Below are 140,860 nucleotides of genomic sequence, written 5' to 3'. Positions count from 1 at the left end.
TCACTAAAAATCAATGGTGTTAATTTCTGCAGGGTTGTCGTTCAAGTTATGTGCAGTTACATTACTCTTCCCCTCTATGCTCTAGTGACCCAGGTATGATTACATACATCTATATATATATATATATATATATATCTATTTTGAGCTACCGTCCATGCATGTTATATGAGAAAGAAGTCGAATTAAGTTAATTATTTCCAATGAATAGTTTGAGAATATAACATTTGCAATTGTCTCAAACCAGAATCTTCTCTAGATTTTTTTTTACCATAAATATGAAATGGATTGGTGGTACATTGTATTATATGCAGATGGGGTCAAATTTGAAGAGTACAGCAGTGCTTGAAGAGCAAACAACAAAAGTTATAAAGCAGTGGCATGCGGACGTGAAGCAAAAGAGGAAAAAGAATAGGCAAGACAATTCAGAATCTGGTCACGATTATTCCTCTACTGTAGGAAGCAGTCAGAGAACCATGAATTCCCCAGATTTCTCTTCCCACCACCGGCACCCAACTTTTGCTGAAATGTCCCAAACGGAGATTGTCGAAGATGGTCAAGAAATTGTTGAAGAACATCAAGAAAAGGGCAGCCAAAATGAAATTGAACTAGCTAGTACTGTTTTAGCTACTGAGGTACACATAGAAATTTCGGAGGTGGACAGAAGCCAAACGTGAATTTAAAGAAATTTTGATAAATACAATTAGCCCTTGAAATTAAAGGATACAATATAGACATAGATTATCTATAAGTCCAAAATACCCTGTTGTCCTTGTATATGTTTTGACAGTTTTGTACTTTTGTTGATGAGCCAACAAATTAATTGTCTAAAACTCTAAATGTTGTAAAATGAGAAGGCTTAAAGAACAAGGGGACTATGAGAGCTTTTTTTTTGGTCAGAGGACTATGAGAGCTTATAGTTTCAGTAGTATAGAGCATTTATCTTCGCCCTGTCCTTTGTGCTTTAATCCAAGCAACAAAGAGAGAAGAAAGGAAACCACGGACGTGCTAAAGAGAAATACGCAATTTTATCGGTAGCTTCATTGTAGAGTATATACTGGTTTTGAAGTGAAATTTGTTGCTAACGTTACCTGATAGTTGTAAATCACTCTACAAGCCCATGTTATATGTTGCCAAGACCCAATTGCATATCCCATGGAGATCTTCGCCAAGAAAGATTTTTTGTTGAGAGTATAGATCCCACGTGCGAAAATGGGAATCTTACTTATGAGTTTATAAGGCACTACAGCAAAATCAGTCTTTTACGGCGCATATTTGACGTGCGCCATAAAAGACTGTCATTTATGGCACACATCTCATGTGTGCCGTCAGAATATGTTAATTTTGGTCATTCATGAAGTGCATCTTATGTGTACCACAAATTTAGTTACCTATTAACGGCGTGCAAAAAAATGTATGCCGTAAATGAGTTATTTTACTAGTCTTTTACAACTTGAGTTTTGAGTTTTGGTTTCTGTTTCTGTTTTGTTGTTAATTGAGGAAATTTAAGCTGAAAATTCATTTTCAAGTTGAAGTTGTTTTTGAGTGTGATGAAATTCATGTATGTGGTTAATCTCCAACCCCAAGATCTCATCAACAAGGTAACCACGATCGTTCACAATCTGAGTTTTGTAGCTTTCGTTGGTTTTTCCGGGTTAGTAAGTTGTGCATACCATCTGTTTGATAAAAGTCCTGAGAGAGATGACAAGAATTTATTTGCATTGGTGATTTTGCTCTCTGACTTTCGCAGTTTGTATGCGAAAAGAGTGGTTCCTAAAATTCATTATCAGGATAGCTAATCATGTGAGACGTGTTTTCGAATAATGCTAGTACGTAGAGGTTTCATGATCTCTCAAGTTGTGATTCCATTGCAATGTGATGGGGACTTGTGTCAGCTATAAAGTTAGTTGCTTTATTTTTACCCTTACTAATTCGTACACTAAATTTATTACAACTTCGTATCTTACCAGGTTACATAAAGATGAGCTTAAGCTCGTCGACAAGCGTCTTGAAAAAAAAAAAACAGTCTTCTACAAACGAAACATGCATCATAGGACTTTTAGTGATTGGTTGGCAGATAAAGTTAGAACCAGCGATTGTAATAATATGTCGGATACTGTAAGGTGGATTGCGTGTAAGCCAAAACGGGAAGTTTAATCATGTTTAGGCTACCTTATTAACGGGAACCGATTTCACACTAAGGAGTCTGAAAAAGGAACACAGAACTGTGGTGTTTCTGTTGAAGCTGACACATATTGCCGAGCAAGTGCAAGAGACACATTGTTTAAGTTGGATAAAGTAGATTATTATGGGGTTATAAAAGAAATTATTTTGCTAGACTATCGCAAATTCTAAGTTCCAATGTTTGACTGCAATTGGGTTAACATAGTAAATGGTGTGAAGGTTGAAGAAGGATTTACACTGCTAGTTAATCTTAGAATAGGCCAGCATCAGTTTCAAAGGGATCCTTTTATCTTTGCATCACAAGCAAATCAAGTGTTTTACTCAAGAGAAAGTGATGTATCGAATTGGTTTGTAGTCCTAAGAGCACCACCAAGAGGTTTGTATGATAATGAGAATCCTGATGAAACTGATTACATGCCATCTGTACCATTAGATTTGTCAGAACTTTCCCTAAATTTTGTTGATGAAGATTTAAGAAGAAATCATTGTGATGTGATGAGTGAGGCATCAGTAATGCGTGTTTGTATAGCATAAACATCTATAAATGACCTATTTATATGAGATAATTCTTTATACCATTTATTTATATCTAACTATATCACTTTGTTTGTTAACAAACTGACAACGAAGGTGGTGACGGTGAATCCACAGAAATCTGATTTGAAGACCATTTACCTTTCTTTTGTCTTCACACTTGAGAATCTGCCAATTCAGTACTATGTCTACTGGAGAAGTAAGTTCAATCTTAAGAACATGCATGTCTACTATGAAATTGAATTTTGCCTCATCTAATTATTAGTTATTCTTTAGCATCTATACAAATTCTGTTCTAACTACTATTAGTACTTGCTAGGTTTCTGGGCAAATCTACTATGAAACTGAATTTGATATTGAGATTTTTTAATGTTTCTTTTGAACTTTGTACTTGAGCAAATAAAAACAATGATGTTCAAGGTTACTTCATTGTGCATTTGAGCAATTAAACATGGTTAATATGTGATGCATCTTTGCTCAATTTAATATTTCCCTCCACCAGGCCTTGCCACTTGAGAAGCATCAACTTTTCATTTCTTATGTTATCAAGTTTTGTTTTTCTAATGCTGGCCTGAATCACCTTCCATTATGTTATGCTTTTCTGGTTTCCATTAAGAATACCAAACCTGGCCTTTTATACCAAAATGCATCCTCACTTCACTTTGTGTATGTCCAGACTTGAAAAAAAAGTGGCAAGAAAGGAAAAAAAGCAAAAATAGAGTATAAAGGTAGCTGATATTGCTATTAACAGGGAAGAAAGGAATCCAGGTATAAGAATTTCAGATGAAGGTTCTAATAATTCACATAGGGAATCACATACTTCGGCACCTAATAGTCCAATTAGGTGTGAAAATGAGACAATCTCTGATTATTCGAATAGACTTCCAAGGGGCAAAGCCAAAGGGGATAAAGATTTTAAGAACAAAGGTTGGGTTGAAGTTTAGTTCAATGTCAGAGGTCAACCTTATGGTATTATGCATCAGGGTTCCCCTCCTTCCTTGGAGTCACAGTAAGAGAGTTTGTACCATTGACAACTAAGTGGAAAAACCTCACTGATATGTACAAAAGACAAATTTGGGAACATATCACGGTAAACTACCTTCTTATAATTTGGAGTTGTTCTTGAAATTTCTATCTTAATTTATCTTTCTCTTGACCGGTCCTATTAGTAAGAAAGCATTGGAAACTCTAATATATTGTTCAATTGTATTTTGTAGCAAAAATATATTATTCCAAAAATTTGCAAAAGAAATGTGTTCCATAAAATGATGAAGCTTTGGCGAGATTACAGATCATTGACAATGAAAGAAGTGATGCAGCAAGCTGAATTGGTAGGCTTACCACATGCTACTGCTCTCCTCAAACCTGATAATATAGTTCAATGGAAGTGTGGCTGGATTTTGTTAAATCCAGAACCACAGAAGCATTTAGGGTCAGTTAATTTTCTGTAAAAAAAAGTTATGTTTGCTTTCTGTAAATATGTCAATATTATCACTTTGGTTTTTGATAGGAAAAATGCGAAAGATTCAGGTTAATGCGACAAAGAAGAACTTTATTGTATAGAACAAGTAGAAAGAGTTTTGCATGTCTTGAAGAAGAGCTGGTACCAAACAATTTAATCATTACACTTGATGTCTTAATATTACAAGAAAGCTGATATATGTACTTATCATTTTATAGAAGCAACAAAGTGAGACACCGGATGCAATATCAAGGTCTGATATTTGGCTTCGTGCCTATGAAGTGAAGAAAAAAGCAGGCAAAGAAGTTGAGGATCCGAAAATAGTGGTAACAACTAAATCTTGTATAATTTCTTGTTCATATCGTTCATTTTCAGTCATTATTTTAGTTTCCACAGCCACTATGTTTGTAGTTTCAATAGGTTTTTATGTTTGGCTAAGTGATATGCTCTTGATAGTTTGACGTTAGCTTTGTTTATCAGATTCGTTGTTGCATTCAGATTTATACTGTCTTATATTTTAAATAATTGTTGTTAGCCAAATAGCCACATTCAAGTATAAGGGCTAAGTTATAAGAGGATTATGAGTAGGGGATATCGTATCCAAGGGATTGGAAAACTCACTCTAGCTAGGGAAAATCTAAAGGGTGCTAGATGAACATGCAAATGTATAAATCACAAACAATGGCTCACAAGTGAACCAAAGTTCATGGTGAATATATGCAAGATAGTGTAGTGGTTTGATTTTGGTTTCAACTCAAACTAACACAAAATAAAAACTTGAAATGTAAACTAGGCTATGTTAAACTAGATGTGATAGAATGGATGGAAGTTAGAGCTTTAGGTTGTTCACCATAGCCTTCCTTACATGCATTAATGTTCAAACTATAAGTAATGCAATTCCAAGTATCCAATTACCCTCTTAGCATCCGGATAAGACTACTAAGGCCTAAACTCCTTTGATTTTATCAATTTTCACCGGATAAGTGCGAAACTAACTACCCAATAACAAGTTATATTACCGGATAAGTATCAATTACTTGCTCCTAGATACATAAAGGTTTGAGTTTAGATAATCAAACAAGCAAACCAATCATAGGTTTAGGTGATTTTAACTCACTACCCTCACATACACACCTAGTGTGCTATCATGCTATTAATGTTCAAAGCTAGCTACTTTCTAAACATTGTTGATGTAATGACAAATGCAAAGTATTCAAATTAGCTAGATTCAAATACAAGCATTCACTTCTTGATTTAGCATGTGAAGATGATTATAGAAATTGCATCAAATAAGATTCAAACATAAATTCATTACAAGTTTGGCTAGGGCTTTCAACCCTAGCCCCAACAATAGACTACTCACACATATCTACATAAACTAGCATCAACATAATGGAAAACATTAAGCTATCAAAGAATAGAGTTTAGAAATGACTAGGGATGATCACAAGTGAAGGATGATGAAGTGTTTAATCATGAAAACTTTATCACGGAGATGATGTGGTGGCTCCTCTTGTGTTCTAGCTTCTTCCTTGAACTCATTCTTTAAGACTTGAGATGATGATGATACTTAGTATTATGTAAGATATTATGGGTAGGGATGTAGTTGGAAAATGGAGTGGTGGAGATGGAGGTTTTGTGGAGGATATGGTAGTGGGTTGTGTAGAAAAAAGAGAGAAAAATATGTAATGGCTAAGTGTGGAGTGATGCCTCTTCCTTGTGAAGAATGGTTGCTTAAATAGATGGAGAGGGATGTGAAAAATGGTGTTGAGAAGTCAAAATAGTAGCTAGGTTTTTGAATTAAGCAAAGAGGTGGAGTATGAGTGTGGTAATAGATCCCAAAAACAAGGGAAAAGAGTATGAGAGTAATGGTATAAGTTAGAGTAGGAAATGACGAGTGAGGAATGGTGATTAACCCTAAAACATGATAGATATTAAAGTGATCATGATGGTGGACTTTTAGGTAATAGGGAGTGTTTGGTTGAATTGGAACCAAAAGGTTTGGAATTTGGTTAAGATAGAATGATGGTGAATGGATGTAATGAAATAGATGCTATGATACTCATCCTCATTGCTCCTCCATGAGGCCGGAAAATACATGGCACCATCATGAGTGGTGGTGTGCCGCCACTTGTGCCGCCAAAAGTGGTGGTGCACGGAAAATTTGCCGGAATTTCACTTTTTTCTCCTCTTGTCAACATTTTCTACAAAACATGGAATTGGATTAGTCAACATTAAATTGGACTTTAGAACAAGTAATTTTCATATTTTAGGGCACAAATATGTATATGAATTATGATCCAACAATTGTTCATGCATATTCATAAATTTATAATCTTGTATCTGTTTTAGCAACTCTTATATGCATATAGTTGTGAATGAGCTCTGATGTTCATAAAGATGTTTACTTTCTTGGTTTTATAAATGTTGATTAGTTGATACTTATATAGCATTGATGGATTCAATTATGTATTCTCCATAAACTAGTAAGAAAATACAAGGAAGAAGAAGAAGAAGTTACACAATCATGTTCTATAAAGCTGATGTTGTTGCAAATGCACTTGGTCCTGACCCGCAAGGACTAGTTAGAGGGCTTGGGTTTGGTGAACTCCCTTCAAAAGTGGATGGTCAGACACATGGTGCTAATAAGGTCACTATGTTAGAGAACGCTCTTGCTGCTTAAACACAACAAGTGGACCGATTGATAGAGTTAGTGTAAGGCCTCGTTGCTCGGCTAGACAAAGGAGAGAATTTGATGTAGGACGAGATTTTAGCCAATTTCAACAAAAAAATCTCTAAAAGAAAGAAGCGTCTTCACATTAAGAAGAATAATTTGAATATTGGAAATTGGTATTCAAATAGGCTTCTTAATGATGAAATTAATCATAAATTACTCTTTTAGATATATCGGGATTCTCGAGCAAAATCTTGATTGGGATTCCAAGCGTAATATTCTTTAGTATCTAGGATTCTATTTCCGATTTTTATTTAATTAGGTTTCCTAGTTTTAGTCTACAATAAATTGTTCTTTATGTTTTCTAGTTGTATTAGGTTTATGCTATGTGCCCTATATAAGGCACCTCTTATATTGTAATTTTCGTTCAAGTTATTAATAAAAAATCAAATATTAGAGAAGTTTCTCTATGTTTCTTACAACTGTGCCCGTTATTGCTAGTGGATTCTAGCTCATCTCATGTGGCTTTCGACCCTTGACAGAGCCTCTTACTATCGTGTTCACGCTTCCTGCATCAGAATTTTAATGTAAGTCTTCACCATAAAGTTACTATTTTCAGTTTTGTTCATGCTATTTATCTCATTTAATTGGTTAAATAATTATTGTTTTGATTGCTGTTATTTAAGGAAAACACAAGTGTGCAACATTTTGCTAATTGGATTCCACAGAGAAAACAAAAAGAGAATCTGAACTGTACTAGTGATATAGCACAAAGCAAACAAAAAGATGCAAGTGTTATAACTTCTAACAGGGAGAGGAGTAGTAGGGAGCAAATCAAAGAAAATATTTACAGAAAGGAGCCACATTTGGGAAATGGTAGACCGAAAAAGAGCCAAAAGACAGATGCAGCGGAAAAAGTGTACTTGCTAAGTTGGTTTGCTAAAGAAGAAGAAGTTGTTGCTACTAGTGGCATTTTGTCAAAAGATCCAGAAGCTTTGGTGCATCATGTGCCTCTAGGCCATGATTGTTGGAAAATTTCAGTGCACGAAAATTTTCATGATATAGCTTTGTATCGACTGACAAGTGAGTTCAATAAGCTTGATGCATCTAGAGGAAGTGTAATCACATGGCCTGTCAAATACATCAAGGTGAATTCGGCTGTCAATTGAGGTACATTAATACATCTTCTCTTTTAATTGTTCTGTTATGTCTTTCTTTTGATTCTAATGTTAAACTCAGACTAATCATAGTAATGCCTATCTGGTATACTCTCTAGTAATAATCCCAGCTGTGCTCAATCTTCTTCTTCTTCTATTTTTTTTTTTTTTTTGACTTTGTGTTCTATTTTCTTGCTGGGAAATGAAAAGAAAATACGAGGACTTGATTGGCAATAAGAACAGAGGTTATTTTTTATTAAAAATTGTTGTTTATTTTCTGCCTAAAAATATAGTATGAGATGTTGTTATTCACTGTTTGAATGAATTTGATAGCCTTTAGTAAAGGTCGAACTTAATGACCCAAAGAGACTGGTGCTTTGAAATTTCTAGTAGTTTAGCATCACTAGCATGGCTCTAGATGATCTTATAGAATAGCTAGTTTGTAGATTAGGTTCAAGGGTTCATTTGCCATACTAGAAGGCACATTTCGATGTTCCAGGGATGATGAAATTAGTCCATTGTTATAAATCTTGCATCCCAAATTAAGATGAGAATGTGAAGTTGTTGTAGAGCTGCCCTTTTGAGCTGTTTAAAGAATTTTCTTGTTGAAATTGACCAAGCTGTTCACCAAATGCTCTCTATTAAGTTTAATTATTTTTTATTTGTGGTTGAATTATTTGTTAGATATGGGGAAGTTAGAGAGTTGCTCATGTGGATTAAAGTCTTGTATCTTTTAAATGCACCTTGAAATTGGGATTATTTGTTTTGACTTTTATGGATTATTCATTTGAATTGATTGAAGGGCCAACTTCACTAATACTTGTCATTGCTTGTTTTTGTAGGCTCTATGATGTACGACTTCTTTATGGGAAATGGTTGGCATGTGGCATCATATCAAGCTATAATCAGCCCTTTCAAGTACTCATGTAATCAATCTGAAGACAATTCTAATCTAGCTAGCATGTACTATATTTGAAAACTAGTTTAATTATACTATGATTTTGTAATATGAAGTTATTTAATTGATATAATTTACTACATGAATGCTTTTGTTTACTATGCTTGAATGAAAGAGTTTAATTGAAAGTATTGTTTATTAGAAGAGTGAATGAAGACATCTTTTACGACACGCAAAATGGTCTTTGACGGCACACAATCAAAGTTGTAAAACATCTTTGACGGCGCACAAAAGAGTGTTTTGCGGAGCGCAAAAAATATTTTTTAAGGCGCACATTTTGTGTGCCACAAGAGAAATTTATCTTTTACGATATGGTCTTTTACGACACGCTTCTTTATACCATAAAATTGTCTTTTACAGTGCACATTGTGTGTCGTAAAAGACCAGTTTTGCTGTAGTGAGGGTTATGGCCACTCCATCTATTAGTAATTGGTTTTGGATGTGAACTCCATATTACTTTATCATGGTATCAGAGCAGATTATCCCACGTCTGCATGCCTCGCGGCCACACGAGTTCCACGTCACCCAATATAAGTTGTCCACATGTATATATGGCTTGAAAATTCGCCACACATGCGGAAGTGTATTGAGAGTATAGATCACATGGGGAAATGAGGACTTTGCCTATGAGTTTATAAGGGTTTGGGCCACTCCATTGATTGTCAATTGGTTTTGGATGTGAACCCCAGATCATCTGCCAAACGCATTAAAGTTTTCCTAACTTGATAGAGAAACAGAAATCGAGTTTAGGTGATATAAAATGACTGAATGAGTTTAGACTCTACATATCTATTGAGATTTGTAATATTTAAAATGGAATACAAAATTCATTGTCGTTTGAGAGACAAGGTAACTAAATTTTTATGTTTCACACATTTATAGAGAAGGCAATGGAGTAGCAGACAAATTGGCTAATTATGACGCTATGCATGAGGGTTCAGTTCGGTGGCTTTCGTTTCCACCTTTTCTCACTTCTCAGTTTAATCATGATATTTCTTTGCGCACTAACTACAGATTTATCTAGTAATTTTTTAATTTGGTCAATTTGGGCTCTTATTTGAGTTCCAATTTGTATCGTTTAGTTCTTTAATTTGTTAGTTTCAGTTTGTTGTATTACAAGCGGTTTTGGCCTAGTCCCCGCTTTCTATTGTTCCTTTTGTTATCAGGAGTGGTTTCGGCCTAGTCCCCACTCCTTTGTACCTTCTCTTTATTATCAATAAAATTTTGAATAAGGACAAGGAGTTTATTTCGCTTCCAAATAAAAAAAATAAAAAAAAGGTGAGTAGAGAGATCGAGTAAGAGACTAGAGACAACAGATGATGAGCGTGCTAAATTCACATTATTGACGGAACTGGTGAAGTTGAAGAGAAAATTTATTGTTTTCTCATTCTTTTATATTGCTTAATTCACAAGGAAAAGGAAAATTCTCGGACTTTGTGAAAATTTCCCGGCTTTGTGGAACTAGTTGCGTGGGCAGCAAAATTTTTTATCCTTGAGGTTATTAAGCCTCATAAGAACGAGGTTATTTATTGAGGAGCTAAAAAAGGAGAAGGAGACATATACATGAACCTCTCGTACAAAATAAGAAACCGACACTATCGAAATAAAAAACTTAGGAAGTCCAAACCTATCTAGGTTTGGACTTCCTAGATATTATAAAGAGAATGAACAAAATTAGGATGTCCCAAATCAAATTAGACTTTTTTTTTTTGTTATCGAGATCACACGGTATCCTCAAAGGTTTTCTAAGCACAAAGACTAATCTGTGCTGGGGGGGGGGGGGTCATGTGAAAACGATTCCTTCTCACTGACCACTAAGAATAGATTGAGATTTAAACTCCGATTAGCGTTGATAGGATTTGAACTCTGTTATGAGGGTTCCACACTTGAAAGCTTTTACCAACTCGATCATCTGTGGTGGTTATAGATTTAATATTTTCAAAAATACTCGATCTAGACCATGTGAAAACGCTTCATCCTCACTGACCACTAAGAATAGATTGAGATTTAAACTCCAATTAGCGTTGACAGGATGAGGGTTCCACACTTGAAAGCTTTTACCAACTCGATCACCTGTGGTGGTTATAGATTTAATATTTTCAAAAATACTCGATCTAGACCATATTTATGAGCCTTTCCTAAAAGATTTGAACTCTATCGGAATTCCGGTCAAATTTGTAAAACGCAAGTAACATCAATCACCTCGAAGGCGTCGTCTGAATCATGCTCACTTGTGGCAGCAAAGAAACATGTTAGAATTGAGAATCAAGAAGTAGTGCGAGATATGAGACAAGGGCCCATGCATACCCACTTACGATTGTTGAAGAAAAGACCCACAGGCCCAAAGACAGATCGAAAACACCAACAATTCAATTTTGCTATTGGAAAAAGATCGACCAATCACATTTGGTGCGACAAAACATAGTTATAGTTGGAGACCCACAATTATTAAAAACATGTTGGAACTTAGTTTTCAGCCTTATTTGACTGGGATTGTTCCTCTTAGGGCACCTCTGGTCCCAGGAAGCATATAGATCGACTATGTCATGTTGCAGTCGGTCCATCTTGAACTCATTGAAGTTGCACTCACAAACCTACCTCAGGTTTGATAGCAAGAAAAATGCAAGTCGGGATGTTGAATAGTTACTCTGCAGTAAATTTCCCTACAGTTGATTGATCGTGACTACAAACATCAGACAGTGAAAAAAAGAAAAACACAATTGGTATCTTGAAATATGGTGGGTCTAACACTGGCTAATGTTATAACTACCCCTTGAAAGAGTTTCAAGACATACGGGTATATCAGATTTCAAATCTGGGTAATTCTACTGAAGTAACAGTAGAAATTCTGAGTTTGTATAGAATGAGCTTGAAATCTAAAGCATCCATCACTCATAATATGTCATAATAGTGATAATACTTATATTAAGCCTATAAAAGTACTTGAAGATGTCTGATAGTTTGTTTACTTGTATATTTGTGGTTATAGTTAAAAAGAAGTGGTTTTCTAGTTTAAAATGGAGTAATGCGGTGAACTTCACCTCTACTTAACTTTTTTATATCGCTCTCCATTAGATTCCATAGTTTTTGTTAATTTTTCTTTCTTCCGATCGAAAGAAACCTTCATTGATAATGACTGAATACCTTACAAAATGAAAACTTGGGTCGATCTGACAAGGGCCCTGATGCATTAACTAAGATGAGTGGCCATATTAAAACTCCGAGGAACATATCAAGACTTTGTAGCCAAACTCGTATTACTAACACTCCATGACAAACGCTTTTTGTTAATTTGTTGTATGTGTGTGCAAGCTTGATTAGATTTTTGGATTGTTTCACTTTCAAATAATGCTTGATTTTACTGTATATTGGATTAATCATCAGTCTTCCTTATCCATGCGTCTCCAGTGGTCGCATAAAAAGGGATCACAGATTCCTACATGTCGATCTGATATATCGATTCCAAAACATCAATATAATGACTTCAGTTGACAAAGTAAGAACCATCATAAACAACGTTATTCTTTTACGGTTTTGTTGAGTACCATGTAAAGGGATTGAAAATTGAAACTATTCTGGTTTCGTAAGTATATATGATGGAACAACATACCAAACATATGTAGCCGTCGGTTGCAGCAAACCAGACCAAAATGGTCCCTTGATTAATTCAACCACAAACTCATCCACTAATCAAAATGATAAAGTGATTGTTCACCAAACGTGATAAAGGGCCAGGTAATCGGATTAGGTGCCAACAGCTCCGAGAAGTAAATATCTTTATTTCTTGATTGGACTTCAGGATTTTAGGGTTTAGAGTTCGGTTTAGAGTTTCCATATTTTCTTATAAAGAAGTAAAGAACAGACTGATGCACTTTGTATCCGTAATCGGGGCATAGACAAGAACTCTATTACTCCGCACTAGTTTGCTTATCTTCCTCTTTTCATGATTAAATGGAGACTCTGCAGTAGCACAGATCTTAGCCTCAAACAAACAAGATCTTCTAATCTATAATTATGTTTTCAAATTTAGTATTATCCTATCGATGAAATATGATGAATCCGTGACCCCAGTTGCTGCAAGCTTGTAATCATGGGGATACCATTTGCCCCCTAAAAATGGACCCGCCATGCAAAGCTTCAATGTATAGTAACCAAGGTTCCCAGCAGCAGCTGGTAAATCGTGTGTGTGACTCTGGCCCTTGCAAAGTCTTGAGCTCCTTTTGATAAAGATTCCTTGCAGCTGGTAATCGTGTGTGTGGCTTTGCAAAGTGTTGAGCTCCTTTTAATAAAGATTTCACAAGGAAAAAGGCCACTCCCGTACGTGTGGTATCAAAGTAATAAGTGCTTCAGCACAAAAGCTTAAATTTATCCTCAAAATCTTACCATATATTTAATCTAGTCTACATATCAGATTCTTATTTTTTTAGCAGAAAAAGTAAAATTATGATCATAACTCATAACTCGCGGTGGTTGGTTCTTGGTTATGGCTTCTGTTGGAGATGAAAGATCCCACATTGGAAAAGTGACAAATAAAATATAACTTATAAGTGGGTGGCTCTTACCCAATTGAACCGAGGCCTTTTGTGATTAAAACCCAACACCTAACGGGTGGTTAAGTTGGGACAGTATCGGTACAATGGTGGGCCACTGGCCACGCTTGTCGCTGTTTAACATGGTATCAAAGCGGGTCCCTCTCTAATTGCGTCTCCACGTAGGCACCAATTGAGGGTAAGACTACTCATTTGTACTTGGTATCAGAGCAGGTTCAATCCTTTGAACTTGCGCTGCATCCTTTGAATCCTGAATCCTGAATCCCGAAGAACACCACAAACCGCTGCGTACCACCACCGTTGAAATCAAACCATCCTGAATTTCAAACCACCATCACCCTACCTTTTTTCGAAAAAAAAAAAAAAAAAAACTTTTTTTTCAAAAACATTCATATCCATCTTGAAACCCTTGAAAATCCAATCCTGCGAAAATCATGAATTCCTCAATGATGCAATCAGAGAAACAGGCTATGGGGCATTCGGTGACTACCGAATTTTCTGTTATGGCTCAACGCAAACAGGGTCCTCCAGGCTTCTCAGGACCTTCTCCACATCGTCCTCTAGGTAAACCAAATCCATATGCAAACAAAAGGTGCATTATCTGTGGGGAATTAGGTCATAGCAAGGAGCGGTGCTATGAAGTGATTGGTTATCCTGATTGGTGGGACTTCACCAAGAAACCGCGAAAGAATCTGGGCAAGGCCGCTGTTGCTACTACAGAGAAAGTTTACCTAGACAATGCCTCTGCTAATGTAGCGCAGTCAGGTATGAAGGGTAAGGTTACTTTTAATAGTACATGGATAATTGATACAAGTGCATCTGACCATATGACCAATGACCCAAGTCTTGTGAAAAACCTTAGACGTTCCCCTCAAGCCGTTGTCTCTACTGCTGATGGTACTCCAACTCCGGTCACCGGAGAAGGTTCTATTGCTTTATCTGATACCTTAACCCTTGAATCTGTCTTAGTTGTTCCATCACTAGCTTATAATCTCCTGTCTGTTGGTCAAGTTATTTTAGCTCTTGCATGTATTGTGACCTTCTATCCGTCTTTCTGTGTGTTTCAGGACATTCTGACTCGACGGATTCTTGGTTATGGTGTTAGAAGGGGAAAATTATACTATCTGGATCTGACAGAGACTGGAAAGAAACATAAGCATCTTTTGGGACAAGCTAATCAGATCAACGGGGTAGAGAATGCGAAGGAAGCTGTATGGTTATGGCATCGCCGTTTAGGTCATCTATCCTTTCGTTATCTTAAGAAGCTGCAACCTCAATTGTTTTCAGTTGTTAGTGATTTGGATTTCCACTGTGAACTGGCCAAGAGTCACCGTATTTCATATTCACCAAGTCTTAATAAAAGTCCTGTTCCTTTTATGAAGATTCACTCCGATGTCTGGGGTCCTGCGAAAATTCCTTCTCTTTCTGGAGCTCGGTATTTTGTAACGTTTATTGATGATTGCACTCGCATGACATGGGTGTCATTACTGAAGAATAAGAGTGATGTATTTGGAATGTTTACCTAATTTCACAAAATGGTGGCAACTCAGTATCAACAATCCATCAGAGTGTTTCAGTCTGACAATGGTGGAGAGTTTGTGAATGGCCCTATGATTGAGTTTTGCCGGTCACAAGGAATTCGTCATCAAACCTCCAATTCTTATACTCCTCAACAGAATGGTTTAGCAGAACGGAAGAACAGGCAGTTGATGGAAGTTGTTCGTGCTTCCTTATTTGGCATGAATGTACCTCGGTCCTATTGGGGAGAAGCAGTAAAATTAGCAGCAAATCTTATCAACCGTACTCCTTCACGGGTGATTGAGTTTCAGAATCCTCATCAGAAGCTTCATACACTTTTGACCATCCCTTCTATGCCTAATTTGGAGCCCCGGGTGTTTGGTTGCACAGCCTATGTTCATATTCCCAAGCCTCAACGCAGCAAGCTTGATCCCCGTGCCCGTAAGTGTATCTTTGTTGGTTATGCTGACTTCCAGAAGGGTTATCGATGTTATGATCCCCTTACTGGCACTATACATGTCTCTCTTGATGTTGTTTTTCGTGAATCCGAGCCTTATTACTCAGGGGGAGCTTCTCAGTCTTCCCTTCAGGGGGAGAGAGGTTGTGAAGGGAATCCTCGTTCTATTATTGATTTTGATGTCTTTGAAGACTTGGAAAATTTGGAGGATACATTTGAGGGTAGAAATTTGGAGACAGAAAATGCAGTTGCCGAACAGAGCATTGTGAATTCCGAAATAGATAATGCGACTGCCGAACGAAGTGTTGCGAATTCCGAAACAGAAAATGCGACTGCCGAACAGAGTGTTGTGAATTCCGAAACAGAAAATGTAACTGTCGAACAGAGTGTTGTGAATTCCGAGACGGAAGAGACGAGTTTTCTGGATAGTTTGAATCAAAATCAAGACGTATCTGAAGCTCACACACAAGATATTCCCCCTTCTGCATCACCAACTGAAGATCCCGGTCAGAATGATCCTCCTCAGGTACCCCTAAACTTTAATGAATCTTCTGGGTTAGAAAGTGTCGAACCTAGGAAATCACAAAGGGTTACCAAGGGAATTCCTAAGAAACAATATGAACCAGATATCAAAGCCAAAGCTAAATACCCTATAGCTAATTTTATGTCTAACCATAGGATTTCTGGGTCACATGCACTTGTTGTTGATCAATTATCTACTGTATCTATTCCTAGTAACGTGCAGGATGCATTGACGGATCCAAAATGGACAAAGGCGATGAATGAAGAATTGGAAGCTCTTCAAAAGAATGCAACATGGGAGCTAGTATCTATGCCGGTTGGAAAGAAGACTGTAGGGTGTCGTTGGGTATTTACTGTGAAGCTTAATGCGGATGGAACTATTAGTAGATACAAGGCGAGGTTGGTTGCCAAAGGATATACACAACGCTATGGGATTGATTATGAGGAGACTTTTGCACCTGTGGCAAAGATTAATACTATCCGGATTCTAATCTCACTTGCAGCAAACAAAGATTGGCCCTTGCACCAGTTTGATGTGAAGAATGCGTTTCTTAATGGGAATTTGGAGGAAGAAGTGTACATGGATGTGCCCCCAGGTGTTAAGAATTACCCAAGTGACGTTGGCAAGGTGTGTAAATTGAAGAAGTCTTTGTATGGCCTGAAGCAGTCTCCAAGAGCTTGGTTTGGAAGATTTTCAAAGTCCATGAAAGCCTTTGGGTACAGACAGAGCAATTCTGACCATACCTTGTTTATCAAACGCAAGAATGGTAAGATTACAACTCTTATTGTGTATGTTGATGACATGATTGTTACAGGGGATGATCCGAAAGAGATGAATGAATTGCAAAAGTATCTGTCAAAGGAGTTTGAAATGAAGGATCTGGGACAACTGAAGTATTTTCTGGGTATTGAAGTTGCAAGGTCTAAGAAGGGGATTTTGCTTTCACAAAGGAAGTATGTCCTTGATTTACTTGCTGAAACAGGGATGCTGGACTGTAGACCAATGGAGACACCCATTGAGATGAATCACAGACTTGCTATTTATCCTGATCAAGTTCCAACTGACAAAGGGAGGTATCAACGTCTTGTAGGAAGGTTGATTTATCTTTCACATACTAGACCTGATATTGTTTATGCTGTGAGTGTTGTTAGTCAATTTATGCATTGTCCTAGTGAAGAGCATATGGATGCAGTCTTTCGTATTTTGAAGTACTTGAAGATGGCGCCAGGTAAAGGGTTACTGTTTCAGAAAAAAGATGAATTGGAAGTTGTTGGGTACACAGATGCAGATTGGGCTGGTGATAAAACTGACAGACGTTCTACATCTGGGTACTTCACTTTTGTTGGAGGGAACCTTGTCACTTGGCGTAGCAAAAAGCAGAAAGTTGTTGCCAGATCAAGTGCAGAAGCTGAGTTCCGAGGTATGGCACATGGAGTCTGTGAAATGTTGTGGATTCGTAATGTCTTGAAAGACCTGGGTTACAAGCTTAAAAAGCCTATGGATTTGCATTGTGATAATACAGCTGCCATTGAGATTGCACATAATCCAGTTCAGCATGATAGAACAAAGCATGTGGAGGTTGACCGTCATTTTATTAAAGAAAATCTTGACAGAAAGGTTATTCGCTTTCCATTTGTAAACTCAAAGGAACAATTAGCTGATGTTCTTACTAAAGGAGTGTCCAAGAAGGTATTTGACAGCTCAGTTGACAAGTTGGGCATGATAGACATCTATGCACCAACTTGAGGGGGAGTGTAGAATCGCTGTAAATCTGTATGTAATTAGGATTTTATTTAATTAGGATATCCTGTAATTATGGAAAGATTGTTTCCTATTAGAGTTAGACTACTCCTTTGTACTTGTATATATACCCTCATTGTGGGATGAATAGAATTATCGAATTAATTAACCCTCATTGGAAAAGTGACAAATAAAATATAACTTATAAGTGGGTGGCTCTTACCCAATTGAACCGAGGCCTTTTGTGATTAAAACCCAACACCTAACGGGTGGTTAAGTTGGGACAGTATCGGTACAATGGTGGGCCACTGGCCACGCTTGTCGCTGTTTAACAGCTTGAGAGATGGTTTATGTTTGAATCTTGTTGAGATGGTTGGTTGCGGCTTAACAGTTGGACTTGTTTGGTTTTTGGTGCTTGGCTTATTTGGGTTTACTTGCGCTTCTTGGAGTGTTTTGTGTTTTTGAATGATTCTTTTGCTGCAAATATTTGGTTTAAGAGAAATGTAAAATGTCGGTAGAAAGAAAATATAAAAGTAACCTCTACTTGCATTCATTATTTCCCTAGTAGGGCACTATTTCTACAATTCGAAATTTGCCCCAAGAGGAAAAATCCATCACGTTTGAGTGGGGATGCATATATGTCAACCAAACAGTGCTGCATGGTGGCTATCTTTGGCAAAGTAGGGTCATTTAGTGATTATAGAAAAGAAAAGCCTTGGGCATAGGGAGTGAATGAGAGAGGGAGACATATATGGACGTGTGAGCCTGAGAAAAGGGTACGATGAATGCGGGAAACAAAGAAGAAAGAGATGATTGATCATGATGAAGATGATGAGAATTTCGAAACTACTCTATCTATAAAGTATAAACAAAATTAAAGTTAAAAAAAGAGAAAGAACAACCAACATGACCTATCACCAGACAAACAAAGATTGATTAAAGCAAAGCTGGAAACAGCGACTGCAGAGTGAGTGAGAATAAAGATAAAGATGGATTAGTGTTTTGTGTTTGTCAAGCTGTGAGTGGAAACCGGAAGGCATCACATAAAGTTTACCGGCATGACTCTCGAGGGTTTATCTCTGATCTGATAATTGCAGATAAAACTGGGAGCCCTGAATCTGATCTCTCATGCTGTGTTTTTGAGCATGCAGATGTATAAAGTTACTGAGACTTGGGGCATAAATCATGCACATGATGCATCCCCTATTTTTCACTTAAAGGAATTGACACTTTGGTTCTGTCGACTTTGTTTTGACGCTCTCTAATTATATTAAGCGACAAAACTTTGGTGTGACATTTCACTATCTGAATGATTGTCTACTACCCGGCTTTGTTTTGTTATTTAACTCCCACTAACGTTTTCATCATCTATATATCTAACTTATAAGTTGAATGAAAAGTTGCTTTCTCAAAATGAATATTAATATGTAGACATTGCTTTTGGCTTAGCCCAAGTGATGAGGGGGAGAGGAAGGAAGAGGGTATTGAAAATTGGGTTAGAAACTGAGATTAAGAGCATCTCCAACAGTGATAGCTATATTCATAGCTAAAAGTAGCTAAAATTAGAATATAGCTAGTTGAATATTGAGTTATGCTCCAGCAGAATACCTAAATCTCAAGTTAAATTTAACTTTTAGTTAAATTTCTCTTTTCTCTAGCTAAATATAGCTAGATTTTTTAGCTAAAGCTAAATTTAGCTTTTGTTTAGCTAGTCTGCTAGAGATCAAACTTAGCCTAAAATTAGTTAAATTTCAATTTTTTTTTGAAATAAGTATTCTGTTGGAGATGCTCTAAGGGATTTGATTCTCTCCAATCTAAATTTCAGTAACCAATTAAGGCCGCTGGTCCGTATATCGCTGGTCCGTATATCTAGTTGTATTATTTGATTAAAACTGAAGTGAAAATAATATATAGGGTGAACAAAGAATTTAAATAAAAACATATATATATATATATATATATATATATATATATTTTAAATGACGCATGCAAAACTACCTTCTAGGGGTTTCTTTTCTACCGAGCTATTCTAGGCCACAGGGGCTACATTATTTCTCCTTTTCTCTAGTTTGGTGCCTCCTGAATTGTACCAGACCGATTGACTCTGGTATTGACATATTCCTAGCCCAAACAGGGAGACAAGTATGTATGTGATGTCCATTTCAAAATTGTCTTTTATCCCTTTCATAGCATGTGAGCTTTTGAAAGCATCTTCTTACCATTCCCCCCTCATTTTAGGGAATTAGGGAAAAGAAAAGAGAAAGAAATAGGGAAACAAATCTGCCAAAGCAATTGAAAGAAAAAAAAAAAATGTCATATTCGATGCATAATGACAATTTGGCAACTATCAAGAGTCATGAATTTCAGTAATAATGACAATTAAGATCGAAAGTCATGAACTTCAATTTTATAATTTCTATTATAAATATAGAAATTTTAATTACATTTTGGAATGGCTGGTTACTAAATTGAGCTCGGTTGATTATTTTTTTCAGTGTTGAAAATGTGTATGAGGTCAACAACGGAGCTGATTCGAGGCTGTTTGATCCTCTTCTGAGATCATTATGTTGGACTGTTCAAGGGTTGGACCTCCATGGTTGTTGATCCCCACTTTTAACCACCCATGCTAAGCTCTACTATTCTAAATCATCAAATCATGATTACTTTGTAGAAGTTTTGGTGATTGTAATTTGATTTGATTTTTATTTTTCTCTTTCCAACGGCTTACAAACAGTGAGAGATAGTCGTATTGGTTTCTAAGGTATGCGGAGATCATCCCCTGCTTTAAGATGCAATTGTAGTATAAATAAAATGGCATCTTCAAGCAAGAGAGTGGTAGACGATTTTCTCAAGTGTGCAGAGTTTCTTTCCAAGTTTTTAGAGCAACTCCAACAGCTTCCTCATATTTTGATTTTTATCTACTTTAGGAAAAAATGAGCCTATTTTGCTCCAACAGATTCTTTATAAGAGCAACTCCAACAGATTCCCTATATTTTGATTTTTCTCTATTTTAGGGAAAAATAAGCCTCTTTTGCTCCAACAGATTCCCTATAACTATCCCTATTTTAGGGAAAGTGAGGAAAGAGAAAACCAAATTTCCTATATTTACAGCAAACTCTAAAATTTTAAGGAAGAATATAGAGATTTTAGAGATTGTTGTAAAATAGGGAATCTGTTGGAGTTGGAGAAGAAAAAGAGGCTAAAACTTTGACTTTGCTTCCCTATAATACAGAAATTATAGGGAAGCTGTTGGAGTTGCTCTAACTATCTATATTTTAGGGAAAGTGAGGAAATAAAAAAATCAAATTCCTTATATTTACAGCAATCTCTACAAATTTAAGGAATAATATGGAGATTTTAGAGATTGCTGTAAAATAGGGAATCTGTTGGAGTTGGAGAAGAAAAAGATGCTAAAGTTTTGACTTTTGATTCCCTATTATACAAAAATGATAGAGAAACTGTCGGAGTTGCTGTTAGACTTACTGTTTTTGAATAAAATAAGGGTGAATTGTTATCTAGTTGAATTTGTTGGATCATCTTTCTTACTTATTTTCTTGGATTCATATAATCAATCAAGGGACAGCTTGTAAATGCCGCTGCGCTCCATGCCAGTGTCTGAGACCACCGTAGGCATCTCTGCAAATGCAACAAACCACGAGGGTAAAACTGTCACAACAGAAATCGAGGCGCACAGAGAGAGAATGTATGTGTGGGGCTAAAGAAGAAGCAGCGCCAAAGGCGCAGGCCTCCTGCATCATCTTTTCCCGTCTGATCGAATCAGAACCTCCCTCACTCGCCCTTCCCTCTCCGTCACACGACTCCGCACCTCCGATGTACAGAGCATGCTCATCACGCGCAGTAAATGGGAGTGGGGAATCTGGGTTGGTTGTTAATGATAAAAGAGGTTGATTAGACGTGAGAGATGGTTATGGGGAAAAGAGAGTGGACTGCGGGAGAGGTGGTGGTCTGAATCACCCGAGACTCTTCCTTCTTGATAACAACTAGGACAAGAAGGAACAAACGATTTACTCCCACGATAAGTGCTGCTGCCAAAAGAGGAAGTCCCGGGGCCCTTTTCCTTGTTTAAGGGTGACAACTCTATGTCTCTGAGTTTTGTTTTTGTTAATGCCTTCTGACTTCACTGTCGCCTAACCCCAACTGAATCGCTATTACACTAATCGTTGTTTTATCTGAACATGGTTGATGGCAAATAACGATTTATAAGAGCAAGTTCACCCGTTGGGTCACCGGGTCACCTACTATTCACTGCTTTTTAGTGTATATTTTCATTCTCTAGGTCACAAAATACACTGTGCTCGTGACCCAGGGCACGAAATACACTGTGCAGGTCACCATGGTGACCCAGAACACTGTACCGGGTGACCCAGGGCACTAAATACACTGTGCTCGTGACCCAGGGCACGAAATTAACACTAAAAAGTTGTGAATAGTTGGTGACCTGGTGACCCAACGGGTGAACTTGCCCTAAGGTTTCATCCAAATATATATATATATATATATATATATATATATATATATTACGATTTAAATCACCCCAAGATCTAACAAAATCGAGGTTTTGTCCAAATAGTTAAGTGAGGATGATATTACATATTACTGTTATGTAATACTAATATTAGTGGGTCAATAATTGGAATTGGAGAAAAATTTAGCCGTGAGCCTGTGATATATCATCTAAGGTGGAGTAAAATAAATGTATGTTGAAGGTAATGTACGACTCAAAGATGTAATGACGAGGTGGAGTGGGTGAGTATGTTTGATTGAATGAGTTTCATAGTTGGAGCGACTCGTATGCCAAAGTGGAGCAAGTTAGACTAAAAAAAATCATGATTGAAAGTGGATTGGGTAAGGGAACGTTATATGACTTGAGGGATGATGGTTATTGAGAAAGGTTATATCTCACTAAGGTAGAGATTGTTGGATATGTGTGGCTTAACGAGAAAATGTGACAATATAATGAATATTAGTTGATAGTTCACTCTTATGACATGAACATTTTATGGCAGATTTCTCTCCAAGCAAAAATAATTTTTTTAAGGAAATCATTGGATCTTGCTTACGGTTTAATCTATTCTCTGTTCGGAACATAATATTTTCTTTTTAAAAGTTGTATTGTTGATAAGATTGAGATTGAGTTATTCCCAACTCCTATTCCCACTTCCATTATTCATACTCCCTAGGCGATGTAGAGGGTGCGGTTCATAGAATCATAGGTTAGCTAGTTTTGTACTTTTGTTTCACCATAATTTACATGTGTCTGTTTTTAATCAATAATTTACATGTGTTGTTGATATTAAACAAAAAGAAAAACGAAGATGCTCTTTACCTTTCTTACCTTTTTCTTTCATTGAATGAAAACCCCCTCTCTGTGGAGGGAAACCGATAGGTTAAAATTTGAGGAGGACAGTCTTCTTTATTAACTTCATTAATACTCAGTCCGAAGAAGATGACAATTTTCCTTTTTATTGAAATTTTTTTGTGAAGAAAAATAAAGGGATTGGAAACCCCTTTTTGTCTTTTCATTCTTGCCAGACCTTCCTTTTGTCTTGGTGGAGGGCCTCCCCCCTACAGTGGTTCAGTGAGAACTGGAAAGGAAATTAGTAACTAAAAAGCCAAAAAAAGATAAAGAGCCAAGGGCAAAAGCAGAGAGGGAGAGAGAGAGAGAGAGAGAGAGAGTGGGGGCAATGTACTGTCTTAGCCTGTCCCCTCCACCCAACACAGTCCCCTCACTTTCTCTCTCCATCTCTTCTTCCTCTTGTCTTAAACAGTCGAAGTCGAAAAGCCATCACCACATTGGCTATTTTTGCCTTTTGTTATCCTATATGCAGTTGTCTATGTCTGCTGCTCCCTCTTCTCACTACCTGCAAATGGGTGTGGAGGAATCCTACTTTGAATTTCTTGATATTATTTGATACCCTTTCTTTTCCTTCTCAACTTCAACCCTCTTCTGGTTGTGGCTTGGTTAGTGTGATTTGGGGTTATGCCTCAAAATATGATTTTTTCTTGTAGTTTCCTCACTTCTCTTCTGTTTTAGCTTTCTGGGTACCCCTCAAAATATGAGTTTCTTGAAATAATCTGACCCCATTTCCAGTTTTTCCTTACTTTTCCACTTGGTTTCTGATACCCAACTTTTCATTTGTTCTAAACTGGTGCTGGTGGGATTGTGTAATCAGCTGAAGTTTTTGTTTGAGCAACCCCAGTGAACAATTCATGGAATTTGATCTGAACCATGCAGTAGTGGCTGATGTGGTGGAGAAGAATGCATATTGTAATGGAGATTGTGACAAGGGTGGTTGTGCTCATTGTTTGTCCTCTTCAACTTCTTCTTGTTCTTCAAATTCATCATCAGTTCCTGTGATTTCTTCAATCTATTTGGAGCTTTGGCATGCTTGTGCTGGTCCACTCATTTCACTACCCAAGAAAGGAAATGTGGTTGTCTACTTCCCACAAGGTCACTTGGAACAAGTTGCCTCATCATCCCCTCCTTTCTCATCCATGGAGAAGCCTCACTTTGATCTCCAGCCACAGATCTTCTGCAAGGTTGTCAATGTCCAGCTGCTTGTGAGTAACAGTTTTGGCCTGCTGAACTTAATTTTGTTTAGTTTATATACTTCCATATGAGTTTCAAGCATTCTGCCTCTTACACATAGGATTTGGTGAATGAAATTTGTTGTCTCTTGAATTTTTGAGACAGGCTAACAAGGAGAATGATGAGGTCTATACACATGTTACTTTGCTTCCTCAGGCAGAGGTATGATGCTTGGTTTTAAGCAAAAGTATTTTTGTTGGAGGTGCTATACTCTATTTGACTTCTTTTTATTGCTGTCGAATTAAAGGGTTTGTGTTGGAATACTATTTATTTTTTTAGTTTGGGTTATGATGAGGTTGAATTTTGGATATTCAATAGTCGGCAGGAATGAATTTGGAAGGCAAAGAGCTTGAAGAGTTGGGGGTGGATGAGGGGGATGGGGGATCACCTACAAAATCAACCCCTCACATGTTTTGCAAAACACTTACAGCTTCTGATACCAGTACCCATGGAGGGTTCTCTGTTCCTCGCAGAGCTGCAGAAGACTGTTTCCCTCCTCTGGTGAGGATTTATGAATCTAATTTTCTTGCATTCACATTTTTGTCTTTATCCGGAAACTATGATTTTTGATGTAGTGAGTTTGACGTAAACTAAAAGAATAAATTTCTACGTTTCAATTCTTAGGATTATAAGCAGCAAAGGCCCTCTCAAGAGCTTGTTGCAAAGGACCTACATGGTGTAGAATGGAGGTTTCGACATATTTATAGAGGTAAACAATTTTCTCATCACTCTGTGTGGTTTGTTTGGCGATTAAATTTATACAATTTGTTCTGTAATATTCACCAGGTCAGCCACGGCGGCATCTGCTCACCACAGGGTGGAGTATTTTTATAAGCCAAAAGAATCTTGTCTCAGGGGATGCTGTGCTCTTTCTGAGGTAATTACTTTTAATTGAATATATTGCAATTGATCACAGCTTAGTAATCAGTCACATTTGTTTCCTGACCAATTTGAAGGCTCCCTTTTTTTTTTTTTAAATGGTGTTTAGTGAATACAATCAGGTAATGTATAGATAGGATGTTTGCCCGTTTTGAAGGGCTATTAATATCACAAAGGATTGTAAAAACACTGATTTGCCCTTATAGTACGTAATTGTATTTACATTATTAATTTATTTTTAAAATCTTGTTCCGCTGGAATACACATCAATGTCCCAGAGGCCAGAATTGGTTTTCCCATGTAATTAGCTGTAAACTTGTGTGTATTCTTAATATCAACCGATTTGATGACACAAATGAGCACGAAAATGCGAATGTACCTCCTAGGAACAAAAATTTTCTTGATTCCTGTTCATTGTCTGATGCCCTTGATATCTTACGTCACTTCTGACGGATGATGTTTGTAGGGGTGAAAATGGAGAGCTTAGGTTGGGCATTAGAAGAGCTGTTCGGCCTAGAAATGGCCTTCCTGATTCAGTTATCGGCAACCAGAATTCTTATTCTAGTGTTCTTTCCCCAGTCGCTAATGCTGTATCCACCAAGAGCATGTTCCATGTATTCTACAGTCCAAGGTACTATTATGGTCACTTGAAAAATGGACATATGCTATCATTCCACTTGACTCTTTGCCAATAATAGTATTTGATTTTCTGGTGGTATTTTGACAAAATCAATAGAAATATGAGTCTATTCAGAGCAATTTTTCTTCTGTTTCTTTTCCTAAACTTATGTATCGTCCTCTTAAATCTTTCTCATTACAAGAATAATATATTGTGTATCTGTCGTATCTTCTTCTGTAACAAAATACCTAGTATTCAATGTGTGCAATGCATACATTTCCTGTTCACTCCAAATAATTTTGGCTAAGTGGATCTGACAGGTTGCCTGACAAGCTGCCAATAAATATAATGTTCACTTCAAAACCCATAAAATGCTTTCTCATGGTTTTGAACATCTGTTGTTTAAAGGATGATTCTCTCTTTAGATGAGACTTGGTTTTGTATGCTTAATCGTGAGGACCTCTCTATCTATTTGCTCAAATCCACTACTCAATAGTATCTTTTTCTTCTCTAAATTTGAAACAGGGGATATATATTTTTACAACTAATCGACAAATCATCACATGAAGCCTATCATGTGTATAAGATGCATATACATTAAACAGCTTCTTTATCTTTAGCTTGACGCCTTGGAAATTTCACAAGTGCTTGGTTATGCTTATGCACTTTTAATTGCTGAATGCAGGGCAAGCCATTCGGAGTTTGTTATTCCCTACCAAAAATATGTTAGAAGCATTGCTAATCCAGTGACCATGGGGACAAGATTCAAAATGAGATTTGATAGGGATGATTCACCAGAAAGAAGGTCTCTCATCAGTTGAATAATTAGCATGACCAGCATGTTATTCTTATCACATTTTTATTGATGTAGATTCTGGTTTCTTGTAGGTGCAGTGGTGTAGTGACCGGCATCAGTGACTTGGATCCCTATCGATGGCGAAACTCAAAATGGAGATGCTTAATGGTATGCCATGTATTTTGTGTTACTTATTTTATTGTAATGAACTGCATATTATTAAATTTTTCTGTCACTAAATTTTGCTAGGACAATTGTCATTATAGCCTCCACTTCCAAGTTCCTTTTTGCATCAAAGTTTGAATTTTCTATTTGCATCTTTCTGAGAGAGAGAGAGAAGATTGCAACTGGGAAGATTTAAACGCAAGACTGTTTGCTCTTAGGGTCACTGTTGGTTTGTCATTATGCGTCTACACGACTACACATACACTATGTATGCACGTGCTATAAAGTCCTGCCAAATTCAGGAATTCTAATTCTTTTATTGCAGTGGTAAAAATTCTATATTTACGCCCTTTGGTTGACGTTTATCAGGTGAGATGGGATGACGATATAGGAAATGATCATCAAGAACGAGTCTCTCTGTGGGAGATTGATCCTTCTGTTTCTCTCCCACCTTTGAGCATTCAGTCTTCTCCAAGATTGAAGAAACTGCGGACAAGTCTGCAGGCGTTCCCACCTAACCACTCCATTCCTGGTAGAATACTTCTCAGTGAGATAGCAACTTTATTTTTTTATTATTTTCTTTCCCATATTGGTTGTCTCTGAATCTGAATTTTCTTGCAGCTGGAAGTTGTGGGCTTATGGACTTTGAGGAGACAGTTAAATCCTCTAAGGTCTTGCAAGGTCAAGAAAATATGGGTTTCATATCACCCCACTATGGATGTGATACATTAAAGAGCCCTGTGGATTTTGAGATGCAGCCTTCGGCACATCAAAATCTTGCATCACATGTAACCCAGAAGGCTACTATTGACGAGTTCATGAGAGCTCACCACACCAGTTACACAGGATTTGCGGAATCTGATAGATTTCCGAAAGTCTTGCAAGGTCAAGAAATATGCCCATTGAGATCTTTGACAGGAAAAGCAAATTTCAATCTGGGCGATTGGGAGTCCAATCTTGGTAGCACATCTTTCAACAGTTATCAGGCACCCAAACCGAATATGTTCACTCTGGGTTCTGAATCGCTTCTAAACATGTATTTTCCTTATGGTGACATTCACAAGGTTGGCCAAGATCCCATGATATGCTCTAATACTACCAACTTACCCAGAGAGAGTATCAAAGTGAACCCATATTCTATTCAGATGGGAGTTACAAGAAACGAAGTTGGAAGGCCAAAAAAACCTGGTGAGCATCAGCCACAGGAAAGTACCTCTGCTCTTCCTACTTTAGTGACAAATATAAAAAGTCCGAAAGAGGTCAGCGCTGATGGAACTGCTAATGGATGTAAACTTTTCGGTTTTTCCTTATCGGGGGAAACTCCCACACTAAGTCAGAGTTCTAGTAAGAGGAGTTGTACAAAGGTATGCTATAATTACCACCAAAGTTGGGTTGTTAGTTGCCATGTCTTGGATATATTTGCCAACTGACGTTACATATATTGAGTGAAGGTTCACAAGCAAGGCAGCTTAGTGGGAAGAGCCATTGATCTCTCAAAACTGAATGGCTACGGTGACCTGCTGAGCGAACTAGAGCGGCTATTTAGCATGGAAGGCCTTCTACGAGATCCTAATAAAGGATGGCGGATCTTGTATACTGACAGTGAGAATGATGTCATGGTTGTTGGGGATGACCCATGGCAGTGAGTCTCTCTCTCTCTCTAAATTAAACTTTCACATGGTAAAGTCTTAGCATGTTTGGAAGCAATAGCATAATTGTATCTCTAACTTCAGTTGCTTGCTGTTTTCTAATGACCACAACCCTCTCCATCCAATGTATATAACAAGCTTGAAGTTTTATTTTCGGAATATGCTTCTGATTAACTCTTATAAATATAGATTCTTATTTTTTGTTTGAACTTTTAATTCTTATATATAACTTTCTGGAAATAATGGGTTCTTGGTGCAGTGAGTTCTGCAACGTGGTTTCCAAAATTCACATATACACCCAGGAAGAAGTGGAGAAGATGACAATCGGAATGATCAGTGATGATACCCAAAGTTGTTTGGAACAAGCTCCACCTATGCTGGAAGTGTCAAAGTCCTCATCAGTTGGGCAGCCGGATTCTTCTCCAACAGCAATTAGGGTCTGAGAAAGTTTCAATGCTGTCATTATGTTAAAATTTAATGTCTGCATATGCATATACCATGCACACCAGAACCTTGTGTAGTCGCCGGTTTCTGGGTTTTAAGACGTAAGTTCAGTAATCGCCATTTCCAGTCTCTTGAAAACGAGATGTGTTTGGCTTTCTGTCGATTGACCTCTTTCTCATTGACACTAAGTATGTTGTATGCTGGTTTTAAAATTTTATTGAGTGTTGGAATTATTCTCTAGGTTCCCAACAATAGTGTAGGAAAGGACAGAATTTCTGAATTTGTTTGGAACCTGAAGAGGTGATAATCTCGTGGAAGATATTTTGGAATGAAATGATAACATGCAAAAGTTTTAGCTACAAATCGCTACAAATGTTGGTGCTCATGAAAGTTTTTTTTTTTTTGAAAGGAGGCAGTAGCCAATATATTGATCAAAAGCCAGAATGACTTGTACATACCCTTCTGCTGCCATCTAGACAAACAAGATGTATTAGTACCCACAGTGGTACATAGAACTAGGTCACTCATTTGATGTTGGTGCTCATGAAAGTTAACTATAAATGTAATGGGGATACAGTAGGCTATTAGAAACACTGTCATATGATGTAAACTCTAATCAAGAGTATCTTTCAACCAAAAAAAAAAAGAGCGTTTAAAAGATTGAACAATTCTAACACCATCACTCAAATTTAGCGGGTTTGAAACCTCCACAATTACAAGCGGGTTAACTTCAAAATGCATGGTCATCACTGAATGTGTGCGTTTCGGGTTAACATGAGTGTCAATCTGAAAAGAAACGGCTCAACTAATATGTTTGACTCTAAGAATCCGGTTCTCTGTATTATTTTCTTTTTCTTTCAAAATATATGCTTCATTAACGCCAATAGTTTCTATCACAAACATTAGAAGAATGATCCTGAAGACATATGCATATATTGGAGTTGGTAAAACTCAGTATTGTCCAAAAGAACAAGGATACGGTTACAAAGGAATTTTTTTTTCTTTTCTTAGGAATATAACAGCAAGTCCACAACGAGTTAACAAGAAGTAAACTAGAAAATAAAATTTAGCTATAGGAAACATAGCGAAACCAAATTAACTCTCTTAGGAATTGAAACTACTGTAAACATATCTTCCAGCAATAATAATCATCCCGCAAGAGGATTGAGTACCTGCCCCATGAACAGCACCGTTCCCGTCATGTTTTCGCTTATCAGAAACATGAAGGGGTGATCAGCCACAAAGTCTACCTTTTCTTCGGGCTCATAGTGTTCGCCTAAGCTACAATACAATTGACCACAAGTTGCAGCTGCAGCTGTTGTGCCATTTTCATCAACCTCTATTACAGATTCATGAACAATCTCCATTGAATTACAAACATCCCCCAGCCCCATTTTCTTCAGAACACCCGAAGCTCCGAACCTGGAAGAAATTTTGAACTTTGGGATCAAGAAGTCCCCCACCCTAACACTCCCACACGATCTATGGCGATCTAGAAACCCAGATTCGGAACAAACTCTCTCGGCCAGAGCCGGCAGCCCATCTGTTGCATCCGGAAGCAACCAGAACATAGAGAATTGCCGGGGGTCGTATTTACGGTTACGTGAGCGATCCTTTAATAAGTCATCATGGTCATACTTCATGAAAGGAAGTCTCAAGACTTTAAAGCCGTCAAAGGTACCGATTGAGTGACAATACTTGCTGGTCATGAAAGGCACTCCCTTAACCGAGTCCCCATTCAGAAGGTGAAACTCATGCTCTTTTGTCTTCGATGCATTAAAGTACGTGTCGTTCCAAGTTGCTTTGAAGTATAAGGCGTTTGCAAAGATGAGACTCGTCCCACTGCTGACTGAGCCGGGAGGAAGAATCATATCTGAGGGATGAGGCCTTTCGTCTCTTTCTCGACCCATGAATTCACTTGAATTCTTGTAAAACCATAGTTACATGCTCACAACATATGCACAACAACCATAAAAGGATTAAGGCTTACCTTCAGCAATAACAGTCATGGATTCCATCATGCAACTGCTTAACTTGATCACTGAATATGGTCTTCTGTTACTTACCAACTTGCTTCTCAATGGACAGAACTTATGCAATAGTCGTGGTAGTAATCAGGGACCAATTCATCTGTATATATATGAGACTTAAACCTCAAGAAGCTTCCCATTAAAGCATTCCTTGTCGGTTTAGGTTTCACGGTTAGATTCCTAATGTATCACAACTTGTAGCCTTTCTTGTAGACTAAGCAATGGATTACTATCCTTAATGAATTGATACACTACTTCATTAAGTCACTACTATTGATTCACTGTTTGTATCCATGTTAAACTAGGATTGATATTAAGCTAATCATCAATTACTTTATGATGATATGTGTTATGTCCATATTTGATCTTACAATCTCCCCCTTGGACTCACACATATCATGCTCGATGATTTGCACCAGAGAACATCAAAACCTACTTAACTTACTGAAGTGCGCGCCAGATAACAAACTCAAATCGAAAATCCATTCCAACATGGTCAGATCACAGTTACTTATGTAGAGCAAGAAACAGTATACATTTTAACAAAAATGCAGAGTTTCAAAACCACTAACACAAGCTTCTGCAATCCACATATGTTCAACCAGAAGTGATACAATATATGTTAATGTGTATCAACAAGTAAACATATATTAGGTCCTACTTTATGTTTCTAAAACCAGAAACTCAAGCAAATTTACTGAACACTGATGGCTTAAAAATATTGCTTGAACCTTATCATCATGCTTCACATGATTTAAGCCATCTGATAGCAAGTATAACTTTAAACACAAAATCGATAATTTTCAGAACATTCAACAAAAACTGCAGCAATAACCAAAATCTGAAAATACCTCAAAATTTATTAATAATAAAATCTGTCATTACAAATAAGTTGTGATAAATAAAGTCAAATGATCACAACTAAAAATACAAGAACTCAAAAACCTTAGAAATTTAAATTGCTCCAACTGGATTAACTCTCTACTGAACCTAAGCATCTAGATTAGCTAAAACTCCAATGCTTGCCTTATGCTTCTGGAATGCTGCTACTGACAATGCCTTGGTGAAGGGGTCTGCTAGCTGTGAATTCGTGTCAATGCTCAAAACAGCTATTTCACCATGCTTTACCCTTTCTCTAACACTGTAATACTTTAGATCAATGTGTTTAGAATTATTTGACCTTTTACTGTTCTTACTAAAGCAAACAGCTGCTTCATTATCACAATAAATCACAAGTGTGTCTGCCACAATGTGACTTAACACTTTGGTCTGCATCAAGAAATTCCTGATCCAAAGTCCTTCACACACAGTTTCATATACTGCAATAAATTCAGCTTGCATGGTGGAGGTTGAAACTAGAGTTTGCTTCATGGTTTTCCAAGCAACTGCACCTCCTGCTAGCATGTACACATATCCACAAGTTGACTTCTTGGAGTCTGGATAGTTCCCTGCGAAATCAGACGAGTTTCAGATCCTCCACTTGCCTATAAACTAGCATGTAATTCTTTGTTTTCTGCAGGTACCTCAACACTTTCTTCCCAGCTACCCAATGTTCATGGCCTGGATTAGATTGGAATCTCGATAAAATCCCTACTACAAAAGACAAGTCTGGCCTAGTGCAGACTTGTGCATACATGAGACTTCCTACAAGTCTAGCATAAGGCTTTGACTCCATAATTTCTTTCTCAACATCACTATTAGGACTCTGCTTCTTGGTTAACTTATCACCTTTGGACATGGGAACTTCTCCAGCTGCACACTTTTCCATACCAAATCTCTTTAAAACTTTGGTAACATAATTCTGTTGAGACAAACCAAGTAGTCTCTGTGCTCTATCTCTTTTAATCTCAATGCCTAGTACATAGGATGCTTCTTCTAAGTCTTTCATGTCAAAATTATTTGACAGAAAACTCTTAGTGTCTTTAAGCAGTTTAATGTTACTGCTAGCCAAAAGTATATCATCCACATAGAGAACTAGGAAAATAAAATTGTTCCCAACTGTCTTCAAGTAAACACACTCATCAACAAGATTCTCTGTAAATCTAAAAGTAGAAATCACAGAATCAAATTTCTTGTACCACTGTCTAGAAGCTTGTTTAATGCCATAAATTGATTTTCTTAACCTGCATACTAAGTTTTCACTTCCAGCTTGCACAAAACCTTCTGGCTGCCTCATATAAATCACTTCATCTAGTTCACCATTCAAGAAGGCTGTTTTAACATCCATTTGGTGCAGCTCCATATCAAAATGAGCCATTAAAGCCATGATTATCCTAAACGAGTCTTTTGTAGAAACTGGAGAAAAAGTCTCAGTAAAATCAATGCCCTCCTTCTGTGTAAAACCCTTGGCAACTAATCTTGCTTTATGTCTCTCTACATTGCCATTTGCATCTCTTTTGGTTTTGAAAACCCATTTACAACCTATAGGTTTCTGATTAGGGTCAGGTTCAACTAATTCCCAAACTGCATTTTGGCTCATTGAATCAATTTCTTCTTCCATTGCTAGCTGCCATTGGTGAGATTCATTACTTTCAATAGCCTGGTTAAATGTAGTTGGATCATTGTCCTCTGCACAGTCCATTTCAATTTCTGCTTCTTGCAGATAAGCAATGTAGTCACTATCTTCCCCCCCATAAGTTGGTTTTCTTGCTCTCTGTGATCTTCTAGGCTGAGGGTTGACAGGGACTTGATCAGTTACAGGGTCAGTTACTTGACCAGTGATAGTTACTTGGTTAATTACTTGACCAGTGACATGGTCAGTTACTTGTCCAGCGACAGTTACTTGGTCAGTGACTTGACCAGTGACAGGTACTTGACCAGTTACATGACCAGGTACAGTTACTTGGTCAGTGACATGACCAGTTACATGACCGGTTACTTGATCAGGGACAGTTACGTGGTCAGTTACTCGACCAGTGACTCGATCAGTTACATCTTGTTCTAAAGGCAATACAACACTTATATTCTCATCCGACACAATTTCCTCAAAATCTGAGGTTAAATCCTCAAGGTTTGTATTGTGAACTTTTTCACTTAGAAACTTTACTTGATGTGTTTCAAAAATTCTAGGTGAATGATGAGCATAATATAATTTATAGCATTTAGAGTTATGGTGTAGAGAGACATAAAGCAAGATTAGTTGCCAAGGGTTTTACACAGAAGGAGGGTATTGATTTTACTGAGACTTTTTCTCCAGTTTCTACAAAAGACTCGTTTAGGATAATCATGGCTTTAGTGGCTCATTTTGATATGGAGCTGCACCAAATGGATGTTAAAACAGCCTTCTTGAATGGTGAACTAGATGAAGTGATTTATATGAGGCAGCCAGAAGGTTTTGTGCAAGCTAGAAGTGAAAACTTAGTATGCAGGTTAAGAAAATCAATTTATGGCCTTAAACAAGCTTCTAGACAGTGGTACAAGAAATTTGATTCTGTGATTTCTACTTTTGGATTTACAGAGAATCTTGTTGATGAGTGTGTTTACTTGAAGACAGTTGGGAACAATTTTATTTTCCTAGTTCTCTATGTGGATGATATACTTTTGGCTAGCAGTAACATTAAACTGCTTAAAGACACTAAGAGTTTTCTGTCAAATAATTTTGACATGAAAGACTTAGGAGAAGCATCCTATGTACTAGGCATTAAGATTAAAAGAGATAGAGCACAGAGACTACTTGGTTTGTCTCAACAGAATTATGTTACCAAAATTCTAAAGAGATTTGGTATGGAGAAGTGTGCAGCTGGAGAAGTCCCCATGTCCAAAGGAGATAAACTAACCAAGAAGCAAAGTTCCAAAAGTGATGTTGAGAAAGAAGATATGGAGTCAAAGCCTTATGCTAGACTTGTAGGAAGTCTCATGTATGCACAAGTCTGCACTAGGCCAGACTTGTCTTTTGCAGTAGGGATTTTATCTAGATTCCAGTCTAATCCAGGCCATGAACATTGGGTAGCTGGGAAGAAAGTGTTGAGGTACCTGCAGAAAACAAAGAATTACATGCTAGTTTATAAGCAAGTGGAGGATCTGAAACTCGTTGGATTTTCATATTCTGATTTCGCAGGGAACTATCCAGACTCCAAGAAGTCAACTTGTGGATATGTATACATGCTAGCAGGAGGTGCAGTTGCTTGGAAAACCATGAAGCAAACACTAGTTTCAACCTCCACCATGCAAGCTGAATTTATTGCAGTATATGAAACTGTGTGTGAAGGACTTTGGATCAGGTTTTTCTTGATGCAAACTAAATTGTTAAGTCACATTGTGGCAGGCACACTTGTGATTTATTGTGATAATGAAGCAGCTGTTTTCTTTAGTAAGAACAGTAAAAGGTCAAATAATTCTAAACACATTGATCTAAAGTATTATAGTGTTAGAGAAAGGGTAAAGCATGGTGAAATAGTTGTTTTGAGTATTGACACAAATTCACAGCTAGCAGACCCCTTCACCAAGGCCTTGTCAGTAGCACCATTCCAGAAACATACAGCCAGCATTGGAGTTTTAGCTAATCTAGATGCTTAGGTTCAGTAGAGAGTTAATCCAGTTGGAGCAATTTAAATTTCTAAGGTTTTTGAGTTCTTGTATTTTTTAGTTGTGATCTTTTGACTTTATTTATCACAACTTATTTGTAATGACAGATTTTATTATTAATAAATTTTGAGGTATTTTCAGATTTTGGTTATTGCTGCAGTTTTTGTTGAATGTTCTGAAAATTATCGATTTTGTGTTTAAAGTTATACTTGCTATCAGATGGCTTAAATCATGTGAAGCATGATGATAAGGTTCAAGCAATATTTTTAAGCCATCAGTATTCAGTGAATTTGCTTGAGTTTCTGGTTTTAGAAACATAAAGTAGGACCTAATATAAGTTTACTTGTTGATACACATTAACATATATTGTATCACTTCTGGTTGAACATATGTGGATTGCAGAAGCTTGTGTTAGTGGTTTTGAAACTCTGCATTTTTGTTAAAATGTATACTGTTTCTTGCTCTGCATAAGTAACTGTGATCTGACCATGTTGGAATGGATTTTCAATTTGAGTTTGTTATTTGGCGCGCACTTCAGTAAGTTAAGTAGGTTTTGATGTTCTCTGGTGCAAATCATCGAGCATGATATGTGTGAGTCCAAGGGGGAGATTGTAAGATCAAATATGGACATAACACATATCATCATAAAGTAATTGATGATTAGCTTAATATCAATCCTAGTTTAACATGGATACAAACAGTAAATCAATACTAGTGACTTAATGAAGTAGTGTATCAATTCATTAAGGATAGTAATCCATTACTTAGTCTACAAGAAAGGCTACAAGTTGTGATACATTAGGAATCTAATCGTGAAACCTAAACCGACAATGAATGCTTTAATGGGAAGCTTCTTGAGGTTTAAGTCTCATATATATACAGATGAATTGGTCCCTGATTACTACCACGACTATTGCATAAGTTCTGTCCATTGAGAAGCAAGTTGGTAAGTAACAGAAGACCACATTCAGTGATCGAGTTAAGCAGCTGCATAAGATGGAATCCATGCCAGTGATTGCTGAAGGTAAGCCTTAATCCTTTTATGATTGTTGTGCATATGTTGTGAGCATGTAATTATGGTTTTACATCAATTTCTACCCATCATCACATAGGAGATGACGACCAGAAGGAAAACGGAGAACTACCTGAGCTTTAAGCTTCTGTACGAGCGCTGATGAATTCTGAGAAATTGTCCTATGAAGTTGATTTTGGGGTATTTAGTAGTCAAAAGCTGACATGGACAATTATCAACCTTTGGATTTTGCATCAACGGATGAAAACAAAACTTAAGGACAACCAAGGAGCAATGTTAACCAAGGAGAGGATACGGATCCAACCTTCTCTGTATTGTTCCAATCTTATTTGGATGTATTGTTCCAATCATATTTAGATGTCCCCAAAGGGACGAGTTATGTCCAAAACAAGAGAATATAATGTATCGTCCTCCGTGCGATGTTGTCCCCAAAAAAGAAAAATGCGTTGTGTGGAGTTGATGGTTGTGACTTGTGAAGGAAAGCTAACCGATTTTAACAGTTCACATCATTAAGCTCTTTAAGGATTATGAAAAACCTATACATTGAATTAAATCTACTTGCTGAAAGCTTAACCGATTTTAACAATTTACATATTAATCTCTCTCAAGGATTAATACATTGATATAAATCTACTTGCTCTAAATTTTATGCATTAAAATCAATATATGACGGTAACAAAAGAGGTAAGAGACAAGGCAATGGCAGTAAGACGAGGTATTGCAGAGTGTGTATTAATCAAAGAAATCCCATCATACAAGTCACTGAACACCAACTAAACAAAGGTTCTCTTCTATTTTGTAGCATGGAAAAAAGTCTACAGAGAAGTATGAATTTCCCAATTTACATGGGAAAATAACTTTGTCACCTCTAGAAACTCTGATTCTCATTTACCTCAGTTGACAATCTACCTAAAGATGATCAACCAAGATGGAACCGCCATTCGTTCTCTTAATGGATACGGCAATTTCAACATAGATGACAATAATGATGGTGTGATCCCTTGATTCTCAATTCCGGAATATGTGAGTGAAGAAAAGTCAGAAAGGCTACATCAGCAGTATCCTGGAAAAGTATGGGTTTCTGCAGATATCTCAATCCAGCAACTGAAAATGTACATCATGCCTCCTATTGCTCCTTAAATAGCCCACGACCAATTATCATCCTTCTGATCTCACTAGTCCCTGCTCCAATCTCATAGAGTTTGGCATCTCGAAAGAGACGGCCGGTTGGGTACTCATTTACATAGCCATTACCACCTAAGCATTGTATAGCCTGCAAGGTTCAAACTAGTCAAACTTGTCAAGGCAAAATTCATGGATGTAAAGTTATCATATGTTCCTGTAAGCTGTTTTTTTCCAAATTTCAAGGATAAGGATATAAAGATCCTAGTTCCAATTATATAAACCTCTCAGCAAAATAATCCAAACAGAGATTCTGAACTTCAATATGGGGGGCATTAAAGCAATATGCAATATACAAGCTAAGTTGATTGCCTAAATGAGGTTTGCGTTTGAATAGCCAAATTACTTGGTTGCAAAAGTAGAGAGATAGAATGGAATTAGACCAGAATCTTTTACCTGCAAAGCAACCTGCGTGGCTCTTTCAGCCGTAGATAGTATAACTCCTGCACAGTCCTGAAAATTGTATCCACAGAGGTTATGGTTTGCCAAGAATTTATGTTGCCAAATGCTAAGACTGACGAAGAAGAAAACAGAATCAGAAAGCAAAAGCACCTTTGGGTCAACTCTTCCATTGTCACATTCCCTTGCAACAGAATACACATAGGCCCTGAAAATAAGGGAAGAGAGCCAGAGAGAGTTATTTCTGTAACCATGTAAACATTAGATGATAGAACAGCGCATAAAGGAATCAAAATCCTTTACCTTGAAGATTGTAAAGAAGTATACATGTCAGCAATTTTCCCCTGTAATTGTAGTCCATTAACAGCACAAGGGTTAAAGTTCACATAGAAGGAGCTAGAAAATGAGAAAGAAATTCAAGTGTGTAGACAAAACAATACACCTGTATAAGCTGAAACTCCCCAATAGGACGGCCAAACTGCTCTCGCTGTCGAACATAAGGAAGGACAACATCCATACATGCCTGCATAATACCTAGGGGCCCACCTGCTAAAACAAGCCTCTCTAAATCTAACCCTGACATCATGACATAGACTCCTGAAAGAAACAGTAATATAACAGAGTTATGGTGGTTAAAGATATTTATTTCTCAATTGAATTAGAATCATGAAAACATAGGACACTGATTCTAACAGCACTAAATGCATACGGTAAATCACCAAAAGGTCCTAAAGATGTTATCTACCTTCCCTAAACAAGAATTGTCATGGGAAGCAATAATTCCTCTTCCAAATATTAGTATTGCACGATGAGTGATGTTATAGACAAATGCGAATACATGTACGGTTGAGTTGTTAGAGTGAGACAAGAATAAGTCATTAGTCCCATTGCAACTGTCAGCTTCAAGGTAAAGTTCTGACCATCTTAATCCTAAAAACCAGCTTCAAAAGTTTAATAAGTTATAAGATGGCTAAGCAGCCAGCTTCTAACTATACAACATAACATTACTTGTTTATGTAATTAACACATGCAACATATTCCAAACAATCTCTTCTAGTCACGAAATTAGTAAAATAGTGAAGCATCACTAACCTTTTCCTTCCTGGCCAAGAACATTTTCATTCGGAACAAAGCAATTCTCAAAGACAAGCTCACATCTGGTCAGACCATTGCCACTGTTAGTAGAAAAACAAGAGAAACGAGAGGGGACGGACTGCTATATAGATAATTTCAATTAAAGCATTGCAGACGTACGTATCGCTTCCTCGCATGCCGAGTTTGTCTAATTTCTGGGCAGTACTGAATCTGCATGGAGGTATAATTGACTCGATAAACATGAAGAATTTTAAGATGTTCCTCTTTCATTTTGTTATTACATTTTTATGTTTTAATAAAATGCATAAGTCTTGGTAACAATGTAAGATAGCAATCATACCCAATAAAAGTTAGTTTAATGATTCAAAAATCCGAACTACACATATGGCCACATTTAAACTGGGTACTGTATAACCTAATTTGACATTTTTACTTATGCACATATATCACCTGTTTCAAACAGAAAATAGCTGTGTGATCATGCAATTACCCGGGCATCCCCTTCTCAATGATGAATGCTGTGATTCCCTTTGAGCCCGCATTTATGTCCGTTTTTGCATAAACAACCTGATCCATATAAATATTAGTCGCAGCAAAAAACCTGATAAATAAAAAAAATAAAAAAATAAAAAATTTATTTATAAATGCGAGTTAAATCTTATGGCAAACTTACATGCATACATACAGACAAATTTACTACCTGAGCACTATGCATCAATAATAAAAATATAAATACATGCAGATTGCAGTGTCCTTCGCTTCATTCTTTGTGACACAAACAGTATCCTAAAGATAGTGCTTTACCACCGCCGAAACAAAATCCCATATGAATATGGGTCTGACATACATTTTAAAGATTATAGGGTGACAGAAGGTTGGTTCACATCTGGTGCAGTTCAATTATGAGACATATCTTAAGAGCATTCATGGAATTCGCTTTTGGAATGCTATCTAGCACCAGATGTTTCATGATGCTAAAACTCCTCACAGTAAGTGGTAGGAAAGCTCAAACTCCTCACATTCGTTGGAAAAATATAGTGAAAGCACAAAGTACACCAAAGAGAAATAGTGTGGGTTGGTTGACTTATATTCCACATAGAATTAACTTTAAAAAAATTATATTAATGCATGTGTGTGTGTGTGTGTGTGTGTGTCTGTGTGTACATATATTAGTATTGCACATATTTACTTTATATGTATAGAGGACTGATCATGAAAATATCCCATTTCTTGGGCTATTTGATATAAACAGAAGATGCACACAGAGCAATGGTAAAGCACAGAGAGAGAGAGAAGCATATCGATATTCTAACAAATTTACCAATGTTTGAGCAACTGGTCCATTGGTGCACCACATCTTGTTCCCATTTAAGATATAACCCCCATCTGCTCGATCAGCTTTGCACTTCATGCTAACTACGTCAGAACCAGCTAGAAGGAGGGAGGGAGGGAGAGAGTGAGAGAGATCAGAATCTCAATAAATGAAAAATGAAATAATTAAAATAAATAGTACACATAACTTACAATTGGGCTCGCTCATTGCAAGAGCCCCTACATGCTCTCCACTAATAAGCTTCATATGAAAAATAGATTTTGTTAGTTAACAAGGACAAACAAATTGAAGATGAACTAATTAAGAAAGCATCTTGAACGAAAGAAAGAATATCCCATATAACAAGATACTTCATTGGTCTGGAAATAAGAGTGGAAGGAGAAGGAAGAATGGAACAATGGAAGTCAAACTACCCATGAGTTTTCTGATCAATATTTAGTTCAATAGTATCACCAAGATATGTAATGTCAGCAGTTTTGCAATTAAAAAATAAAAAAATACTGTTGACAAATGTTTGAAACCGAAACGAATAAGCTGGCAGTCCCATAATCAGGTCATGCATGTGACATGCTAGATATGCTGTTAACTTGTGATCCCTCAAGTGATCGACTCTTTTTCTCTCCTTTTCTTCTTTACATAAACAGATAGTTTGGCTGGTTCTAACTTCTAACATTTTTCCAGCTGTAAACCAGCCATCTGTACTAGAATCACTAAAGCAAATTGGGCCACAGCCCCACGCCATCCTCCCTCTCTGTCTGTCCCAATCCACAACTTGAGAACACAAATAAAAGCTATACTAAGAGGCAATGAAGTAAAAATGTATATACTACATGGGGTGCACATAATTCAAATAAAAGTAGAACCTTTGGCAAATACTTCTCTTTCTGAGTAGGATTTCCATGCCTCACCTACAAAACAAAGAATAAAAATAGAAACTTTAACAATTATAATATCTGTGCAACTATTGTCACAAATGTACTCATTTGTTTTGTTACCAATTGATTAATGCACAGGTTGGAATGGGCACCATATGATAGTCCAACAGATCCTGAAGCACGGCTTATTTCTTCCATAGCAATGCAGTGATACAAGTAGCCAAGACCCAGCCCTCCATATTCCTCTACAAGAAAACCAATTATTCAGAATTTACATCAACCAAAATAATGAATAGAACAGTGTATATTTACATCAACTCACTTGGTATTCAGTACTCAGTAGAGACTACCAACCAAACAAAGAATAAAAATTTGTATTATGTAAGAAGATGGTTGTATTCTGAGGGAAAAAAAATTGCAGATAGAGTTGGAATAAAAGTTCCATGTTCCAATTTAAAATAGGTAAGACATTCTGTACGACGAGTGAAATGAAGAAGCCAACTAATGCAACACACATAGTACATAGTGAGATCTTTTTAGGAAGATTATTTTGTCTATCTTACAGCATCTTAGATTACAAATTCACAAAACTAGAAACTTGTTACGTAAACTAGACCCTCAACAACTGAAGAGCAAACATAAGTTCATAGCATCGCATACACACCCGAAAATTGATACAGAATCTGTTAAAAAGAAAATTGCTTCTGTACATGATAAGGCAGCCAAATCACAATTGATGAAAAATGGTACCTGGGGCAGTAATTCCATGAAGATTAAACTCTCCCATGAGCTTCCATAAGTTAACCTCCTTGGGAAAATTATTAGTTTGGTCTACTTTTGAAGCATGCGGAGCAATGTGTTCTTGTGCAAACTGACCCACACTTTCCTTAAACTGCATCAAAATTCAACATTATTATAAAAAGAAATTAACAGTAAGACATACCAAATTGTCCAAATCAGTATTGACTTCTGATGCTGCAAACTTGATCGGTTCAATACAAAGAAGGCACCTTTTTTTTTTTTTTTTAATGAAATTTTGGCAAAGAAGTGAAATTTAACATAACAGAGGCTTGTGAATTTGATTTGATTGATAGAATACAGTAAGAGAGGGAGAGGGACCTGAATTTGAGTATCATCGAAGAGTAAAGCGGTGGAGAAAGAAGCCGCGCGTCTCTGATTTCTCAGAAGACTTGTAATCCCAGACCTCGCTGAAACCAGTCTTTGCATATTCACACCTTCGTTTCAGAGAGAGAGAGAGAAGATGAAGAAGAAGATGGTATGTGGCGCTAAACTGGGGAGGTTTTCGTAAGTGGCCAAGATGGAGGCTTGGTGACGTGGTCTGAGGTGATTGGTGGCGGAGAGGAAAGAGACAAGAAGTGATGGAGCCAAGCTGGAGATAATTGTACTGTTGTGATGGAATGATACTCTCTTCTTTCTATCCATTATCAAATCGATGACTCGTCCTTGAGTTGGGCGGATAACAGGGACACTTTGTTACTGACTGCCCTATAGAATGATTGTTATTACTATTTCTGTTACAAATGGGGGCCTAAAAAAGACCAAACAAAAAAAAAAAACAAAGCAAAACAAGCCTAATCATTCAGCACAGTACTAGGCCCGGCATTAGCTGTTATAAATAGGGCCGGGCACGGGCCGGGACGGGCCGGTTATATGCTGATACTGATCCCGGTACCAAAAATATTTTTCGGGACAGGACGGGACGGGCCTTAGTTTTATTTGAATATGGTACCGACGGTACCGAAATCGAACGGGATCAGATCGGGCCCGGGCCCATTTCGGGATCCCAGACTCCCTTGTTTTTTCCTATCACCTGATTCACTTAAGGATATCTGGTTTTCCAGATTTCACTCATCCCAAAATGCAAATACATATTTCTAGTAGTCCTAGCACTACAACCTACAAATCTACAATGTTGACACATTCAATTTTGTCTTAAAACAAATCAAAATGAAGCACATCTGCCATGAAAAGAAGAAAAGAAGAATGACAAGTTGACAACAATCACAACATGTCAATATCTGCACATGACAAAATATCAAGTCAAAAATCTGCAACTGATTTAATTGTAGATCCCATTCATTTCATTGATCTCAGTATGCAGCCCTGCAAGTGCAAGATCCTAACAAACTAACTCCACTAGTACCCAAATTTGAAAACAAATTAAACTGTACAAAAAATGCAGTTATGCACTAAAACAATAGAACCTGCAAATTTGACACACTTGCACAGTTGCACTATTTCACAATCTAATATGAGTAATATCAAATTATCAACTAATCAACACTTCAACACAATGAAAGACCAAGCAAATCAGAAACGAATCAACTCAAAGTTCTGCAGAAGTGCAAATCAAAACAAAACTCTCCAGAACTGCAGATAACAATGCAGAACTGCAGAACTCAAAGTCTAAAACACAACAACACAAGTACACAACAGTGACAACACAACCATTACCAATTCTGTAGAGGGTTTAAAATCAATAACAACAACATAGATTATGAAACAAGTCGAAAGTTTAAAGTCTTAAGTCTTAACAGAAATACACGAAGTCAAAACATTTGAAGTCTTAAAACATAATTCATCAAACTCACAAGGTGCAAACTGAACTAGTCAATAGAAATAGGAATCGAAGAATTGGTTGAAATTGGTCAGTTTAGGAGAAAGTGTAAGAATGGGGTAAGAGATGAGATTGGGGATTTCGGAGAAGAGAAGAAGTGAAGAATGACAAAAAGAGAAAATGGATGAATTGGGGATGGATTCGGAGAAGAGAAGAAATGAAGAATGGAAGAAGAGAAAATGGATGAATTGGGGATGGATTCGGAGAAGAGAAGAACAGAAGAAAAGAATAGGGAATTAGGGATTGGGTCGAATGGATGAATGGTCGATATGGTCAATAGTTCATAGTTAATATCGAGATCGTGTGCATTCAGTCCTACATGAAACCATTCGTAGGACTAATCAGATGTAGCCACGTCATCAAACGGGACGGGACGGGATTAAACGGGACCGTTAGGGTCGGAACCAGTACCGGGCCCGATTTCTCAGAACGGGACAGTTCGGGTCGGGACCTACATTTTTCAAAATTCATCCCGTACTGTCCCGCCAATTTTCAGGCCGGGATCGGGACGGGACCGGGATATCGGTTTCAGGTGCCCAGCCCTAGTTATAAACATGGATAATATCATCAAGATCCTCAAGAATGGCTCTTTAGAACCATGCACTAGAGGGAAATGGTTTAGTCTATGCCATACTCATGATAGATATTATTTTTTAGCTAAACAAGTCGGGTATCATGTTGCATTCTCGAAAAATGTGCTTCAGAGAAAGGGATTGAAATTCTGAATTAGACTCTTACAACAAGAAAGTATGGAAACCAAGAGGATGAAAATCAATACTACAATCCTGCATTAGCTTTGCCAAATCAGATTCGATCTCCAACTTATCAATACCACAATCCATAACTTGCTTAAGACCATAGTATAGTCATGAAGATCCAGCATCAAGGAGAACCCCAATACCAAGGCTAATTTGAAAACCTTTCACCCAATCTCCTTCAAAATTTCTAATAATTAATACCACAACCACTAATTTTACCAGAATATCCATTTCTAGTGCTATCAACATTGATTTTATAAGCACCAAAATGAGGTTTGAACCAGTTGAGCAAGTTCAGGCAGTAAATTCCTATTCACCATAAGTAGCTCCACTCCAATCTTTTGCAGTCGTATTAATAATCACATCAAGCAATCAACGATAAGAACATTTTTGCACCAAAGACAAACTTGTTCCTCCACTTCCAAATTAACTAGCAAGCTATGAAATTATTATTTTGACACTGAAGCTTCATTTTAGAGAAATAAAATCCATACTCATATTATATTCTACACTTACTACACCTTCTAATTTTAATGTATTTTAAGGCTCGGCATTTTAGCCCGAAAGCCCGATCCGGCCCATACAATCCGGGCCCAAATTCTTTTTGTTTGCAAAACGATCCGTCCCGGGCTGAAGTATACAAAAAATGGTTCGGGCCCGAGCCTTTTTTTTCACACAAAGAAAGCCTGTCAGGCCCAAATTGTTAACAGTCTCAATAAGAATACGAGTATAGTCATGAAGATCCAGCATCGAGGACTCAGCCCTTAGTAGTCGTATTCTTCAGTCTCTTATTCGAGACTGAGTCCTCGACTTCTATGACCAGCTCCAGAACCAAATCGGCAGATGCTTAGGATTTTGGCGAAGAGAGGAGCTTCAGCTTCATGGAGGCCAGTGAGCGCAGTACAGATAAGGAGAGATTACAGCCTCGGAGTGCTTCCTAATGGAGTTGATCAGAATTCCGAGGCCTTTTCTTGGAATTCTAAGGCCATGGACCTCTTAATCTCCAACCTCCAATCCAACATCCATAATCTCTCTCTTTCTTACTGTATCTCTCTTGCTATGAATGTGTTTATACATATATTAAGGCTTTCTAGTAATTGATTTTGTGTTTATGCGAGGAAGGTCCTCGATGGAGGAGGACCTGTAGCTGTGATTTTGATTTAATTCACTTTTCATCAAATAGCTTTGAATCATGCACTGAATTTTCAGGCTACGAATCAATTGAATCGGATTAGTTCCATGATTTTAGGTGTTTGATTAATTTGGATACTGTACAACGTCTACAAAGCCCAGTGTCACCATCTTCTTCAGCTAATTTAGCTACCAAGAAATACCCTTTTTTGAAATTTGATTAAATTTTTCCTCTTTTCCAACCGTTCAACATTTCTTTGATTGATAATCATGGTTAATTGCTTTTTGTTGGAAAAGAGAGGGAAATTTAATCAAATTTCAGAAAAGGGTATTTCTTGGTCGATCATTTTATTCCAATGAATAGTTTTTGAATTGTTGATTATTCTACTGGGCATTTAGATATAGGTAATTTAATTCACTTTAAGGCCCCGTTTGGTTCGCAGGAATGTCAAAATTGGAAAATGATTTATTTTCCTTTCCAGATGGATATGGAATGGAATATGTTTTAGTATTTCCATGTGAGTGTTTGGAATATTACTAGAAATTAAATTTTGGAATTAATTTTTCATTTCTATTGTAGTGTTTGGTAAGTCATAAGAATGGAATATGAAATTATAATTTTCAATAACGCCCTTTTACTAATTAAAGTACATCAATTTATAAGGAATATTGGTGGGGAATATAAATTTTTAGAGGGATAATTAATGTAATTTTGCCTTTGACAGTGGGAAATGGAAATAGAATACCACCCCCTGACTAGGTAATTCTATTCAGGCTTTATGAGGGAGTCAATTTCTAGTCAAATCTTATTTTTTATTTCCTTTCCAATCTTTAATTACAACCAAACGGAACATCTGAATGGAAAATGAAATTAATTCCCATTTCATACCATGATTTCCTGCCATCCAAACGGGGCCTAAGTGTTATTATAGTTTTGAAATTTCTATCATAGTTTGGATATGTACAATATCTTCAAAGCCCAGTGTCACCCTCTTCTTCGATGTAGCTACTAAGAAAGTTCACACACACAGCTATAGACAACGAGAATATATTTATCAAATTAGTTTTTACTTTTTTTATTTTTTTTTAGAATGAAGGGTTGGTGCAACTGCTTTCAAGTTTTGATTAATGAAACTACCGAATGCAAGGGGGGACATTGAGCCTAAACCCCTGATTACAACAATCATCCAGAGAACGTCCCAAAATAATATCAGGAGTCTTTACAAAATACATGTATTCTAACAAGCACCAATTAGCAAAGAGTGTTTTTTACTGGCTATTCTATTTTCTTTGACATAGCGGTGACATAGCGAAAGATAACTCGATTACAACGGAGCATAATTACCATAATCACAGCTTTTCTACTATGTTGTTGTCGGAGAATAAAACTGACGACACTTAATTTCATCCTGTCACTAGGAAGTTACGACCATTTAACAATGGATCGTCACCTCGCTAGGCCAGACAAGACACTTAGAGTGCACGCATAAGCATTCAGCTCGACTAGTCCTACACGATACATGCAATGACTTATTACACACCAAATGCTCAACAACACTAACCCACTAAAATAACTAAAACTAAAAACAGAAAAATAAGCAACCTAGCCCACGTAGGGCCTAAAAGGAGGGCTCAAGCCCAAGCCTCAATCCAAGAAATAAGGGAAACACACATTGCTAGCCAAGCCTGGCCCAATCCAGCAACGGCCATTACTAATAAACAACCACTCGCGCTGCCCAGCCAGATTTGCTAGACCACCACTAACATCATGCTGCCATCCCCCTCATGCCACAAATCTGCACTGCCCTTGCTAATTAGATCCTTCCCCATATCAGACCCAAGAGGTCCAAGCCAAGTCAGATCGATCTGATTAGATCCAAGTCACGCCGCCACGACCACCCCACCACTTAGCATCCTCCGAACTCACGCCAACAAGCCACTTCGCCAACCAGGCCAACGATGAAAAAACCAAAACTTGACAACCGCCGTGATCTCCGTCTTTTTCACCTCGCAAACTGCCACCGAAAACTCCTTATCTGGATAAGGACGTCAACTGAGGACTCTGGCACACTCCAGATGCATACGGGAGCACCAAGGCTAGTTCAACGATGGCAAGGAAAAACTCGCTTTTCCTCTCAGGGCACATGGTAGCCCGTTCTCTCATAACTAACGAATTCAACATATGATTAGATTTTCTTTTTAATCAAATTAGCTTACTCTTGTAGTTTTGTAGCTTGTCATTTTCACATCCAACATTGAAGCTACATATTTTTAATAAATCTCGTATTGTTTTTGAATTTACTCTTTGGGTGGATTTGATCTAACGGTAGTCGTATATATACACTGAGGAGAAAGCACAGGCTTGAAAGCTTAGTATGGACGATGGAGGATCATGCACATGGAATGTATTATGAAGTTGTTGGTTCGAACCTGTATTATGTCAATTTTGAGATAATTTTGGAAATGAAGCTGATTGGGCAATGCCACATTATTGCCATGTCATCTGAAAAGGGCTCTAACTAATCTACATTTTTTTTTTTTTTTGAATCAAACCCAAAACGGGTGCCAATATATATATTCATCGCAAACCATAATAGACCGTTACATACCCTTCCGCAGTAGACAAGAAGATAGTGGTAGTACCAACTCATTAGACAAATAAATATGTAGACATAGCGAAAATCCTCCTTTGGTACTACTCCAGAGGCCCTAGAGAGGTAATAGAGTGCACAAAAATGCTTAGCTTCCTAATACAAGGAAATTATTGTAAATAGATAATCTAAAAACGTAGGGATGGGCCTAGGGCAAAACACCCCAGCCCAAATTAGAAAGCCCTAGAGGTCTTAGAGAAGAGGCCCAACTCAAGGCCCAACCAGAAATGGTTGACCTAAGTCCGGACACTATCTCCATCAGCCATTTGCCGCCTGTACATGCCGGTGCAGTTCCTCCGCACGACCTCCACCATGAAACCAGAGTCCCGCCGCCGAGCTCTGCCAAGAGACAAACTAACGCCGCCACAAGCCATCGTCGAAGCCACTCAGACACGAGCCTCCCACGAGCCCACTCTGCCGATTCAGCACCGCTCACCGCCGCCAAGAAACTTCAAAAGCCGCGTCACCGCTGGATCTGGAAGACCTCCATGAGTGCATCGTCCCCGTACAGAAAAAGAACATCCATTCCCAGAGATGCCGCCCGAAACCTTCCGCCAACCAACCTGCCAATACCTCGAGCCAAAGCCTCTCTCCTGACCTCCTAAGCACTAGCATTCAAGAACTCGTCCGGCAGCGACTCGTTAGTGGCAAGACGAACCCAAATCAACCTCAAGCCGCCACCGGACGAGTAGAAATTTCTTCAAACCCTAGACCAAGAGATCCGGGTTTTTTGGAGCTCTAGAGAGGAATCCAACTAATCTACATCAACAAGTTAACAGTTTGATTTAATATAAAACTAACTAATAAACTTATTAGATTAAAATTGAGAGGGGTGTTATATTGATGAAATTAAAAGAGCAAGGACTGAAGTGATTAATTTAATCCTTAAAGGTCAGGATAATTACCAATATTTAGTCCTTATGTTTAATTCTAGTAAAAAAAAAAAAATCTAGTCATTGCTATTCCTTGTTGAAGCTCCCTCAAACGTACACTAAAATCCAAAAACTTTCATGTTTCCTCCCTCTTGATGTTGATTGTTGATGAAATGGCGGTTCTGGCACTATTGCTTGCGTTGGCTAATGGCAAAGACCCGGTGAATCTCGGCTCATCCAAGGGTACAAGTCTCAGGCGCCCTCAGTCTTTCTCGTTCGGAAAACTTCTCATTATTCGAGCCTACACTAAGGTTTCTCTAAGGACATGTTCCGGCTCGCATGGCGTCTCTCCGACAAGTATTGTATCCAAAAATATTGACCGATACCTGTTTTCTTTCACTGAATTGTCTGACCAAGCTCATGTATTGAAGGGAGGACCTTGGGGCTTCGAGCATCACTGGTGATTCTAGCACTGTATGATGATGTTGATCTGATCGAGTCCATGCCGCTGAACACGCTGGGGTTTTGGATACGAGCCGGTGGCATTACTCTAGCGTTTCAAATTGACCAATACATTGGGTAAGTTGGAAGTTATCTGAGAAAATTTGTTGACAAGGATGAGGGTGAGCTCTTTGCTAGTTGTGATCATATTCGAGTGGAGGTTGACATCTCTCAACCTATTATTTTCAAGCAAAGCTTCATTGTGGATGATGGGGTAGTCCTGCATTTGGATTTTTCTTCAAAAATCTGGTTGGCCGCTGTCGGTTGTGAGGCCTTCTCATGTATGTTGGGCTTTCATGTTTTGGGTCGCCTCTACTTGCGGAGCTGGAAGATCGCTTGGTAAGGTGCAATGTAATCTCAGTTAAACATTGACCAGGCTGCAATTCCGACAACCTTGCTCTAATGGGCCCAAATCCCATCTATTGTGTCAACAACGTACATTGGTGTCGACGTCTTTGGGTAGTTACAGTTTCTCTATTCCCAAGTCACTAAAGCTTGTTGTGATTCAGGAGATAGAGGCCGAGAGCTTTGTGAAGACCAATTTGATTGGACAACGACGACCGAGAGAGGAGATGCTTAAGTCATCTCCCAAGCAGTCGCATCTCAGCTCAAGTTGGCATTTTTTCCATTGGGTAATACCCGCGGGTAATATACCCACCCAGCAACCAAAATGGGTAATACCCATGATACCCATACCCAGTCTTTTTTTTTTTCGCGGGTATTTCCATACCCACCCATCGGGTAAATGGGTACCCAACTACCCATCTGTTTGCTTTAATTTTTGTTTTTGTGTTTTTTTTTTGTTGAGAAAAGCATCTCTAAGAACAGAAAAAAGAAAAGAAAAAGAATCTACTCTTACGCTAGGATTGTGGGAATGATTTCAGCAAGTCCTTCAATTATTCATCATATGTGATTGATCAGATGGCTCTCGCTACATCACCACTCCTGCACTCCTCTCAAATCCTTGTCTCCTATTCTAGAGGGTACACCTTGCCGGTGGCCACCGAGTTCATGAGGAAGATGTGCGCGTAGGACTCAGCCACCACCGCCGCCACTCCCGCCATGATGAGAGCCACCGACACATGCTCTGTGACGTTGATGGCGTCGAAGCCGTAGACGACGAAGATCTGGGGCTCTATTCGAAATTAAAGGAGAAAGGAATGAAGATCTAGGAGAAGATGAAGATCTGAGATTTTGAGAAGATCATGAATCTGGGAGAAGATGAAGATATGAGATTTAGAGAGACGTGAAAAAAATTTCCTTCTTTTTTTTTTTTTTTCCTTTTTCATCTTTTTTTTTTTTAATCATAAACTTAATTTTGATTGAAAATTGTAAAAAAAAAAAAAATGCGTAAGGATATAGCTTAATAAGTTTTGATAAAAAAAAAAAAAAACAGTTTAATAAGTTATATGGGTATGGGTACCTGCGGGTATACCCATCCCTGAGCAGGTATTCAACACGTAATACCCATGGATAATTTACCGCTACAAATACCCGAATCTTTTTACCCAAATAGAACGGGTACCCGTGGATACCCATACCCGTGGGTTTTTATGCCATATACCTAAATTCTCAGCCTTGCTTGGGATGGTCAAATTTCGGATTGAGACTTTTTGGTTAATTTGGTCTCCCTCTTCTCTTGTATATGTTAAATTGAACATTGATGGATCTGGATCTCAACTAATTGCTGCTAGAGGCATAGCAGTTAGAGGTTTTCTTTGAAATAGTAAGGGTGACTGGAATATGGTTTCTCTGCAAATTTAGGCACAAATTAAATTTTTTGGCTTTGTACTTTGCACTAACAATTTTCAAATTTAATTTTACACATATTATTGTGGAGTCTGATTCTTCTCTAGTGGCGAACATGTTTAAGAAGGCATTGGGATGACACACATCTTTTTCATGGCTTGTTATCAAGTCACAAAGTGTTTAAATTACACATTTCTATAGAAAATGTAATATGATGGCTATTGGCTAATGAACTTGTTCATATGGAAAATATGTAAACGAGTTAAGTACCCACATGCTTGTATTTCACTCTTAAGACGAAGATGGCACGGTGAAGACATGGCTAGTAAATAAAAATTTCTTTTTATTTCTCCTCCTTTTTAATTTTTGAAACCCCAGCAAAAGCCCGAGAGAGAGTCTGATTATACCGCCGAAAACTCGCCGTGGTTGTTGAGCTTCATGTCATAAATCTCTCACCACCGGCGACAGTGGTGACCGGAGAAGAAAGCTAATCACAACCACCACTTCACCTGCATATGGAGGGCAGAGACAACAAGGGCTCCTCGCCCCCACCGAAGTCCTCCAAGTTCTCGGTCTACCAGAACCCAACCCTCTCCGCCGCCCTCACCGCCAGCAGCCTCCGACCTCCCAAGCACGCCCTCCTCGTCATCTTCTCTCTCTCGTCCCTCTCCGCCATCGCCTTCCTCGTCATTCTCTCCAGGTACCCAATTCCTCAGTTAGGGTTTTTCCAGGGTTTAACCCCAAGATTTGATGTTTTTGTTTAGTTTCGAATTAAAGAATTGGGATGAGGGTTTTGAGTTGAAGAAGCATTGTTTGGTTTGTGGGAAACAAAAGCCCTCTATTACTTGCTCTAGAATTTTGAGCCCTCTTGGCTAGCTTAAGAACTAAAGAAGAAGAAATCAAGGTTCATAATTCATATTATGTATATGGTTAGACCCAAAAGAGAAATTTGAATAAGGAATGTGATGTTAGATCTTGGCTTATGGGAATGAATCGGTTTCGGCTATGTGTTGCTCTGTGTGGCTAACACAATGTACTATCTTGAATTTTTGAAGGGAGAATGAGTTTGTTAACAATTTGAAGCTCAATATTCTTTCCCAAGAGGCAGCCTGTAAGTTGTTAAATTGTGTATACGGAATTTTTAAATGGTTTTGAACTGGATGCTTTGATCCGTGTAGCTCGTTTTGAATGTCCTGTTTTGTGTTGCAGATTTGTTTGTTAAAGTGGTACATACTGTTGTGGGATTAGTATTTTTGGCTACTCTGGTTGCATTCTTCAGAGTCATCTCGTTGAGAAATGCCGCTGTTGTGCCAACTGTATCTCCCTCCAAAGGAACCAAGGATAAGATGGGCTTGACAAGTCGTCAGCTTGGACTTCTAGGAATTAAGCCAAAGGTTGAACAAGTTGTATCCGAGTCTGCAAAGAAACCTCCCAAGTCCAAGCCCTACTTGTCTTCCCCTTCAGATGTCCTTGTTCCACTTCATCAGCCAATCAGCAGTTCAAATCGTCTGTCTCGAATTGGCTCAGATAAATTTAACACCAGTGGTGGAAATAAGATGGGATCGATCACCAGTCCCTCTAAATCACCCAGTTCCACGTCATCTTTGTATCTTGTCCCAGGAGCTGTTTCACCAATGTCTTCTGTTCACAATTCACCTGGAGTGGATTCAGTGGTCTCTTCTCCTTGGTCAAGTAAGCGAGCCCCTGGAAGAGAGATAACGTCGGAAGAAAAGTTTGAACAGTTCTTGGCAGATGTTGATGAGAAAATCACACAATCAGCAGGAAAACTGGCAACTCCACCACCCACTATCAGAGGCTTTGGTGTAGCCAGTCCCAGTTCAGCTAATACATCTGGAACTACAAGGAGTACACCACTGAGGCCTGTGAGAATGTCTCCAGGTTCCCAGAAGTTCAGCACTCCCCCAAAGAAAGGGGAAGGTGAGCTTCCTCCACCTATGTCCATGGAAGAATCTATTAATGCATTTGATCGTTTGGGCATCTATCCTCAAATCGAGCAGTGGCGTGACAACCTCAGGCAATGGTTTTCTTCAGTTTTGCTTAATCCCCTACTCCATAAGATTGAGAGCAGTCATATTCAGGTTTGCATTCCTCATGAACCTCCTCCCCTGTCGTCCTTCACTTCATATGTACTGTGAGCTATTTGATGCTTTGTGGTTGGTAAACGGAGCGTTAGGTTTCAACTGCAAAATCTGATGGCATAATAATACTGCTTCTGTATTAAATTAACTGTATCATATACTGAAAGGCATTATGGCATTATAATTTCTCATCTTTGCTAAGGCTTAGATGAGTATCCCACTAAATCATTATAAACTTCCCACTAAATCATTATAAACTTCCCACTAAATCATTATAAACTTTGTTGATTTACAGGTAATGGAAGCAGCTTCCAAACTTGGGATATCACTCACAATTAGTCAAATTGGATGTGATTTACCAACTACTGGAACTACTTCAGTGTCTTCAACTGACAGGACTAAGGAATGGCAACAAACATTAACTCTTGATGAAGATGGAGTTATGCATCAAGTACGAGCTACTCTCCTCCAGTATATTAATGCTTCCACCTGTAAGTTGGTCTTCATTTATTATCACATTAGATTTAAAATTCTTTTTGAAGGTTTCAGTATGCACTGCTTTTTTTATTTTATTTTAATTTTTTATCTGATTCTTCCCACCATATGCAGCACAGCTGCCTCAAGCAAATCTCCTACAAACCCCACAGCAGAATATGGTGCCTATTATGCAGGAGTGTGTCGATGCGATCACTGAACACCAGAGGCTACATGCATTGATGAAGGGAGAGTTAATTAAAGGTTTGCTACCACAAAGCAGCATTCGAGCAGAATACACGGTACAAAGGATTCAAGGTACTTAAATCTTGGTTGTTCACTATACATATGTGGGTATAGTGTGGGATGGCTAAAGACTGAAAGACCCTGAACTTGGAGATATATAGTCAATGGAATCTGTGAAATTAGGGCATGATTAAAAAATATTGGTCAAATATGATTAACTACGAACATGACAGGAGTAGGTCTTTTCAATAGAAATTACACTTTAATTAGCTCATTTGTGTCCTCCTAGCTTGAGGTTGAGAAATCTGTCTTTTTCATTTCTCAAGCAGAGTTTCAAGGTCTGACTTCTAGAAATCTCCTAATTAGATGACTCCTGTTATGAAATAATTGAAATAAATGTTATGGACATTTATTTACGTCTGTCGGAACTTTGTGTCTTTCCTGGGGAGTTTTGCAGAGCTTGCTGAAGGAACCTGCTTGAAGAACTATGAATATCTTGGAAGTGGAGAGGTATATGATAAAAAGAACAAGAAGTGGACTGTTGAACTCCCAACCGATTCTCACTTGCTCTTGTATTTGTTCTGTGCTTTCCTCGAGCACCCAAAGTGGATGCTGCATGGGGATTCTATATCTCATGCTGGAGCTCGATCTAGCAAAAATCCCCTCTTCTTGGGAGTCCTACCACAAAAAGAAAGTATTCCTGAGAAGTACATAGCTGTTGTATCAGGTGTCCCTTCTGCTCTCCACCCAGGGGGTTGTGTTCTTGTTGTTGGACGGAAGAGCCCCCCAGTTTTCGCCTTGTATTTGGATAAGAAATTGCAATTTTCTCTTCAGGTTAGTGCTTACTAGTCAATGCTAGCTTATCAAAACATCATCAGTTGGGAGAAAATGAAAATACCAATAATGGTTAATGCCACATTCTTGCTTTCTTGAGTTTGTCCTTTGTTTGTTGTTGCTCATCTAATCTTTCTATTGTTTCAACTGTGAAGTGTTACTCAATTCTGCAGTTGTAAATGTATTTATTTTGCCAATATTATGCAAAATACCAGGAAATGGTACATTAAATTGACAAAAAGGTATAATCTTTATTTCAGGGAATGACTGCATTGTGGGATTCTATATTGCTTCTTTGCCACAGCATTAAGGCTGGATATGGGGGAATTGTCCGTGGCATGCATCTTAGTTCTTCAGCCCTGAGAATCCTCCCTGTTCTTGATTCGGAAACTGAAGGCTGATGGAACCAAATTCCCTTGAAATTTTCATACATCACCAACAGGACTCATGAATCATGTTTTGAACAGCGCATTAAAGCATCCATTTCAATGCAGAACTTGCCGGTTGGAAATTTTCTTCCAAGATGCAAGTCCTGTTTTCGTGCTGTTCTTAGAATGTTGTTCTATGCTGGAGATGCCTCCTTCAGACTGCAGATGATTGACTTGGGTAGTCGGAATCTAGTATTTCTTATAACTATAGGTTAACAGAACTTAGGACCTGCTAGCTGGAGCAATAATCTGCCGGCTATGTTGTGATATATGTTGCCATATTGCAGTTCATCTGCATGGTATTTGTGTATTTCCTAGAGGATTTTTAATAATTGATATTCTAGACTAGGCTGGCTAGCCTTTAATCCTTTGGACAATATTTTTGACGGAAGCATTTTCGTACCAAGTTTTTCTACTTATCACCTTTTATTTTCTTTCTTTTGATTCTAGCAATATGGGAGGATATTTTTGAACTCAGGTCCTCGGAAAAAGGTTCTTGAATGGAAAATTCCAAATCTTTTGTTACCAGCAAAAAGCCATTGGTATATCTGCTCAGATAAGAGAATGTACTCTGGCTAGAGTTGTAACCTTTTGGATTCTCTTCTGTTAGTTGGGTGTGCGACAATCTTCTCAATTAAGTATCAAGTCCAAAACGGCATGTGCAAGAATTAGGCATGTGCAAGACTTGCTACAATGCCTCCACTGCACAAGCTGTGCTTGATTATGCTCTGGGCCTTATAGGGCCAAGAGCTATAACTGCAGCTAGTAGTACTTGGAGGATTTCAACAAAAAGAGCAATCGAACCATCCAAAAAGAAAAAATACAAGTGAGTTTGCTCCTATGCTCAAAGTACAAGAATCCAAATAGTTTTCCGGTGATAAAAAAGATGAGTTGTAAAATATTTAGAGGATTTCAACAAAAAGAGCAATCAAAACATCATCCTCTTCAACGAATTGCTATGATCTCAGACATTCGATTCTTACGAATAGGAAACTAAAGTAGGGAGTTGTCACAGCCACGAGAAACTCAAAGCGGCATTGTTGGTATGCACAGTGGCGGATCTAGGATTCGAATTTGGGGTGGGCTACATATTCAAGTGCCTTCTTTTGGGTGAAGCCCAAATTTTTTTTCGGTAGAACTATGCACAAATGTAAGAAATATCATTATGTATTATCGACGGTGGACGTCAGGAGGCAAGTGTATTTGGAAGAGAACAAGCAGTGGCTTACTGGCTATGATAACGAGAGTGAGAAACCTGAGTGAAGAAGAAAACGAGGACTCAATCGCTGATTAGTGATGAAAATGACGGAGAGGAGATTGAAAACCTATTCCTAATTATTTTCGGGTGGGCTTTAACATCAAGATGATAACATTTTGTTGACACTATATATAGAAATTTTTTCTTCTCCAAAATTTTCGGGCGGGCTTAAGCCCACCCCATGATATATGTAGATCCGCCAGTGGGTATGCAGTTGTGGGGAGTTGTTACCTGGCTGATGGTGGCAGTTTCATCGGTTGGGAGTGCCCATTTTGGCTTTTAGCTTTGTTTGATTGATGGACGGTGGCTTAGGGATTACATATATGCGATTTGAGTTTGAGCTGAAGATTTTGATATGTGATATAGGTGGATTTCAAGTTAGAAAATGGGGCTGCGTATAGCTCTGATTTTCCTTGTGATTGATATTATCGATCGAACTATTGTCGTGTGGACTTCAAAGAGTGGTGATATGACGCCTTCAAATTCTCGAGTTTGCACAGCCTCGGAGGCCAAGCAAGCAGCACAATGCCGAAGCAAATTCATGAGATCAAGGATTTCCTCCTCACTGCAAGAAGGAAGCATGCCCGTCCTGTCAAAATCAAGAGCACGAAGGATGCTGTGAAGTTCAAGGTTGATTCCGAGGAGGTGGACAAGTTGAAGCAATCTCTTCCTTTAGGCTTGAGCGTGTAGGACCTGTGAAGCATTTTGGTAGCAATCTGAGGAATGCAATGAAGAAATCTTTTGTTTTATGGATTTTGAAGACTGAAAAAACTCGGAGTCTAGAACGCGCCTCACGCGCCAAGGAAAAAAGGAAAAAAAACTGACGGTATGTGTTCTCTCCCGGCCGGACGCTGCCGGCATTCCCGCTGTTGCGATCCGGCCCGGGAGAGGATGATGTTTCGGAGATGTGGAGGGGTTCCAGGGCAGCGGTGTGGTCCAGTGAGGGTGGATGGGCCTTCGGTTTTGGACGGGGCGGATCGATCTCGATCTGACCCTCTTGGATCTGGGGTGACTGCAGAGGTGCAGTAGCGACGGATTTCGGATGTCCGACGGTGGTTTCTGACGTCACCAATCCTGCGTGGGCAGTGGCCGTGGTGGTTCAGATTGGATCGAGGAGGTGGAGATCCAGAAATGGATCTGTCTCTGCTTCGGTTTGGGACCGTTTTGTGGTCGTCTGCCTGGTGTAAGGGTTGGCTGTGGCGTGTCAAGGCGGTGCAGCGGCGGAAGATTTCGACGCGGTGGCTTTTTGATGCGAGGCGGCGGCGTGATGGCCAAGGGGCTCGCCGGAGGCGGGGGTGACTGCTTGCAGCGCGTGCCCTATGCGGAGGGAAGTGGGGTTTGGGCCAGCCCACTGTTTTTGGGCTTCTTGGGTGTTTTGTTGTTTCCAATTTAGTTTGTTACTGTTTGTTTCTAGTTGTTGCTTTGGTGAAAATAAGTCCCTCCTCTTGTGAGCGAGGGTTTGGGGGTTTCTGGGTAGTATCGATGCCATTGTTATGGTGTCATGGTCTGGTCTTTTGTCGGTGTTTTTTGGTTATCAACGTGATGGTGAATCACCCTTACATGTGGTCTAGCGGTATTGGGCCTCGGTGTCCGAACGGGTGAAAACAGTTCATCGTAATGTTGGTGGCTGGGTTGTATCGGTACATGTTTGGTTGGTACTCATTGTAGCTTGCGGGTATGAGCGTAAAATTTGGTTAGGGGTTGGGCCTTTTTAGCTCATGGCAGTCACTCATGTTGACGGTCCCGTAACTATGGATCCAATGCTATGTAATCTGTTTGGTTATTAATGAAATTTTCATCTTCTAAAAAAAAAAAAAGACTAAAGAAACTCATGTTTTGTTGGTGTCAGATGTTATTATTCCTAGATATTTGGTACTTTTGAATTGAGTATGGTTTCATTCGGAGTTCAAAAAAAAAGAAAAGAAAAAAAAAAGTGGTGATACGGGCAAAAAATTTATTGTCTCTGACTCTCTGTGTTGTGCGCGTGTTTTTCAATTTATTATTTATTATTTTTTTAATCACATTTTTTTGACCACTTACCTTAATTATAAGGATTTTTTTCCTCCTTACACCACGAACTTATTTTTCTTCCCATTTACTCATAAAGACTCTAATAAGGTACTCTATCATTGTATCAAAAAGCAAACCATAGGGTTTAGGGTTTGAGCAAAGAGTGGCGGCGGATTTCTTCTGAGGATCCGACGGTGGTCTAGAAGCAGCGAGGCTCCTCAGCGTGGGGCGTGGAATTGCAGGGTACCAGAGATGTGGTGATGAAGACGTTTCTTACGTCTTTGGTCATATTCTTGTTCTGCATCGGCCGGTGTGAAGCAGATCTGAGTTGGTGTTTGTATTCGATCTCAGGTTTGCGTTGCTGCACTTGGTTTAACAGAATGGGTTCGATGGGTTGTGATGCTGATCATATGCTGTGGTGGTGGGGTAGGCCACCAGAAGTCGTCACAGCAAAGTTGATGAAGAAGGTTGAGATGTCTGCCTTGGGGAGATTTTTTGGCCTTGGTTGTCGGCATTTGGATATGAGGTTACTAGTTATGGCGTGAGGTAGGAGGCCTCCACTCCTGGGAGTGATTCATGGAGGCAACATGGTGAAGGTGCAACCATGGTCGACGTCGGAGGTGATGGTGATGGTAACTCATGTCTGGGTGCCCAGCGTTTGGGTGTCCAGATAAAAAAACTGGGCAGTATGGCTAGGCTGCCTTTGGGCCTATGGTGGAGTCCATTTGGGCTTGAGTTCTACAAGGATTTGGGACCAGGAGGTGTTTTGGGTATCTATTTGATCAATTGTGTTATCCATATTATTTCAGGTGTACCGTGTTTATGTGCAGGTAGGTTGCTCATCTCTACATTCTATAAGAATTCTCAGTATAATATTATTGTGAGTACCACAATTGCGTGCCTGGCGAACAGTGATACTTGTGCTGGGACGAATATAGTTTTGATTGGTCTATCGATCTCTTGCATACCCAGATCGCAGAATCTGATGGTTTTGTCTCCAAATCTCAAGGTCGTGGCAATGGTTTCATTGTTGGTAATTATCTTGAGGAGGCTGGGAGTTCACCTTCAGTTGTTTGCTAGTTTCTCTATAAGTGATTCAGAGCAGTATTGTATTGTACATGAACAACCTATTGGTGTAGTACACCTTCTGGTTTGTTCTAGCTTAGCTCTAGCTTCAAGTCATTTATGGCTTGTGTTTGCTCCCAAGATTTTTCGGGATGCCATTCTAAATGATTGTAATCGTTAAAGTTTCAATGAATTCACTTTTCAAAAAAAAAAATAAAGACTCTAATAAGGTCTTTCCTAATATCCAATTAATTTTTTTATTTCTTATTTTTGATATAATTTTACCCTCACCCCTTTGTTACATAGAAAAAGAGAGAGAAACTATAGGAGACTTCGCCGGAGTCCCGTTACCGGCCATCAGACTTTTGTGAAAACCTAACCGGAGGTCCCAAAAGAGGTCATCGGAGATCTAATACGTCACCGAAGAGGTTTATTGCCCCTGCCCCCCCCCCCCCCCCCCCCCCAAAAAAAAAAAAAAAAAAACCTTTATTGCTTTTAATAGACCTTTATTGGGGGGCAATAAAAGTTTATGAAACCTCAGTGGAGGCCCCCAAAGAGGCCTTCGTAGATCTCATAGGGGGTCGGAGAGGTTTATTACCCCCCAATATACCTTTCGGTTGCCCGAATTGGAACTAAGATCTCTAAAATTAGACAAATAAAATTTTAATTAAAGAAAAAAGTGAGGAGATTATATCAATTCAAAATATTTATGGCCCCCTACTAGACCTTTATTGGGGGACCATAAAACCCTTTTTTTTTTTTTTTTTTTTTTTTTTTTTTTTTTTTTCTGGGCCTTCTACCCCCATTTTACCAAAAAAAAAAGAAGGAGACGAGGCTTGAATTCGCCGAGGACGAAGATGATGATGGTGGCGACCTCCAGATTCTAATAAAACTTTCTTTTTTTTCTTTCTCTTTTTTTTCCTTTGGGCCTTCTGCCCCATTTTACTCCAATAATAATAATAATAATAATAATAATAATAATAATAATAATAATAATAATAATAATAATAATAATAATAATAATAATAATAATAAGGATTAAATACTTGTTACTCCTCAAACTTTTCCCTGAAAAACAATTTAGTCTCTCGCCTTTCAAATTAAACTGGATAGTCCATATTCTTTCTAATTCTCACACAACAAGTCCAAAACAGGTCTAAAATGACTATTCTACCCCCAAGATCCTTTTTTTATTTTTTTTCTCTCTCTCTTTTTTTAATTTCTCTCTCTTTTTTAATTTATTTTTTCTGCTTTTCTCTCTCTCCCTCTCCACAAATCGATCTTGTCCTCCTCACTACTCTCTATAATTTCCCATCTCTTTCTGGCTTCTTCTCTTCGCCATAACTTCCAGCTCCAGTACGTTCAAGCTTTTCTGGTTCTTTTTTGTTTTTCAGATTATCTACGGACGACCCCCAAAAGCATTTTAGTTTTCACTTTCTCTTTGTTATCGTTTTTGGGTGTTTCTGAGAGAAGTTGGATTCGTTGCCTTGTCGTTTCTGCATCTGCCTGATCGCTTAAACAAACACAAAGGCCCAGAATTTTGGATAGGCCTGCCATGTTGTTCTTGTTGTTGTGATTACTTGGATTGCAAAACCAAAGTTTTGATCTTTTTTGGATTGGAAGACTTCAAGTTTTGATCTTTTTTTGGATTGAAAAAAGAGAGGAGGTGAATTTGATTTTGGGTTAGATGGGGTGTTTTCTGTGTTTTGATTCCAAAGAGGAGGAGAAGCTGAATCCGGAGAAAGAAAGCAATGATCGGAGACGGTGTCTTCTAACATTACGAGATTGCCTTCCGGTTAGTTCTTCAACTTTTCCGACTAGTTTTATCAATTGTTTGTAATCTGGTAGTTTCAGTGTGTTGTTATTGCTCGATCTGATCTGGGTGTTTCTGATCATTCGTAATATGTTGGATGATGATAGTGAGGTGGCTTATTGGTGGGAGTGGTGGAGGATGAGGAGGAGGAGAGGTGGCTGAGCTTAGTGGGGATGACGACAGAGGTGGAGATGGAATTGTGGCGGCGGAGCTTCCATGAAGGGTGGAGGGGGCCCACCAAGCGCTGCAGAGTGGTAGTGAGTGCGGTGGATCAAGTGGATAAACTCGAGGGCAGATACGAGCTTGGAGAGAGAGAGAGAGAACCAGCCAGAAAAAAAATAAAAATAAAAAAGAGAAAAAAAGAGAGAAAAATTTAAAGAAGAGAGAGAAAAAATAAAAAAAGGATCTTGGGGGTGAATAGTCATTTTAGACCTATTTTGGACATGTTGTGTGAGAATTAGAGAGAATAAGGACTATCCAGTTTAATTTGAAAGGCGAGGGACTAAACTGTTTTTCAGGGAAAAGTTTGAGGATTAACAAGTATTTAATCCTAATAATAATAATAACAATAAAGCCAGAACGAAGTGCCGTTGCGAGCTCCAACCCGAAACATAGCCCGAACCAGAACTCCCATGCTATAGGACTTGCAGAGCTGCAATTGCGACGATTGGAAGTGGGATGGCTACAAGTCCGGTCACCTGGCAGAGGTTGATGGAGATGTACTAGGCGCGACAGGAGTTTAAAGCATCGGTGAGGACTCTGTTGGACTGGGAAGGTTCGAGATCGACGCCCACTTCCGATTCCTCACCAAATCCAAAGACTTCCTCTCGAAGCAACCCTACCGCGTCCTCTGCCTCGACGATGCTGACGAATTCCATCACGAGGCTAGCTTTGTTCCGAGGCTTTGCTTCGAGACTAAGTTCGACTCCAGTAGCTTCGACCAGAGCTTCAGGTGTGGACGATCGCCGCCATGTCGTCTAAGATCGTGATGCCGGAGTTCGACGCTGCGCTAGAGGTGGAGATTAGAGAAAGAGAGGGAAACTGGATGTGGATATCGGGGGGGAGAGAGAGATGAGAGTGGCATAAAATGTAGTTTATTAATTAAATCAAGGGCAAAACTGTCATTTTGCTTTAAACAGGGTAAGTGGGAATAAAAATTTATTGTGAGGGTAAGTGGGATAAGTTTGGCCAATTTTGATGCTTTGGGTCAATGACCCTAACTTTTTAAAAATTTTTTTTTTTTTTATCACATCAATAACTCTAGAAAATCTAATTTTTCGTTAGTTCGACTCATGACCTTCCAGCATACGAAATGAAGACTTATGCCACTAGATTGAATTATACTGGGCATTTTGATATATTTTGGCGGTTTTATTATATATATTGCTTACTAAATCAATATGAGTTAAAAAAAAAAAAAAAAAAACTTAGCGCTGTATCCCTCTCTCTATCACCCAAGGTTAGCTAGGGTTTTCAACTAGTTTCACCACAAACTAGACCTATGGCTTTAGTAGATGCCATGGCTGCTTGATTGGCAAATCGGTCGTCTCAGGGAAAAGGGTTGCGTACTTTTATTTAGTGGTATTAAGCTTATTTTTTGTAGGAGTAGCTTCTATGAGCTCTTCTAAGATGTTTTTAGGTTTCTTCTATACTACAATTGTGTGTTGGCAGAAGAGGCTAAATGCTGATTTTTTCTTACAGAGTGAGGTTCACTACTACAAACACGGGCAAAGGCCACATTTGTTTTGCCACAGATAGAAATGACGGTGGAGATGGGGCTAATTTTTGGCATGGCCCTATATCGAAATTTTTTTGTGTCCCTTCACTCCACTAAATAATTTGTAATCGTGGGTATGGAATAGTTTATAGTTTTATAAGCTCTTGTGGCCCTACTTGGAACATTTCTTTTTCATTTTGATTTTTCATAATGCTGACGTTCTTGGACCAACGCAATAAGAAATTGGTATCCTTTTGTTTATCGAGCCAAACCGGAGAGAGAAACAAACATGACTCTCCCTTGTTCAAAATCACTAGTGTTGAGCATTGTTAATGACGAATTTCGATTCATCACTCTCTTTCTCTGTCGGTATTGTTTTCAATCCGAGAGTAAAACCCTCGCAATCTTCCCTCTTAGATCTATCCACCAAGCTATGATCTACCTCTTGCCAAAAAAAAAAAAAGAAAAGAAAAAAGCCAGCTAAGATCTACCCACTGAGGTATCTCAATCCATTTCTGCAAATCTGATGGTACATCAGTCACCGACACATCTCCGTCTCCTCCAAATCTAATGCCACTGAGGATTTGTTTTAGATTTTTATGGGTCAGTTTGAATCTGTTCTCTGATTACAAGTAATTATATTTGTTAATATAAATTGAAAGATGATGGCATAATGCAAGCTTGGCCTCGTTTGCTTGGCACCTTGTAGGTTGACTCTCCTCTGCAGCCGTCGATCCGCAACTCTTTCTCTGTGGCTTCTCACAATTGGGTCACCAATTCAGTTCTCTCTATATATATGTAAATCTTTCTTCCTTTTTTCCCTTATTATAATTCCCAGAAATTGATCTCAGGTGCTTCAAGTATGGAACTTTATTCTGCCCGGGCTTTAATTTACACTTATTGTTTGACATCTGAATTGAATCATTAAACTTGAACTTTGGGGTTTTTAGTTGTGCTTGTTATTCTATTCGATCAATGTTTGATCTTTTTTTTTTTTTTTTTTCCTTTTGACATCTCTTTGATCAATAAATTGCTTCCAGGTTGCAATACTAGTGGAGATTGAGGTTGCTTTAATTGAAATTAAAATTCTAATATGTTGTTCATGTACTGTGGACTCGAGTACAGTTGCAGTGGCAATTGAAACTCTTAAGAATCTTGATTGATTATCTGTTTGATTATCAGATATGAAATTTCAGAAATGGGTATTGTTTCACCAATCTCTTAAGTTCCATTTTAAGTTGAACATGAATTCTCTGTAATTCTTGTGGATAATTTTCATTGCCTTATAGTACTCTTAATTATGTCATTCATCTTCTCTTGAATCTATTAGATTTTTTTGTGCCTTACTTGGACATACAACTCTTGAAATCATTTTTAGTTCCTATACAACATCTGTTCTCAAACTATTGATATGCTCCTTTATTCAATTGATCGACCAACTTTCATTATATTTTACAGTTCTTCTGAAATCAAACTTGAAATTTTTTTTGTCAGGTGGTGCTATGACTTTTGTTAGAAGAATTCTTCAACCCAGGTTTTTCATTTCACTAACTTCACTCTTGGAATAGTGGAATACTTTACTTTCTGCTTTTTTATGGTAGTGTAGTTTAGGTATAATTCATTATTGTTTTCCCTCTATTGTTTCAGTAATTTGCTTTCATACTTAAGTACGAGCTGCTGAAGTTATTGTGATTCAAACTATGAGGTAAATACTTGTTGACAATTTTCTTTAAACTTCTATGTGGTTTGATTAACCTTCATAGATGCAATGCATAGTTACAAGCAAACTATTATGTGTATCTAGTTATCTACTGAGATTATGTGTTTAGTCAATTCTTTTTTGGTGACTTGGGTTTCAACCTACATCAATCTATTTTTGTGTTTTATGTGTTTTTTCACTGCTGTCTTATCAATTCAGATGCTATTTGAACTATGATGATATTGATCGTGGTGTGCAAAGGCCTGATGAATATCTGAAGTCAGGGAAACACCAGAACTGATAACATAAATGCTATATATATGGAGCTGTGGAGTTATGGAGTTAAATATGTTAACCTCAAATTATAAACTAAAACTCATGCTTTGCACTATGGTGCTAGTGGTTTGCCATGCTTGTTATTTTTAGCAACTGATTGCGTATGATTGATCCTACAGATGTGAAAATGCTCGTTGGGACTTGCTGCTAAATTTGGCTCAGCAAGTGTAGCTGTTCCAGGATATCAAGAAGGCGCTATTAAGACAATTGCACATAAGGTTGCAGCATAAATGAGGCAAAGCTGGTATACAAAATATTCTTAGGTTCTGTATGCATTATTATGTGGTTGCTAGAAGTTGGCAATTGATCTTACATGTTTTACAGTTTGATCCTTGGTACCATAATTATTAGTGAAATGCTCTTGTTTCTTTCATGTGTAGAGAAATCTAAAGTTGTAATTGAATGGTTTTAGGAAATTTATAATTATATATTTTGGGATGATTGATTTAGTGGTCTTTTTATTTTAATTTTTTTTTAATTGCAAATAGAGATAGTCACGGTTTGCAATGGTGGGTATTGAACCCAATAAAATATTGTTAAAATAGATTTCCTTTCGCACACTTAATTGTAGGGGTGGGTTCGGTTTCGAGCCTAAATCGAAAACCGAACCGAATTTGGGTTCGGTTTTTGCGTTTTGAGAAATTGACACCGAAAACCGAACCGAACCGAACGGTTCCGTTCGGTTCAGTTTCGGTTTTTTTTTTTTTTTTGCTTTTTAATCATGTATGTATATATTTAGTCCATTTGAGCCACAAATCAACTCCATCTGTTTACAACGAACTATTCTGGAAGAATCAAGGCCATTGGAGCCTTATCAATATAAAAAGAATATATGTAAAAATATAAGAGCAGACCATTAACCATCCACAAAATATATAAATAGAGCAAATCCCTCTTCCACATCAGGGGCCATTTGACTGAGTTTCCCAGTAAATAAACCCCCTTTTTCTACTGTTTTTCATGGGAAAAAGAAGCTTCAAATGGAGACTGCACAAAGCATAACAGACAATCAATTAATTGACCTGAGGAAGTCTCCCATTACTGTATATTACATTACAACAGATATAGGGACGATTGATGTATTCAAATCTGGTACCCAAGTTTTTCTTCTACTGTAGGCCATCACAATATTTCTTTCCAAGTAGCCAGTTCAAGCTACTTGACCCAAACCCATAAATACAACTACACAGATCAACAGATTTCACAAACAAGCATTGATAACTTGCAGGCAAAGACACTGTGCGTGAGTAGCATTTCTATAACAAAAATTAGAAAGAGAGCTATAAAGTATATCATTGTCATCTTTTGTTTATAAAATGTTTGGTGACATACTGATCATATAAGAACCAATTTGCTAGTATAGTTATAAATAACTCAAGTCTCTATTGAACAATAATCATGTGTACAACTATTAACATGATTGGAAACGAAAACTGATCATACAAGCAGAAAAGGAAATCATCAGATGACAACTAATCGCAGGTTCAACACCAGTTCAAATCTAATATGTAAAAAAAAATAATAGACGCATACTCTTGAACCAGCAATCATCAATGCTTTCTGAACAAAGTAATTCCAAAAAATTTCAAATCTGAATAGAAAATCATATGAACCAATTTATTCACCAAAAAGATCAAACTTTAGTCACCAAGCTTCATAATTTCATCCATATTACATCATCATAAATCAGTACATCGATTCAGAGTTGTAGAATTTAGGTTATAGGGAATTGAGAGAAAAAAGAAAAGGTTTTGGGAATATTGATTACCTGAGAATTGGTTAAGAGCTTGGGACAGAGCTTTGCTTTGGTTTTGATAGTTCCTGAGATTAATATCAATTTCAGACTCAAGCAGTGAAACTATCTAAGAACACCAAACAAAAACAATTGCATCAAAACCACATAAGCAGAGATTCTTATAAGCAACGATTCTTAAAAAAACAATTAAAGATTCTTGTATAAGCTAAAGCATTAATAGCAGTGTGTAAAGCTCACCCCGTCTGAGATCCTGATCAAGCGTGAGTCTTCAAGCATAATCATACCCAAAGCATCAAAACCACATAAGCAGAGATTCTTATAAGCAACGATTCTTAAAAAAACAATTAAAGATTCTTGTATAAGCTAAAGTATTAATAGCAGTGTGTAAAGCTCACCCTAAAGTCTGAGATCCTGATCAAGCGTGAGTCTTCATGCATAATCATACCCAAAGTCTCAGATAAATTTTTCAGATCTGAACCTCCTTACAGTGACAGAGGTCGCGCTCAGACTTCAACCACCATGGCACCATAAGAGAAGAGGATTGATACATCAACCCGATCTGGTCCTTCTTGATGAAGAGAAATGGACAGATAAGAGAAGAGAGGCGACTAGAGAAGAGAGGCGATTAGAGAAGAAAGCTCTTTCCAGAGAGAGAGAGAGGCGAGACTGCGAGAGGCGAAATGAAATGACAAAAGGTCGTGGGAGTTGGAACCCCTTTAGGGTTTTTGACTTAAGTCAAAACCAAGGCAAAACGACGTCGTTTTTGGCAGGTTCGGTTTTTTCGGTTCGGTTCGGTTTTTAACCTAATAAAACCGAAAACCGAACCGAACTGATTCGGTTCAGTTCGGTTTTTTTGTTTCGGTTCGATTTTTTTTGGCTTCGGTTTGGCTTTCGGCTCTGTTTTTTTTGGTTTTCGGTTTGACGAACCCACCCCTACTTAATTGTGGGTCTCCCTATTGTCATAATTGATAATACTCACGAAAGACTGAGAGTGTGGCACATTTGAAGGATGGCAACGGCTCCACAGCGCATTGACAGTCTTAACTGTGGCTGCAGCGTTGCTTTGGGCATTGGACACGAATATATGTGTCTCATGCTTGTCGTTTTCTGTATAAAGCCACGCACATGGTAAGTGGCTCTAGCTTATAATTGTTGTAGTGGTTGTTCTTGCTTAAAACCGAGCGTCCATTAGATTATAATGAGTGACATTTACTTAAGAAGGGTGGCCAGTTTTTCTTTTAAAAAAAAAAAATGATATATATTTAAAACAAAAATACTGAATTAAAAAAAAAACAAGATTATGAGAACAAAAATATGGTAATGTCATACGAGCAAAATAGGAAGGTGAGATTAGCATCATCTTTTAAATTCGGGATCGTAAATTTACTTTCAACTTCTCCAATGCCATTTCTCAAAAGACCAGAAAGAATCCCTATTCATAATTAAATTGAAGTTTTGTGGGAGAAACCCTAAAAACACAAAACCCGATTTTCTTCCGTGAGAATTCGACCTCTTCCGGCGGCGCCCGACGGGTGCTGGCCTCCGGCCTTGCAGACGTCTTGGGGTCTGCTGCCAGACGAGTATTTCGATCCAATAAGGTTCGAGGGTTTCCTTCGATGGTTGTTCTGGCTGTAGTTGCAGGAATCCTCGGCTTGGTTTTTCCGATCGCATCTCGACCGGTGACGTGATTGTGCTGTACAAGGCCGACGGCATGGGTTCTGCTTCGATGGTGGACCGGCGTGCTTCAGGTCTGCGTGTGTTGCGGCGGGTTTGGGTCGAAGTGGTAAGTGGTCGCAGAGACGTAGATCAAGGCGGCACGGGTCGGGAGGAGCAAAGAGGGTCAGGCGGAGCCGCTGGGCTTGTGTGTACGACATGTCGTCTGGGCTGGATAGGCTGAGACTAGGCAGGCTTGATGGGCTCTGGTGGTGGACCACTCTTTGGATGCTCTTGGGCTGACTATTTTGGGCTAGGGTTTTTTCCCTAGGCCTTTATTATGTTTTAGCTTGTCTTTTACAATAAATTCCTTGTATTTAGGAACCTAAGCACTGATGTGCACTCATTGTCTCTCTAGCGTCTCTGGAGTAGTACCGAAGGAGGATATCCTCTAGCTCGACATATTTGAATGTGTAATGAGTAGGACTATATGTACGTACCATTTGTGGGTACTATCACTAACTTCTTGTCTGTCTATGTCCTTAAATGACAGCAGATCGAAGGGTATGTAACGGCCTATTCTGGCTTGTGATGAATATATATATTTCTTTAAGGGTGGTTCTATTCAGACCTCTCTATTTGCTATATGGACCTCCTTTGATATTTTTACACATCAAACTTCCAATTTTGCCCATATTTTTTCTTTTTTCAGTTATATTTCCTCTTCCCCATCTCAACTGTTATCTTTGCGACCTAAACTTTGTGACTCTCTCTCTCTCCACCAAAACTCTTAACATAATTGTTGTGCAGCAAGATGGATGACTTCTTCACCAAACTCTTCACTTGATCAAACTCTTTCTCTCTCCTTTTTTTGTTTTCTTCCATCGATGTTGATGGAGGATGGGAATAGAGAGAGCTTTCATCAAGCTCTCACCTTGAATTATGATTAATAAACCTTAATAAAAATTCATACAGTAAATCAAGACCAATTAAAGTAGCAATAGTAGTTGAGAACTGAGGAGAAAGAAGAATTATCGACCAAACTAGCAGAATACACAACAAGGTAAGAAAGCCTGCAGATGTTGGCTATGCAAAGCTGAAGGGCACTATGCCAATGAATGCCCCGAAAAGGGTAAAAGATCTACTAAAGCTCTATTCGACGAATATGAGTCTATAGTAGAAATAGCAAACATGAAAGGTTATGAAATAGCCTATTCTGATGATGAAGAAGATGATAGGTCAGTCTATTCTGCCTGGTTTGACAATGAAGAATCATTTGACTCTGAGATAGATTCTGAAGTAGAGTACTTAGAATCTAGACAGATGAATATTCTAAAAATCAAAAATTGGGAAGAAAGTAAGACAGAATCAGTAATGTCTTCCTATCAGGTGAACCCTGGTACATTCGTTTGTGACTACTGCTTATGTCACGAAAAGAATGGACTTCCTATGTTTTGTGACGAGTCAAAAAAGACTTACCACAAAGAATGCTTCATAGCTGAAGCAAGATGAAAAACCAAGAATGGCCTTATCAGCCAATTGGTAGAACAAGAATATGAAGAATATTTCTCTGAGCAAAAAGAGAAAAAAAGTAGAAACTCTGTTCCAAGAAATCATGGAACCTTCTTCCTCAAAAAAGGAAGAAATCATCAATGAAGAAAAAATTGATGAAACAATAGAACTGGTTGAAATACCATAAAATGTTCCAGAAGAATGCAAACCATTCATTCCACAAGAACAAGCTCAAGAAAAAGAGCTTCAACAAGCGAAAATCGTCTCTACTAGTCGCTATAGCAACTACATAGAGATTGGATTAAAATTCCCTGACCATAAAAAATATCATCTACATGCCTTTGTAGATAATGGATCAGGATTTACTGTTGCAAAGAAATTTACAATTCCAGAAGAACTCTGGAAAGAAGAAAAGAAAAGAATAGCTACTGGTGTTACTTTTGACCGAAGTCACCTTACAATGAACAAAGTAGCAAAAAATGTTCATATCACCATTGGTGGAGGAACATTTATCATCCACAACGTTTGGCAATCTGAAGGCCAAGGATCTGATTTCTTGTTGGGAAATGATTTTATTCTCCAACAACGATTCATCCAGGATGAAGAAGCGATAGGCTTTAGAAAAGGAGAATGGGTGTTCTGGGCTGATAGCTATTCAAGCCAAAAGCGTAGTAGGTCCACATTTTACTACACAATATCAGAGATCGCAACAGAATAGTGGTGATCTTAACTACAAACCCAAATTCGAACCCATCCTCCAAATCAAACAACAAGAAGAATTACTTGTTGAAGAATCCTCTGAAGAAGAAGAAGAAGAAGAAGAAACTAGTGAAGAAGAAGAAGCTAGTTTCATCCATGAACATAACCTTAAGCACTTCCAGAACATGCTTGAGTCCCAGAAAATTCCGACTCTTGATAAAATCAAGAAACTACTCGAACAGAATATCGATGTAGATCCTCAAAAATTTTGGGAAAAATACCCAGTGGTCTGTGAATTAAGATTACATGACATGAATGCTATCTGTCATGTCAAAGCTATTCCTCAGTACAAAGAGGAAGATCAAAAGGAATTCAGAAAAGATATTGAAGATCTCCTGAACAAGAGATTAATTCAACCTTCCACTAGCCCTCATCATGCTCCAGCATTCTACGTGAGAAATCATGCAGAAAACCTCAGAGGAAAAGCTAGGATGGTGATTGACTACAGAGATGTCAACAAAAAGACTGTCAAAGACGGTTATCAGATTGCTCAAGTAAGGGTACTGATAAACCAACTCAGAGGAGTTAAAGTCTTTTCAAAATTCGATGCAAAGTCGGGTTTTTGGCAAGTCAAGATGCATCCTGAGAGTGTTCCTCTCATTGCATTTGGAACACCACAAGGTCATTACGAATGGTTGGTAATGTCTTTTGGTCTAAAACAAGCCCCTTGAATTTTCCAGAGAAAGATGGACAACATCTTCAAGCATGTGGCTGAATTCTGCGTTGTCTACATTGATGACATCCTTGTCTTCTCCAAAAAACAGAGAAGAATATATGAAACATCTCCACGAGGTTGTAAAGCTGATAGTTCAACATGGAATTATCCTAGGAATAAAGAAAATCTTCTTTATCCTCGATGAAGTCGATTTCCTAGGAATAAACATCAAGAATGGAGTAATAAAACTCCAACCTCACATCCTTGAAAAGATCTGGAAATTCCCAGATAAAATTCCTGATGCTAAGAGTTTAGAGATATTTTTAGGAGTCATAAATTATGGGAGAGATTTCATTCCCAAAATCTCAGGATTAACAGCAATGTTATCTCCCAAGACAAGTTCCAAAAGAAAATGGAACTTCACAGAAGATGATGAAAAAACTGTGAAGCAGATAAAAAATCTCTGCAAAAACCTCCATCCTCTTCAACAACCAGAAGAAAATGACAAGATTATCCTCCAAACAGATGCGAGTGATAATTATTGGTCCGGTGTTGTTCTGGCAAAAACTCCTGAAACTAACATTGAAAAAATCTGTAAATTTTGTAGTGGCAAGTTCGGTCCTGCAGAACTAAACTATCCCACAGGGGAAAAAGAAATTTTGGCTGTCAAGAAAAAAATTTTAAATTCTCCAGCTTTTCTTAGAAAACCCTTTACTGTTCGCACCGATCGTGCTAGAGTAAAGAATTTTAAAAATTTCAAACTAGATAAAGCTATTGATAGAGGAAGATTAGCAAACTGGCAATTATTTCTTAACCAATATGATTATAATGTTGAATTAATTACAGGAAACAAAAATTATCTTCCAGACGCCTTAACCAGAGAACTAGCTATGTTCAACCGAAGAGATGACGACGAATGTTGCAATCCCAGAAACAGAAGAACTGGGAAAGAACATGAACCTGCTGAGGAACCTAAAGAAAAAATCCTCAAAAGATTCTTGCTAGGTCCAAAAGGGCTAGCCCCAACTGATTAATCCCAGGGTAAAGGATTGGCTAGCCCGTCTCAAACGGCAGACGGTAAAGGCTCTTCAAGACTGTTGAAGGCTGCTGCTTTGCCAAAAAGCAGACACACTCCATTTGGAGTAATAAATGTTTTTAATTATGAACTAAAAACTTTTGATACTCCTGTATTCAGAACAGGCAGGAGACTAGCTTATCACCAGAAGGCAATTCTTGACAACCTATTATTTGTCTTTCAAGAAAGAAACAGTGGCATCATGTTCCTAGCACTATTTGCTTTAGCTGAAGAACTCTATGAGAATGCAAGGCCACAATTTGAAGTTCCTACACAGCAGAGTGCGGTTCAGAAAGAAAAAAATTATTATATTGAAGACCCAGAAAGTGCAAAGGTCCCTATCATAGCACTAACAGAGTCAGATTGGTATGAATTTCACAATCTGATAGGAAGTCATAATTCTGAAGACCGTATTCCTCCAACTCTTTTTATCATCACTGGTCCTTATGTTGGAAGATACTTAGTCAATGTTCAGAGTGAACATCCTCAAGAACACAAGCTTTGGCTTGTTTAAAATGGTTTTGTTCATAATCTTTGGAGCAAAATGAATGATGATCTTAAGGGATTACCCCCCATCATTGTCAACACAGTCAAAAACGTCAGAAAAAATGACTGTATGCTCAGACTGAAGTTCAGATCCACTCCACCAGAATGGATACAGAAGACTAATTGTGAAGTTGAGTATATTTCTCCATATCATTATGTGAGAATTATTCAAAGAAGATATCTTCAGCTTGCCTGTGTTGGATACAACGGCCAGCCAAATTCTAGCATCCCTTGGATGAAGGCCATGTCCCTAGAATATATCAAAAAGATCATCTCTGAAGATACAAACAATACTTTCCTGGCAGCAGGAGAAAAAACTATTGTTACTGCTTACGATCATCTTGACGTAATCAGCAGTGACCTATTCTTATCTCTCACAAGAAAAGAGATAGACTCGACACTGGCATGCTTACAATGGGTTGAGAAACTTGAAAGCAACAACCACTACAAGATGTATGTTGATACAGATGTTGAAGATAATGCCACAACTGCTAGAATGGCCCAGGCAGACAACGACTCCTTTGTCTTAGGCCATAACTCTGAGACTAATGAGAACATGTGAAGCAAGTGGGAAAGAAAAACAAAAGACAATTGTTCAACTTTTGACTATCCAAAAAGAAAAAGAAAAAGTTGCTTTTGCTTTTCAAAAAGAAGAGGTGAAAAACATTTCACCTAAATTATTTCTGCTTTTCCCCGCCCGACCTCCATCATCAGGAGCAATCAGGAAAGCAGAAAGTCACGGAGTTGTGCTGTATATTTTTATGTTTTGAATTTCATTTTGAAATCCGCTCTCTATATAAAGAGCTTTAGTTTCATTTGTAAGGCATCAGAAAATTGAGTAGAAAAGTCTTCAGTCAAGAAGTAAGAAAGCCATAGTCGCAGTGTGCTCTTTCCTTCCTAGTGTAAAGTAGTGTGCTTTTATTTCAAGTAAGTACTCCACTCATTCTTATGAATAACTAAACAGCTTTTGCTGTTTACCTGAGAATGATGCTCTGGATTTATAACATGTATTCTATTTGAATTAATAATATCAGATGCCCATCTGTTTTATCAAATAACTAGCTCTATCTAGCTATCACTATCTGTTAGGATTCTTTCTTGAATCATGTTGAACGTCTCTCCTTCATACTTATATCCTGCCATGATTTGAAGTTTTTAGTTTTTCCTGTTTTCCAAACGAAATCAATTTTTTGCCTATGATTAAGACAAGCAGCAGTGATTCCGCATGTTAAAGTAACCGCTAGGCAGGGAGCCGTTAGGTGAAAAACTTGGGCATGTTGAAGGCTAGATTTGTTTTCTTTCAAAAAGCTTAAAAGGAAGTTTCCGAATCAGAAACGTAAGATATATAGGATACTGTCCCTTTTAGTCTTTTCCTAAGAGAATAGTAAGATACACAAGTACTTGTGCATTTAGGCATAATACGTTGGATTTCTGGGCAAACGGGAAATAGCCCATAAGTTTAAGCATGAAGGGTTGGTGGAGGATGGCAGGCAGATTATTTGGAACGCAATAGAATGGTTGAGTAATTTTAGAGGAGTACAAGTTGGAGGTGGAAAGGCATGTAGGAATTCAAAAAAGTCTTTTGGTATAGCAAAGTGGTGCCCACCAGCAGCTCCACTTCTAAAGCTAATGTGGATGCAACGCTAGACCATCAAAACAAGAAGTCTGGTCTGGGCATGATTGTACGTATATCGTACGTGATGGTGAAGGTAACTTGAGGAGTACATGCCATGTAGCAATCCCTGGTAACCCATTAGTTGTTGTTGTCGAGGTGTTAGCTATTTATCAAGGGCTAAAAATGTGTATTCAAGAAGGCTTTAAACAGGTAGAGGTGGAGAGTGACTCAGCTGTAGTCATTGCTGCTTTGAGCAAAAAGAAACTAGACCTCAGTGTGGAGGGCGGAGTTTTTGATGATATTAGAATTATTGCTGTAGCCTTTGACTTTGTCTCGTGGAAGAAGGTGCCCAGAGAAGGGAACATGGCAGCTTACACTTCGACTAAAGAAGTAATTGTAGCTGGAGAGGATAGATTTTGAAAGCAAGCACGTCCACCTTGGCTTTATGAGGTCTTAGTAGCTGATTGTATAAATTGGTTCTAGGGGGATGGTGCTCTTGTTTACTTGCTTTGATCAAGTAGAGTTTTTAGCGAGGTCAATGTTTTAAAACGTTAAGGCGTAGCCGATCCGTTTTCTGGAGAGCCTCAGTAAAGCGTAAGCCTTGAGGCATACAACGTTAGCCTTATAGTATAAAAATATATGTATGTAATTATAAGTTAAACATATAGAATAAGGCTATTAAGAGTGAGTAAAAAACAAAATTCATTGTTAATTGTAATGTGTTTGTATTTTAGTGTGCCTCTAATTATATATTGAAGAGTTTAAAAAAAAGTGGGAGACTGATAAATAAAGATAAACTTCAATAGTATTCAGGAACCTTAGATAAACTTCATCTCCAGATTCACAACCATCCCCCTGCGACAATTCTATATCTCTCTTCATCTCCAAAGTCACAACTCTCCCTCTCTCCCACACACAGACATGTCTGCACCAATATATCTTTAAAATCATGCATTGACGATAGCTATCAAAAGAAACGAACACACTCATTGCTTAAGGATCCAACAAATTATCACAATAGTACTGTTGCTTAATGTAAGTACGCTTCTCTCATGAACCTTATGTTTTTTTGTCTTTTTTCCTTTTCTGGGCGTACACTTTTCACGCCTTCAGCTGCGCCTTTGGCATCTTGATTAATGTCTTTGGTGCCTGGTCGCCTCAGCAGTAAAACACACTCAGTTTACCGTACGCCTCAAGAGGCATGCCTTTTAAATCATTGAGCGAGGCCACCTTAACCCCAAAGGTTGTATTGACCATTTTATATTAGTGAAAGCTTATATTTGATAAAAAAAAAAAAAAAAAACTATATATTTTTGATGGAGTGACATCAGCACTAGCATGGACATGGCAGAGTAACTCAGTGACACATCTGTTATTTTCTATTTTGCTGAAAAGTTATAATATAAACAACACAACCTTCTACTACATATTATAATATCACAACCCATGATCGATTGATCGATCATTTTTATTTAGTAACTTAGATTATATAGTAAACAATTTTTTTACCCATAAACTTTATGAGATAAACGAGGTTTGATGAGAACTTCAAGTGGAGTAGCTTTGACGTTTGTGAGCCCAAAACTCTCGGTCATATCAATTGGTGCATTACCAGAGAGAGTTGAAACTTGGAACGCATGTAGGAAGCTGGCCAATGTAAATTGCACCATTTGAATGCCTAAATCTAGTCCAGGGCATGCTCTTCTTCCACTTCCAAACGGAATTAACTCAAAATGTTGACCCCTAACATCGACATCTTTATGGGTGGTTAGAAATCTCTCCGGCTTGAACCCTAGTGGGTCATCCGGCCACATTTTGGGGTCAGTTTGGATCTTCCATAGGTTTGTGATCAACCGGGTACCCTTTGGGACATAGTAGCCACCTATGGTGCTATCCTGGTTGAATTCATGTGGTCCCGATAATGGTGATGCCGGGTATAACCGAAGCGTCTCTTTCACTATGGCTTGGATATAGACCAGCTTGCTCATATCTGACTCACTCACAAATCTCCCTCTTCCTATCTCGGCGTCTAGTTCATCTTGGGCTCTTTTCAACTTGTGACGGTTGTTTAACAGTAATGCTATTGCCCATGTTAAAGTTACCATGGTGGTATCGCTACCTCCTGCAATCATAGTCTGAGCAAAACACAAAGAGGTTATTGAATAGAAAAGATGTAAATGAAAAATGTTAAACTTTGAGTGCATATATAGCTGCATAGTAGTAAGTACCAAGCTTGTGGCTTTGTTGATGGTATCTGCATCAAAACCGCCGAGGTCTGCACCTTCAAGTATCGAAATCATGATATCTATGAAGTCTTGCTCCCCTTTACAATTATGAGCATCATCGCCTTCTAGTATTCTCTTTTGCTTATGCTCTTCCACCCATTTTCCAACAATGGCGTCCAATTCTTTTCCGATTTTCTTCATGGCTTTCTCATGTCCACCTAAATCCAACCACCGAAGATGAGGAATCACATCGCCCACCAATAACATCCCCACAACATTAAAGCACTCCCTCAGTGCCTTCTGGACTCGATGTGCTTCATTCTTCTCTTCCTCGTTGATAGCAACAGAGTAACGTTTTCCAGCCACCATCCTGAGAATCACGTTTAGAGTGAGGTCCCCGAACCATTGTTTTAACTCCACCAACACTTGGTCACTGTCTGAGCCCTTTTTTTCATTTGCTTTACTGCTCCAAGTTTTGTAAATTTCTTTCAAAAAGGTGCTCACCTCTGAGACTCGAATTTGTTTGAGCAGCTCGAGCCGGCGCTTGGAAAGCAACTCTAAAGTGGTAATCTTACGCATTTCTCGCCAGTATGGTCCGTAGGGTGCAAACCCAAACATTGCGTAGTTATAGCCAATGTGCTCTGCAGCTGCCATTTTCGGTCGGGAGGACAAGCACATGTCTTTGATCGTAAAGCACTCCTTAGCCATCTCACTACTGCTCACCACCAAAGATTGATGCACTCCGAGCCGGATGGTGAAAAGGGGTCCGTATTTGTCAACCATGGTTCCCAAGGCTATGTGAAGGGGCTTGGTCGACCTTCCTAATAAGGGAAGGTGACCAAATAAAGGCCATGCACCCTTGGCTTCAGGAGCTGTTTTGCCCTTGGAAGCTCTCCAACTCCTTGAGATTAAACAAAAGGAAATGGTTATTATTGCGAGCAATCCAACCGTGAAAGAATTCTTCAGATAGGGAATGAGAAAATCCATTGCAACTTATATATATAATTATAGATTGCTAGCTAGCTAGCTAGGGTGGAAAGATATGGGCAGCTTTGGTTTTGTGTGACCAAACTTCGCTCCTTCACAAACCCACATTTATAGCACTAGTAAGATATATGGATCAATGTTTTCAAAGGCGAAAGCGAAGGCGAAGGCAACTTGTTAGTGCCTCACGAGGCGAGTGCATCAAGGCATTGAGGCGACCGCTTTTCCCGTAAATATTATAATATTACATTACACTTCATTATTCCAGATCATCATCCTCATATCCACCCACAGCCACATGAATATCATCACAATCATATGGATAATATCATCACAACCACTAAGATATTATAGCACTAGTAAGATATATGGATAATAGCACCACTAAGATATATGGATAACCACTAAGATACATGGATAACAGATATATGGATAACCACTAAGATACATGGATAACATGGCCAAAACTGAACTATCTAGAGTTTTCATTTACGTGCCAAGTTTGCTGATGGTGATGGAGCCATAGATGATAAATCACTTCAAGAAATCATGCATTTGAGTTGGCTCGATGCACGTACAGTCCTACATGGCCAAAACTGAACTCTCTAGAATTTTCAATTACGTGCCAAGTTTGGATACGAATGGTCATCTAGTATTTCTCAAACGGTGCTTTTATATGCATTAGAAATTGTGCCCGCACTTTGCCACGGATTTTGGAGCTAACACTATTATTTACAGACTAAATTCAAAAGCATACAAAATATAGTTGACATGATCATTATATTAACAACTATGAAACATTCCATGTCCGAGTTGCAGCTTAATGCTAAGAAACCAAAACATTTAATAAGGGCGGCAAATTATATACCTATCATAGATAAATTTTATTAGCCATCCGAGATAAAGTCCTCAACAGTGAAAGAACTTTATCCCACATTGGCTCAGCTAATTACATACCTATGGTAGATAAATTTTATTAGCTCATCAGTAGCCACTAAAGCTGGCTCAGCTAATTTGATGACTTTGTGCAGATAGTTCAAATGGCTATATTTTGGTTCCCTTGGTAGTCCTGGAATAAATAGGAAAAAGCGTATGTTAGGTAAGTAATAGACGTCATGTAAGATGATGTTAGGTTTATATGTTAAATGTGTAAAGCAAGGGTTATGAGCCAAAATTTACAAAGAACCTAGTCAAGATGCTAATCCCCTATTTGCATACCATATTCATCTAGAGATGCATCATAGTCATAGCTAGTTACAATGAAGGGACCGCCAGCAGTTCGGCCAAAATTCGTTCCTCCATGGTACTGTAACAAAATCAGAGTAAAAGATGGTTAAATAAGATAATTTTACCAACATCAGCAAAGATAAAATTAGCTGTGAGATATAAAGGAGGAGAATAAGTACCAGTAGTTGGCAAAAGAACCACCATTTTGTATAAACCTTGCAACTGAAAATGCCAAGTCCTGTGCAGGTCTAGTAGGAACTGGCCCAGCAAATTCTGTATACCTGTAAAGTTTACATAAAGAGTCAGAATTAGAAAGAGAAAAAGAAGGAATATTCATTTTGTTTAATGCATATAGTAATCTGATATCTGCCCTTACTCTAATCTCTAAAAGCTCTCTCTCTCTCTCTCTCTCTCTCTCTCTCTCAAACCCAAAAAGCACAGAGTCATGCAGAAGGCATGAGTTTTTTTTTTCCTAACTTCTGTCATTAAAAGAGAGATGGTGATGATAGTGATAGTAATTTTGGTAGGAAAGGGACATTACCACTTACCACATTCCCAATATATTTAACACTTAGAATTACCAATTACCAAAAGTACACTGATTCCTGGGACCTGAGAGCTAATCAAATAGATGAAAATGCATACACATTTATGTTATTGTGGTACAATTTTTTGAAGGGCGAAACACTGTAAGATGGTAAAAGAGAGCTCACTAACATTATGAGTGCTACTGTGACTACTTTCCCTCCTGCTAAAGGTAACTAATATAGGTTCGTTGATCATCTGCTCTCTCATGTTCATTATACACATATATACTTTTCTTTTTTTGCTGGGATGGGGGTACATATTTTTTGAGAATCTTAAACAAAATGCAAGCATAAGTGCCATCATTGTACATAAATGAACAAAAATCTCAATGTTGGCTAAAAAGTGAAGATACCTAACCATTAATTCAATTGAAAACCTGAGACCAGAATTGATCCATGAAAATGACAGATTGATCGAGCAATGTTCTTACCTGTTTTCAAATTATAACTTGGTTATCACAAAGTTCCTCTGACCAAATCCAAACAGTCCAAAAAACACAACAGAAGCTGCATTAGAAAAGAATCATAGTTTAGTAAATGATAACAAACATAAATCAGATTAAAAACCAGATCTTTTTTATTTCTTTTAGTTTATTTTGTTGTGTTTAACAGTACCAAAAGAGTTTAGTTGTTGGAAGTACTCAAAAAGTAGAGCAAAAGCTACAGAATCGGACTAAATTTCATATATAAACGATTGAATTAAACTATGTTTAATTAAGAAAAAAAGGAAACAACAGAGGTTTTTGTTTTCACACAGTAAAAGTTCAGAAATTAAGTAGTATCAAGGTAAGGACATTCAATCTGTTCGAATCAATGTTATCAATCAAAATCATGATATCCACCTTTTCCAAATAAAGAAAGATTGATTTGTCCTATTGACAATCATAAAATTAATGTATGCAAGAAATAATTATTATTGTATAGCAAATACATTAAATATGAATCTGATATTATAGATCAAATAAAAATCACATGTAAGAAGGTGTAGAATAGTGTAACAAACTAAGAACAAATTTTATAAAAATCACATATAACCAAAAACAAAAGAAATGAAAATCTATTCTTGAAGACTACTAAATTTGAAAAAAGAAAAATACAGATTTAATTACCTGATTAACCTAGACAGCAATGTGTCTGATTAACAATAGCCAAACAAACAAAGACACAAAGTTGTCTCCTTTTTGTTTGATCAATCACCGAGAAGGCACTTCCTGTTTACACCACCAAAGCAGCTTGATGACACAACAAAAGTATAGAAACTATTCATAAAGAAACAAACCATATGACTTCTTTCATCATCACAGGAGAGAATAAACGAAGTAGTTTATTAAGTATACTGTATAAGTTATCAACAGTTCACTCAAGCAAATCTATAGTTGATTCAAGTAAAAAAAAAAAAAAATGGAGGTCCTCTTATCCAAGCGATTTCAGATTTGAGAAAAATTCCTTAAATTTTGAAGTTTAATACGATACATTCAACAACTGCTAAACATTTTGATCTTTCCATCAAAACAGAGTTATCACTTTTTCAATTTTCATGAAATGCACTTGAATCTTTTGTGTATATATACGTAATAACAGTATCTATTTCATGACATATGAACTTGTTCTATGATCTAGTAGTGTTTGAGGACGATAACCTCTGAACTCATGAAATAGCAGCATCTTGATATTTTTCCTAGCAATCCAATATGAAACATAAAGTTACTATTTAACTACCTGATTAATTTAGACAGAAATGTGTTTGAAACGATTCCCAAATAAATAAAGACACAGAGTTGTCTTTTTCTTCTTTGCTTAATCACCCAGAAGACACTTCCTGTTTACACTAAAGCAACTTGATCAGAGAACAAAGGCACAGAAACCATTCACAAAGAAACAAACTATATGACTTTATTCACCATGACTTTCTTAGACTGCCAATAAACAATAAAACCAAAACCTAAAATCTTATATGTTCACTTTCTTAAGACAACTAAGAACTTAACTCAGTTGTACAACTGTGTAAAGGGTTTGGATCAAATCTCATCCAAGAAATCAAATCAATTTAGAGTGTATTCTTATTGATTCTACTAAACTGAAATGTCACCAAGTTTCCATAATGGTCAACGTTAATAATTTATAACTTTGCTTGACAAATTGAGAAAGTATAAATCTGAAGAACTTAAAACAATCTATGAACTAAACTATACATCCATAGAAACTAAGTGCCTAAAGTTTACATCAATCTGAAAAAAAAAAACATTGGAAGACAATTAGTTTTACTGGAAGATAATTGAATTATTGAAATTAAGAGTACAAAGCAGATGCTATAGATCAGTAGTGAAAAAGTTGAAATTGTGACAGATCAAAAGCATACCTTGAAGTTGTTGTAATTAACCACCTAGTTGTGAAATTGCAGAGCAAACAGAATCTGTAGAAGATAAAAACTGGTATCAGTTCAAAACTGAGAACAATAGATAATCTAATAGAAGCCGTAATACATAAAAACTAATAGAATAATAGGCAAAACAGAGTTTCATTAGAAATCAAGTTTCTTCTATTTGTTTCTACTGTAATTCTATTTTGTCAGATTAATAACAAAATTTCAGTTTCCCAATTCTTGAAAAACAAAAACAAATACTATCATAAGGAACAAAGTTTTCGAGACCAGAAAAAATGAGAAGAAGTTGTAAAAATATGGTTTACATAGATGAAAAAATTGATCGATCTGGGTAGAAAGATAAAGGTAGATAAGATGGTAAACGAAATCAACTGATTTTATCAAAGCGAAATTTTACCAAGGTTCTTCTGCCGATGTTGATTGCGATGGATATCGGCGAACGGTGGGTGTTGACCTTGATGGAGGCTTCTCGAGCTGAAAAAGAGTTGGAGACGTCGATGTTGATTCTGAATACTGTTTGCTTGCAATCCAGAATCATCTTGAGGCTTCATTTTCATTTTGTCTGGACTCTGAAGTGGAGACAGTCGAGGAGAGCGAAAGAAGAAAACAGGCAGAAACGAATGGCAACGCAAAACCATCATTTCCGCCCCTTATGAACAGTAGTAACAGTACCCTGGGAACGGCGGGCCTTTAGTATATAGTACAAGGACTTCAGAATCAGATTCAACCAACACATGTTGATAATGAGCATCAATAGACATTTTGAGACCAAGGGATCCTTGCCTTTAAATTCTATTTATTATTTGCGAGATGTGCTTTGTGTTCCTAAATTCAAGGTTGATTTGATGTCAGTTAGTCGCTTGACAAGAGGCTTAAATTGCTCTATGACTTTTTTTTCTTATTGGTGTATCTTGCAGGATCTGGCTTCGAGGAGGACGATTGGTTTGGGTAAGTAGTGTAATGGCCTTTATTACTTGGTGGCATTGGCGACGGAGAAAAGATTGCCCAACTCACAAACCACCTTCACCAAGCCACCCTCCTGCAACCTCACTATCTCGTCCACAGATCTTTGGCACCAGCGTCTAGGCCATGTCTCTTCCTCTCGTTTAAATTTTATTGCCAAACATTTTTTAAATTTCTCTGTCAATCATAATAATGCTTGTCATGTCTGTCCTTTGGCAAAGCAAAGTCGTCTTCCTTTTGGTGTTAGTTCAATTTCCTCTGTAAGACCTTTTGATATTATTCATTGTGACATTTGGGGTCGTTACAAACACCCTTCCCTTTCTGGTGCTCACTATTTCCTTACTATTGTGGATGATTATACAAGATTTACTTGGGTTTTCCTCATGCGACATAAAGATGAGACATAATCGCTTTTAAAACATTTTTTTGCCTTTGTCACTACTCATTTTTCCTCTCGTATTAAAACTTTTTGTAGTGACAATGGTGGAGAATTTGTTTCTCTCCAAACCTTTTTCAAGGACAATGGTGTCGTGTTTCAACATTCCTGCGTCCACACGCCTCAACAAAATGGCGTAGTGGAACGCAAGCACCGTCATATTTTGCAAGTCGCGCGGGCTCTCAAATTTCATGCTCATCTACCACCTCATTTTTGGGGTGAATGTGTTCTCATCGCTGTACACATCATTAATCGTCTTCCAACACCTATTCTTTCTTTTCAAACTCCATTTGAACGTCTTTATAATAAACCTCCTTCTTTTTCTCATCTTTGAATTTTTGGATGTTTGAGTTTTGCCACCAACACCCACGTTACCAACAAATTTTCTCCTCGTGCCATTCGTTGCATTTTCATAGGTTACCCAGTAGGTCAGAAAGCATACAAACTGTATGATCTTGCAACTAGAAAAATTTTCACAAGTCGCGATGTTGTGTTCCATGAGACCATCTTTCCTTATGCACCCACAGAATCTACGACCAGCCCACTTCCTTTATCCCACCTAACTCAGCCCACTGGCCCAATTCCTTCTCCAGTCCTAGATGTTGACCAGACTTATTCTTCCCAGTCACCAACGCGTCAAACCCCATCTCGTCAAACCTCTCGTCCCAACCCCATTGCGTCGTCTCCTATTGACGCCGCTCCTCCTTCTTCCTCTCCCATCACATCAGATCCTTCTTCTCCATTCCCAATTGCTTCGCCTCCAGACACCTCGTCCCTCGATCTCAGCCTTCACCCATCCTCTCTGAATCTCAGCTCCACCTCACTCGATCTCCGGCCTGATCCAATCGCATCCCCATCCAACCACAGCCCGACCTCCACTTCTTCCCCTCCGATTGAATCACCACCGTCGGTACCCATTGCTCCATCCTCACCCATCTTTCCTCCACCACCCGAGACACATCTCCGTCGCTCCACTCGCACCACCGCTCCGCCCCCAAAACTTCGAGATTATGTTTGCTCTCAGGTAACGGTGCCTACTTCCAATCCGTCGTTCTCCTTGTTTCCTGGTCCAACCAAAGGTACCCGCTATCCCTTATCTAATTATGTCACATATACTCGATATACACCTGGGCATCGATCTTTCATTGCTCAGATTAGTCAAGCTTCTGAGCGCAGTTCCTATGCTGACGTCTCTCCCCATCTTGAGTGGCAAGAGGCTATGCGCTCCGAGTTAGAGGCTTTCCATGCTAATGGCACATGGACTCTCTCACGTCTTCCCGCTGGCAAGAAGCCCATTGGTTGTCTATGGGTTTACAAGATCAAACATCGTTCTGATGGTTCCATTGAGCGTTATAAGGCTCGTTTGGTGGCCAAAGGTTTTACCCAGATGGAAGGTGTTGGTTATCAAGACACTTTTTCTCCTACTGCCAAGATCATAACAGTTCGCTGCTTAATTGCTTTGGCTGCTGCCTGACGATGGCCCCTGTCTTAGTTAGACGTGATCAACAATGCCTTCTTGCATGGGGATCTTCAAGAAAAAATCTACTTGATACCTTCTCTGCGACGATAGGGGGAGGAACACTTGGTTTGTCGCCTTCACAAGTCTCTGTACGGACTAAAGCAAGCATCTCGTCAATGGTTCGCCAAGTTTTCTGATGCTGTTCAATCAGCTGGCTATGTTCAATTGAGAGCAGACTATTCTTTGTTCACAAGAAAACAAGGCAAGTCTTTTACTATTCTTCTGATATATGTTGATGATATTCTAATTACTGGGAATGATTCTGCTAGTATTACTGCACTTAAGAAGTTCCTTCATAGTCAATTTCGTATTAAAGACCTTGGGGACTTGAAATATTTCCGGGGATTGAAGTATCTCTTTCTGCACACTGGATCTTTATTTCCCAGCGAAAATATGCCTTAGAGATCATTAAAGATGCAGGACTATTAGGGGCAGCTCCAATTGATACTCCCATGGAGCGTGGATCGAAATTGTCCGATACAAGTGATTTGCTCAAAGATCCATCTCGATACAGGAGGTTGGTTGGGAGGTTGATCTATCTTACGGTATCACGACCTGATATTACCTATCCAGTCCATGTTTTGAGCAGGTTCATGCATGAACCTAGAAAATGTCATATGGAAAGTGCTCTTCGTGTTGTACGATATCTTAATAATGCACCTAGTCAAGGTCTATTTTTTTCTTCAGATAGTGATTTCAGGTTGCGTGCTTATTGTGATTCAGATTGGGCAGGTTGCCCGATTACTAGAAGGTCCACTGCAGGCTACTGTGTTTTTCTTGGACCCTCTTTGGTTTCATGGAGATCAAAACGGCAGAAGACCGTTTCTCTCTTTTCAGCAGAGGCAGAATATAGAGCAATGTCAGGGGCTTGCTGTGAATTAACCTGGTTGGGGTTTCTTCTCCAGGATTTGGGTGTATTACAACCAAAACCTGCAGTATTATATTGTGATAATAAAGCAGCGCTGCATATTGCTGCTAACCCTGTTTTCCATGAAAGAACAAGGCACATTGAAATGGATTGTCACTTCATCAGAGATAAAATTCAAGATGGTTATGTTGTTACAAATTTTGTGAATTCTTCACATCAGTTAGCCGATGTTCTTACTAAACCATTGGGAAAGGAAGTTTTCATTCCTATGATTCGCAAGTTGGGAGTTCGTGACATCCACTCTCCAACTTGAGGGAGAGTGTTAGGAAAGTAAATATTGCGTATCTTGTGTAATAGGAAAGTAGTTTAGCATAGTTATCAGCTGCCTTATTTTCTGCTTAATTGTAGAGATAGATTCTCCTTAATTGTAGAGACAGCTTCTCCTTAATTGTAGAGATAGCTTTCTTGTAGAATAGGAATTCTCTCTTGTAATCTGTATATATCTTTGTTACGTGATTGAATACAAGATCATTCAGCCAAATATCCTCTTTTTAAGTACTAGGTTTTTTAGTTTCGCCTTGTGCCGCCATTGTACCAAAAAAATACAACTGAGTTTGCTTGATGGTCGAGAATCCAAATCTTTATAGAATAGTAATATTTATAAGGCTTATATATAGTTTCTCAATGTGGGATAAAAAGATGAATTGTAAAATATCCAGAGGATTTCAACAAAAAGAGCAATCGCAACATCATCCTCTCAACGAATTGCTATGATCTCAGACATTCGATTCTTACGAATTGGAAACTATAGTAGGGGACTGTCACAGCCACCGGAACCTCAATGCCGCATTGTTGGCATGCAAGTCGTGGTGAGTTGTTAACTGCTCAGATAAATCATCCGTGAATGTGATTGATACAGTCTCTGACTTGTAAGAGTTCCGGCACGTTTCTGACAAGAAGCCCGTCTAGCTCAGTTGGTAGAGCGCAAGGCTCTTAACCTTGTGGTCGTGGGTTCGAGCCCCACGGTGGGCGTTGGAAAATAATTTTTCAACTCTGATTATTTGCAATTTTTTTATTAGGATAAGCATATTATGGGTTTTTTAAGTTAAAGGGAGGCTTTAGTCCTGTATATGTTTTCTTTCATGCACTTCACCACTTCTGGGACTAGAATCGGCTCCGCCACCTCTAGTTCAAGAATCTTCAGCTTGTGTAAAGGGAGTTATCCGAAGGCTTTATGATATGAGCTTTAGAACCATCAAAGTTGATAACTTCAAACCCAAGTTAACAATTACTTGTGCACCACCTTCGGTCCAAGCTAAGCTATTACATGGCTGACTGGAGCAACCATTCGCCAAGCATCCACCAGGAGGGTGTTTTTAAACTCCAGCACTGATTATAGTAGGGTCATTTGATTTGTGTAGCTGTACAAAGAATTAATACTCGCCAAGTTTAAAAACAACTATGTTAAAAATAAAAAAAAAACAAAACAAAAGTTATGTATGAATACAAAATTTATAAAGGGAGATTCTAGTTGGACCTCTAAATTTGCTATTTAGACCTCTCTTACTTAGTACACCTCTAATCTACTTTTTAGAATACTTGAAAAACTAAGTAGACCTCCTTATTTTTACTAAAATATCCTTGAACATGAGATAGAATAATCTATTACTCTACTTTTAATCTCTATCTTCAACCACGAGAAGAATAATGAATCAAATTAAATCACATGATATTGCTCTACTATGAGTATGTCCCTCCTCCACCAAAATTAATCAGAGGGTTGGTTCTCAATCTTAACATATTGCTGGAATCCCTTTCGATTCGCTAAAAGAAAGATTTCAAGGGTTTTGGGTTGGGAGATCGAGGATGGCGAGGCGGCCCCCGAGAAGAGCCCTTGTGGTGAAGACGGCATCACTCAAAACCCAACGGAAACAGAAAAGAAACTCTACCTGTAGGTTATGTGCATGAGCCCTAGAAACTAGATCTATAGATGTTTGCAAATAATTATTTACTACAAGAACCACGGTATCCTTCCAAGGTCCAATGCCTACCACATAATTCTTAATGAAGCTAAGGTAGCTGTTTGAAGTAATTTTCCCAATACGACTACACATCGTCAATTTGATGAAAGTTAGCAAAGAATTGTAAAAATTACAGTGATACATTTTAAGGTTTATAAAGAGTTTATCCTTGTTAAACACATTAGGAAGAACATGAACCTGATTAGTGTCTTGAGTAGGAATTGTAATGTCGTCAATCAAAAAGATCTTGGGTTTTGAATTTGAATGTTATTTCATGGTTTTAACGTTAAAGAAGATGGACAACTATGATTTCATGAAAGAGACTTTAATCGGAAAGAATAACAATTTGAAAATTTCTACAAATGTATCTTCTCAAATCCAAGCAGGAGATTGAAGGGAGACTGTACATTGAAAATGAAAAGAAAAACTGAAGAGATTTGTTGTGGAGGTAAGAAAAGATTTTTTTTTCTCTATCTTTTTGTCCTTATTTGTCTTTTCATATGAGTTGACAAAGTCAAAGAAGAATTGAAAAAAGATTGAGGTCCAAAAAGCAGATTTGGAGGTCCAGCCTTCATCTTCCACAGCCCTCACTATGTGGTTTTCTTTTTGGTTGGAGTCAGAGCTTTGGTTGTGGAAGATGAAGACTGACGGCGACATCTCTTATTACTTTTTATTTGTTTTTTTTTTTTTTTTTAAGGTTTCTGTCTTTAGTTTTTTGGCTAGGTCTTTTGAGTCCCTACTCGAGCTAGGGTTTGGTGTTCTTAGTGGTATGGTTGTGTTATTTTTATGGTGTCACTCCCAGGGATTATCGGATTTATTCTCGGTATCATCTTACGGTCGAGGTATTGGGGAAGAGCTCTTGCACGTGGTCTGGCGGTTTTGGGTCACGGTGTTGAAGGGAGTCGTTTTCTTCTTGAGATTGGCTATGAGGAGGTATGGAGACTTCTGGGTTCGTTTGTCTGATAAGCTATTGGTATGGCGTTATTTTCGAGGACTACATGTGATATCATCGGTGGCTTCTGGTGGTCAATATGGCGGTGATTTATCCTTGTACGTGGTCTTGCTATTTTGGGACACAATATAAAGGAGGATGACATGGTTGTTCTTAGTATTGGCGGTGAGAATTTATTGTGACTCTTTGGATTGGTATTGTTATGTAGCCCGAGAAAGTGGGCGATTAGTTTGGTTAGGGGTTGGACCCATTTGGCTCATGGATGTCATGGTACGGACTCGTAAATTACATGCATTCTATAATGACACTAAAATTCTCGCTATAAATGAAATTGAATTTTTTGGTTAATCAACCATTAGATTTCCTCAAGTGATAACAATTGCCACTCGAGAGGGTTTTGAGTTCACCGTCCAATTTTCTCAAAAATTGTGACGAGTTTTCAATTCCATAACGTCTACCGAATATTCTAGACCGTTAGATATATTTTGTATTTTAATTATATCTGACGGTCTAAAATATTCAAAAAAGTTCATGTATGACATACATTAACATACACTAGAATTTTCCTATTAGTGTTGGAGATGGAATTTCTATACATCTTCTTTTATTTTTCTATTCTGTACTTCGAGGTCAGCTTCCCTCTTTTTGTAATTTAATTTTTTCATTAATAGAATTTTTTACTAAGGGATGGGGGTGAGTTCACAGTTTTCCTTTGAGATTGAAGGTGGAACTTGCTCCCAATATTGTCTGTTTCTAATGAGCTGATATCGCCTAATTCCTTATTAAATTAAAAAAAAAAATTGAGGAATTGCGTTCTTTTTCTCTGATAAAGGGAGAGGAAAGAATGTTAACAAACATATATAACACCTTTGGCGACCATCAATTTTGATTTTTGCATAAACTCTTCGCATAACTCGGGCGATGAAATCGATCGCAAGATATTATGAGCATATAACGTACATCTTTTTTCATTTTGTGAAGTGAAATAAAGACAAAAAAAAAAAAAAAAAATGGTTGGAACACCTTTTATCGTGTTCTTCTCTAAAAGGTTGTTGTCCAGACTTGAAAAAAGAAAATTGTAACAAACACCTTTGCTGAGGACAACTTCGTCAATAAAAGGTTGTACATACTTAAATAAATGATGGTAGAATGAACCTCTTCTAATTAGGACCACTAAAATGAGGCCTAGTTGAGGACTGTCTATTCATCGGTTTGGGAAACCCACTTTTCGATTGCATTACGACAAATCAACCGTTAAATGCTTATGTCTGCATGAGATGACCACTTCTGCAAAATTTCTTTCAAATTGCTAATCATTAAATTACTGAGCTAGAGCAAATCAATAGACGAACTAAATCTGTCAAACATAAACCGTTCATGTCCATAACTGATAAATCACGATTATGAATGTCTTAACGATTTTTAATTTGGTTGAAAAATTACATAAATGATCTACACATAAATATCTAAACATCTAACAGTTGATTTGCAAACATGATCAAAAAGTGAGTCTCACACAAAAATCCTCAACTATTCACATTTTAGTGGTCCTCATTAGAAGGGTTTGTTAATAAATAGACAGACTTACATAAAAGAATGATAGAAACACTATTATCGACAAAATTTCGTCAATAAAATGTTGTTTGGGCCTAGATAAAAGAAATCGTAGGACCACCTTTGGCGATGAACTCTTCGTCAATAAATGATTCTTCAGACTTGAATATAAAAATGGCAGGAACAATGCAATATTTGCTCCGCAAAAACAGGAGACAGAAACTAGGGTTTGGGAAACTCAGGGGATTGTTCAGCGCTGGTCTGGCGGCGCCTCCGCGTCGACCATGGCTTCTGGCCTCATCGACGGATGGCGGGTGTTGCCGGACTGGTTCGTGGAGTCTCGTGGCTTCAGGTATTGCTTTTTCTTCATTGGTCTGGGCTCTGTATGATGCGTCTCTCCTCTCAGGCGGTAGCGCAGGCGTGGTTGATGGGCGATTGGCGATCGACGACGGTGCAAACATGGAGTAGGTGGCCAGCAACCAGATCGTGGCGGCGGCATGCCATGGATTGTATGGGGCTGGTTACTGATCTACGTTGTGTTGATAGTCGGAGCCTTCGACGGTGGAGCTTTCAATGGTGGTTTCAGGCTCTCAAGCCGGTGGAAGCAAATAGGCGGCAAGGTACAGTTAATTTCTTCCTGATTTTTGGTTTGGGTCTGTGGTTTTGGTTTGGATCCCATCGAAAACCGGCAGGGGGTTTGGTGTGGATTGTTGCGTGGGTTGCAGTTCTTAGGCAAGACGAGCTCGAAGGGATTGATTTATGGTGGTGGTTTGCCGGCGGCACACCTGGAGGAAGAGAAGAGGAATGCAGCGGCTGGTCTGTGCTTTTGTTTAAGGTAGTTTTTTTGGTTAGGAATTTGGTTAGGTTTTTCTTGTCGTTAGTATGTCCCTACTCATTTGAGCTAGGGTTGGGTCAAGTTGAGGTGTCATGGATGTGGTGTCTTTCCTGGGGACGAATTGGTCTATTGTTGGTTTTATATATCTTATGGTCAATGTGCTGATAAGTGATCCTTGCACGTGGTCTGGTACCTTTGGGACACGGTGTGGAAGAGGGCGTTGGTTTTTCTGGCGGTTGTCTATGAGGTAGTATCGATATTCTCGGGATTCTATTTTGCCCGAGAGGTTGGGTGATATAGGTGGTTAGGGGTTGGGCCCTTTCGGCTCATGGAGGTCATTCATGACGGACCCGTAACTGGTTTAGGTTTCAAGGAGGAGAGTGGGGAATTCTTGTCCACCACCGGTCTATCCCGTTTTATGTAATCTGGTTTATTTTAATAAAAGTTTCTTAATTCTAAAAAAAAAAAAAAATGGCAGGAACATTTTACTGACAGTCAATTCATCGGAAAAAAGGTTGTACAGACTTAAATTGAAATGATAGGCACTAGGGCTGGGCACGGGCCGGTTATTGAGTGATACCGAGCCCGGTATCGAAAATATTATTCAGGACTGGCCGGGACGGGATTACGTTTTTTCAAAGTTGGTACCGAAGGTACCGAAACCGACCGGGATCGGGTCGGGCCCGGGCCCAATTCGGGATACCCGACTCTCTCTCTCTCTTTTTTTTTTTTTCTGCCCACAGTTAAGTACTCAAGTAACATGTATTCAAAATTTCCAGATCTTCAATGGAATGAGATGCAGCTGTGACGATCAAAACTTTGCTTTGTTGGCTAAACAATGACTTGATAAATCAAAATTGAGCACTACAACAAAGATAATCCCACATAATTGAGCCAAAAATAACAGAAACTCGATAGAACTTGGAAACCAAAAAAAAAAAACTTGGGCATCAGTTCTCCAAGGTGAAAGTAAAACATCATTTAATATTCAGACGCAAATTACCCACAATACTATGAAACTCATTAGCTGCCCAGATTGAAAGAAAAAGAAGACAGAAACTTGAGATCCATATGTGTGCGTGAATGAGATGGAAAAATGAGAAAGAAAGTGATCATATCCACAGCCAATTCAAAGTAAGTCAGCGAATTGAAGATATGAATTTTTATCGTAACTTCACTTTCTTTCATCGATCCACAAATTCCTAAAACCAATTCAACTACAACCAAAAACAGAAACATGAAAGTAGGGGGAATTGGACCAAAATCACAGCAGATGAACCAAAACCCAGAATCACCAAAGGCATAGATCAATCGAAAAAAATATAGAAAGACATAAACCATCACAATCCAATTATAAACCAAATATTCCAATTTTTCCATTCAACTTTTACAAACCTAAGTCTCAAGAAAAGAAAGAAAATATAAAATTACCCTGCAAATACTATTTTCCTCATTGAACATGCAGAAATCGACAAACCCAGATCTTCAAAAAGATCATCAAAATTGATGAGAACAAGTCTGGGCAGCGTTTCATGCGGGTAGTGCGGAAACGGTGGTGCTACCTCGGTAGACTGAAGATGGTGCGGTGGTGATGTCCAGAGTGCCAAGACATGCAAACTGTAAAAGAGGCTGAATATAGGGTTAGAAAGGGAGGGAGGAGAGTGAACAGAGAGAGAGAGAGAAAGAGGGAGAAAGAGGTGAAGAACAGAGAGAGAGAGTTGTAAGAGACAGAGTGGGGGAGGGGACCGCATAACTAGATAAGAAGCTACATATAGATCTCATTTATATAAAAAAAACTAATACATATATAATCGGTACGGGCCGGGCCCATTCGGGATTTCAAACATTAATACCGAAGCCTGTCCCGTTTTGTTCGGTACGGTACGGGCCGGGCCGAATAGTGATTTTTATATTTTTGATACCGTCTCGTCCCGCTTATTTTCGGTACGGGTTCGGGACGGGTCCGGTATTTCAATTTTACCTGCCCAGCCCTAATAGGCACTATTGTCCACGACTAATTCATGTGTAAAAGATTGTACAAACTAAAATGAAAAAGGTAGAAACTAGAAACACCATTTTCAACAAAAAATTCGGTGTCAGAAGGTTCTCCAAACTTTTATATAATAAAACTGATAGAAAAACCTTCAACAACGGTAAAAAGTTCAAAAGACTTGAATAAATAAAATGGTAGAACTATGGACGCCACAACTAATTTGGTTCTTAATTTACTCTCATAACAGGCAAAAATGGTTTGGTGGTCATGTTACACACCGAAATTGTTCATTAATTAATAAATGGCGAGGTCAAGCTTGGCTTGAACTACGCCAGAGATCAAACTCATTAGAAACTTGCATGCTCGATTAATATATGCATTGGTATAATATTATGGATACTAAGAAGTTTTCGTCTTTGAAGCGGGAGGGGATTGAGTGTGAGTCATAGTTCCCTATTAAGAATAGACTACATGAGAATATATTGTTGTAACTACTTGTTTTGTATTATGTAGTGTAGTACAGTAGTACAATTGTGATCTGTTTATATACTCCCCAATATGAGATAACATATCAAGAAGGATTCATTCTCTCAAACACTCTCCAACTTCTTATATTCAACTGAAATGATCTAGCAGTAATGACCAAAGAAGATTTTGATTCCTGTAATGACACTGGTCCGATCATGTATTCAACAATTGGACCAGCGAGGCGGCTAGCACTGCCACCGTGGACAGGAGCTAGCCATTCAAAACGTCACATACACAAGCTCCTGCTCATGGTAGTGATGGTGCTGCTCCTGGACCTAAAGCTCTGACCCTAGAGCCAACCCTAGTTGGTGGAATATGAAGTATGTGATCGTGCTTTTCATGCTTGTCATGGTTTAATGTGATCACATGAGCAGAGCTTCACGATGCATGACAAGCACGATCACATACTTCATATCCATCTTCCTCTTGGACCTTCACCACATAACTCGTCGTCATTTAAGCTTCATGATGCATTCCCTGCTCTTATTTTTATGTCCATTGGCCTACTAGCTCGTTTTCTTCTAGTTGAGCTTATACACCCCCTTTATATTGCATTTGCCTGTGATTGTTTATTTTTATGTATTGCTTTGAATTATATATATATATATATACACACACACACACACACACAACCTTGCTCAGGTGCAGATATCCGTACCTAAGCAAAAGGTACAGATTTTCATATTTGACCTACTTTTCGATCATATTTTCACATCTTAATCGTTCAGTTTTTAGGTCCTAATGTATAGATCATCTCTACAAATTTTCAGCCAAATGATGATCGTTAGGGTATCCAAAACTGCAATTTACACGAACGAACCGAATCTGTCGAACCGGAACCGTTCGTGTTTATAATGGTAAATTGCAGTTTTGGATGCCTTAACGATCCATCAATTTGGCTGAAAATTTGCAGAAGTGGTCTGCTCATATATACCTAAAAACTGAACGGTTAAGATGTGAAAATATAATCGAAAAGTGGATCAAAACTAGAAATCCGTTCCTTTGCTTAGGAACGGACGTCTGCAGCCAAGAAAGGCTGTATATATATATATATATATATATATATATATATATATATATATATATATATATATATAAGGGTAAATATTAGAAATGGTTCCTCTGATTTGAGGTCATGTTTATTCTTGCCCTTGTGGTTTTAAAATGTCTAATTCTAGTCTCGTGGTTTATGAAACCAATTAATATTGGTCCAATAGTGAATTTTCGCTCAACTCCATCAACAAAAGATGCATATGCACATCACATGACGATTAGGTATGTCATTTTTTTTTTTTCTCTTCCAAAAAGAAAAAAGTTTCGCCAAGAAGTCTCGAAGCTTCTGAAAATTCAAGCAAAGGTTGAATCGGTCGCAACCTTGCAACTAATTAATTGCATAATGAAATACTTTTGGCTAGACAATGGCTCATAAACGAGACAAATCTGATAGAGTGCCTTATGACCCATGATAGAATTCCCGAATGATAATTGATATGTAGGTTGATCCCAAAACCAATAACAAATTTTTTATTTTTTATTTTTTTCTAATTTTTTGCAGAAGATGAACATGCAGAAAGACGTGGTTGATCCCAAAGAAGAATTGAGATATGCTAATTAAATAACCATCACTTGTTTGAACACAAATTAGAGAGAGAAAACACATGAATGATTGGTTTTAGATTGATTCAACTGTTAATTAATTAGTTCTGAATTCGAACTTGCTATTGTGCTGAAAATTTCATACTTTATCACATCTTCAATTATTTCTTCTTCTGTTCTATATTCTCGAATCTTTCTCGTTACCAAACACAAACTTGCAAATTGGATAAGAAGACGTTGCTTCCATTGGCATTTGTCCTAGATTTGTGGAAATTTTCAATTACTTAGTATAGGTAGAGAAAAAGTTTTAATTTTCAGAGCCCTGGGCCTAAAGATTTTTTGGTAGAAAACTTGCAGTGTGCTTCTTATATGTAAAATGACAAATTTACCCATTACATGATTTGCACATGCTTCATTTATGGATGAACATCAACTATTGGATCATGATTAATTAGATTCACAAATCGTAGGATTATAATTGAACATTTTAAAACCACAAGGACAAGGATAAACATGACCCAAAACCACATGAGCCGTTTATAATATTTGCCCGAAATATAAACATTACATTGTTAACGTTATTAATTTGCATGTAATTTAAATTCTGATTGGTGTTATAATGTTAATTAAGTACTAAAGTGATCCGCGCGCCATGATTTCAAATCACTTCTCAAATATCATGATCAAGTTAAAATACTATTTTTGGTTATATTTAAAACGAAACTGTAACTGTTGGGCAATCATGCATGTAAAAACACCATAGACATACATATATGCAGAAGCTAACCCCAATTTAGAATACAAATACTAGCCAACTTAGTATGGGTTACTTTTTTGACATAACTAATATCGATGCTATTAAGATCATATATATAATTTATTTTGAATCTACTATTGCACAACATTAATATATATACAGGCAGAGCCTGCAATTTCCGGCAGGGCGCCGGATGTCAAACACAAAGCATAGGTCTTAGGATGATATCTATGTGAAATTTGGCTGGGTATCAGTGAACCACTTCCTAAAATCCAAGAGGTCTCCATGAATAAATTCTTGGACACTGCCACATCTAAACTCACTCAACTTACCATTTCTACACAAAACGTAAGGATTGGAAGTTAACCAAATCAAACCATGATGAGTATGAAGTATGTGATCGTGCTTGTCATAGCAATTGCAGCAATTGCAGAAGGCGCCGAGTACACTGTAGGAGACGACATGGGTTGGATGGTTCCTCCCACTCCCGACTATTATGCTTCATGGGTTTCCAAGTATTCTTTTGTGGAGAACGATACTCTAGGTGAAGTAGTGATTCATTTCTCTGAAATAATTGTTCTTCCATTTTATTTTTTAGTTTCTTGGTAATGATATCAAGCATGCTTGTTCTTTCTGCTTGCAGTGTTTAACTTTGAAGAAGGAGTGCATGACATCACTGTACTAACCAAGGAAGACTTCGACGCCTGCAACATGAAGAATCCCTTGTTTCAGTCCCCAAAACCAGGTAGAGTTACCGTTGAGGCGAGCGACACATTTTACTTCACGTGCAGTTTTGGTCAGCACTGCGCGAATGGGCAAAAGTTCGCCATTTATTTTGCCTCTGCACCTTTGCCTCCTAGTCCGAGTCCAAGTGCATCTGCTGCTACTGATCAATCTCTGGACACCCAGCGGTTAAAGTTTGTGTCAAGAAAGATGGGTAACTAGGAAGGTTTGGCCTGAAGTGATCCAATTCAAACCGTGAAGCGAAAGTCCTTGCTAGCTGGCAAAAATTCAAGAAGCCTTGAGTCGTGATTGTACCATTTTTTTATTTTTATTTTTGAATAAGTCGTGATTGTACCGTATCTTTGGTGTGTATCATGTGATCCACAAAATAAGATTATGATCGAATTACGATCAGATTTATTTGTATCTATACTATTATTGAGAGAAAATGTTTTGTTAGCTAAAATTAAACATTTTGACAGATTTAACTCTGAAAGATTAAAAAAATTTAAAAATAAATTAAATCACAAGGGTAAATATGACAATTACAAAATGGATTTTTATTAAAAAAAATTAAAAAGAAATTATCATACAACCTCCACTTTTCTCTCTGCAATAACTGTTTTACTTCATTTATTTTTTTAATTTTCTAAAAAAAAAAAAACTATTACACATGCAGAGCATATATGAAGAAGGCTTGTTCTTAATAAATTCCTCTTTAGTTTTAAATAATCTTTACTAGCTTAAACTCTAAACTTAATGTTTTTTTTTTGTTTTTTTTAAATAAGGGCTGTGCGGCTGCCCTCAGGCCTTTACTAATGAAATGGATGAATACATGGGGGGGACATGATGCCTAAACCCCTAATTACAATACACCTCAAGAGATCCTCCTGAATAATAACAGGAGTTTCTACAACAACAATGTATTCAAACATACACCTAATAGCAAAGAGTTTCATACCGACTACTCCATTTGCTTTACAATAACAGTGGCATAACGGAAAGTTAAAGTAGTGTCATTGTACCAATTAAAGTAGTAGCTTTCCCAATATGCTGCTGATTGGAAATAAAACCGACAACATGTCGTTTCATTCTGCCACCAGGAGGTTGCAACCAATATATGCATGATTCGCCACCTCGCTAGGGCAGACAAGGCATACTGAGTATGCAAACCTGGACATCGATCGCCCACATGTCCTTACCAATAGGTGGTAGGGATTTATTGTACATAAAATACATCGAGACTCTAAAGATATCACACATACTACTCCATTACATTTTCTTTCTCTCTATATCTACCACAAAATCCATCTCCACCTCCCAAAATCCAAACCCATACTATCCATACTACTCTATCTCATCCATCACCACAACCATTTCTTATCCTCTACCTCCATTAACACCACCACTACTACATCATTTCTTCACTCTCTTTTCTATCATCATTTTCTCCATCTACTCCACATATTCACACAATACATAATACAAACTTCACTATCTTTTATCATCAAATCTTCAAGAGCAAGAAGGAGAGGGAATCACCACCACCACCAAGACGTGAGCTTGGGGACCATCCAACACACCACTAAGCCAAATCTATCCCTTTTACTCTAGATTATATTTTGGTGTTTAATTTGATTATGAAGTTAGTATATGCAATTATGTGTGAGTAGTACTTTCTTAGGGCTAGGGTTGACAACCCTAGCCAATCTTGTATGGATTGATCTTAATATGTGATGCAATTTTCTTTAATATGTCTACATGCTAGTTCAAGAGTTGAATGCATATGCTTAGACTTTACCACTTTGAGTATGTGTGTTTGCTATGTCATGATATAACGTTTAGAGCTTGGTAACCTATGAATGTTAAAGCATGAAAGCACATTAGGTGTGCATGTTAGGGTTGTGAATTACAATCACTTAGAGATAAGATTGGTTGGTTTGCATTATTTCTTCATCTCCAAACTTTATGCACTTAGGGTAATGCACTAGATACCTAACTGGATTGAAATGCATGACCTGAGTAGTGAAGTACTACACTCAAGAGGGGTTGCTTGATATCACAAAAGGAGCATGTCTCTTGTCATATCCGAGAGGGATGCAAGGAGAGAAATTGGTTGATTAATTTAGCATTATTCATATTGAAATGCATCGATACTTGCAAGGGAGGTTAGTGGTAGTAAATCTAAATCCTAACTTTCATTCATTTGATCATTAGTTTAGTTTAGAGTAATTTAGTTTCCATTTGAGCATCTAGCTATTTTTCAATTCAAAACTTCAAAAACCAAAATCAAATCACTACTCCATCTTGCACATACTCACCATGAGCCTAGATTTCCTTGTGAATTTAGGTTTGCGATTGTACATTTGCATATTCTAGCTCTCCTTATGTTCACACCCTAGCTAGTGAAAGGAATCCAATCCTCATGGGTTCGACAACCTTTCTTAAATCCCTATATTATAACTTGTACCCTTTATACTTGAGGGTGACTATTTGACTAACAATGATCCATGCGCCATGATTTCAAATCACTTCTCAAATATCATGATCAAGTTAAAATATTATCTTTGGTTATATTTGAAACAAAGCAGTAACTGTTGGGCCAACATGCATGTCTTATGTAAAAACACCATGGACATACATATATGTAGAGCTTAAAGGTAATTAACCCCAATTATTTAGAATACAAAATGTAGGTACAAGCTTTGCACTTGGTGTATTGGCATTCCCATACAAAACATTGAAGTATCCTATAGGCTGATCTCAGAGAATCTCAGGTAAATGCATCTCATGCATAAGCATGGGATTGCAACACATGTTGTAATCCCCGAGTTAGTTTGAGTCAGTCCGGTGTGTTAAAGAGTGTTTGATCTATGAAAGTATCTTTCGGGTTTAATTTTTTTTTATATAAAGATATTTTTTTTGTTTGCCAAATCGTGTTATTGAAATCCTAAGTGATTTAGGATTTGGTGTCTTTAATTGGTTATCTTTAATCAAAAAGATCTTTTCCTAATAGGAGTCTAATTAGGGTAAAAATTTGGTTGATTGAGTATTGCGTTGGTCTCTCATATATTTAGAAAACAAGCGGTCATGGAAAAAGACCAAAGACGCAAGAATTATTTGAGAGTCTTGCTTGCTTAAGATCGAGTTTTCATAAGGGTCAAAAACACTTGTTCCATGTTTAAGTGTTCTTGGTCATTTGCTCATATGCATTGATTCTCTTGAGATCAATAGAGAGGCTGTGAAGAAAGAAGAGCGATAAGTTGGTGATCGTTCAAGTGAAGAAGGAGTTCAAGATTGAAGACAAACTTCTCATTAGTTTTGTCTAGTGATTGTAGCCGAGCTAGTACTACTTGAGTTTGTAAAGAACATATCCTTTATCATAAGTTAATTGTTCTTATTTTGGGTTCTCAAGAGTAAGAGTCCCGCAATGTTTTTAATCTCATATTTGAGGTTTTCACTGCGTAACTAAAAATCCTATGTTCTGTTTGAATTTTTGGTTTAAGCCCAGTAGGATTGAAACGTGCCTATCAATCTCCATTTTCCAAAAAACACATTTTGTTCTTGTATTTTCAGTTGGTATCAGAGTAGGTTCTAAAGGTTTTTAGTTGATCTGTGGTCAAGGATGGAACGTGAATGTGACAGAGCCTCCAGTTCCATAAATTGCCGCCCTTATTTGATGGTGAGGATTATTCACAATGGAAGATTATGATGAGGGCATTTCTCTACTCTCAGGATGAAAACATGTGGAATATAGTTGAGAATGGGTGGGAACACCCAACCAAGGCAGAAGACTCCAAAAAGGTGGAAGGAACATCATCTGCAAGCATTCCTAAGCCTAGAAAAGAATGGATAGAAGAAGAGGTTCGAGACAGAAACTGTGACTTTAAGGCACGAAACTAACTATTCACATCCTTGTCCAAGAAGGAGAGGATGAGAATTAGCCACTATGACACAGCCAAATAAGCTTGGGATCCTCTTCAGGTTACTTATGAGGGAAATAAGAAGTTTAGAGGTCAGAAGCTTTAAAGACTTATATTAGAATTTGAGAACATGACCATGAGGGAAGATGAATCAGTTGATGACTTTCATGCTCGACTTCTCAATGTAACAAGTCAATGCCGCAGCTTGGATGACCCATTTGAGGAGCACCAAATTGTCAAGAAATTTCTCAGGGCTCTTCCTCCAAAATTTCAAGCCAAGCAAATTGCCATTGAGGAAGTTCAAGACCTTGACACATACACCCTTGACGAATTGGTAGGAAATCTCAAAACTTTTGAAATGAGACTCAAGCCTGAAAAGAAGGTAAAAAGTGTCACTTTTTCTTCCATAAAAAAGAAAGAAGTTATTGATGATTCTGTGGATTTAGCTTTGCTAACTAAAGAATTCAAGAATTTTTTGAAAAGCAAAAAATCTTTTGGGAATACTTCAAAAAACTTTTCTGATTTAAAAAGAGGTCAAATGTCTAAAAATCGTTTTGACAAAAACTCAAAGGTTGCAAAATTCCCTCAAAAGAAGAGTTTTCCTGATAAGCCTAAATGTTTTGAGTGTGGTGGAATTGGACATCTTGCTGCCGATTGTGGCAACAAGAAGTATAATTTGCGTGGAAACAAGACTTTAAAGTCTACTTGGAGTGGCAGTGATGAAGGCTCTCAATCAGATGGTGAAGAGGTAAATTTTGCTCTTACTTCCGCTCTTGATACTGAATTATCTGATGTTTCTGACTTAGAAGATGATACTCTTGATGAAAAAACAAATGAAAAATGCAAGCAATTGTGTAATGCCTCAAAGATTGTTCTTCGAAAAAATAATCAACTTGAAGAAGAAATCGAATCCTTAAGAGTGGAAAGAATAAAAATTGAGCAGAAATTTGAAATGTCTTTGAAAGAATGAGAAGAAGAACGTACTGACCTAGTTGATAAGATTAAAGTTTTGCAGGGTAAGGTCAAGTCTCAAGATTGGGACAAGAAGCATGATGAGATTACTAACAAAATCAAAGTTTTGCAGGTTGAAATAAAGGCTCAATCCTTTTTAAATGTTTCACTAACCCTTGAAAATGAGAAAATGCAGGAAGAACTATTGAGGGTCAAGGAAAGCTTTAACAAGTTCTCTATAGGGTCTGAAAAAGTCTATAAAATGATTGGATTTGGCAAAGTTCATTGTAATAAAGAAGGATTAGGATATAATGTATCCTGCAAGCCTTTGGTTTTTGTAAAAGGTGTGGAATGTGAAAGTTCATCAAGTCAGTCACAAACCTCTAGGGACAATGATTCTGGTCCCAAGTTGCCAGTAAGACCAGAACCACATGGAGCCCTCCAAGCACATTTGAACAGCTCTTCGGTAAGTCCTGACAAGCACACCTCTGTGCGTCAGCCCATGTATATTCACAACCCCACAAACTTCACTCCTACTTGTCATTATTGTGGAAGATTAGGACACATACATCCTAGATGTGGAAGATTAGGACACATATGTCCTAGATGTAATATGCTTCGCAGGGTCACTCAAAATCAAAGGAAAGCATCGAATATTAACTCGACTGCTTCGCTGCAAGCCGAGTTAAAAGAGGGTCTGAGTCTGATTGCCATGATTGCAAAGCTGGCTGCAATCCCCGTGGGTCTGGAAACGAAAACAAAATAAACTTGGGTTGAAAAAGGACCCAAATGTTTCTTAGAAAAAGGACCCAAATGTTTCTTAACTAAGATTGATGATTATAACATGTCTTCTGAATTTATTGATGCAACGTGTTTACTTTCTACTTGCTACTCTAGCAATGAATTTGAACATGTGGAAGCCACTTGTCTCATGGCTTTGACTGCACTTGTCGATAAGAAAAGTGATGTTTGGTGTTGATAGTGGGTGTTCAAGACATATGACCGGGGAAAAGAGCTGGTTTGTGTCGTTTTCAAGCGAGTTTACAAGTGGATTAGTCACCTTTGGAGATGGGAAAAAGGCCAAGGTAATGGGTAAGCGAACGGTAAATACTCCAGAATGTCTTGTTTGTTGAAGGACTTCAAGCCAATCTCATAAATTACCAGATGATAAACAAGATGTGTAGTTACTGGTAACAATGGTAAAAATATTATGGGTGGTTTGCGTTCTAAAGATAATTGTTATCATGTACGTGCTAATAAATCTGTTGAAGTACAGACATGTTTGAAAGCCAAGACATCAGATGATGCTCTTGAACTTTGGCATAGGCGTCTGGGGCATGTAAACTTTCAAGACTTGCTGAAACTTTTCCACAAGGAGAGTGTAAGAGGTATGCCTTCTCTGAGTGGTAAGCCATGCAAGGCAGGTAAGCAAACCAGCGCCTCACATGGAGCAGTTAACGCGGCCACTACAACTCATCCTCTGGAGCTCATGCATATGGATCTAGTTGGACCTTCACAAACCGAAAGCATGGGTGGTAAGAAGTATATTTTGGTTGTAGCTGATGACTTTTCACGTTTTACATGGGTGAATTGTTTTAGAGAAAAAAGTGATACTTTTGAAAGCTTTAAAGGAATTGTGCAAAAGAATTTCAAATGAAAAACATTCTTCAAACTAGTACTTATGCATTGTTGGAGTTAGGACTAATATTGGGACTGAATTTAAGAATGCTTCATTTGCTGAATTTTTTCTTGAGCATGGAATTTCACATGAGTTTTCAGCTCTGATTACTCCACAACAGAATGGTGTAGTTGAGAGAAAGAATAGGGTATTGTTAGACATGGGAAGAGTGATGCTACACTCAGCTGGACTTACTCCAAACTTTTGGGCCGAAGTGATTAACACTGTCTGCTATACTGCAAACCGTGCATTCATGAGACCAGGTACTAGCAAAACTCCATATGAGCTTTGGAAAGGTAAGAAGCCCAATGTAAGTCATCTTCATGTCTGTGGTTCTCCTTGCTATATTTATAGAGATAGAGAATATCTTGCGAAATTTGATGCTAGGAGTGATAAAGGCATTTTTCTTGGTTACTCTTTGGATAGTGGAGCTTATAGTGTGTACAACAAGCGAACCATGTCTGTTATGGAGTCTTATAATGTTTCCATTGATGATTGTGTTGTAAGTACTGTTCAGGTTAACCCAGATGAGGATCAACCCTCAGGAAGCCGAGTAAGTGTGAAAATAAATGAAGAAAATGATGATTCTCCAAACAATCCTATTTTTGATCCTCCACCAGTTCCGAGAACAGGGTTCAAACAAGTTCAGAAAGATCACTCTACTCAGGATATTATTGGGGACATACATAGGGGAATTCAAACTCGTAGACAAGCTGCATCCCAGGTAAGTATAGATTCTGCCCTTGTTTGCTTTCTGACTGAAAATGAAGTGAATATTAACATAATTTCGAATTGTGGTTTTGTCTCACTTATTGAACAAAAAAATGTTAAAGAGGCTTTGAATGATGATGATTGGATAAATGTCATGCATGATGAATTAAATCAGTTTACTAGAAATGATGTGTGGTATCTTGTTCTTAGGCCTAGTGAATTCAATGTAATAGGCACCAAGTGGATTTTTTGAAATAAAAGTGACGAGTATGGAAATGCTACTAGGAACAAAGCTAGACTTGTTGCTCAAGGGTACACACAGGTTGAAGGACTTGATTTTGATGAAACCTTTGTCCCGGTTGCAAGGCTTGAATCCGTTAGACTTCTTCTTGCTATTGCTTGTCATTTCCATTTTAAATTGTACCAAATGGATGTAAAAAGTGCCTTCTTGAATGGTGCATTGCAAGAGGAAGTTTTTGTTGAATAGCCTTAGGGATTCAAAGATCCTTGCAAACCTGATCATGTGTATAGACTTAAAAAGGCTTTGTATGCTTTGAAACAGGCTCCAAGAGCTTGGTATGAGCGTTTGGCTTACCTAGTGAGTAAAGGGTACCTTAGAGGTTCAGTATATAAAACTTTGTTTGTCAAAAGAGATAAACATCATGTCATGATTGCTCAAGTATATGTTGATGATATCATATTTGGCTCTACTTCTGATACTTATGTTAAAGAATTCACTAACATCATGGAAAATGAATTTGAAATGAGCATGTGTGGGGAGCTGAATTACTTTCTAGGCCTATAAGTTCATCAACTGAAAGCAAGTATGTTTCTATCACAAACTAAGTATGCTGAGAATCTTGTGAAAAAGTTTGGGCTTGAATCTGCAAAGATTGTCACTAATCCAATGAGTACAAGTACCAAACCTAGTGAGGACCTCACAGGTAAGTTTGTTGATCAAACTCTCTACAGGAGTATGATTGGTAGTCTTCTTTATCTCACTGCTAGTAGACTTGACATATCATATAGTGTCGGAGTTTGTGCTCGTTTTCAGGAAAATCCCAAGGAATCTCATTTGGAGGCCGCAAAACGGATAATACATTATGTATCAGGTACAACAAATTGTGGCATTTATTTTACCTTTGATACTAACATTGAAATTGCAGGTTATTCAGATGCAGATTTAGGAGGAAACTTGAAAGATCAAAAAAGTACATCTGGAGATTGCTTCTTTGCAGGAAACAACATGGTGGCCTGGCATTGCAAGAAGCAAAACTGCATATCCCTTTCCACAGCTGAAGCAGAGTATGTGGCTGCAGGTAGCTGCTGTACTCAAATGTTATGGATGAAGCAAATGCTTCGTGACTACAGAATCTCAAAAGGTAAGTTGACCATTTTCTATGATAACTCAAGTGCCATCAATATTTCTAAGAATCCAGTGCAACACTCCCACACTAAACATATTGACATACGATATCACTTCATCTGAGATTTGGTTGAGAAAGATATACTTGAACTTGCATTTGTTCCCACTGAGTATCAATTAGCAGATTTGTTCACAAAACCCTTAGATAATGCACATTTTGAATCACTTAGAAGTGCCATTAGTGTTCTAAGTATTGAGACTCTTCCTTAATTTCCATATCTCTCTGCATGCATTCATATTGTATGTCTTTATGATAGTATAGGTGCATCTTTATTTACGTTTCTACATTGTTAGGTTCAGTTTCTGGAAATTCAGGACTGAAATTAATGGTAGTTTGTATTCCCAAGCGTCTGACAAATTAATTTGAACTTAGATTGACAAGAGTCGTACTCTTTTCCTTAAATCTGTGTGCAATGAGGTGCCTAGCACGTTTTGAATTTGCTCTAGCATCACTCTGTAATTGTGTGCATGAACAATCTATTCTCTATCACTTTGGATAATCACATGCACACATACTCTACGTGGTGGTAAGTAATATTTGTGGTTGATCTATTCTCAATACTCTTGTACGAAGGTGTTCATTGCTATTGCTGCTCCTTGATAAGAAAAAAAAAAAAGGTACAATGTTTTGTGGAGCATCGCCAGACTATTCCCAAAGTAAACAAGTCTCGGTCATGACGAACGATATGAGGATTGGGAAGAAACGGGAATGGTTTGGTCACCCCGGTGGATTGTGAAACTATTGACTCGAGTCGATGTGCTCTTTGGGATGTCCTTGTTACATCTAGTACTCTAAAGTCATCTGACTTGGGAGCTGTTGGCATAATACTTGTTATATGGGTCGTAGTCTTCTTGTGCAAAAATGTTACTTTGTGTGAAAGGCAAAAAAGAAAAAAAAAAATTCAAAATCATGCCACACAGTGTTATAAGGGGAATAAAGACTATGTGCATCAAATTCTTTTGTATTTGAGTTTTGCTTTTCAGGTTTCTATAAATATTACACACCCTATCTTGAGATATATCCACTCTTCACAACAAAAGGTACAGAATACTTGATCATACTCTATCTGACCTTGTGGTTGTCGGAAACGATTCACACGTGTGAACTTATCTTGTTGCATTCTAGTTTCTAAATGAGTAGTCTTGCTGTTGTTGGAAAAACTATGCAAATTAAATCTGATCTTAGCATTTGGATACAAACCAAATCATTGTGTGATTGCATCTCACTTTTGCATTAATCATATCATGTTTAATTAAGAGAGAGTTTCAGGACTTGGCCACTTTGACGTACTCTACTCTGATTGATTCAACTTGTGCTCTTGCAGTACTCTACGGAGTTGCCTGGGTTTGGTTGCTCCTATAGATGAGATTTCTAAGGTAGATGCTGCTCTTGAAGCTCTGACAGTGGATTTCCTGGTAGCTGAAATGTATGAGGAACGTCTGGATGTAACACCCGAAGAACTGTCTGCTGGTGCTCTCACCGAGTGGTTCCGCTTGCTGGGTCACTTGGTGCACACTCTGTTGTATCCTTCCTCACAGTCTAGTAAACTCACATTGGAGGAAGCTCGTCTTATTTATCTGGTTAGTCAATGTGGTCCATATATTCTTGCTGAGCATTTCATGTACAAGGCCATCTAGAAGGCTGCTGTTGAGGGTCGTCGTCACCGGAAGGCTACCTTGGTATTCCCCTAAGTTATCACTGTTGTTTGCAAGGCCAATGGTGTTGATTTTGCTGATGATGATGAATATGGTCCAGCCTTGAAGATCTTCTCTCGGCGTTCCCTCCACCGTAGTACCAGTCAAAGCAAGACAAAAGGCACTTCCGTGGAGACCACAGCTATCACTTGTGCATTCCAGGAGCAATTTTCTATTGTTCATCAGCGTCTTGATCGGATTGAGGGAGACATTCGTGCTATTCGGAATGCTCGCAACTAACCCTTTGGCATCCCTATTCTAAAAAGGGGGAGAATTGCTTATGTGATGTCTTGCAGTTTCTTTCATTTTTTTTTTATGAACTCGTTGTTTATTTTAGTGCTAGACTACTAAATGTTATATGTTGGACTTTGTGTTGTTTAAACAGTGTTAGCACTATATGTTTTTATCAATGTGTGAGAAATGTTTCAGGAAAGTATGGATGGTGAATTGTGATGTCTCTCCTGTACTTGTTGAGGGGGAGAGTTTGCCTTAATTAGATATGTTTTGTATAGGAATGCCAAAGAGGGAGATTGTAGGTACAAGCTTTGCACTTGGTGTATTGGCATTCCCATACAAAACATTGAAGTATCCTACAGGCTGATCTCAGAGAATCTCAGGTAAATGCATCTCATGCATAAACATGGGATTGCAACACATGTTGCAATCCCCGAGTCAGTTTGAGTCTGTCCCGTGTGTTAAAGAGTGTTTGATCTAAGAAAGTATCTTTCGGGTGTAATATTTCTTTTTATATAAAGATATTTTTTTTGTTTGCCAAATCATGTTATTGAAATCCCAAGTGATTTAGGATTTGGTGTCTTTAATTGGTTATTTTTAATCAAAAAGATCTTTTCCTAATAGGAGTCTAATTAGGGTAAAAGTTTGGTTGATTGAGTATTGCGTTGGTCTCTCATATATTTAGAAAACATGTGGTCATAGAAAAAGACCAGAGACGCAAGAATTATTTGAGAGTCTTGCTTGCTTAAGATCGAGCTTTCACAAGAGTCAAAAACACTTGTTCCATAGTCAAAAACACTTGTTCCATATTTAAGTGTTCTTGGTCATTTGCTCATATGCATTGATTCTCTTGAGATCAGTAAAGAGGCTGTGAAGAAAGAATAGCGATAAGTTGGTGATCGTTCAAGTGAAGAAGGTGTTCAAGATTCAAGACAAACTTCTCATTAGTTTTGTCTAGTGATTGTAACTGAGTTAGTGCTACTTGAGTTTGTAAAGAACATATCATTTATCATAAGTTAATTGTTCTTATTTTGGGTTCTCAAGAGTAAGAGTCTTGCAGTGTTTTTAATCTCATATTTGAGGTTTTCACTGTGTAACGAAAAATCCTGTGTTTTGTTTGAATTTTTGGTTTCAGCCCAGTAAGGATTGAAGCGTGCCTATCAATCCCTGTTTTTCAGAAAACACGTTCTGTTCTTGTATTTTCACAAAATACTAGCCAACTTAGTATGGGTTACTTTTTTGACATAACTAATATCGATGCTATTAAGATCATTATATATATATAAAAGTAAAATGAGAATGGTACTGTTCAATGAACAGTAATACAGTGCTGTGACTCTTTTGCCCTTCCATTCTCTGCCTTTTTACTTGAGTACCTCAGACAGGTGTTCGTCTCCTGTGGGACTCCGCGTGGCTCTGTTTCTTTGCTGCACGAACAGAGAGCATAGAGAGTTCAAGAACGATCGGGAGAGAGGTGATATTCAGAGGCTTTGCGTCTTTGCTCCGGAGAAGTACAGAGATGGTGAGAGGTGAAGAACAATAGGGAGAGAAGACCCATTTCAATTCGATCCGTTTCGACTTCCGCTAAGCTACGCTCTCTTTGGTTATGTTTTCAGGTATTTTGACCCATTTCAATTTGATCACTTTCGGTGTTTTTTTTTTTTTTCATGTCGTCCGGTTTTTTGATTGATTTTCCGGGTTTGAGCCTTCATGCAGCTGTAATGTTTTGTTGCAGTTTTTTTGTTTTTGTTCAGTCTCGGTTGAATCAGACTTCAAACTTAATTTTTTGTTAAAATGTTGAAACCAGCTGTAATGGATTTTGGTATGAGGAAGAGCGTAATGGATTCAGTACCTGCATGTTTTGCCTTTCGTGAATTCTTATATACTCAATTGTGTTATCCTGTTTTTAGAAATAATGAAAATTGTAATGCAGATGGTGATGGGAGTCTGAATGAAAGTGATCAGAAAAGGCTATGTCCTCCAGGTCGTTCCAAAACATTCAATCTTGAAACTAGCTGTGTTGCAAAAATTCCCATGAATTGAGCATTTCCTTTTTTTCATATTTCTGATATTTTCAGCACCTTTCTTATTTGTAGTCCTATTTAGAGTGAGAAGCCACTAGCAATCTACTCCAGAAGCAAGGTAACTCTCTTTGATACCTGCTCATACCTATTTGATGGCGTATCCTCCAGAAGCAACGTAATTCTCTTTCCCTATTGGTGACCACTTTTTCCTTATGTTGTCAGAAATGTTCAAGATTTGAATGTTCAAGCTTTGTGAACCTTTTTTAGGTTATGATGGCTGCTTTGGTATAGACTAGGGTTTGAAGATTTCCCAGGGTTATTTCTTTTTTAAGTTAATGATGCTTCTTTAATGTGATTGCAGCTTATCAATACAAGCATAAGCTAAAACTTTGCAGAACCCTTTAAATGGCTTTCGTGTTGTTTTGGAAGTTTATGGAAGTTTTAATTGGTTCTTTCAATTGGTTATGCTTAATTGACCCAACTATTTGTCATTCTTCATTTTGTAGTCAGTTTCATTTAGTGGGCCTATTGCAATGGAAGTATTTAACTTGCATATATGCTTCTGCACATGTTATGTTATACTTCTTAATTAGATCCTTTTTCATTTTCCAGTCATGCATCAAAGTTGCAATGGACTTTGTCTCACCTGAAAATATCGGCGAGTGCTTTCACTTGACAGAAGCATTCCGCACACTTCCGGAAAATCATAGGGCTAAAGCGGACAAATTGGAGGTATATCATCTTTCACATTATAAGAGACTGTCAATGTGGTAATCAGCATGTTGTTTTTCTTTTGGATACTGTTGTTTTGTTGTAAAGCCTATTTAAACATGCTATCTGCATTCTGAGTCCAATACTTTTCTGTTCCGTTTAATTTCCTCTCTGAATGAAATCACAGGAACTGGGGAGTTTGGTTTCTCTGAAATGGCATTGGCTGAATCATACGCTGAACAAATGGATTTACCAGAGTTAGGTTATGAATATCAAGCCATCGTTGGGATACCTTCAGAGCAGTTTAAACATCTTATCATACATCTGCACTACTTTGAGGATCTGGTACTTACATCTGCACTACTTTGAGGATCTGGTACTTACATGTGCACTACATTCGTTTTGGAGTTTATAATATTTCCAGGTAAGTTTTTCTAAGTAAAGAGACCAAAGGTTAAAACACTATTGCAGATGATGCTTTACACTTGATCTCTGAACTTCAGGTAAGTTCAATGTTGACAAGCTATTAACTGATGCAATTTTGTTTGTATATCTTTTCACACTTTCCTCTTTATTAGTAGCACAGGGGAAAACTGTGAATTTTTCAAATTTTTGTAACATTGTTAAAACACTATTGCATCCTTTCAAAAAAAAAACACTCACACACAATTGCATATGATGGTTTACACTTGATATCTCAACTTGAGGTAAGTTCAATGCTGACAAGCGTTTAACAGGTGCAATTTTCTGTATATATCTATTCATAACTTTGCTCTTTGTGGTTTGACTTTTGAGTACTGTATGTCTCTATGCTGGAAATATAAAAGCAGAGGCAAGGGTTTTTGGGGGGTCAGGGTTGAGCTTATATCTACCCCAGTTTCTTAGCTGTGTTGCTTCACAGGTTTGTCCCACATTTTTCATTCTTTGGTTTCTCCCTTAAAATGTCAATTATCATACAAGTCTTCCCTCCAGACAAAATTGTTGTGAGATTTTCAGGTTAGATTTCAGGATGTGAACTTTTGCCATGTCTGTTTTGAGGAGAACATGTTCATTTTCATTGTATTACTATCATTTATGGTAGTAAGAAGAAAAACAGAATATGGGTTAGTGTAGTTATGAACAGTAACTCCCTTAGGAACAGAGTGTTTCTAATTTCCAAACCGGTAAGAATAGCTTATGAACAGTACTCCGCTTCGGAATAGTGTGCTTCTAATTCTAGACTTCTACTCTGACCTCTATTTTTCTTCTTACAGTTTTTAAGAAAAGTAGAAAGAAAGTTACTTCGAGTCTAACCTCCAAACCTGAGTGAGCATGTTACAATCAATGAATCCACAGATCTTTTATTCGATAGTAAAGAGATCCAAACCTGTTTGTTGCAATATAAGGTCTATAGTTTTAGTGAGGATATGATTATGTAAAGCTTTATCCTTTTTTTTTTTTTTGGTAAGTTTTGGGATTTGGTTTGTTCATACCTAAGAAGATAAACAAACTGTAATGAACTACTTCTAGATCGTTTGTATAATTCCTTTTTTTTTTTTTTTGTTTACACATTTCTTCCATCTTCTGCATGATCAAGTTAACTGGGATTCTGTATGTACAGTCCATGGATCGGCAGATGAGTCCGCTTTAGTTGAAGATGCATTTCAGTCTGCCAGTGAATTAGATCAGTGCTAAACCCCCATTGTAGAAACCTGATACTAGCTTGGTTAAAATACCATTCTTTCTCTTTACGAGCTTCATTAAAATAACAGTTGTTGTAACATGTAAAATTATAATTGTATTATATTATGTAGATCATGATTTGAGGGGGGGAAAAAAAAAATTAAACCCGCAGCATCGCGCGGGAGAATTTGCTAGTATATATATAATTAATTTTGAATCTAGTAATGCACAACATTAATTTATATACAGCCGGAGCCTGCAATTTCCGGCAGGCCGGATGTCAAACACAAAGCATAGATAAGGGATGATATCTATGTGCAATTTGGCTGGGTATCAGTGAACCACTTCCTAAAATCCAAGAGTTCTCCATGAATAAATTCTCGGACACTGCCACATCTAAACTCACTCAACTTACCATTTCTATTCAAAACATAAGGATTGGAAGTTAACCAAATCAAACCATGATGAGTATCAAGTATGTGATCGCGCTTGTCATAGCAATTGCAGCAATCGCAGAAGGCGCCGAGTACACCGTAGGAGACGACATGGGTTGGATGGTTCCTCCCACTCCCGACTATTATGCTTCATGGGTTTCCAAGTATTCTTTTGTGGAGAACGATACTCTAGGTGAAGTAGTGCTTCATTTCTAGCTCTGAAATAATTGTTCTTCCATTTTATTTTTAGTTTCTTGGTAATGATATCAAGCATGCTTGTTTCTTTCTGCTTGCAGTGTTTAACTTTGAAGAAGGAGTGCATGACATCACTGTACTAACCAAGGAAGACTTCGACGCCTGCAACATGAAGAATCCCTTGTTTCAGTCCCCAAAACCAGGTAGAGTTACCGTTGAGGCGAGCGACACATTTTACTTCACGTGCAGCTTTGGTCAGCACTGCGCGAATGGGCAAAAGTTCGCCATTTATTTTGCCTCTGCACCTTTGCCTCCTAGTCCGAGTCCAAGTGCATCTGCTGCTACTGATCAATCTCTGGACACCCAGCGGTTCAAGTTTGTGTCAAGAAAGATGGGTAACTAGGAAGGTTTGGCCTGAAGTGATCCAATTCAAACCGTGAAGCAAAAGTCCTTGCTAGCTGGCAATAATTCAAGAACCCTTGTGTCGTGATTGTACCATTTTTTTTTTTTTAATAAGTTGTGATTGTACCATATCTTTGGTGTGTATCATGTGATCCAAAAACCACAAAATAAGATTATGATCGAATTACGATCAGATTTATTTGTATTCTTAATAAATTTTTCTTTAGTTTTAAATAATCTTTACTAACTTGGCTGATTTGAGAACGAGGCTGGGAGGTGTTGCTATGGGTCTACAGAAGTGGAACACGACCAAAGTTGGTCATATCCCGAAGAAGATCCGTAAGTTGAATAAAGAGCTGGAAAGGTGGCCGTTTGATTGCCAGGATGCAGGGGTGCAAGCTAGAAGAAGGGAGGTAGTTAGAGAGCTGGATAAGCTACTGGAAATGGAAGAGTCAATTTGGAAGCAGAGTCGTCTAGAATCTCTTGGCTTTCGGAAGGAGATCGTAATACTAAGTTTTTTCATGGGTATGCCAAGGGGAGGGGGAGGAAAAATAAAGTGCTGGGGGTTTTTAATGGGGCAGGGGAGTGGCAGACTACAGAGGAAGGAATCCAGGAGGCTTTTAGGGACCATTTTATGAATTTGTTTACTTCAGATGGTTGCCACAATATGGAGTTAGTGTTGGCGGCTATCCCGCGCAAAGTGACTGAGGATATGAATGCTAGGCTGAATATGCCTTTCACCAGGTTAGAGATTGAAGTTGTCCTCAAGCAAATGGGGCCGGATAAGTCGCCAGGGGAGGATGGGCTCTCTGCCAGATTCTACCAGACTTATTGGGAAGTGATTGGGACTGATGTGAGTAATATTTGTCTTCAAGTTTTGAATGAAGATGCGGAGTTAGGGGACCTGAATCATACGCTGCTGACACTGATACCGAAAGTGGATAACCCACAATATGTCACGGACTTTCGGCCTATCAGTCTATGTAATGTTCTCTATAAGCTGATTTCGAAAACTATGGTTAACCGTATGAAAATGTTGCTTCCGGAGGTAATTTCTAGTTTTCAAAGTGCTTTTGTTCCGGGGAGGTGCATCCATGATAATGTGATTACTGCTTTCGAATTGGTACACTCAATTAGAAACAAGCAGACAGGGGATGATCCGTTTTGTGTACTCAAACTTGATATCAGCAAAGCCTACGATAGGGTGGAGTGGAACTTTTTGCGGAGTATTATGTTGCGATTGGGGTTTAGTGTTCAGTGGGTGGCGCTGGTCATGAAATGTGTTGAGTCAGTTTCTTTCAGTATTTTATGGAATGGGAGTGCTAAAGGATTTTTCAGACCTTCGAGGGGATTAAGGCAGGGTGATCCGTTATCCCCCTACCTCTTTCTTCTGTGTTCGGAGGGGCTTACGGGTTTATTCCAAAAGGCGGATCGAGACGGTTTTATTCACCGGGCGAAGGTGGCCACTGAGGCACCGGCTATATCCCATCTATTGTTCGCAGATGATAGCCTGCTTTTTGGGAAAGCAGAATTGCAGGAGATAACACATCTAAAGCAGTGCTTATTATTGTATGAATGTGCAGCAGGGCAGAAAATTAATTTCCAAAAGTCGGCGGTTTCTTTTGGGCCTGGGGTTTCTCAGCCGCTGGAGAGTTCTATTGTTAATATGTTAGGAGTCCCGGTTGTCCCTTTCCATGAAAGATATTTGGGGTTGCCGACAGTTGCGGGAAGGAATCGAAAGGAGATGTTTAAGAAAATACATGAACGGCTCGACCGTCATCTACAGGGTTGGCAATCGAAGTTGTTGTCTAAGGCTGGGAAAACCGTCTTAATTAAGGCGGTTGCGCAGGCTATTCCATCTTACACTATGTCAGTATTCAGATTGTCCAAAGGCATCTGCCGTACCTATCAGTCTAAGGTGGCAAAGTATTGGTGGGGCTCCGGTGGGAAGAAGAAGGGTATTCACTGGTGTACATGGGATGTGCTTTGTAAACACAAGATGGAAGGAGGGCTGGGTTTTAGAGATATTGAATGTTTTAATCAGGCGTTACTTGCAAAAACAATTTGGCGAGTTGTGTTGCATCCGGATTCACTTGTCAACTGTGTGTTGCAAGCCAAATATGGTGTTGGAGGAGACTGGGCGGCTGCCCAAGTGGGATCAAAGCCTTCTCTTATTTGGCGGAGTTTGGTATGGGGGAAAGATTTACTATGCAGTGGTATCCGATGGCGGATTGGAGATGGTGCTGGAGTAAGAATATGGGGGGATAAGTGGCTTCCCTCCCCATGGTCTTTCCGGGTTGTTACACCCCGATTTCTTGATGTTCATACCACTGTCAACCAACTCATGGCACGCCCAGGTATGTGGAATATTGAGTTTATTCGTAATAATTTTCTTGAGGTGGATGTGGAGAAGATATTGTCTATTCCCCTTTGTGAGAGGAGTAGCGGTGATGTAGCTATCTGGCATTATACAAAGGATGGTCATTATACTGTGAAATCAGGGTATTGGTTGGGTATGGAATTGAAACAGGTTGGAAAGAGTGCAGGTTGTAGTGGCGGGAATGGTGATTCAAACTCCAAAAATATCTGGAGTATTATATGGGGCCTAACAGTCCCTAACAAAGTCAAGCTATTCCTATGGAGAGCTTGCCACGCATTCTTGCCTTGTGCTGAGCGTTTGGTTAAACGCAAGGTGTGCTCCTCGGATGTGTGGAGAGGACGGGGAATCTGTTGTTCATAGCCTTTGGAACTGTCGAAAAGCAAAAAAGATTTGGAAGTATACCTGGCTCGGGAGTGTTGTAAAGAGTTGGAAGCTGCAGTCTTTTATGGACATTGTTCATAGAGTGGTTGAAATCGGAACACAGAAGGAACAGGAGCTGTTCAGTTTGGTGAGTTGGTGGATTTGGAAGAATAGGAATGACGCCATGCACGGGAAGCCGGCTTTGGAACCTCTACAATTGATCCAAAGATGCCTTGACTGGCAATTGGAGCTCTCTACAATTATGAGTGGCACTAATTCAGAACCTAGTGGTATGATACGTGAGATGGTGCCAAATGTCCAGGTTAGTGGGAATTCTTGCCCAATTTTATATTTTGATGGGGCGGTTGACAAGATGAATGGTAAAGTTGGATTGGGTGGTGTTCTTCTAAACATGGCTGGAAATCTTATGGGGGCTTTTTCCATTCCATTACCGGTTCCTCTAACCCCTGCTGCGACTGAAGCCCTTGCTCTTTGGCATGGAATTAATTACTGTAAGTCTTTGGGAGTGAAAGCTGTGGAAGTAAAAGGGGATGCCCTTAATATCCTTACTGGGTTGGGCACTCATGGATGGGACTTGAGCGAAATTGGAGGAGTTCTTGATGCAGTTAGAGTTATGATGAAGGAATTTGAGATGTTCTCATGGAAGCATGTGAAGAAACGACTCAACCAAGTGGCTCATAAGCTTGCTCGGTCGGCGTTGGCTTTGCCCCAGGCCATGTTTTGCACGGAAGTTGGCCCCCCGTGGCTGCATGATGTCCTTGATGGTAGCTTGATAGGTTAAACTATGGGGGTCTCTATTGAGATGAATATCCCCAGCTTGATGTAATCCTGTTGAGTTAATAAAGTACCTTTCCAATCAAAAAAAAAAAAAAAAAAAACTCTAAACTTAATGTTAAGCAAAATGAAAGTTCTGCAAGAGAAACGGTGACCGACTTCCTTTGGTATTTTAATATTTTCGCTATTAAACCATGTTGGGTTCCCCAAAATTATGGGATCTCTCTCGAGTATCTGTGACATTACGTTATCACTCATATAAAGATTTCAAAAAGTTAGAAGATGAAATTGTTCATGAAAAATGTGTGCAGGCTTGGTAACCAAAATGGAGGCAATGTAAAGACCAACTTTAGTTGCATTTGTATTACAAGGAAAAAGATTGGTAGTATTTTTGGGTAAAAAAAAGGGAGTGGAATTTACACTCTCATTTTACAATTCACTATCTATGCTTCTTTTTCCAGTAACTTAAACTTTATCATTTTGTAAGAATTTCAACTAAAAGGGGTGAGAGTAAGTGTGGATCACAAATTATGGAGTGTGAATTTCATTCTTCTAAAAAAAATTGGTTCTTTTAGTCCAACATTTGCTTTGTTAGCAGTTCGGAACCCTAAACATTGTTTTTAAACAAGAAAAACCTTCAAGATACTAGATTACAATTGTGCTTGCTTAAAAGATAGTTTTTGAGGGTGGTTACAACGTTTCTCCTTCTCTCTCTGAGAAACCCTAGGCGGCCTCTCCTTTTTGCAAACCTTTCTCGTCCGGCGGCGCCCGGACGTCCGGCCTCGTCGTCGCCTTGGGGTTTGCTGCCGGACGGGAGACCTACTGCCCAGGGGATTTTGTCTAAGGATTTCTCTCCGGTTCTTTTGATGGTTTGGCCGGGATGGTGGCGAGGTGATGGTCGTGCGGCATAGCTCGGTTTTCTGCTCCCCGCTGATGGCTTCTTTGATCGACGGCGCCAGGAGGCTTGTTCGACGGCGATGGGGATTGCGAAGCCTGGCTCGGGGATGGCGATCTGTGGTGATGCATATTGCGGCTTCGACATGGTGGAGCGGTGCAGATCACGGTGACGTGGAGATCATGGCGACGCGGCAACGTGTTTGGACGGAAAGTGGCCGGACCGTGGTGCACGACGGGTCTGGGAGGAGCCGATGGACTGTTCCAAACCAAGAGGATGGGCCTGAGTGATCTCTTTGGTGATCCTATTGGGCTCAAGTTTTGGGCTAGGGTTTTGGCCCTAGTGTATTATCTAGGATAGTAATTTTATTACTTTCAATAAGTCCCTATTTTGCAGGGATAGTCTAGGTACTTTTGTGCATTTAGTTTTGGCATTTGGTCTGGTCTTGTCGACTTAATTCTCAGTGGATCTAGGTGTACACCAATTGAGGTCTCTAGGCAGCTAGGTTTATTGGTTAAAGAGTTAGGTTGGAAGGGCCGGATCTATCTAGCGCCTCCGGCGTAGTACCAAAGGGGGATTCCCGCTATGTCTATGTATTGATTGTATAATGAGTGGGTCTATGTTTCTATGTACCGTTGTGGGTACTACCACTATCTTCTTGTCTCTAAATGGCAGCGGAAGGGTATGTAATGACCTATTCTGACTTTTGATGAATATATATTCGCCTACTGGCTCCATTATCAAAAAAAAAAAAAAAAAAAAAAGATAGTTTTTGAGGGTGGGTCTATTTTCTATGTACCATTGTGGGTACTACCACTATCTTCTTGTCTGTCTATTGATGGCAGCGGAAGGGTATATAATGGCCTATTCTGGCTTGTGATGAATATATATTCGCCATACTGGCTCGATTTAAAAAAAAAGATAGTTTTTGAGGGACTGTAAGGGAGAAAAAAAAAAAATCTCAACAATGTGTATCAAATTCAACTGCTAAAATGTAAAACAACTTGAAACTGTGTATTTAATCTCAACTTCTCAAGAATTAGATTCAATTTTCTCTTACAATTTCTAGAAAACCATCACTTGTCTCTTATACTCTCAATTGCTTTTTGGAAAATGAAATTTTCATGAAAAACTATGTGTTATGCAATCAAGACACGTCTACACAAAATAGGTTAAATTTTGAATTAGCAGTAAAACCTTTTTATATTGCACATCGAAGTTCCTGTAACTCTAAATGATTGACGAAGATGTTAATTTTAGTCCAAAGCCTTTCTTCTCTAGTCCAAAGCATTGTCACAACACAAAATTGTTTGTACCTTTAGTCATAACCTCGTCTAAAAGCTTGATAGAAATGCGGTTTTAAATCCCTAAACACTCGACACTGTTTAGCAAAAATGTCTCTACTTGAGTGTTCTGTGTATAATTGTTTGTTTGTTTATTATTATTATTTGTTACTGGTTGGATTCCGGGGAGGGAAGAAAATCAAATCCACTGCAGTTCCTACCTTCCTTCGCCACATGAAAATGACCCCTATGACAGTTCATAATATGTATTTTGTTTATCCATTTAGTAAATAAACAAGTATTATGTCATTCAAATTTATATTAGTGCAAGGCACTTAGGCACACAAGTTTGATGCATGGATGCACATAGAACACTAAAGTCGTTAGGATGAATACAGTATCAGTTTGCAATAAAAAGAAAACCAAAACGAGAACAACCCACATTTTGCTATTCAAATCGTCTTCAACAGCCACATTTCATTTTTGAAGTCGAATTTCGTATTTTCTTGATCCCTTCTCATGTCTGCATTTCCTGCTCAACACTAGATAGGTCGAACCAAACTGATATTAAATGACATTCCAGATACTCCACGGAAATTCTCCTCCCAAACCACAACAGCTTGTGATGGCCTCACACCGCAAAGAAGCATTGGCGAACCTATGGCATCCTTAATGTATTGTTCCTGCAAATGCAAAACTCGGTCCGAGACTGATTTATCTTCATCCAAAGACTCAAAGTACACATCCACAATGTCAGTGAGTCCAAGGCCAGATTTCTTCCTCAACTTCTGAACTCTGCTAACAATCTCACGAGCAACACCTGCCTCAAACAATGATTCGTCTTGATGCAAATCCAAGATCACCAGAACATCACCATCTCCTGATGCATCAATCTCCTTCTCTGTTGTGCCATCAGGACATTTGAAGTCTCTAACAACCTTAATATCATTCAGCTTTAGAGAATGACCACAAAGAGTAACCTCTCCAGTTTTCTCGAATTCTAAGATACTCTCCTGTGACATGGCCTTGACTTGTTTGGAAACAACTCCCATAGATTTTCCTAGCCACTTACCTAACACACTGAAGTCAGGCTCTGCGTGCGACGAAGTATACTTCAGTGTATCATTGCACAGGACTAGAGATTGCACATTCAGTTCTTCAAGCACATACTCTCTTAGTTTGGCATCAATGTCTTCAAGAAAGTCTGCATCAGGGTGAACAATGACCATCTCTTTTAGGGGTGTTTTGAGAGGCTTGTTGTGACGTTTGCGGATATTACGAGCAAGATCAATTACTCTCTTCATCCTTGCAACACTTTTCTCGATACGAACGTCCCTCTTTCCTTGTGCTTGAGGGAAACTGCAGTAATGAATGCTTTCCTCTGCATCATTCAGAACTTTCCGCATATTTTGGTAAAGGGCTTCAGTGAAGAACGGTGTTAATGGTGCCATCACTTTACATGACACTAAAAGGACATGGAAAAGAGTAGAGAGTCCCATCCTGCAATCTTCTTCATTAGTACCCTTTAGCTTCAGCCTCGTGCGATTCAACCTTACATAGATGTTTGTCAAGTTGTCAAGAAACTTCAAAAGATATGGCACCACCCTGTAGAGTCGGTAGGCATCCATCTCTTGACAGACAAAATGCACAAGAGACTGTGTGGCTGAGTTGATCCACTGGTCAAGCACATTAGATGACTTCTGTACAGTAGTTTGATCAAGAGGGAGGAAAGGCGCATTGAGTCTTTTAGATTGTTGAACGAGGAACCTATATGCATTGTACCAAGGCAGAAATACATCCTTGACCTGTAAAAAACAAAACAAAGAATATGTTACTTGTGGTTATGGATCATTCAAGAGAACCAAAAACTGCATAAAGCAAAAATTATAAAAATAAATACTTACAACTCCATATACTCCTTCCTTCTTGAATCGTAATGGTTCTGCACGAACAACAGGAGAGTTAATAATATACATTCGAACTAGCTGCATCAGCCCCATATTGGTCGAGAACCTCCATCACTGGAGGATAGTTTTTTAAACTTTTTCCCATCATCAGCAAGAACAAGTCCATTGCAAATGAGGTTCTTGAAAGCAGGTTTGCCAAATAATGCAGTAGATAGCACCATAAGAGTGTAGAACCATCCGCGAGTCTGATCAAGCCCTTCGGCCACAAAGTTCCCAGGAAAGTTTTTCTCAAAAAGCTCCACATTCTCGAAAGGATAGTGGATATAAGCATAAGGCATGGATCCACTCTCAAACCAACAATCAAACACATCGTCTAGACGTCGAAGATAACCAAATTCAGGGCCACGCGCCGATGGAATAGTGATATGATCAATGTAGTGGCGGTGCAGATCAGAAACCTTAACACCAGAAAGCTTTTCAAGCTTCTCAATGGAATCCATGACCAGCACTTCCTCACCATCCTCACTAACCCACACAGGAAGAGGAGTGCCCCAAAATCTACTTCTGCTAACTGCCCAATCTCTTGCATTTTCTAGCCAATTGTGGATTCGCTTTTCCTTCACAAAATCAGGAACCCAATATGTCTGCTTGTTGTTTTCCAATAACTTTTCTTTCAACTGCTCCACCCGGATAAACCAGCTTGGAACAGCTCTGTAGATAAGTGGAGTGTTTGTTCTCCAGCAAAAGGGATACGAATGAGTTATGGTTCCAGACTTAACAAGCCTTCCCTTTAGCCTCACTGCTTCAATTATAGCCTTATCTGCCTCCTTCACGTAGAGGTTGCTGAAGTCAGCAACTCTTTCTGTAAAGCACCCATTCTCATCCACTGGTACAATCAAGCCCTCTCCCTTTTTGATTACTTCATTTGCAAGGCAAACGCGGTAGTCATCCTTGTTTGGCTCCAAAACCAGTTGGCTTGCAAACTGTCTCTTTTGAGCGTGTGATTGCGCAGGCGTACCAGCACCGCGGGGTGCAGTCGTTGGGGTAGTCCCTTGACCTGACTTCTTCTTCAAGCGCTGTGGACGAGGAGAGCACCAACCTCGTCACAGGGTTCTTCTCTAGCCTTTCGGAAAAGGACTTTTGCCTTACGGATAAGGACTTTGGTTGTGGTCTCTTGCGTTCACCGAATCGATACTTAGCGTTGTAGACTAAGCAGAGCAATCACTGGGAAGTTGGGAGAAGCACGGGGTTGCGCTAAAGCGTGACTTTAGCTTCGCTGGGTTGCGAGGGCGTTACCCTTGCTTCGCTGGTAGTAACGGTGGCGGTTGCGCTCGCAGTCGGCTCCTGGGGAGACTGGGACTGGAAGTACAGTCGCCGGGTTGGTCTGGTGATGCTGACAGTCGGCTCTTGGAGAGACTAGGACTGGCGCAGGGTCACCGGGTTTCAACGAGGTTGAAGGTTTGCTCCGGGGAGGCTTTGTAATCGCTAGGATTGATTGATATGAGAGAGGTCTTCTTCTGTCCTCGAAACCTAGTATATATACCTAGGGTTTCGACTGCTCCTTGTTGTAGAAGGATTATTGATTGAAGTTTCCTAATCAATCTCTGCTACTTGATTCCAATAAGGTTTCGTTCTCCTCACGGATCCCGGAATGGGCGAAGCTGTAACTCAAACCCTAGTAGGCTTATTTTTGGGCCGCAGGTATCGGCCCGCTGTGCTAGGTCCACTAAAGGACATTGCCAAAATTACTTTTGGGCTCAAACATTGCCCCCCAGGCCTCGAAATCAGGCCCATGAAAATGTAACTGATTGAAGGGGACTAAAACGACGCGCTCAATGCTTGAAACGATGCCATTAATGAGGGTTGCGTCCCTTCGCTTGCGAAAACGCCTTTCCGTCGCATCGTTTCCCTCACAAAATCTCTTATTTAAATCCGCAGCCACTTCAGACCTGTCACATCAGAAACTCCTTTAATCTCCTAAACCCAAAAAACCCTCTTTTGCACATATCTTTTCTCTTTGAAACCCAGAAATGGCTCCCCCGAAGAAGATAGTTATCGATCAAGAGGAAGAACTGAATGAACAAGCCGCCCGTTCTTGGGGAACCAACATCGGTGCCAGCCTGGTCCTCCAAACCACTATCCAGAGACCCCTGCTCCTCAGACTCTCGAACAACCATGCCGGACTGGGACCAACACCGCGAGATGCTTTTCCAGCAGACGCCATCGCCTTCTATGGCTTACCTGTTCGCCGCCCCATCCCAGTCCTCCGAAGGACTCCTGGGGATTTTACCAGTTGGAGCGCCCCTAACCACCGATCAAAAATAGGGCATTGGCCATCGTTTATCAGCGCGGCGGAGCTGTCCTGGTATCGCGAGACGCGAGCTCGAGATCTGGCTCGCTGGAACGCAGCAGGTATCACCCACACTATCGATCTTTGTTTTCATCTTCCGCGCGGTGGCAATCGTTCGCCACTCGCTGCTTTTCTCTGTTTTTGGAACACTGCCACTAATACCTTCGATTTTCGATTTGGTCAAATGAGCATCACTTTATTGGACATTCTCACCATCACTGGCCTACCCATCGACGGCGAGCCCTATTTGCATGGCCAATTCGATTCTGATACCTTTGCTTCCACCATGGCCCAACATGGTCGCAGCGCTCATAGTGGCTCCTATCCGCGGTGGTTGGCTTATTACCGTCAGGAGCGCAATGCGACCGGCGGGATCGCTTTCTTAGAGTACTGGCTCTGTAAGTTTGTCTTCTGTACTTCCTCCTGCAAGCCCACTGGTGCCTGGACTCTTCTGGCAACGGCCCTCTACAACGGTCGCCGCATTGGGTTAGGACAACCCGTGCTGGGTGCCCTCTATCGCACTTTGTATCAAGCCACCATGCACCCCTTCGAGACTAGCATTTCTGGCCCCTTTTGGATTCTTGACTTCTGGTTTCAAATTTACTTCCCATATTTTCGTCGCGATGACATCCCATTGCTTCCGCCTTCTGATCAACTCCTGGGACGATGGCTCAGTCGCGATGAAAGGTACATATCCCCTCCTTATTCTGAGTGCTTCACATACTTGTACCTCCTGCATGAGATGCCATACTGCGACTTGGTGCTAAGTAGGAGATTCCCGGCTCCGCTTGAACATGGATTTCTCCCTGGTGCTTCTCGCTACAGTGATCGCTCGCGCTTGGCTTTCCGCCGCGCAATCTCCTGTTCAGACATCAGGATTGCCGCTGACGAACTCAGTTACGAGCTCTACGCTCCCAACCACTTCGCTCGCCAATTCGGCCTTGTCCAATTAGTGCCATTCCCTCTGTATGATGCTTGGAACTATAACACCTCTTGGCGCAGACTAGGGCCCCTTTCTGGGTCTCCGCCAGCGCAAAGCACACTCGCACTGGTTGATCTCCCTGATTGGGCTAAAGAGATTGACTCTGTGGATGGAACTGAGGACGGATACGAGACATGGTGGGCAGAAGTCTCGGTTAACTGCTGGAGGCAACAGCATGATGAGCTATTCGCTGCCATTTTCGGGGAACTGCGATACCCCTACACTGCCGATGTCGATCTACTTGCTCGCGTTCTGGAGGACGCTGCACAAGTTCCTCCTCCCGCTGCTGAGCCGGCTCCGCGACCCGCGCGAGCACCACGTCAGGCCCAGGCTGGTATCGTAATCCGCGAACCCCCTCAAGAGGTAAGTATCCTGACTTATGTTTTGTACTTTGTTCACTTGCCCTTCCCTTTTAATTCAAATTTTGCTATTCCAGGGAAACGCGCCACTTTCTGGCAGTCGCGCAGCGAACAACTCCCAAGCCACTGGCCAGTCTGGGAAACAAAAGGCGGTGATGACAGAGCCTGAAGACCAAGAATCCTCCTCTGATGACGATGACTCGCAGACGGTAAGAACTTTCTGTTTGAATAAATCATACTTCCTCCACAAATCAAACCTAACCTTCTGACTCCAACAGATCGCCGCCCTATTGGCTCGGAAACGCAGTCGTTCTGATCCTCGAACTGACCCATGGGAGGAAGATGAACCAATCGCTGACCGATTGGTAAGACACAAGCACATTCAGTACTCATTAGCGATTTTATTTTTATTTTATGCGACCATGTGACAATCCTCATTTGCAGGTTCGCCACAGGTCCTTGACACACACTGGAGAAGGATCTTCAGCCACAGGTGAAGGCACATCTGTTTCCCAAGCCCAAGCGCCAACTATCATGAACAACTCCCCACCTCCTGCGGGCTCTGCCAGTGATGCACAGTTGGTTTTGACCCCAGTTCAGATCATAGACGATAGTTCACCTGAGGTCGAAGATAGAGCGCTACCAGATGCACCTCGTGAGGAACCAAGCGATGTACCCGTCCTGGAGCAGACAGCGCTTGACCCAACTCTTATTCCCAGTGAAGCTATCCCAGAGGCAGTACCGGCAGTCGTTATGCGTGAGCTCCCAACCGAGGAGGTACTTCCCTTGATTGATAAATTCATTATTACTTCCTGGCTTAAATATTCTGACAATACCTTCTTTCAGAATCAAAATGCCGCCCACACTGAGGACGCTGTAGCTGAAGACGTAGAAGCAGAAGCTGCTGAGCCTGCACCTAATATGGTTGGTCAGGACCTCTTTCCCCCTGCCCCCCAAGTCGCTGAAGCCGGAGAATCGAGAGTCCTCCCTGACTCGGTGCCAGAGGCAACACCTGTCGCCGAGCCTCCCGAGGCTCCTGTCGCTGAGCCACCAACTCCCTCCACTCTGGAAAGGTTAGCTCGCATACTTGAAGTGACCCCCCCTGGGGTCGTAGATGAAGCTAGAGAAGGCCTTCGCCGCCTCTTGGGTCCTGATATCTTGATTCCTGGTGCGCCCGTACAAGTTTTAGAATATCTGAGGGTACTTCTCCGCGAGGGAGCCATCACTGAGGAACAATTTCGAGAGGTCGACCAACTACTGCAAAATCTTCCTCAAGGGCTCAATGAACGGGCAGTCGCGAACGCGCAGGCTAGGCAGACTGAGACGCACTATCAGAACCTTAACCGGCAGACAGAGACCGCGCGCGATTTCTTGGGTGATCAGGCTAACCTCATCAGGGAACTGACGCTCGAAAGGAACCACCTGAGGTCCCAGATTCAGGCTCTTCAAGCCCGCTTAACTGACGTTACTACCAGACTTACTCATGCGGAGCCTCAGTTAGAACAACCCCTTGCTGCCTTCGAGACGCTATCCCGGGAATTGGCTCAGGCTCGTGTGGCAGCTCAGCAAGCTGCACAAGCTGCTGCGGATGCTAGTTTTCGTTTGGATGAACTTTTCCTTCGCCTGACCCATGCAGGCCGCAGACTCTTGGGCCTCTAGAATTAAGCCCATTTTTTTGTAAGAATATTATTATCAATCTTAATATTTAGCCCACATTGCTTGGCCCAAATACAAATCAGCTTGTCCTCTCAAACTGCTCGGCGCTTCAATTCGTTTTAACGCTTTTAAAACTGTTTGAAAAAATTGAACAGATAATCTCGAAATAAAGCGGTTACCTCCTTGGAGACTGCCCCGCTTCCCACGCGTTTTCAATTATCTTCATTTCCGAGATCTTAGCATTTAACACCAATTGATACGCTCATTGATGGCAATGAGAACATCACAACCGCCCATCGTACGGTCAAGGCCACTGAGACTGGCACTATAAATACCTGCACTCTGGAGAGATGGCATACACAAATGAATATGGGTTTCCCAGATATAGTATCGCAATCTCTCCTTCTCTTCCTTCAGTTTCTACAATCCTCTCCTCACGATATCAGCCTTAGCCTCGAATTCCTAGGTCTTATGGCTTAACCTCAATACCTGGGTAGGTCTTATGGCCTAACCTCAGGTCCAACCTCATGTCTTTGGTCTCTGGAAGTCGCGGTGAAATCCACCGGCTTCCCTTAGACTGAAGAACATGCGGCGCTCCTTCGCGGCGGAACAAGATTCTGAGGGATCCCTCTCCTCAGATTTTCTCGCGTGGAGCAGGCGGAAGAAGGAAGGAAGGCCACTTGAGGCCGATTGTTCTTCTTTCGCAGCCTACCTCCGGGGACTGATTTCGTGACTTATGTTTTTCCCCAGGAGGTAGATGTGGTTGTGAGTCGCACCTCCCCGTGAAGACCATCTCCATCCCGGAGGATAATCCAACCGAAAGGGTTGCGATGGATTATTTCCTTCCTTCGTCCGATACAGATGGTAGCGGCTGCGACTCAGATCAGAGGAGGCATGTGGGTGAAGAGAGGGAGAGGATGAACACCCGAGCACAGCCCCCTCGCTGCCACTAGATCCAGAAACTCTTGGTAGATCTGTAACTTTACGGTTTCTATTCTAAGCCACTTCTGGCTTTGTAAACCGCAAATGTAATTTTCTTGATTTGCACATTGTACTGGTCTTGGCCGCAAAGCCACTTTATGAATGAAAGTCTTTAACATTCTTTATTTTGCAAATCAATGTATAAAATAAAGGCCTCAGGTATAGGCCATTACATGCATTTGACAACAATAACAAGAAATTTGAAATTGTTTACCAAAAATAAAGCAAAAATAAAGCCCCAAATAAGGCCTGAATGTATGGAAGCAAAAATAAAGCCCCAAATAAGGCCTGAATGTATGGAGTGTTGCCCCCTAGTAGGCGTAGGTGAAGCAAGCACAGGATACGAAGGCCACGGAAAAGGCCTGAGTAGGGATGAAGCGAACCTGGGGAGACTAAGGTTGCCCCCCTGTCGGGGAAGAAGGTGGATCCGGGGGATCGTCAAACTCCCAAACACTAGGGTAGTATTTCTTCAGGAAACGCCCGTTAATGGGATTACGGTGGAGGTCGCCATCCAAATCTTTGAGGTGAAAGGCCCCGCGCTCCAGGATGCGATGAACAACGAAGGGTCCCTCCCAGCGCGGAGTCCATTTACCGCGACCGGTCAATTTCTCACCAAGAGGCAAAACAGCTTTCCAGACCAAGTCACCCTCCTTGTAACTACGGCCACACGTCCGCTTGTCATAGGCGCGAGCGATCCGTTGCTTTTCCATGATCAAGTTATCCAAAGCTGCTAAGCGCTGCTCGCTGAGATCCTCGTGCTCTTGCCACATCGCCTGAACATAATCTTCCCCAATCAAATGATGCTGATCGTGGACGCGCAAAGACTGGACGTTGAGTTCCAAAGGTAAAACCGCATCATGCCCGAACATGAGAGCATAGGGGGTTGTAGCAGTGGGATTCCTCTTGGATGTACGATAGGCCCATAAGGTCTCATACAACGTATTGTGCCACTGTCTAGGGTTCTCAACGAGCATCTTCTTGAGCAAGGTGATAATAATCTTGTTACTGGCCTCTGCTTGACCATTCGATTGAGCATAATAGGGAGTGCTGTGGACGAACTGGATGCCCAAGTCATCGACAAGCTTCTCTACCTCACCGCCCATAAATGCTGCCCCCCTGTCTGAGACCAACACTTCTGGGATGCCAAACCTGCAAACAATATTCTGAAAGATAAACTGGCGAATGGTACCGCCGGAAGCTTCCTTCAAAGGTTCAGCTTCAACCCATTTCGTGAAGAAATCAGTGGCTACAATGATGAACTTATGCTGGAGCGAGGAGTGAGGGTGAATCATCCCAATCAAATCTAGAGCCCAGCCTCGTGCAGGCCAAGGTTTAATAATGGGTTGCATGGGGATATTGGGGACATGCTGCACTGGACCGTGTGCCTGACAGTCTTGGCATCCTTTCGCGAACGCGATACAATCTTTCAAAATGCTGGGCCAATAAAACCCATGTCTTCTGATCAGCCAACGCATCTTGGGGCCAGCCTGATGGGCTCCACACACTCCCGTGTGCGCTTCACGCATTAACCGTTTTGCCTCACGGCCATAGACGCAACGAAAATCGATGCCATCTTCCCCACGTCGTCGCAGCTCGTCACCTCTGAGGAAATAATTCAGGGCAAGAAAGCGAGTCTTCCTGTCTGCTGTAGGATCTGGTTGCTTGAGGTACTCAATCAGCGGAACGCGCCAATCGACGTCAATAGGTTCGAGCACCGCGACGACTGGATCATCCGGTGGGTCAGGCCGCGCGAGCCACGAAGGCAGCGTGCGGCGCTCGACTTTCAGAATGCGCTCGCGAACGCCATACTTCAAGGTAATGCCTGTAGCCAATTGAGCGAGCTCATTGGCCGCAAAGTTGCGCTCACGAGGTATGTGCTCCAAATCCGCCTCATCGAATTGATCCAGAAGTTCAATGGCGCGATGCAAATAGGGTATAAGCAAAAAGCTTTCACACTTGTACTTTCCGTGGAGTTGGTTGATTATAAGCAAAGAGTCGCCGTGTACCTGAACGTCTCTTACTCCCAGCTCGAGCAGAACCTCTAGGCCAATGATAAGGGCCTCATATTCTGCTTGATTGTTTGTACATTTGAACTCCAACTGGAAAGAATAAGAAAAACGATCGCCCGCTGGATTCTCCAGAACAATCCCTGCCCCTGCTAACGTTTCCGTCCGTGATCCATCAAAGTATAGGATCCAGGGCTGCAAGGAGACTGTGGCTTGATACCAAATAGCGTATTCTGGGATGCGCGCTAAATCTGGCCGAGTTATGGTCATCGCGGCTATCTCCAACTCCTTCACTATGGGGACGTCCAAGGTAGGGTGGTGTGCTAGGAAGTCCGCGATAGCCTGTCCCTTTACTGCCTTTTGTGGCACGTATTGTAGCGAGAATTCAGATAAAGCCAAAACCCATTTGCCAATGCGGCCGCGCAGAATAGGCCGCGACAGCATGTACTTGACCAAGTCAGTCTGAGCGATGATGCAAGTGGTAAAGGATAACATGTAGTGGCGCAGCTTGCATGCTGAGAAGTACAATGTGAGACACAGCTTTTCCATCGGAGTGTATCTCGTCTCGCAGTCTGTGAGTGTCCGACTAAGATAAAATATGGCATGTTCGACACCGTCCTCATCGTCTTGTGCAAGCAGGCTGCCAATGGAGGCCTCAGCAGCTGAAATATATAGTTTTAATGGGAATCCAACCCTAGGAGGAACGAGCACTGGTGGGCTCGCCAGGTAGGCCTTGATTTTATCAAAAGCCTCTTGGTGCTTATGCTCCCAGACGAACTCGCTCTGGCCCTGTAGCTTCAACAGAGGAGAAAAAGGCTGGATCTTACCTGCAGAATTAGAGATAAAGCGTCTCAAAAAATTGATTTTACCGAGCAGACGCTGCAGCTCTTTCTTCGTGCGTGGCGGAGATGCGTTGATGACTGCGCTCGCCTTGTCTTCAGGGACCTCAATGCCCCTCTGATGGACAACGAACCCTAGGAAGTCTCCTGCTTGAACTCCAAACACGCATTTGGCAGGATTCATCTTGAGTTGGTGTAGTCGCATGCGCTCGAAGACTTTCCTGAGGTCTGTGATATGATCCCCTTTCTTCTTGGACTTCACCACCACATCATCGATATAAACCTCCAAAATCTTTCCAAGGATATCGTGGAAGATCAGGTTCATGGCTCTTTGATAAGTGGCCCCAGCATTCTTCAACCCAAAAGGCATAACCACATACTCGAAAACGCCCGCGAACCCCGGACATCTAAACGCGGTCTTATGTCTGTCCTCCTCGGCGACTGGAATTTGGTGATATCCCGCGGTGCCGTCCATAAAAGATAATAATTCGTGGCCCGCTACGGCGTCGACCAACATATCCGCCACCGGCATGGGGTAGACATCTTTAGGTGTCGCGAGATTTAGGTCTCTGTAGTCCACGCAGACCCGCATCTTACCATTCTTCTTGCGAACTGGCACTATATTGGAGAGCCACTGATTGTATTTGGCCACCCTGATAATGCCTGATTTATGCATTTTCTCGACTTCCTCCTTGACGAGGACTTGAGTTTCTGAATTCATTCTTCGCGGCTCTTGCTTCACAGGCCTCTTGTCAGTGAGTGTTGGAAGCTGATGGCAAACCAAGTCCTGTGACAGGCCAGGCATATCTTCATATTTCTCTGCAAAGCAATCTTTGAACTCCAATAATAGCTCAATAAGCCTCTGCTTTTCGCTAGGCTCCAAGTAAGCGCTGATAGCCACTTCCATAGGCTCATCTCCTGGTCCAAGATTAACCCTCTCCGTAGGGTCTTTGACCTTAGGAGGTGTATCATCCAGCGCTGCCGGAGCTAGCTGAATTTCGATCTCGTCTTCGTGTTCCTGATCAGAGATTTCTTCATTGACAGTTTCTAAGGTCGCGATTCGATCATAGGCCTCTCTTTCCACTAAATATGATGATAGTCGTTCATACAACGAGTGGAGGGCCTCTATCCCTTCTTCTGGAAGGTCGTAATCCATTAATCGTTCAAGGGTTTAGGCACAGCGTGGCCGGGCCTTTCCAAGCCTTCTTTTGCGAGCGTAAGCCCCCACTGTGCCAGTTCAGAAGCCGTCACCCCTGTAGGGCGGCCTTTGTTATCGATGCCACTGACTTGCAAGGGAGCGATAGGCTCCAAATAGTACCTGGCATCTACATAGTTTGCAGATACTGGGAATGGACGAGGATCCGCTTTGATCACCTCCGCTTTATCTGTTTCCCTGTTCCACATAATAAGTTCCTGGTGAAGGGATGACGGAACACAGTAGCTCCGGTGAATCCAGTCCCTTCCCAGGATAGCGCTGTAGGCCGCATAGCAATCTGTCACAAAGAAAGCATAAACTCCCTCTGCTGGACCTACCTTGATACGCAAGAAAAGTAATCCCAAGGTCTTTGTTATAGTCCCCGCGAAGTTCTTGAGAGTGAGAGACGTGGACTGGATCTTCTCCTTCTTGATTCCAAGCAGGTGCATGGTCCTAGTAGTAATGACATTAACAGCAGCTCCAGTATCAACCATGATCTTGCTAACTTTAGTACCGCCAACGTCTGCCGTGATGTATAAAGGTCGCATATGTTGAACCATAGCAGGCGTTGGCCTAGTGAAGCTCATGAAGAATTCTTTACTGTTGGCGTCCTCTGTTTCCAGAAAGACAGTGTCTTCTACCGGTGTTGTGACCGCGGACGTGACCTGCAGGGGCTGTGTATTACATTCCTCCGCGTCTACGCATTCCTGAGCAGCGACCGGTATTGCATACCGCGCTGGGAGCACATAAACCATATTACAGGACGTGTCTAATTCAGCTATGTCGTCCTCCAGGTTGAGCTTGGGTTCGTTGACAGGGATATCCGTGTTGAACTGTTTAGCCAACCTGTCTACTAAGGATTCTGCAATGAGGCCTTTTACCTCACACTGCTCAGGCTCTTGAACCACGGGAGCTTGCTCAGAGGAAACTGACTTGGGTTTCTTAGCAACGTCCGCCTCTAAGGGAGCAACCACTGCACTCTGGACTTTCTTAGGTTTCCACTGTAAAGCATCAGTAGTCCTATCCTTGCCCCCCAGTCTCTCGAAAACTGAGGGTTTAGCCTCCGGCTCCTCGCGCGACAAACGACGCCTGACATGCGGTCGCCTGCACGGCGAGCGCTCCTTTCTGGCTAGTGGAGGTGTTCTCGCTTTAGTAATTCTGCAAAAAACACTGGGCTCAGATGCCCCTGTTGCTGGGCCTACTCGTTTTCGTAAACTGCGAGGGGCCACTAATGGCTTGGCAGCAAGTGCTTCCATTTCCTTTTGATACTGCTCAGGCGATTTGACCAATTGTGAGGGTTTGATTAGGCCCTGGTCTAAAGCCTCTAGCGCGCGCTTGGCTTCTCCAAACCTACGCTGCAGTTTCCTCTTTCTGGAAGGACTTATCTCCACTGCCTTCCCCTTTTCCCTGGTGTACCACTTCCCCTCCTTGATGGTAGTGGTTGAAGCAGGTGGTATGTAGGGTTTGGTCAGAATATCTTTGTGCTTGTTTGCAGCCTTCTGATCTGTCTCTCGATCATCCGTAGCTGCCCTCAGTTTCTTGAATAGATTGGAGTCTTTTGGTGATGTCGGTGACCCCATCTCCTTCCTTTCTCTCGGACTGGAAGGCTGATAGTTTCGCGATGGCGAGGCCCACTTGACGGGCGGGAGTGAGCCAAAACGAAATGTCTGCTCGGTCTCTTCGTGCGACACTTGGATACCACACTCTTCTTTGCATCGCGAGCACAACACTACAGGTGAGGCTTGACCAAACGGTTTAGCTTTCTTCTGGGCAGGGGCCTCGTTAGGCTCTCCTTCTCGCCCCTTTGCGTTCAAATCCAGGGTTGGTTTCCTCTGGTTCTGTTTGGTCCAGTTCACGTCGACCATGTTGATCCCAGTATCAGGAAAAGGGTTTAGGTCAACAAGCGCTGCCGCAGTTACTGGAGCTTCCACTTGAAGACTACCGTTATTGAGCCATACCTGAATCTGGTCCTTGAGCTTCACACAGTCAGCTGTATTATGGTTCCACAAGTTATGGAATTTACAATACTTCTTTCCTTTCAGCTGATCTGGTCGAGGGAAAGGTCCAAAGTCGGTCTTCACCATCTTCGCGGCGATCATCTCATCTAGGATCTCGTGTGCCTTGTTGGCATCATATGTATACGTCGCGAACTCAGGTTTGGTGAAGGCCACTGATTTGAGCTTGACAGGTTCCTTGGAGATTTTCAATTGTTTCAAGGCTGGATTCTTCCTCCCGGTCAATTCATAAGCAGCAATGTCAGAATCCTCTTCTTCATCTTCTTCCGGCAACAACTCTTCTTCATTATGATGGTAATAAGGGTCATAGGTAGCTGGCTGGTAATGCATGGCCGCAACTGTGCGATGCTTGCCTGGCACGTATGTCCCTTTGGACGCATTCTTCCTCGCATCAGTTTCCCTGAGAAGATGTTCAAAGCTGCCTACTTCTGTGATAAGCTCTCCCATTGACTGGATCATGCTGCCGTGTTGCTTCTTTCGCTGACGAGGTTCCAATCCCTTGATCGCCAACTTGATCAATTCTTTCTCAGGCAGGACCACGTTCAGTTTGGCCTTCTGAATCTGGAAACGTTGAAGGTATGCGACGGCGGACTCAGTAGGCTGCTGGGCCATCTGTGTGAGAGAAGCCAAATCCACCTCAGGCTCAATGGCCCCAAAAGTTTCTCGAAAGAGCTTTTCCATCGCAGGCCAATCCGCCACTGTTCCTGGTCGGAGTTTGGAAAACCACCTAAATGCAGCTCCAGAGAGAGAGGTGCCAAAGATCCTGCACTTGAGGATGTCATCATTCTGGTACTGGCCACATTGCACCTTGAACCTGGCCAAGTGAGTTATCGCATTCTCAGTGTCTTCCCCTGAAAAAGTAGAAAATATGATATTCTTATAGCCCCTCGGGAAAGGCGCGAGCATTATATACGGCGGGAAAGGTCCCTCATAGACCCCATCCATCTGGGCCCTGGGATTGGCCAAACGGATCATTTCTTCCACCTCATCACGTCTCACGTACTCAGGACCAGGAGGAGGAGGTGTCGCCACATTCTGGCGGGCAGCAGCCTGCAATGGTATAGCTTGGATGGTATTTGTTGTTGCTCTCTCTCCCACCTGTACAACGCGAGTTGTAACCGGCTGCTGTAGAGTCACGGTCGGCATGGGCATCTCCTTTGACAGAGCTGTTATCTTAACCGGGTTGCCAGCTTGGTCAATCCCGTAGTAGCTTCCTGGCAACTCTTGATATACATTTTCTGCTCCATCACTATCGTACTGAATGAACACAGCGGGATCGGACAGAGTTCCAGTGCCTTTCGATGCCTGCTGTTTCTGTCCGGCGGTCTGTCCACCTGACAGTGTGGTTCTTTCCTTGCTGCCGCCAATAACCAGGGCCTGTTCCTTACCTCTCAACTGAGTGGTAGCAGCGGTCGCGGCAGGTATAGCGGTACTGCTGCTAACCTTTTCCCGCTGGTTTGGCGGCACATATTTACTTGAACCAGATGGTTGGCCAAGGGAACCAAGGATAGCGTTAGGATCTCCTAACGTCTTGTTCAACACCTCTTTAGCTTGGTTCAACTCGGCTCTTTGCATGGCCACCTCGGTTGCGAGATTTGCTCCATCCTTGCGAAGACCTGCCATATCTGACGCTGTTTGCTTGGTTTGATTCGCAATAGCATCCATGATCCCCTTGTAGCGCTGGTTTTGCTCCTCTGCGATAACTGAAGCATGAGCCATCAAAGTATTCTCAGTCTGTGTGATTTGCTGTTTAGTCTCCTCTGCCTGTCGGGAAAGACGCTGGTCTATTTCGCGTATGCGCTGGTCCGCCTCGCGTATGATCCGATCTGCTCTCGCGTTTTCCCTTGCCAAATCAGCAGCTAGCCACCTGCTATGATTTTCAATATTCTCCCGGATGATCGCGAACGCGACCTCGGGGGTAGCTCCTTCTGGCACAGGCTTTGCAACAAAAGCCTCTCTTTCTCTACTTGTCGCTGTGTTGGAGGCGGCGACAGTGTCAACCGGCTCGTTGGCCTGGTTAATAGTGCCAGTCTGACCCTCAGTAGCGGTCGAGTGACTCTCTCCCTGTTCAGTCGACATATCGGAGAATTGGGGATGAAGAGAGAATCTTTGAATTATTTGTTCTTCAGACAGACCACGACAATCCGCGCGAGGGTGCGGTTTGTAACTGGAGGTCTTGTGTTTTGAGCAGTTAGCGTAAACCTTTCGGTAAGGGTTTTCGCTTGATTTCCCAATGGCTAACGTTCACGAAGAAACACTAGTCTGGTCCCACTGGGCGTGCCAAAATGTTTGGCTCCAAAACCAGTTGGCTTGCAAACTGTCTCTTTTGAGCGTGTGATTGTGCAGGCGTGCCAGCACCGCGGGGTGCAGTCGTTGGGGTAGTCCCTTGACCTGACTTCTTCTTCAAGCGCTGTGGACGAGGAGAGCACCAACCTCGTCACAGGGTTCTTCTCTAGCCTTTCGGAAAAGGACTTTTGCCTTACGGATAAGGACTTTGGTTGTGGTCTCTTGCGTTCACCGAATCGATACTTAGCGTTGTAGACTAAGCAGAGCAATCACTGGGAAGTTGGGAGAAGCACGGGGTTGCGCTAAAGCGTGACTTTAGCTTCGCTGGGTTGCGAGGGCGTTACCCTTGCTTCGCTGGTAGTAACGGTGGCGGTTGCACTCGCAGTCGGCTCCTGGGGAGACTGGGACTGGAAGTACGGTCGCCGGGTTGGTCTGGTGATGCTGACAGTCGGCTCTTGGAGAGACTAGGACTGGCGCAGGGTCACCGGGTTTCAACGAGGTTGAAGGTTTGCTCCGGGGAGGCTTTGTAATCGCTAGGATTGATTGATATGAGAGAGGTCTTCTTCTGTCCTCGAAACCTAGTATATATACCTAGGGTTTCGACTGCTCCTTGTTGTAGAAGGATTATTGATTGAAGTTTCCTAATCAATCTCTGCTACTTGATTCCAATAAGGTTTCGTTCTCCTCACGGATCCCGGAATGGGCGAAGCTGTAACTCAAACCCTAGTAGGCTTATTTTTGGGCCGCAGGTATCGGCCCGCTGTGCTAGGTCCACTAAAGGACATTGCCAAAATTACTTTTGGGCTCAAACAATCCTCACCAAATGCAGGAGCACAGTGAACAACTCCAGTACCACTGTCACCTTTAACATAATCGTCGGACAAAACTCGAAATGCCACATCTGAGAACTCCATGAAGTAATCAAAAAGTGGTTCATACTTCTTTCCCACTAGTGTAGTCCCTGAGAATCTCTCCAACACTTCATAAATATTTGAACCGTCATAAGCAGCTCCTCTAGGTCTCTCACTAGGTAGAGATGAAACCAGGGATTCAGCAACGACATAAACTCTTCCAGAACACCTGTTGCAAACCTTCGCATAGGTTAAATTTGGATTGACACACAGGGCTAAATTGCTAGGAAGGGTCCATGGAGTAGTTGTCCAAGCCACCAACGCTGCCTTATCCGGATCACCGACAATTGGGAAAGCTACCATTATTTCAGGATCAGACACATCCTTGTGATTTTGACTGGCCTCAAAATTGGAGAGCGGTGTCTTGCAACCTGTGCTGTAAAGCATGACCTTGAAGTCTTTGTAAACAAGACCCTTTTCATATAATTGAGCAAAAACCCACCACACACTCTCCATGAACTTCAAGTCCATAGTCTTATAATCATTCCTGAAATCAAGGTATTAACAATAATGTTAGCTGGTGTGAGTTTTTTTGTTTTTCGAACATTAGTTAGTTTGAGTCTAAAAAAAGAAAAGAAAAAAAAGAGAGAGATATTGATGATGAGGGCCCTTCCACTAAGGGATCCCTTGTGGGACCTACTTTTCGATAACATTTCGGCATCTCGACCGTTCAATTTTTTTGTCTTAATGTATAGATCAAATCTGCAAATTTTCAAACAAATTGATGATCGTTAAGGTATCGAACTAGTTTAAATCAATGGACAAACCGAATCTGTCCAACCTGAACTGTTCATGTTTATAATTGTAAATCACAGTTTTGAATGCCTTAATGATTATCAATTTGGCTGAAAATTTACAGAGGTGATCTACTCATATAGACCTAAATACTAAACGGTAGAGATGTATATATGCGATCGAAAAGTGGGTCTAAAAGTTATCCCTTAAAATGACTAATAAAAAAGATCTCTCACTAAAAGGGCCTGTATTGATGATATAAGAGTAAACATGAATGACAATATTCATGAATCCTAGAAGATAGAATGATGTGTATGCACGTCCAATCAATAGAACAATATCATTTTATATTTTACTAATTAACTGGTCTAACCTGATATCTATTTATACTATTATTAAGAGAAGAGGGTTTATTAGCCAAAGTGGACGTGAAAATACTCAAATACCCTCACACCATAAGTTATATTAAATTAATATTTAATAAATTAGGGATATAAATGTAATTAACAAAATAACAGAAAAGTAAAAAAAAAAAAAAAAAAAATTCTTCTGCGGATAACTACCCCTACCCACTATCTACATTACCCTTGCTTTCCCTACACACTATCTACACATATCTAACACTATTTACAGATATTAATTTTTTAGTGAAAAAAAATCTTGCATATGCAAAGCATGTGACTACAGACTAGTTTTTATAATAGGAACTGTTTATGTGTAAATTATGCTTTAAATGTTATCACGTACTATAAATTCAGTATGTGTAAATCAAAAGACCCTCGTTCAGAAAAAAAAAAAATCAAATCAAAATATACATGTATGACTCATATCTAAAAGATGTTTAATATGATTGAATTTTTAGAAGTGATCTTTAATGATTCCTTAAAGGATAAGCTAACGGTTCCAATTAGGAACTTGTTAGTTGAGGATTCTTAAATCTCAAGTGCTATGAACAAACAGGTCAACTACATAAAATAAAATTAAAAGACAGTTATTTATTTGATATGCATGCATGACTCATATCTGAAAGATGTCTAATATGATTGATAAATTTTCATAGCTGATCTTTAATGATTAATTCCTTAAAGGAAAACTAACGGTTCCAATTATGAACTTGTAAGTTGAGGATTTGAGAGCGCTATAACAAACAGGTCAACTACATAAAATTTAGATAGGTTCATCTGTACTGAAAAATATTGAAAAAATATCAGCGTCTAGCTAGTATTTCTAAATTTCAAGGATACATAATACTTGAGCTTTATATCATTACCTGAAATCGATCCACCGCCCCGAGCGAGTAACCACCTTCTCCCATTCCTCCACATATCGAGTAACAAAGCTCCTACATTCTTCATTGTAGGCATCAATTCCCAGGTTCAGAACATCTTGTCGGGTCTTGATGTTGAGCTTCTTCTCGATCTCGGTCTCAACAGGCAAGCCATGGCAGTCCCAGCCAAAGCGGCGGGTGACATGGTGGCCAGTCATGGACTGGTAGCGCGTGACAATGTCCTTGATGGTGCCAGCCAATAGGTGGCCATAGTGTGGGAGGCCAGTGGCAAAAGCTGGACCGTCGTAGAAGACATACTCCGGCATGTCCTTGGTTCGAGCCAATTGGGTCTCAAAGGCATTGATTTCAGACCAGAACTCGAGGATCTGCTCCTCATGTTTGGGGAAGGAGAAGTCCTTGCTTTCACATACCTCCTCCATAATATTTGCAAAGGAAACACGTACCACACAGTGCAAAGCAGCTTTACAACAAGAAATCAATGCTCGACAAAGTAAACATACGAAAACACCAAGAAAACCAGTAACTACAACACAGAGCTTTGTGATCTTATAGGAAAGCAATAAGGAACGTGACTTGAATGGCAAGTTTTGTTTTTGGTCAAACTTGGGAAGCAAGCTTCATACATTATTTTAATAACAAATTACGTATAAGTTATTGACAAAAAATGACTTAACAAATACATCCTCTAAAGATTAAATTAAACATATAAGGATTAAATCTTATAAATAAGGACAATGTACTCTCCACTTGTCACATGTCATGAGTTAATTTACTTTTTTACCCTTAACTACTTCTTTTGACTTCTAATCCCTTTATAAGGATCAAATCTTACAAATAAGGACAATATGCTCTCCACTTGCCACATGTCATGAGTTAATTTACTTTTTTACCCTTAATTACTTTTTTTGACTTCTAATCCCCTTATGTTATTTTTTTTTTATGAGAATAATTCTTTCTGTTACTTTTTTTTTTTAGAATAATTCTTTTATGTTTTTTTTTTTTCTGAAAATTAACCGTTTATGTTACTATTTTTTTTTTCCTTGAGAATAATTCCTTTATGTTACTTCACAAAACCTCACTCTCCTACTACTCTCATCTCAACTTCACAAAACCTCACTCTCCTACTACTCTCATCTCATCATCTACTACTACTGCACTCATACTCGTCCAGTTCTGCTACTCGTTTTCTGCTATTGAACTCGTCATCGCCTAATTCTGCTACTGCACTCGTCCAATCCTGCTACTGCACTCATACTCGTCCAGTTCTGCTACTCGTTTTCTGCTACAGAACTCGTCATCGCCTAATTCTGCTACTGCACTCGTCCAATCCTGCTACTGCACTCATACTCGTCCAGTTCTGCTACTCGTTTTCTGCTACTGAACTCGTCATCACCTAATCCTGCTACTGCACTCATACTCGTCCAGTTCTGCTACTGCACTCATACTCGTCCAGTTCTGCTACTCGTGTTCTGCTACTGCACTCGTAATCGTCTAATCCTGCTACTGCACTCATACTCGTTCAGTTCTGCAATACACTTGTACTCGTGTTCTGTTATTGCACTTGTCATCATCTAATCTTGCTACTGCACTCGTCCAATCCCGCTACTGCACTCGCTGCACTCATACTCATACAGTTCTGCTACGGCACTTGTACTCGTGTTCTGCTACTGCACTCATTATTGTATAATCATGCTACTGCACTCTTCATAATCTAATCCTGCTACTGCACACATACTCGTCTAGTTCTGCTATTGCATTCTTCCTGATCTTGATTTAAGAGTTTGATAATAAAGGACGCGACAAATCGAGTTTGTGGAAATTTTCGGGGAATTTTTCGGATACCCGAACTAATTTTTATGAATTTTAGCAGTTTTTGATTAAAGAAATTATTTCAGAAAATAAAAAAATGTTTGGCCCAATCTGGTCCGTGTATTATCTCCATAGCTTGATATCAACCATTGAGATCAAGAATATAGTGGCTGGAATAGGACCGAGCACACCAGATTTTACCACAAGCTTCAAGCTTCTTCGACCCGATCGATGACCCGCGACCCGAATCAAGATCCAACCGGAATTCTTCTTTCCGACCACCTCCGGCCTGGAAACCTGTCGCGTTCGTTTCTTCACTCCGTCACCGTCACGCCTGTGGTTGTGCTTCGTCTGATCGTGCACCGTGGATGGAGTACGAACGTCGGAAAGCGAA

The 140,860-nt window shown here is 39.5% G+C and overlaps 11 protein-coding genes, 3 long non-coding RNA genes and 4 other non-coding genes across 21 annotated transcripts in view; 11 read left to right on the top strand and 7 right to left on the bottom strand.

Moving 5' to 3' along the window:
• Positions 1-1,087, top strand: part of LOC133733100 (MLO-like protein 3) — a 5,306-nt gene extending 4,219 nt beyond the window's left edge. Inside the window, exons 14-15 of the mRNA XM_062160710.1 lie at positions 33-93; positions 312-1,087. Of these exons, the coding sequence (XP_062016694.1) occupies positions 33-93; positions 312-674 (424 nt within the window). The 3' untranslated portion in view covers positions 675-1,087. The remainder of the gene's footprint in view (positions 1-32; positions 94-311) is intronic.
• Positions 1,088-23,461: 22,374 nt separating this feature from the next.
• LOC133731709 (auxin response factor 4) lies at positions 23,462-29,161 on the top strand. 2 transcript variants are annotated; one of them, XM_062159114.1, is made up of 12 exons: positions 23,462-24,336; positions 24,470-24,526; positions 24,683-24,865; positions 24,989-25,073; positions 25,151-25,241; positions 25,710-25,874; positions 26,548-26,667; positions 26,757-26,826; positions 27,193-27,355; positions 27,445-28,187; positions 28,275-28,465; positions 28,732-29,161. In XM_062159114.1, exons 1-12 carry the CDS (start codon positions 23,986-23,988, stop codon positions 28,913-28,915), a joined length of 2,403 nt encoding a protein of 800 aa, XP_062015098.1. In that variant the 5' UTR covers positions 23,462-23,985; the 3' UTR covers positions 28,916-29,161. The 2 variants fall into 2 exon arrangements, with proteins under 2 accessions (XP_062015098.1, XP_062015097.1); XM_062159113.1 differs by having other exon boundaries at positions 26,751-26,826.
• Positions 29,162-29,895: 734 nt separating this feature from the next.
• Positions 29,896-30,815, bottom strand: LOC133728089 (serpin-ZX-like). Its single transcript, XM_062155498.1, has one exon. It carries the CDS (start codon positions 30,785-30,787, stop codon positions 30,065-30,067), a length of 723 nt encoding a protein of 240 aa, XP_062011482.1. The 5' UTR covers positions 30,788-30,815; the 3' UTR covers positions 29,896-30,064.
• Positions 30,816-37,203: 6,388 nt separating this feature from the next.
• LOC133731871 (isovaleryl-CoA dehydrogenase, mitochondrial) lies at positions 37,204-107,347 on the bottom strand. Of its 2 annotated transcripts, XM_062159306.1 has the most exons (15): positions 107,337-107,347; positions 42,507-42,646; positions 42,138-42,279; positions 41,508-41,632; positions 41,376-41,420; positions 40,704-40,752; positions 40,501-40,610; positions 39,670-39,746; positions 39,339-39,389; positions 39,177-39,241; positions 38,527-38,681; positions 38,388-38,428; positions 38,238-38,292; positions 38,082-38,138; positions 37,204-37,776 (listed from the first exon to the last, which is right to left on the bottom strand). In XM_062159306.1, the coding sequence occupies exons 2-15, from the start codon at positions 42,612-42,614 to the stop codon at positions 37,630-37,632; spliced, it is 1,227 nt and encodes a 408-aa protein (XP_062015290.1). In that variant the 5' UTR covers positions 42,615-42,646; positions 107,337-107,347; the 3' UTR covers positions 37,204-37,629. The 2 variants fall into 2 exon arrangements, with proteins under 2 accessions (XP_062015290.1, XP_062015289.1); XM_062159305.1 differs by lacking the exon at positions 107,337-107,347 and having other exon boundaries at positions 42,507-42,768.
• On the top strand, positions 52,048-56,139 carry LOC133732640 (uncharacterized). The gene is made up of 7 exons (XM_062160227.1): positions 52,048-52,387; positions 52,743-52,798; positions 52,897-53,786; positions 54,082-54,277; positions 54,396-54,578; positions 54,964-55,340; positions 55,601-56,139. Exons 1-7 carry the CDS (start codon positions 52,203-52,205, stop codon positions 55,739-55,741), a joined length of 2,028 nt encoding a protein of 675 aa, XP_062016211.1. The 5' UTR covers positions 52,048-52,202; the 3' UTR covers positions 55,742-56,139.
• LOC133732508 (uncharacterized) lies at positions 63,854-66,107 on the top strand. 2 transcript variants are annotated; one of them, XR_009857169.1, is made up of 5 exons: positions 63,854-64,234; positions 64,341-64,429; positions 64,672-65,165; positions 65,279-65,336; positions 65,786-66,107. It is a non-coding gene; the product is annotated as an uncharacterized LOC133732508 (long non-coding RNA). The 2 variants fall into 2 exon arrangements; XR_009857168.1 differs by having other exon boundaries at positions 63,866-64,234; positions 65,126-65,165.
• LOC133728465 (uncharacterized) lies at positions 66,422-68,093 on the bottom strand. Its single transcript, XR_009855860.1, has 4 exons — positions 67,818-68,093; positions 67,660-67,688; positions 67,435-67,528; positions 66,422-66,653 (listed from the first exon to the last, which is right to left on the bottom strand). It is a non-coding gene; the product is annotated as an uncharacterized LOC133728465 (long non-coding RNA).
• On the bottom strand, positions 76,583-80,468 carry LOC133730494 (cytochrome P450 CYP82D47-like). Its single transcript, XM_062158071.1, has 6 exons — positions 80,391-80,468; positions 79,853-79,921; positions 79,665-79,752; positions 79,404-79,515; positions 77,466-78,363; positions 76,583-77,372 (listed from the first exon to the last, which is right to left on the bottom strand). The coding sequence occupies exons 1-6, from the start codon at positions 80,466-80,468 to the stop codon at positions 76,743-76,745; spliced, it is 1,875 nt and encodes a 624-aa protein (XP_062014055.1). The 3' UTR covers positions 76,583-76,742.
• Positions 85,519-86,742, top strand: LOC133730493 (uncharacterized mitochondrial protein AtMg00810-like). The gene is made up of 2 exons (XM_062158070.1): positions 85,519-85,680; positions 85,948-86,742. Exons 1-2 carry the CDS (start codon positions 85,519-85,521, stop codon positions 86,740-86,742), a joined length of 957 nt encoding a protein of 318 aa, XP_062014054.1.
• On the top strand, positions 87,389-87,461 carry TRNAK-CUU (transfer RNA lysine (anticodon CUU)). Its single transcript has one exon. It is a non-coding gene; the product is annotated as a tRNA-Lys (tRNA).
• On the bottom strand, positions 92,734-92,827 carry LOC133734925 (small nucleolar RNA Z101). The gene has a single exon (XR_009858670.1). It is a non-coding gene; the product is annotated as a small nucleolar RNA Z101 (small nucleolar RNA).
• On the top strand, positions 96,983-97,816 carry LOC133727767 (umecyanin-like). Its single transcript, XM_062155172.1, has 2 exons — positions 96,983-97,209; positions 97,309-97,816. Exons 1-2 carry the CDS (start codon positions 97,044-97,046, stop codon positions 97,608-97,610), a joined length of 468 nt encoding a protein of 155 aa, XP_062011156.1. The 5' UTR covers positions 96,983-97,043; the 3' UTR covers positions 97,611-97,816.
• Positions 107,348-109,476: 2,129 nt separating the features above from the next.
• LOC133729049 (uncharacterized) lies at positions 109,477-110,634 on the top strand. Its single transcript, XR_009856197.1, has 3 exons — positions 109,477-109,622; positions 109,940-109,990; positions 110,103-110,634. It is a non-coding gene; the product is annotated as an uncharacterized LOC133729049 (long non-coding RNA).
• A 583-nt stretch (positions 110,635-111,217) lies between these two features.
• On the top strand, positions 111,218-111,279 carry LOC133734929 (small nucleolar RNA snoR101). Its single transcript, XR_009858675.1, has one exon. It is a non-coding gene; the product is annotated as a small nucleolar RNA snoR101 (small nucleolar RNA).
• A 142-nt stretch (positions 111,280-111,421) lies between these two features.
• Positions 111,422-111,483, top strand: LOC133734933 (small nucleolar RNA snoR101). Its single transcript, XR_009858679.1, has one exon. It is a non-coding gene; the product is annotated as a small nucleolar RNA snoR101 (small nucleolar RNA).
• A 1,342-nt stretch (positions 111,484-112,825) lies between these two features.
• Positions 112,826-113,633, top strand: LOC133729048 (umecyanin-like). The gene is made up of 2 exons (XM_062156528.1): positions 112,826-113,030; positions 113,134-113,633. Exons 1-2 carry the CDS (start codon positions 112,865-112,867, stop codon positions 113,433-113,435), a joined length of 468 nt encoding a protein of 155 aa, XP_062012512.1. The 5' UTR covers positions 112,826-112,864; the 3' UTR covers positions 113,436-113,633.
• A 5,856-nt stretch (positions 113,634-119,489) lies between these two features.
• Positions 119,490-121,194, bottom strand: LOC133733255 (isoleucine--tRNA ligase, cytoplasmic-like). The gene is made up of 2 exons (XM_062160902.1): positions 121,052-121,194; positions 119,490-120,952 (listed from the first exon to the last, which is right to left on the bottom strand). Exons 1-2 carry the CDS (start codon positions 121,145-121,147, stop codon positions 119,690-119,692), a joined length of 1,359 nt encoding a protein of 452 aa, XP_062016886.1. The 5' UTR covers positions 121,148-121,194; the 3' UTR covers positions 119,490-119,689.
• A 13,070-nt stretch (positions 121,195-134,264) lies between these two features.
• LOC133730491 (isoleucine--tRNA ligase, cytoplasmic-like) lies at positions 134,265-139,114 on the bottom strand. The gene is made up of 5 exons (XM_062158069.1): positions 138,640-139,114; positions 136,521-137,121; positions 134,966-135,450; positions 134,374-134,794; positions 134,265-134,288 (listed from the first exon to the last, which is right to left on the bottom strand). The coding sequence occupies exons 1-5, from the start codon at positions 139,074-139,076 to the stop codon at positions 134,265-134,267; spliced, it is 1,968 nt and encodes a 655-aa protein (XP_062014053.1). The 5' UTR covers positions 139,077-139,114.
• Between the last annotated feature and the right edge of the window lie 1,746 nt (positions 139,115-140,860).

Source organism: Rosa rugosa, chromosome 2 (assembly GCF_958449725.1).
Source record: "Rosa rugosa chromosome 2, drRosRugo1.1, whole genome shotgun sequence".
NCBI lineage: Eukaryota > Viridiplantae > Streptophyta > Magnoliopsida > Rosales > Rosaceae > Rosa > Rosa rugosa.
Note: the sequence above shows the minus strand (reverse complement) of the source record. Positions and strands in the feature narration are given on the sequence as shown.

What these genes read in the sequence shown, in the direction of transcription:
- LOC133731709 (XM_062159113.1), top strand. Translation starts at nt 23,986, where the DNA reads ATGGAATTTGATCTGAACCATGCAGTAGTGGCTGATGTGGTGGAGAAG. An exon ending in TTGTCAATGTCCAGCTGCTT is followed by an intron (nt 24,337 to 24,469) that starts GTGAGTAACAGT and finishes TTTTTGAGACAG; the next exon opens with GCTAACAAGGAGAATGATGA. An exon ending in CATGTATTCTACAGTCCAAG is followed by an intron (nt 25,875 to 26,547) that starts GTACTATTATGG and finishes TGCTGAATGCAG; the next exon opens with GGCAAGCCATTCGGAGTTTG.
- LOC133728089 (XM_062155498.1), bottom strand. Translation starts at nt 30,787, where the DNA reads ATGATTCTTCCTCCCGGCTCAGTCAGCAGTGGGACGAGTCTCATCTTT.
- LOC133731871 (XM_062159306.1), bottom strand. Translation starts at nt 42,614, where the DNA reads ATGCAAAGACTGGTTTCAGCGAGGTCTGGGATTACAAGTCTTCTGAGA. An exon ending in TGCAATGAGCGAGCCCAATT is followed by an intron (nt 40,611 to 40,703) that starts GTAAGTTATGTG and finishes CCCTCCTTCTAG; the next exon opens with CTGGTTCTGACGTAGTTAGC. An exon ending in GGGAGTTTCAGCTTATACAG is followed by an intron (nt 38,429 to 38,526) that starts GTGTATTGTTTT and finishes CTACAATTACAG; the next exon opens with GGGAAAATTGCTGACATGTA.
- LOC133732640 (XM_062160227.1), top strand. Translation starts at nt 52,203, where the DNA reads ATGGAGGGCAGAGACAACAAGGGCTCCTCGCCCCCACCGAAGTCCTCC. An exon ending in GTATATTAATGCTTCCACCT is followed by an intron (nt 54,278 to 54,395) that starts GTAAGTTGGTCT and finishes CACCATATGCAG; the next exon opens with CACAGCTGCCTCAAGCAAAT. An exon ending in CACGGTACAAAGGATTCAAG is followed by an intron (nt 54,579 to 54,963) that starts GTACTTAAATCT and finishes GGAGTTTTGCAG; the next exon opens with AGCTTGCTGAAGGAACCTGC.
- LOC133730494 (XM_062158071.1), bottom strand. Translation starts at nt 80,468, where the DNA reads ATGAGAGAGCAGATGATCAACGAACCTATATTAGTTACCTTTAGCAGG. An exon ending in GTCACAGTAGCACTCATAAT is followed by an intron (nt 79,922 to 80,390) that starts GTTAGTGAGCTC and finishes AGTTCCTACTAG; the next exon opens with ACCTGCACAGGACTTGGCAT. An exon ending in GGTTCTTTTGCCAACTACTG is followed by an intron (nt 79,753 to 79,852) that starts GTACTTATTCTC and finishes ATTTTGTTACAG; the next exon opens with TACCATGGAGGAACGAATTT.
- LOC133730493 (XM_062158070.1), top strand. Translation starts at nt 85,519, where the DNA reads ATGGCCCCTGTCTTAGTTAGACGTGATCAACAATGCCTTCTTGCATGG. An exon ending in AAGCAAGCATCTCGTCAATG is followed by an intron (nt 85,681 to 85,947) that starts GTTCGCCAAGTT and finishes TTTATTTCCCAG; the next exon opens with CGAAAATATGCCTTAGAGAT.
- LOC133727767 (XM_062155172.1), top strand. Translation starts at nt 97,044, where the DNA reads ATGATGAGTATGAAGTATGTGATCGTGCTTGTCATAGCAATTGCAGCA. An exon ending in TGTGGAGAACGATACTCTAG is followed by an intron (nt 97,210 to 97,308) that starts GTGAAGTAGTGA and finishes TTCTGCTTGCAG; the next exon opens with TGTTTAACTTTGAAGAAGGA.
- LOC133729048 (XM_062156528.1), top strand. Translation starts at nt 112,865, where the DNA reads ATGATGAGTATCAAGTATGTGATCGCGCTTGTCATAGCAATTGCAGCA. An exon ending in TGTGGAGAACGATACTCTAG is followed by an intron (nt 113,031 to 113,133) that starts GTGAAGTAGTGC and finishes TTCTGCTTGCAG; the next exon opens with TGTTTAACTTTGAAGAAGGA.
- LOC133733255 (XM_062160902.1), bottom strand. Translation starts at nt 121,147, where the DNA reads ATGGGGCTGATGCAGCTAGTTCGAATGTATATTATTAACTCTCCTGTT. An exon ending in AGGAAGGAGTATATGGAGTT is followed by an intron (nt 120,953 to 121,051) that starts GTAAGTATTTAT and finishes TGTTTTTTACAG; the next exon opens with GTCAAGGATGTATTTCTGCC.
- LOC133730491 (XM_062158069.1), bottom strand. Translation starts at nt 139,076, where the DNA reads ATGGAGGAGGTATGTGAAAGCAAGGACTTCTCCTTCCCCAAACATGAG. An exon ending in AGGATTGTTTGAGCCCAAAA is followed by an intron (nt 135,451 to 136,520) that starts GTAATTTTGGCA and finishes ACTATTAACCAG; the next exon opens with GCCAACGAGCCGGTTGACAC. An exon ending in AAAGAGGTGTTGAACAAGAC is followed by an intron (nt 134,795 to 134,965) that starts GTTAGGAGATCC and finishes TATTGGCGGCAG; the next exon opens with CAAGGAAAGAACCACACTGT.